The sequence below is a fragment of the Bufo gargarizans genome, chromosome 1 (assembly GCF_014858855.1).
Source record: "Bufo gargarizans isolate SCDJY-AF-19 chromosome 1, ASM1485885v1, whole genome shotgun sequence".
Taxonomy (NCBI): domain Eukaryota; kingdom Metazoa; phylum Chordata; class Amphibia; order Anura; family Bufonidae; genus Bufo; species Bufo gargarizans.
The window spans coordinates 494,045,126-494,184,675 of record NC_058080.1 but is presented as its reverse complement, the minus strand read 5'-3'; the positions used below and the strand labels follow the sequence as shown (position 1 = coordinate 494,184,675).

The 139,550-nt window shown below is 44.6% G+C and overlaps 3 protein-coding genes and 1 non-coding gene across 4 annotated transcripts; 1 reads left to right on the top strand and 3 right to left on the bottom strand.

The window, feature by feature from the left end:
- Window positions 1–21,041: 21,041 nt before the first annotated feature.
- Window positions 21,042–38,714, bottom strand: PRMT5 (protein arginine methyltransferase 5). The gene is made up of 17 exons (XM_044287886.1): window positions 38,579–38,714; window positions 37,238–37,356; window positions 35,240–35,325; window positions 34,609–34,743; window positions 34,405–34,523; window positions 34,279–34,328; window positions 34,032–34,195; window positions 33,789–33,950; window positions 33,558–33,635; window positions 33,303–33,361; window positions 31,701–31,823; window positions 30,872–31,047; window positions 30,379–30,488; window positions 29,373–29,466; window positions 24,585–24,701; window positions 24,415–24,479; window positions 21,042–21,409 (listed from the first exon to the last, which is right to left on the bottom strand). The coding sequence occupies exons 1-17, from the start codon at window positions 38,677–38,679 to the stop codon at window positions 21,257–21,259; spliced, it is 1,911 nt and encodes a 636-aa protein (XP_044143821.1). The 5' UTR covers window positions 38,680–38,714; the 3' UTR covers window positions 21,042–21,256.
- A 310-nt stretch (window positions 38,715–39,024) lies between these two features.
- On the top strand, window positions 39,025–39,097 carry TRNAR-ACG. Its single transcript has one exon. It is a non-coding gene; the product is annotated as a tRNA-Arg (tRNA).
- A 15,262-nt stretch (window positions 39,098–54,359) lies between these two features.
- On the bottom strand, window positions 54,360–73,505 carry HAUS4 (HAUS augmin like complex subunit 4). Its single transcript, XM_044287871.1, has 9 exons — window positions 73,313–73,505; window positions 72,079–72,218; window positions 59,669–59,800; window positions 59,416–59,550; window positions 59,060–59,156; window positions 56,726–56,871; window positions 55,365–55,495; window positions 55,219–55,287; window positions 54,360–55,101 (listed from the first exon to the last, which is right to left on the bottom strand). Exons 1-9 carry the CDS (start codon window positions 73,335–73,337, stop codon window positions 54,918–54,920), a joined length of 1,059 nt encoding a protein of 352 aa, XP_044143806.1. The 5' UTR covers window positions 73,338–73,505; the 3' UTR covers window positions 54,360–54,917.
- A 2,854-nt stretch (window positions 73,506–76,359) lies between these two features.
- Window positions 76,360–94,761, bottom strand: C1H14orf93 (chromosome 1 C14orf93 homolog). The gene is made up of 7 exons (XM_044274254.1): window positions 94,508–94,761; window positions 89,175–90,169; window positions 85,364–85,705; window positions 83,328–83,389; window positions 83,146–83,249; window positions 80,874–80,986; window positions 76,360–76,906 (listed from the first exon to the last, which is right to left on the bottom strand). The coding sequence occupies exons 2-7, from the start codon at window positions 89,712–89,714 to the stop codon at window positions 76,508–76,510; spliced, it is 1,560 nt and encodes a 519-aa protein (XP_044130189.1). The 5' UTR covers window positions 89,715–90,169; window positions 94,508–94,761; the 3' UTR covers window positions 76,360–76,507.
- Between the last annotated feature and the right edge of the window lie 44,789 nt (window positions 94,762–139,550).

The following is a 139,550-nucleotide window of genomic DNA, read 5'->3' as shown; positions in this document are numbered from 1 at the left end:
CTAATGTCATCAACTGCAGAGGCGGTTCCTTGGGCATTATGGCATCTACATCCGCTACAATCGGAGGTACTAGCAAAGTGGAATCACAGTCCGTTGGGACTAAATTCCGTGCACTCCTTGTCTTATCGGGCCCGGTCCTCCCCAAGATGTGGACCCATCTTGAGGACGGCAAGTCCCTGATCCAACCCTCATGGATTATACTTACCACAGATGCATCCCTGTGGGGAATGCCAGAGTTCGATCTCATGGCAACAAGGTTTAACATCAAGGTCGAGAGGTATTGCTCCCTCTACAGGGAGGACAACCCGGTGGCAATAGATGCACTGTCAATCCCATGGAGGTTCGGGCTGGCCTATATCTTCCCTCCATTTTCCTTGATTCCGAGGGTATTGCTGAAAATCAGGCAGGACCAAGCATCAGTCATCGCCATCATTCCATACTGGCCAAAAAGAGCTTGGTTTACCCAACTCATTCAAATGAGTCGGGGGCAATTTTGGAGGCTTCCCCCAGAGAGAGTACTGGTGTCGAGGGACACTCAGATCTCCTCAAATCTTCAACTGTTCAACCTGACAGCCTGGAGGTTGATCAGTCCTTTCCTAGAATAGAAGGGCTATCAGGGCCTACAGTAATCAAAACTATCTCGGTATGGGATTTAACGGTCGTGCTCAGGGGGTTATCATCTCCCCCATTTGAGCCCTTAGCTATCACTTCTGCAAAATGAGTTGGGGAACTCCAAGCTTTTTCTGCTTTTGAGCCGTACACCAAGTTCCTGCAAGACCGGGTGCTGCTCAAGTTTTTACCTACGTTTTATTCCAAAGGTGCCTACATTCAGCAACATCAACGAGGTGATTTCTCTTCCAGTTTTGGCTCCTCTCCCCTCCTCATTAGAAAGGGGGCTCCATACCCTCGACATTCGAGATGTCTCAGGATTTACCTGGAACGGTCCAAGTTATTTAGGAACGAGGAAAACCTCCTTATCCTTTTTTTCCGGTACCCACAAGGGTAGGAAAGCCTCTAAACCCTCCATCAGTCGATGGATCAAAGAGGCAATTCGGGAAGAAGCTTGATTCAGCTGGATGTCATTTGTAAGTCAGCTTCTTGAAGTTCTCACTCCACTTTTATCTCACACTATAGAGTGGATTCTAGGATAGATAGATATTCCTCATTTTGCCGGACAGTATTATCTTCCGCCAGGCATGAGAGCCCTCCCATGGGGGTTTCTACTTGCTAATCCCCATCTGTGCCACTGGTTAGGACGTAAGGGAATCGATAATTTATTTTCCTTTAGTCCTAACAGTGGCACACAAATATCCCCCCCTTAGTTATACTTTAGTTTTGCCTTGTTTCTGCTTGTAACTACACAAGGGGACTGGGGTTGACCCCCCTCTTTATTGGGGTGGGAGGGTCTTGTTAATTGTTTAATTACTTTCACTTGTCAATAAAATTTCCACCTATCCTAACCAGTCCACGGGGGCAGAATACCCCATCTGTGCCACTGTTAGGATTAAGGGAAAACAAATTATCGTTAGAAATTAACAAATCTCACTGTCTATGTAAGGCTACTTTCACACTCGCGTTTTGGCTTTCCGTTTTTTGAGATCCGTTCAGGGCTCTCACAAGCGGTCCAAAACGGATCAGTTTTGCCCTAATGACCACTCAGACTGCATCAGTTTGCCTCCGATTAGTCTCCATTCCGTTTTGGAGGCAGACACCAAAACGCTGCTTGCAGCGTTTTGGTGTCCGTCTGACGAAACTGAGCCAAACGGATCCGTCCTGACACACAATGTAAGTCAATGGGGACAGATCCGTTTTCTCTGAATAAATCTGGCACAATAGAAAACTGATCCGTCCTCCATTGACTTTCAATGGTGTTCAAGACGGATCCGTCTTGGCTATGTTAAAGATAATACAAACTGATCCGTTCTGAACGGATGCAGACGGTTGTATTATTTGAACGGATTCGTCTGTGCAGATCCATGACGGATCCGCACCAAACGCCAGTGTGAAAGTGGCCTAAGACTTTTAAAATCAGAAAATAATAAGCCCTTTATTAGTTTTGTTAATAAAATACACAAATAGACCTGTTGTCAGGAAAATAGGCAGATAGGGAGAACTGTTGTGTGTACTAGTTCATTGGTGTGACATAAAAAAGCACCTATATCACATGACAACATAAGTATGTATTGGGGCACGTATAGACTTTTGTAGTCCCCCCTCCTCTTGAATCCTAATTTTGTATGAGTATAACACTTCATTCACACTTCCGCAATTTTGTTCCGCATTTTGCGGAACGGAATTGCGGAACCATTAATTTCTATGGGGCCGCACGATGTTCGCCCCGGATCCGGAAATGCGGACCTATTCTTGTCCGCAATTGCTCCTGTCAAACTAGTCTGTACTAATACTACATGCATAATTGAGGAGAGGAGTGTGAATATCATCGCTTCTAGTTATCAGTTGTGTATTGCAGCTTCGTGGCCCTTCTAGCTCAATGTGTTTCACGCGTTCATATTACGAATGCCTCATCAGGAGCTTTCAAGAAGATGGGCACTATGTTATTGTATTTAAGAAAGAGACCAAGCGGTAAAGCACATGTGGCGTTCAGGCTCACCGGCACTCGTATGGCCGTACGCACCCGCCAAATCTGCTACTATTTAACAGGACAGAGATAGTATTGGGCGAGATCACTAACTTTAAGGTGACCAATCATAGGGGGGGGGGGGGGGGTCAACCTGATACCCCAAGTCCCGATGCATCACCTTACTCATGAAAAATGTATGTATCCCGTCTGGCAGAAAGGTTTTTGCCTCAATATATAAGAGGGACCGTTAGGCGGCTGCAAAATCAAACAATAATGCTGGGGATAAAAAAAGAACAGGTAGATTGCCCGGTACAGTCAAGCTCAGGATGCTGATCTGATGTAATAGACCAAAATCTAATACCATTGCAGGAATGATGAAAAGCCGGCAGGGTAAATGTATATGACACTCACCAAAAATTCTTTTCTGTAAATCAGAGTTGAGGTCTTAAATATATTAAAAATATTAAAATAACCACAAGCATATTCAAATTTCCGCAAATATACACTTCAATCACGGTGTATTCCTTCGCTCATGACCGCAACCGTAAGCCATCCATATCTCCAGTGCGGGATGTATTCATATCGCAGTAAAAAGCATAGCTGTGAATATAAATGCCATATGTGTTCATATGACCACACTTATAAGGACTGTATCTGCAGTCACTCTCAGGTAGAAATCCATTAGTCGCCATATACTGAATGTTCAGCATATGTATTAAGCACAACATAGAGGATATATTGGTACTTATGGATCACAGGTAACAGCAAGTATGGTAAATGTGTTGATACTATTAATGGGGTTCTGCACTTTGTTTAAACTGATGATCTATCCTCTGGATAGATCATCAGCTTCTGATCGGCGGAGGTCCGACACCCGGGACCCCCGTTGATCAGCTGTTTGATTTGAGAAGGCAGCGGCGCTCCAGCAGCGCCGCGGCCTTCTCACTGTTTACCGCCGGCCCACTGACGTCACGACTAGTATCAATAGCGTGGGCGGGGATAAGCTCCGTTCACTTGAATGGAGCTTAGCCGCGACCAGGCCAGTTGATCACAAGTCGTGACATCACTCTGCCAGCGGTAAACAGTGAGAAGGCCGCGGCGCTGCTGGAGCGCCGCTGCCTTCTCAAACAGCTGATCGGCGGGGGTCCCGGGTGTCAGACCCCCGCCGATCAGAAGCTGATGATCTATCCAGAGGACAGATCATCAGTTTAAACAAAGTGCAGAACCCCTTTAAGTCATCTGGAGGGGAGAGGCGACATGAGTATGGTGGGTACACTTGAGTTGGACGGCACTCCTGAAAAAGTCCTTTTTTGCACGGTGCTCAGTGGTAATGTGAGATGATGTATAGTAAAAGGAGACCACGGCACTCGTTTTTCGTATATAGGAAAATTATTTTTATATTTTCATTTCATGATATAATTTTAATTTCATGATATTATTCCAAAATTTCATTGTTTTTAAGCATCCAGGAATGCAAAAGACTTGGCCAACGTTTAACGTTTCGGTCCTTGTATGGGACCTTGATCACGGCCTTTGTCCGGGCTGCATGTTGCTTGCTGAGGGATGCGCATCCCCCAGCAGGCAACATGCAGCCCGGACAAAGGCCGTAATCAAGGTCCCATCTCTCCTTTTACTATGAGTATGGTGGGGACAGAAGCAGATTCTATACTACATAAACTCTAATACAGCCCCATGGTTTACAAGAAGACGGAAGCTGCAGTCATCTCAAAGATACCACTATTTAAAGGCTGTGTTGTGAATATCCCCACTATGTGATTTTCATTGATCACCACCTGTGCGAACCCATCAGATTGGCTAGAGTGGTGACACTCAATCTTCTAGAGTCTGTGTGTAAGCGTGCGTGTAATTGAATGGGTCAGTTTATAGAGGGGTACTCTTGCCAAAAGTAGATTATTCAATAAAGCAGACATAGCTGCTCCTTTCATTGAGTCCCCTCGGTGCCTCTGTCTTGAGGCAGAAGATCCATTTAAACTCCTTTCTCAGAAGCCTCTTATCCAGGTCGCCTCCTCTTGGTGATTGTTTAACCTTTTCAATCCCTTGAAACTTAATGACAGATGGGTCATTGGTGTGGATGTCTTGCGATTGGTGTCTCTTTCTTATTGCGTATATCACTAAGGCTACTTTCACACCTGCGTTTAGGTGCGGATCCGTCTGGTATCTGCACAGACGGATCCAAACCTATAATGCAAACGCTTAGGCTTAGATCCGTTCAGAACGTGCATTACCATGAACAAAATAAAAACCCCCAAAAAACTATTTTTTTTTGTTTGTTTTTTCATGACAATGCAAACGGATCCGTCCAGACTTTACATTGAAAATCAATGGGGGGCGGATCAGTTTGAAAAATGCACCATATTGTGTCACCTTTGAACGGATCCGCCCCCATTGACTTCCATTGTAAGTCTGGACGGATTTGTTTGCCTCCGCACTGCCAGGCGGACACCCGAACGCTGCAAGAGGTCTTGGTTCACCCAGCTCATGAAGATGAGTCAGGGCACATATTGGAGACTTCCCCTAACACAGGACCTTGTGTATCAGGACACAGGTCCCTGCCTAGATCTGAGGAGACTCAGTCTGACAGCCTGGAGATTGACAAGTCCCTACTAGAAGCTAGAGGGCTTTCTGTGGAGGTCTTGAGAACCATTTCACACTCCAGGGCGGAGTCTACAAACAAAGCTTACTCAAGGATATACAAGATCTTCCTTCAGTGGTGTGCTGAAAAAGAGGTTGTACCCTCAGATCCTCCTCTTTCAGCGATTCTACAGTTTCTGCAGGATGGCCTGGACAAGAGTCTAAGCCTGTCAACGCTCAGAGTTCATACCAGTGCGCTTTCTGCCTGTTTAGGCAGACCTTTAGCTCAAGACCCCCTACTCAGGAGGTTCCTCAAAGGAGCCGAAAGACTAAAACCTAGAATCCTGAGACCTATCCCTGAATGGGATTTATCTGTGGTTCTGAAGGGGCTATCCTCTCCCCCCTTTGAACCCTTGGAAATGTGGACTTTAGATTTTTATCTTTGAAGGTCACATTTCTACTGGCCATAACTTCGGCCAAGAGGATTGGAGAACTGCAGGCCTTAGCGGCCGCTGAGCCTTGTACCCTCTGCCTCCAGGACAGAGTTCTGTTGAGGTTCCTACCTACCTTTGTCCCCAAGGTACCATCATATAGAAATACTAATCAGACCATCACCTTACCGGTTTTATGTCCCTCTCCCTTACCTCCAGAGGAAGGAGCCCTCCATTCCTTGGACATTTCAAGAAATCTCAGAATCTACCTGAACAGAACTGCGGACTTCAGAAGATCCAAACACCTCCTGCTGTCCTTGTCGGGGAAAAGCAAAGGTCTAAAGGCCTCTAAACGCTCTTTGAGTAGATGGGTAAAAGAGGCAATCCATGAAGCTTTTCTAGCCCAGGGGTTGGCTCCTCCATCCTTTGTCACTGCCCACTCTACAAGGGCAGTATCTACTTCGTAAGTTTGGTCCCGCTAGAACAAATGTGTGCTGCAGCCTCTTGGAGCAACCACAGCACTTTTATGAAGCATTACCGCCTAGATTCTAGGCACTCTGAGGGAGTGGCATTTGGACGTACCATTCTCAGTGCCACCATCTCATAAAAGAAAAAAAGGAACCCTCCCAATTTGTCTGTCGCTCCTTGCTAGGTCCCCACTTGTGCTGCTGATTAGGACGTAAAGAAAGCGTTAATTTTAACGTAAATTTGTTTTCCCTTAGTCCTAACAGCAGCACACAAATTTCCCACCCTATTTTTGTTTGTGTACTTGCTGATAAAGCACTGGTTTAAGGGCCTGCGTCCCTTTATAGGGGGTGGGTTAATTGTTTAATTGTCTTGGTAGCAATTTTAATCAATAAAAATTGCACCTGTCCTACCAGTTTCACAGAGGAGAACTCCCCACTTGTGCTGCTGTTAGGACTAAGGGAAAACAAATTTACATTAAAATTAATGCATCTCTGCTCTCTTACATCATAAACATTCATTATAGCTCAATCCTTCTCTTACTGATAAGAATGTGGCTTAAATAAGTGTTTATGACCTCTCAGTAGTTTAGAAATAAGGGTAATTAGATGACCAGCACAAAGTGAAGATACCAGTCACACAGTTAGAAAAACAGTTAACCCTTTGTGACTGTACAGCTCAATATATTTAATAAAGGCTAATTGAAAATATGATTTTTAGCCAAAAATAAGTTAAATGCAATCATAAAAAAAATTTGACTCCAAAAGGTGTACATAGACTTTAGAAGACTCTTTTCTTGGATTCATAATTTTCAATATCTTATTAATAGCTGCCATCATCTCTGCAAGGTGTAATTGTTTTGCTACAGAATGTGTCATACAAGGAACATTATATCAGAGATCCATGAACCACGGCAAGTTTCCCCCCTAAAGTTCTATAAACTAAACATCACCCTGGAGATTGTCTTTCCACAAGGTTAGGAACAGGAAGAAGCCCTCCCCCTTGATGTCAGAAGGGCTGTGTAAACATACATACATATATATATCCATCCAAACACAGATACCTTCAGAAAATCTGAGACCCCATTTCAACATAAAGGGCTCAATAAAGAGCCAAAGAACAAGTTAGGCTACTTTCACACTGGCGTTTCTGGGTCCGCTTGTGAGATCCGTTTCAGGGCTCTCACAAGTGGCCCAAAACGGATCAGTTCAGCCCCAATGCCTTCTGAATGGATAAGGATCCGTTCAGAATGCATCAATTTGGCTGTGTTTTGTCTCCACTGTCACTAAAACGCAGCTTGCAGTGTTTTGGTGACCGTCTGACTATGCGCAGCCAAACGGATCTGTCTAGACTTACAATGTAAGTCAATGGGAACGGATCCATTTTTCACTAACACAATATGGTGCAATTGAAAACGGATCCGTTCCCCCATTGACTTTCAATGTAAGTCAAGACGGATCCGTTTTGACTTAGACTTTTTTTTAATGAATAATGCAAACAAGTCCGTTATTAACAGATACAAGCGTTTGCATTATTGGTGTGGATCCGTCTGTGCAGATACAAGATGGATCCGCACCAAAGCGAGTGTGAAAGTAGCCTTATGCCACTAGCTTGGTGGATCAGGGTAACTATTAAGATCTGCTATCAGTCTTTTCTTCATATAAGACCACTCTCTACCTGCTCAACTGCCACCTCCTTCACCGCACTGGAACAGATTCCACTGGAACAAATTAACAATTCTGCCATATGGTCAACGTCTTTAATGAGGAAAGACAGGCTGGACAATGTCACTGCAAATGGCTCTAATTTTGCAAAAGAGATGTTGAAATTATGTCTTCTGTTCCTCCCACTTGAACATTACATATTCCATTTTATTATTATTATTTATTTATTCATTTTAAAGCCCTATTAATTCCATGGCGCTGTACATCCAGACGGGGTTACACAAATATAAAAGTACAATAAACAAGAAACTATTAACAGTCTGGTACAGAGGGGTAGAGGACCTTGCCCACAAGAGGTTACAATCTATAAGGAAAGGGGAGAACACAGTGGATGAGGGTATAGGCTGCTCATGTGGCTGTGTGGTGGCAGCATTCTCATTGCAGATGGTAGGCTTTCCTGAAAAGGTGTGTTTTCAGGTTACTCTTGAAGTTTGGATGTTGGGGGAGAGTCTGATTTGTTGGGGTAGTGAGTTCCAGAGTAGGGGAGAGGCACATGAGAAATCTTGTAGTCCATTGTGTGAAGAACAGATGAGAGGAGGACAGAGGAGGAGATCCTGTGAGGATCTGAGATTACGTGTGGGGATGTATCAGGAAAGCAGGTCAGAGATGTAAGGAGGGGACAGGTTGTGGACGGCCTTATATGTAGTTGTAATTATTTTAAACTGAATTTGCTGGGCAATGGGGACCCAGTGAAGGGATTGGCAGAGGAGAAACGAGGGGAGAGGTGGAGTTGAGATTAGATTGGAGGGGAGCGAGAGTGCTGGATAGGACACAGAGGAGGATGTTGGAGTAGTGCAGGTGGGAGATGAGAGCATGCACTGGTATTTTAGTTGTCTCAGGGGTGAGGAAGGCGCGAATACGATATATGTTCTTAAGTTGAAAACGGCAGGTTTGGATGTGTGGCTTAAAGGATAGGGCAGGATCAAATGTTATCCCCAGGCAGCAAACCTGCGAGACTGGAGAAAGCATTGTGCTATTAACTAAAATGGATAGGTCAGGTAGGGGGGCTGAGTGATATGGGGGAAAGACAATGAATTCAGTTTTCTCCATGTTGAGTTTTAGGAAGTGGGAGGAGAAGAATGAAGATATAGCCGACAGACAGGCTTGGATTCTGCATAGCAGGGAAGAGACATCTGAGTCAGAGAGGTAGATTTCAGTGTCACCAGCATAGAGGTGGTATTGGAAGCCCTGGGACTCTGAGTTGTCCCAGGCCAAATGTATAAATGGCAAAAAGTTATGGACCCAGGACAGAGGCTTGAAGGAAACCAACAGAGAGGGGCGCGGCAAGGAGGTAGTGTATGAACGGGAAATGCTGAAGGTTCTGTTGGTGAGGTATGAGGAGATTCAGGAGCAGTGGCGGATTATAATAGGGACGTTCGGGTCGGCAGCCCCGGGCCCAGCGCCGCTGGGGGGCCCAGCACTGACCCGAACGCCCACATACTGCGGCGGGGCACGGGAGCGCATAGCTCCCTGTCCCGTCGCCGGTCACCGCCATAGGCTTCAGGCCTTGTAGGCCTGAGGCCTATGCGGTAGTGAAATCCCGGCGCAGGCGTGCGTGATGACGTCATCGCGCGCCTGTGCCGTGACGCGCCTGACTCATCCCGCCTTCCTCTGCGAGCAAGCGCCTGGCCCTGGACATAGATGAGTATTTATCTTTTCATTTTTTGTTCATTTTTTATTTTTTTATTTCATGTGCCTACTCTGGGGGGGGGGGGGGCAGTGGCGGGGGCAAATTTTTATGAGAGGGACTACACTATGTGGGGGCAAATTGCTGTATGGGGCAAATTATTATGAGAGGGACTACACTATGTGGGGGCAAATTGCTGTATGGGGGCAAATTATTATGAGAGGGACTACACTATGTGGGGGCAAATTGCTGTATGGGGGCAAATTATTATGAGAGGGACTACACTATGTGGGGGCAAATTGCTGTATGGGGCAAATTATTATGAGAGGGACTACACTATGTGGGGGCAAATTATTATGAGAGGGACTACACTATGTGGGGGCAAATTACTAGATGGGGCAGTGTGGGGGCAAATTATTATGAGAGGGACTACACTATGTGGGTGCACATTGCTATGTGGGGCAAATTATTATGTGAGGGACTACACTATGTGGGGGCAAATTGCTGTGTGGGGGCAAATTATTATGAGGGACTACACTATTTGGGGGCAAATTGCTATGTGGGGGCAAATTATTATGAGAGGGACTACTATGTGGGGGCAAATTACTAGATGGGGCAGTGTGGGGGCAAATTGCTATGTGGGGGCAAATTATTATGAGAGGGACTACTATGTGGGGCAAATTGCTGTGTGGGGGCAAATTATTATGGGAGGGACTACTATGTGGGGGCAAATTTCTATATGGGGCAGTGTGGGGGAAACTATTGTGTGGGGGTAATTTCTATGTGAGGACAGTGGGGAAATTGCTATGTGGAGGCAAACTACTATGTGGGGGCAGTGTGGGAGAAACTATTGTGTGGGGGAAATTGCCATGTGGGGACAGTGTGGGGTAATTTCTGTGTGGGGAAATTACTATGTGGGGGCAGCGTGGGTAAATTACTATGTGGGGACAGTGTGGGGAAATTGCTATGTGGGGGCAGTGTGGGGAAAACTATTGTGTGGGGGAACAGTGTGGGGAAATTACTATGTGGGGGGAAATTACTATGTGGGGGCAGTGTGGTGGAAATTACTATGTGGGGGCAGTGTGGGGCAAATTACTATGTGGGGGCAGTGTGGGGCAAATTACTGTGTGGGGGCAAACTACTATATGGGTGCAGTTTGTGTGAAATTACTGTGTGGGGGCAAATTACTATGGGGGGGCAGTGTGGGGAAAACTATTGTGTGTGGGAACAGTGTGGGGAAATTGCTATGTGGGGGCAGTGTGGTGGAAATTACTATGTGGGGGCAGTGTGGGGCAAATTACTGTGTGGGGGCAAGCTACTATATGGGGGCAGTTTGGGGGAAATTACTGTGTGGGGGCAAATTACTATGGGGGGCAAATTACTATGGGGGGATTACTATGTGGGGGCAGTGTGGTGGAAATTACTATATGGGGGTGTTGCTATTGGGGAGGCACTGTAGGGGCAATTCTATTATTTCTGGGGATACTATACAGGGATTATTACCTGGAGCACAATATAGGGTGTTATTATTACTGGGGTCTCTAGGGGACATTATAACTGCTGTGGACACTATAGGAACATTTGGGGTAATTTATCAAACTGGTGTAAAGTAGAACTGGCTTAGTTGCCCATAGCAGCCAATCAGATTCCACCTTTCATATTTGACAGCTCTTTTGGAAATCCAGCTCTACTTTACACCAGTTTGATAAATTACCCCAATCAGGGTCACTATTTTTTCAGCAGTATAGTTCCTGGGGCATTGAGGAGCACAACGGGCACAGTATTGGGGGTGGCAGGATGACACTGTGGGGGCACCAGGATGAGGAGGTTGATGGAAAAATTTAGAAATCTAACATGTCTGTGTTACAAACTGTAGAGACGAGATGCGGCTGAAAGAATTTGCCATAGTGGTCTGGGTCAAATGGAGGAGAAGAGGAAAGAGAAGGTCTACATGACAGGAGATGTCACTGGATGTAACAGGTATGTGGTGCTGTATTCTGTCTTTTTTATTACAATTATATGTATTTTAAATTTGGCGACCAAATTTTTCAGTTTAGGACCCAATTTGGGGTATTCTTTTTTAGTCTGAAGATGTCATATGGCCTAAGAAGAGACTGTGGCGCCCATGAAGCACCGCAGCCTCTTCATACAAAAAAAAACTAAACTAAAATGGAGGGGGGGGCCCCTAAGTTGGGTAGACAGCCCCGGGCCTATCATGCACTTAATCCGCCCCTGTTCAGGAGAGGGCTAGGTCTTTGACGCCAGGGAAAGAGAGGATTTCTAAGAGGAGAGAGTGGTCAACAGTGTCAAATGCAGAGGACAGGTCAAGAAGGAGGGGCACAGAGTAGTGATGTTTAGCTTTGGCAGCTAGTAGATCGTTGGCGACTTTGGTTAGGGCAGTTTCAGTGCAGTGATTGGGTCTGAAGCCAGATTGCTGCCATAGGATGTTCAAGAAAACAAAATTTACTTACCAAAATTTTCATTGCCTGTGGCAGTTCAACTTTCCCTCCTTTTTATAAAACTTTATATTGCACTGTCTCCTTTCTTCTTCTCAGCTTTATAGAGTCCATGGTGATTGACCATTACTGCTTATTAACCTGTCTCTGTCTGGTTGGACCTAGGGGGCTTTAACCCATTTGTGTTTGAACAGCATATGCAAAGGCTGACTGGTCATAGTACCTAAAGGGGAAATTTCCTTCTGAGGGACACCTGAGCCCTCCAGTCAGGTACATGACTATTTGGTGCTCTCAGCCTTAATTCATGATAACAGCATCAGGTACTTATGCACCTAACTGGTCGCCACAGATGCCTTCCTGAATTCAACTTCATTAGCCTCAAGACAGTGATACAGTTGAATACTGCAGTGGCAGTATTTTGTGCTGCATGATAGTATTTTGTTCTACTGGGGCAGTATTTTGTACTGCACTGTTGTATTTGGTTCTGCTGGGGCAGAACCACTTGTGTTGCCCACGTTCTGTCAATTTGGACCTATTGTACCTACAACATGGGACCACTTTTAGTTCTCAGTCCACTACCTACAGGAAATGAACATTTTGGTAACCATTGACATGAAGATTTTTCCTTGCATATTCGTATGCTCACAGAGTTTCTGTGCATAGTGATTATGATCATAGATGTTCACTTGCTGTTTGGAATAACCATCTTCATCAAGGCGACAATGTTTCTGGCAGCTGCCCTCAGGTTGAGGTGAATCTTGTAACACTATTTTGGAGGACTTGCATAGTCTTCATCTCCACACCGCTTTCCACATCCTGAGAGAATATGGTTTCATTGTGAATCATGAGAAATTGCATCTTCTCCTGTCCACAAGATTGAAGACAGTGACAGAATCCGAAGCATTCTTCAGAAGGTAAATGACTTGCTGAAACATCAAATTTGTAGTATCTGCTTGCATGAAAATACCAACTTACTACAACTTACTAACAGGCTGAACCTTGGGTGAAGACAATATCTTGACAGAACAGAGTGTTAGAATATCTCCCAGGTTCTTCGATCAGTTAATACCAGTCGTCTGAGAGTTGAAACAAGACTTCAAGTGGTGGTTATCCCAAGTTTATCTGAGACATGGTCAGTATCTGAAAACTTCCCAATAGTCCTCACCATGGATGCCTCGAACTTGGCATAATGTGCACATGTAGGCATACAGTGGGTGGAGAGTAAGTAGTCCAGGTCTACTACGAGCTCAAAGCTACCAAGCTGTCACTTTCCCGTTTTTGTCCTCGCCTTCATTTTAAGGAAGCCCAAGTTTAGGCTGAAAACATTTCAGCTGTATTTTATCTGAACAAGGAGGTATACAGAGTCACAGAGTAGTGCTGACAGATACTGCAATGACCAGAAAACAAGCTAACATCAATCTCAACTACGTCTAGAGGGATATGATCATTATAGCAGATGGCTTAGTCATATTACACTGAAAGAGTAGTTGAGGCTTGGAACAAACTTCCATCAGATGTGGTTGGGAAATCTATAGTAAGTGAATTTAAACAGGACCGGTCACCACAAAATGGAATGCTTTCTGCTGGCCGCATGTTATAGAGCAGGAGGAGCTGAGTACATTGATGCATTAATTTGAGAAAAGATTCAGCAAATTTTTATACATTTCTATCTCTACCTTTTCTAACTTAAGACCACCTCTGTGCACAGCTCTCAGAACAAGGGGGAGGTGTTGTCAGTGATTGATAGCATTCACTGTATAAGGCTATATGCAAACAAACGTTGTTTGTTTCCATGTCCGTTCCGTTTTTTTTGACGATATGATACGGACCCATACATTTCAATGGGTCCACAAAAAATGCAGACAGCACACCGTGTGCTGTCCGCATCAGTATGTCTGATCCGTAGCCCCGCAAAAAAATAGAACATGTCATATTCTTGTCCGTTTTAGGCATTGTTACAATGGATCCGCAAAAAAAAACAACGGATGGCATAGGGATGTCATTCGTTTTTGCAGATCCGCAATTTGGGAACCGCAAGACACATACGGTTGTGTGCATGTAGCCTACGTGTATATCCAGAGATAACTGTCAGTCACTGTTACCACTTCCCCTGTGTACTGAGGGCTGTTCACTGGGGAGGTCTTAAGCCTGGTGGCTGGGCTTCATAGGCTTCCATACAAGGTAGGCATGGAGGACTATTTAAGACTTCGAGGGGCTATGGCAATCATTGGGGACCCTGCAATCGCATTGTGGGGAGCCAATGGAGTTAAAGAGGGAGCTCCCTCCCTCTGTATACCCCTTAGATACTGTGTCAGCATTAACCACGGCATCTAAGGGGTTATAATCCACCAGCATCTGCATTTTCAGTGATGCTGGCGGATACAGCAGAGGCCTGGCTTTCAGAAACAACCTGGCCCCTGTACTGATGGAGCGGGCACAGGTCCTGAGCTCGAGTGATTAATACTGTAGAGCAGTGGTGCCCAACCATTTTTCGTCTGAGGGCCGCACTAGACTTAAATTTCACGGGCCGGAACCAGGTAGCTTTGCCAGAAAGAAATGCAAACGCTGTGAGGGGGCACGTGTGAGCATTACCACTGTGAAGAGGGCACATATCTGGCATAACTACTGTGAGGGGGCACATATCTGGGCATAACTACTGTGAGGGGGCTTGTGTGAGCATTACGTCTATGAAGAGGGCACATATCTTGGCATTATTACTGTGAGGGGGCATGTGATGTATACATGTGTGTAATGTATGTAGTGCAGTATGTGATGATCACACACTGCACTACATACATTACACACATGTATACATCACATACTGCACTGTCACCTTCTTCTGCAGGTCTACCTTGATGTCTGGGTCTTTAGGCTTCAGTCAGATCCTCCACCGCCATGCTTGCGCCGTGTGCCCGACACCACCAGGAGCTGGCCCCTCCTCCTTTTATCTCCCGTCGGCTTCTCCTACAGCAGGGCGCTCTATCGCTCCAGGGCCCGCCCAATCTTACCAATCAGGGGCGTAGCTAGAAATGACTAGAAAAAAATGTATGGCCCCCCCCTCCCGGATCTCCCACCCCCACATACCTATCGGACCTCCCACCCCTTCCAGAGCTCCCACACCCCTCCCTAGATCCCCCTCGGTGTCATCCACAGATCCCCCCCTCGGTGTCATCCACAGATATCCCCCCCCCCCTCAGTGTCATCCACAGATATCCCCCCTCCTCAGTGTCATCCACAGATATCCCCCCTCCTCAGTGTCATCCACAAATATCCCCCCCCCCTCAGTGTCATCCACAGATATCCCCCCCCCTCAGTGTCATCCACAGATATCCCCCCCCCTCAGTGTCATCCACAGATATCCCCCCCTCAGTGTCATCCACAGATATCCCCCCCCTCAGTGTCATCCACAGATATCCCCCCCCCCTCAGTGTCATCCACAGATATCCCCCCCCCCTCAGTGTCATCCACAGATATCCCCCCCCCTCAGTGTCATCCACAGATATCCCCCCCCTCAGTGTCATCCACAGATATCCCCCCCCCTCAGTGTCATCCACAGATATCCCCCCCCCCTCAGTGTCATCCACAGATATTCCCCCCCCCCCCTCAGTGTCATCCACAGATATCCCCCCCACCCAGAGCCGCTTCCTAGCTAATTTATCCACTGCATCACTGTTGTAGAGTACCCATTTCAGTAATGAGTTGAATTTTTATGGAAGTTACATAGACAATGCAGTAGTAATATGGAAGGACCCTCCTGACATGATCAGTTATTTCAGATCACTTCTAAGAATGACAATTTAAGATTCACACCTAACAGATAAAACATCTGTTCCTTTTTTTTTTTTTACACATCATGCATGTGGGCCCCGTCTATTACCTCAAAATAACCTGGTATGTTCCTCCTTTGACGTAAACACTGTGGAGTTGCGTGCAGGAAATCCACATCATTGGACAATAGCAGCAAAGTGGATTTTAAATTAAAAAAAATTAAAAAAAAAAATCATCCACATAACGCAGAGTGTCCGCACTGGAATCCACACGACATGCATGTCAATTTAGGGCTCATGCACACGACCGTATGTATTTTGCGGTCTGCAAAAAATACGGACAACCTTTGTGTGCATTCTGTATTTTGCGGAACTGAACAGCTGGCCCCCAATAGAACAGTCCTATCCTTGTCTGTAATGCGGACAATAATAGGACATGTTCTATTTATTTGTGGAACGGACACACAGAAACGGAATGCACACGAAGTAACGTCCGTTTTTATTTTGTGGACCCATTGAAATGAATAGTTCCGCATATAGTCCGCCAAGAAAAATGGAACGGACACAGAAAATACATTCGTATGCATGTGCCCTTAGGTTGAGGATATCTGCGGCTGATTTCACACTTTGCATTGGACAGTGTAAAACCTGTGGCAAATTCACAGTGTGTTCGCAACAAAATCCATTGCAAGTTCCTATACAATTTTTTTCAGATTTAGTCCAGATCTGCGACAGATTCACCACAGTAGCAAATCCAGAAAACCCGGTGTGTCAGGATGGATCCATTTGGCTCCGCTTCATCAGGCGGGCAGCGTTTTGGTGTCCACCTCCAGAGTGGAATTGTGACGGAACGGAGGCAAACTGATGCATTCTGAGCGGATCCTTTTCCATTCACAATGCTTTAGGGCAAAACTGATCCGTTTTGGACCAATTTTGAGAGCCCGGATCTCACAAACGCAAAGCCAAAACGCCAGTGTTAAAAGTAGCCTGATTCATATAATAACTGACTGGTAAAACCATCCCTCAAGACTGAATCCTGTAAGACCGGCAATCAGATGTGAGGTCACCATAACATCAAACTGTATTGAAGGAAGGTGCTGTATAGTGTGGATGGATACACAAGACCTGCAACGTAAATTCAAGGGAAAATTTCATACAGTGCACTCTGCGGGTTGTGTGTCAGATTTTGAGAACCCGGATTAATGAAGGGCATGTGCGGCAAGCGCAGGAGAAGCGTACACACCATAGTGGTAATCCTCACTTTGATACCCCTTAGGGCCGTGCAGTGACAGAAGGGTACAACCCTTTCCTTCCTTGGGGGCACACCCTGATTTTGGGGTGCACTTGGTGTTAAGTGTTTATTTGGGTGCAAAGCAGGAGGTGTGGGTGCAATGGCAGAAACCAGGCCAGTTGCAGTAAATAAGTCCCTCTCTACTAAAGTGCAGAATAGGAGTAATAGTACATTCGACAGTTTCAATAGTTCACAGTACAATTCCTGCCAATAGCAAAGTATGGACAGCGGCAATGATAGGCGCTGTAGTACTATTTCTCTGTCTTTTTAAAGTCTCTCTGCAGAACCTTAGGCATGTAATCAGGTGTGGACAGGGAATTCAAAGCACTGGGTACATGTTCTGTAATTCCTGGGCTGAGGACATCAATAATTAGCACAATAAATGCAGAATGTGGAGTTACTGGAGGAGAAACTTTTCTATCGCTACTTCCAGCACATACAGCTCGCGTCTCCATGGTGCTACTGCCCGATTTGCTTTGCTGATAGATTTTCAAGGACCTTACATTATTTTCTTTGAGGAGCTATGAAAGACAACAGTTTATAAAGACATCTTCACACTATCCTTGAACTAAAGAAAGCCATCAACCGTTCTTTACGTCAACTCTTGCAAGTCCTTGTGGCTTGAGGACATTTCAGACAGAGTTTTTAGGTATAAACACCGGGGCAGATTTACCTATGTTGTCTAGTATTTAGAGTATAAACCTAAGGTTATGTTACACCCGCAGATAACCGTTAAGAAGTGTTGGTATGAACCGTTGTTAGCTATGATCTGACATCTGTGTTATACTGCCGCCGATGAACGAGCCAACAATCGTTCAGGAGGTTTAAAAATTCTTGTTTGTCGGGCGGCAGATCGTGCTGTGTAATCTTCTGTGATCATGTTTTGGATATTAACATTTTGCGATTTAATCATGTGATTCTCGGTGTGCGCCATTCTACTTTATGTGCTCCTTGTTCATGGTTTATTGTTAGCACTGTGGTATTTCATTCAGCAGCGGTAGTATATTGTAGTGCACCAGTGGCATAACTAGAAATGACCACCCCCCAAGCCAATTTTTTTTTAACTTCTTCGTAAACCCCCCGTGCAACCCTTTCCTGTGGTAGTCAAGATTGCTCTCTCAGATGAGGCTCAGCAGCTGCTCCATCCATTTCCTACAGTGTCTCAATATATAATCTCATTGTATAGTACTGTTAAAGGGGCCCTGACAATGAAATCTTGTGTCCTCCTCCTGGGTGGTGCACTTCTAAGGCTACTTTCACCCTTGCGCTCGGGGCTCCGCTTGTGAGTTCCGTTTGAAGGCTCTCACAAGTGGCCCCGAACGGATCCGTCTAGCCCTAATGCATTCTAAGTGGACGCGGATCCGCTCAGAATGCATCAGTCTGGCAGCGTTTAACCTCCGCTCAGCAGGCGGACACCCGAACGCTGCTTGCAGCGTTCGGGTGTCCGCCTGGCCGTGCGGAGGCAAACGGATCCTTGATATGAAAGCACAATGAAATTCCAGCACTCACGATTTTGGTAGCTAAAATCTTCGTCTTTTATTCAGGCAGTAGACATATAAACAGGACATCCACCCACAAGTGCAGCAACCTTACGGGTTGCTGCAACCTTAAGGTTGCTGCACTTGTGGGTGGATGTCCTGTTTATATGTCTACTGCCTGAATAAAAGACGAAGATTTTAGCTACCAAAATCGTGAGTGCTGGAATTTCATTGTGCTTTCATATCAAGAATATACGGGCTTGCCGGCCTTTTCCGTGCACGCAGGTGGTGGAATAATTGGGTGAGCTGGACTTTTCTTTGTGCAAACGGATCCGTCCAGACTTACAATGTAAGTCAATGGGGACGGATCCGTTTGAAGTTGACACAGTATGGCTCAGTTTTCAAACTGATCCATCCCCCATTGACTTTCAATGTAAAGTCAAAACGATTCCGTTTGCACTATCATGAACAAAAAATAAAACTTTTTTTTTTGTTCATGGTAATGCAAACGGATCCGTTCTGAACGTATCTAAGCGTTTGCATTATAGGTACGGATCCGTCTGTGCAGATACCAGACGGATCTGCACCTAAACGCAGGTGTGAAAGTAGCCTAAGTTCGGGCCCCAAAGCAGTCACTTCCCCTATACCTAACTATGGTCTTTGGTTCTACTTTGGCAGTATATTGCGCTACACTTTTGTATTTGGTTCTGCAGCAGAACCAAGTACAATATACTGCCAAAGTAGACCTAAGGCTAGGTTCACACTAGCGCTAGAGATACGGCAGGCTGTGGCAGCAGGGAATAGCCTACTGGATCTCTGCACTCTGGCATTGCCAAAAGCTTGAACGTCCCCATTTACTATAATGGGGACCAGCAGAGATCCGGCCCCAAATGTACCAAGAATCTGATGGAAGAAAACAGCTGGATATGAGGCAAATATTTATTCTACAAAATAATACTAGGACTCTTCATAAAATTGCAATGGCCGATCAGAACCCCTACCTCTTTTTTCAATCTGTTTTTGTTTCTTAGTTAGAGCAGCCTGAGAAAGCCGGTAAACGAATTTTCATTATATCGTGAACACACTAGTTACATAATCAAGTCAATATTTGGCATTTTGGCTCCATCTGCTGTCTCTTCATTGTAGTGAATATCATTGGATACGGTGGAGGGTTTCTTAGACAACCTTTTCTTCTCTACAGAAGAAACTGGAAAATGAAACTATCCATTGATAAGCAAAAAAGAAGCTTCTACTAAGGACGCCAGACCCCACTCATCCTCAATGAATTAGCAAGAGGACAGGGGCGGACTGGGAACTTAAAGTGGCCTGGAAAAAAAAAAAAAAAAAAAAAAAAGATACTAGAAGTGGCCCCATTTTGTAGTCTGGTCCAAATTGGCAGGGCCAGCAATAACATATTGTGGCACATTATACCACCCAACAGAGCCAAATGCCACAGTCCATCACAAAATACTGCAGGCAGCACTTCCACTGGCCGGCCTGTAAGGTCTATTGCCAATCCGCCCCTGCAAGAAGACAAAAAACCAAGACCTGACTTACCTTCCTTCTCTCCCAACTAACCCTCCTAAACACCCCTGAGATCAATCTGGCCCCTACTACCACCACCACTTCCCATAACCCTCCCTTTTATTAGCTAATCTTCCTCATGTAAACATTTCCATAAGAAAAGATGGACTCCTAGCATACTTCTTGTTCAGAACTTTCTATAGATTGAATGTTCTACACCAGAAGGGCATATTCCCAGCTTATTGAGAAAGGTCTTTTCTTAAAGGGGTTGTCTCATCACAGACAATAGGGGCATATCACTAGGCTATGCCCCCATTGTCTTATAGGTGCGGGTCCCACCACTGGGACCCGCACCTATATTGGGAAAGGAGGTCCGGTCCAGCCACCACCAAGTGTGCTCCCCATAGAAGGTAATAGGAGTGCACTGCAAAAAACCCACCCCCAAAAACGGATGGCATACGGATGTGCATTTACGGTAACATGAGGGGGAGAAGTGTCACATTTCATTATGTCACATTTCTACCCCTTATGGCACACAGAGCTATGGGAACTGGGTATTGCGGATGTGCTAGCGGCCATCTAGCAACCCATGTCCTCAGCTCTATACACAAAATCCAGGTGACAGGTTCCCTTTAAGGCTACATGCAGATCCATTGTAACAATGCCTAAAACAAACAATAATAAGACAGGTTCTATGTTTTTTTTTTTTTTAACAGGGCTTACGGAACAGACATACCGATGTGGACAGCACTTTTTGCGGACCCATTGAAATGAATGGGTCCGCATCCTATCCGTGAAAAAAAAAACAAAAAAAAAAAACCACTACACGGAACGGACACAAAACGTTCGTGTGCATGTAGCCTAAGTTTGTATACAGATAGCCGTCAGTTGTGCACGTGTGCTGTCTCAAGTTCAGAAACCGCAGTGATATAAAATTTACTGAATCTTATCCCATAAATATATCCACCTGCTCTGCTCCTCCTGCTCTATAACATGCGGCTTGCAGATTATACTGCATTTTGTGGTGACAGATTCGCTAACTTCTAAGCAACTAATACTAAAGACACATACAGAAGGGGTACTATAAACAGGTCCACAAATAAAATGCAGTAAACATTATATTTATTGTTTCTAAGTTTCACATAATAAAAAAAGACAGAGGAGAACCATGGAGGTTTCACTGAAGACGTCTGGTAGGTTTTACACTCCACAGTCGCTGCAGTACATTTTGGAGCATCACGCTAATCCATCACCAGGTCTGTATTAAAGAGTTTGCTACTAGAAGGGCTCAGCCACCATAACAAAAGTCCTGTATATGGGTCACAGTCCAATGGTGTAGGAGCGGCCAGTGGGATTGTGAATCGCAGAGCAGATGGGAGATGTCACAGCCCACTCGTACCAGACTTTCTTGCCATTGTTACAACGCCAGAACCGTACACATACTGTATCTCCCTCCTTTAAAGGAATGGGTTGCTGCATAATACAAAGAAATAAAAAAATTATGAATAGTTTAGTAATACAGGTCAATCTGAAACATGACGGCTATAGGAGTAACCATAGTAAGAGGAGTACACTGTGTGATATATATATATATATATATATATATATATATATATATATATATATTTTTTTGGTCCACAGTCAGGCTGGCCATACACCACAAGTTCTCAGCAGTGGAGGAGCAACTTATCCTAAGAACAAAGGGCTCATGCTGTTCAAATACAACATGCCTAATCCTCATCTCCCCCAACATAGATGGAGGGGGGAGGAGAGTTGAGAGGACCCCACACACATTAGATAGTTGAACAGTCTCACCTAACAGTGTATGGCCAGTTATAAGGGGTTATCCTTGAAAAGATTATGACGACGATCCTCAGGATAGGTCATCATTATCACTAGGGATGAGCGAATCAACTTTGGATGAAACATACTTCGTTTGAATGCTGTACTGTAAGGTACCACTTGGAACCGAACCTAAGTTTGGGAAATGTTCTTTTACAGTAGAAATTGATTTATGAAGTTATTATGCAAAGTCTTGCGAGACTTTGCAAAGTAATAACTTTGGCTCATAGGAGCCAATACATTCAAATACTGTATGGTGCGCTCGCTCCGTACAGTATTCAAACTAAGTATTATGCGAATAGACTTCGGATGTTTCTGCCAAAGTCGATCCACTCATCCCTAATTACCAGAAACGGGGATCCAAGTCCCGGCACCCACATCGATAAGGGAAACGCTGCGCTCACCGAAGCTTTGGCGAGCTATGAGGGTTGCCGGCTTCTTTCCAAGGACAGCGCAGTACATCGTATAGTGGCAGTGCTTGGTGTAGCAGCTCAGCCCCATTGGACTTTAATTACCGCCGATCGTGAAAATTAGCCATGGGTGTCTGCTGTGTTAGGATAGTTTCACACTAAACTAGCGTTCGGCTGTCCGCTCGTGAGCTCCGTTTGAAGGGGCTCACAAGCGGACCCGAACGCTTCCGTCCAGCCCTGATGCAGTCTGAATGGATGCGGATCCGCTCAGACTGCATCAGTCTGGCGGCGTTCAGCCTCCGCTCCGCTCAGCAGGAGGACACCTGAACGCTGCTTGCAGCCTTCGGGTGTCCGCCTGGCCGTGCGGATCCGTCCAGACTGGCAATGTAAGTCAATGGGGACGGATCCGTTTGAAAATGCCACAATATGGCTCAATCTTTAAACGGATCCGTCCCCCATTGACTTTCAATGTAAAAGTCTGGACGGATCCGCTCAGGCTAATTTCACACTTAGCCATTTTTTGCCAATATAAGGCAGATGGATCCGTTCTGAACGGAGCCACCGTCTGCATTAATATGAGCGGATACGTTCAGAACGGATCCGATCGAACGCTAGTGTGAAAGTAGCCTTAAACAGCAGTCACTCTGGAGCAGGTGCCATGTTTAAAGACCCGACATGTGACGTACTATTGCTATTCCTACAATTTTGCTTCTGTGTGTAGGTCTTTCACCTAGCTGGTAGTGAGTAGTAGCAATAAACCAGTATACGTTATATACTGCATTATTAAAAACGGCAATACGAAGTTTTAATTACTGTGTTATTTTTGTGATGACATGCCCGCTTCTGGGCAGGAGTGGAGGGAGGATTACATATGAGGGCATTACACAACAGAGGAGGGGGGGGGAGAGCATTATATGTGGGAACATTATACTACAGGGGGAGACCATTATCTAAATGAGGGGGGCCTGAATGCTCTATGGGGGCATAAATTATTATTGGGTGTACTGTGATGGCATATTACTGGGCACAATATGGAGGGCATTACATTATGTAAGGGGGGATTTATTGCCCTATCGGGTCATTAGTATTGGGCACAATATGGAGGGCATTACTAGTATTGAGGTTGCTATTAGGGGTACTGTAGGGGGGCACCATTACTACTGAGGGCCTTATTTTGGGGGGGGGGGGGGGGAACACATCTGTATGGTATCACCTCTGCAGTACAGTATTTGGAGGCATTGGGGAGCACAGCGGGAAAAGTATGGGGGGGGGGGGGTAGCAGCAGGATGACAATGTTTTGGGGCACCAGGAAGGGGAGGCTGATGGAAGTGAGGAATCTAGTCATTGTGTAATATCAGGAAGTATTACTTTACTGAGAGAGTAGTGGATGCATGGAATAGCCTTCCTGCAGAAGTGGTAGCTGCAAATACAGTGGAGGAGTTTAAGCATGCATGGGATAGGCATAAGGCCATCCTTCATATAAGATAGGGCCAGGGGCTATTCATAGGATTCAGTATATTGGGCAGACTAGATGGGCCAAATGGTTCTTATCTGCCGGCACATTCTATGTTTCTATGGTGGTTTGAGCTCCCAATTGAGAAGATGAGGAAAAAGAAAAATCTACATCACTGGATGTAAGAGGTACATATGTGGGGCTGTAAACCCGTGTGTTTTGTAGCTCTGTATGTAATGTCCATCCAAATAGGGCTTTAAGGCCTCATGCCCACAACTGTATTTTCAGCCCGCATCCAATCAGTATTTTTTGCAAATCGAATGCAGTCCCATTACATTTTTAAATCTGTGTGCCTAGGCCTCATTACATGGTGTGGGACCACAAGAAGACATTACCATCATTAGAAATGGGCAAATTTCACATTTTGAAATTCGTTCACTGGTAAAAGGTGAATTGCGTTACGGATTCCGTTACCAAGGACCATAACGCAATTCTATGACGGAACACCTTTAGAGGCATTCCGTTATTCACTATTATGACCGAATGAATAATGAAACTACAACTACCAGCATGCTCACTTAGTTGGTTTTGTAACTCCCATAGAAGTGAAAGAAGGATTCTGGGAGTTGTAGTTTCAGAACAGGTGGAGTGCCGGAGGTTGCTGATCCCTACTGTACACAATCCTTAGCCATTGCATCTTTAAAGTAGAAAAAAAAAAACAATGGCATTTGGTGAAATTTGATTAAACTGACTGCTTTCAATCACAAACTCACCTTTATTGGAAACAGAATGGGAAACCAAGAAAACATTCCCGGAGAATGTGTTTCAGGGCAAATACCTATAAAGTGAATGTAAAATAAGTGAAATAAGTGCATTCAGCATAAAATATCTTGAAGATTTTTTTGTAGGCAGTGGATTCTGCTGTGAATATTAAAATACTAACTTAGCGTGACATCCTTATAAAGCACCGTCTGGAAGTAACCTGCAAATCCGTGGAGTACGGTATTAAGCTTTATGTTGTACTTCAGGCAGCAGTAACGATTGTTGTCAATAACAGGATCTGAAACGAGAACAGAATACGCCAATCTAGGACACTGACATTTTCTTCAAAAACTTGGGTAAGACAGTAGGACTTTCTTTAAAGGCTATGGACACCTTTAGATCCACACTGTTTAATGGCATGTGTTGTGAACTCTGAGTTAGGGCTCATGTACACAGCGGGTCCGCAATACACAGGGCACTGGAGATGCGGTGCAGAAGTACAGATCGGAACCCCATGGAAGCACTACGGAGTGCTTCCGTGGGGTTTCTGGCCGTGCCTCTGCACCGCTAAAAAGTAGTGCATGCACTACTTTTTTGCAGTGTGGACCGGATTGCTGATCAAGGATCCCATTCAAATGAATAGGTCCGCGATCCGCATGCGGTTGCCCCAAGGTCTGTGCCCATGCATTGCGGACTGCAATTTGCAGTCCGCAGCACAGGCCTGGACAGCACGCAGTCGTCGGCATGAGCCCATAGTCATAAAGCAGCTTAGAAGATCATTGACGTTTGTTCAAATGGACCACGCTTGCTCCAGAGCAAACAAAGATCCTCCCTTCCAAATCACACAGACTTCCCTGGATATGGGAAAGCATTCAGGTCACTTGGATTCACTTTCCCCTCTCCTTTGTGAACCTCTGTGAAAGATCAAGGTTGCCACAAATAGTGAAGCACAGTCACATGGGTTGAACTGCAAAGGTTTTATTGTACTTACAGGATAAAAGAAGGTAACAAGCAGAGTATAATAAAAATCACCCAACCCGGGTTTTGCTTCAGAAAGCTTCGTCAGGGGTAGGGCTGAAACGATTCATCGAGTTTTTCCCGTCGGCACCGCGCTGCAGGACCTTGCTTTCACACATAGTCAGCACGCTGGCTGACGCTGTGTGTGACGTCAGGTCCCCAGTGCATGCTGGCTGGGATGAAGACGTGTCTCCTGCGGACTCCGTGTATCGGCGCACTCTGCACTAAAAAGTCTAAAGTTAGCAGAGGCGGCGGGGTGGTAAATGGTGGCACCTGTGATTTGGCATGGGGAAATGTGGGCAGCTGGGGTTTGGCATGTATAAAGTTATTGGCGTTAGAGGGGTTAATGGGAGCACCTATGATTTGCCATGTATAAAAGTATTGGGGGGGGGGGTTTAATGGGGGCAGCTGTGATTAGGCACTCGGAGGGTTGATCTGGGGGAGTGGGGGACATGGTGGATGGCATAGAGGCACTGGGAAAGGGGGACATCATGGCAATCTGGATGGAGGGGCTGATGGCAGCGCCATCATGGGGGCACTAGGGGACATGGCATGGAGGGGCTGCTGAACTGATGGCACTGGGAAAGGGGGACATTTTTATAAAGTAACACATTATTTTAAGAAGGTTCTTATTAGATTACTCAATTAATCGATCGAGTATTCCTTTACTTAAATAATAGTTTACTGCAGCCCTAGTCGGGGTATAGTGACCTGAATGCTTTCCCATATCCATAGAAGTCTGTGTGATTTGGAAGAGAGGATCTCCGTTTGCTCTGGAGCAGCGCGGTCCATTTGAACAAACGCACCTGTATATGTGAACAGTACCCACTTCACAATTGGAACTCGCGACGCACCATAAAAAAGGCAACGTACTAACGGCTGTTTATTTCTAGAAGATCAATGAAGAAAAAAGACAGAGGGGCTGGAGCTAGTCTCTGACAGATTTACTAATGAGGGCATGCGGCTTGGTATATATGGAAGCTGCTGAAGCTAACATTTAATATCCATTACAAAATGACAGTCCAAAATCACGCAATTTAAATATAAGAAAAAAAAAAATATATATAAAAATAAAAACAACACTACAGCGCAGCAAGTGATGTGAATTTTAACCTGATGCAAAGTTTCAGTGCAGCTCCTCTCTCTCTGGTGGCACTTAAAAAAAAAAAAAAAAACACACACACACAATCTCAGAAAACCCCTTTAACAGACACCCGCCAATCAGCTGTTTGAGAAGGCAGCAGCTCTCCTGTGAGCACCGCGGCTTTCTCTCCGCTTTTCCTAGATCGAGCGATGACACGTTCATGTGTCATAAGGCCTAGGAGCAGCTCAGGCTCATTCACTTGAATGGGCCTGCGTGCAATAGCAAGCACAGCTGCTATGCAATGCATGGAGCTGTGCTAGGTAAGCTTTGAGAAGTCAGCTGATTGGCGGGGGTCCCGGGATGATACTGATGACCTATCCGCTGGATAGATCATCAGTAAAAAAAAAAATATCTTTAGAAAAACCTTTTAACCCCTTCCAATCCTGCTCGGTCTAGTATTATTAGGGCACATTGATGATGCGGGCACAGGAGCTTTGCCCATGCTAGCTATGTAATACAACTGGAACCCTGCTCTCACTGCCGGGATTATAGACAACTCTCCTCCCAGTGGTTTAAAACTGGGGTAAACGCTCAGTAAGGTATTTAAGTAGTTAGAGAGAGGGACGGAGTGCCCTCTCTCATCTCAGACTATTTGTGACATGATCAGACGGTGCTAAGGGGTTGCCATGCAGGGGCCTCAAGAATGGCTCCTGGGCCTTCCCATATACAGATGCCAATGAGGTCTTGCCTCTAACAGGCCCTAATAGACGGGATGTCAGTTTTACTGTAAATGGCATAAGAGTTTTGTATGTTCAGGTTCTCTAGTGGTAAAATGTAAAGAAAAAAAAAAGTCAATGCGGTTTTTGTGCATTTTCTGCTTGTTGAACACCCATGGGTAAAAAAAAATAAATAAAAAAATACAGCAAACAGCCACATAAAACAGTCATACAACTTACCACCCATATGAATTTTACCTCCTTTTCTTCTCCCCAATAGAGCTTTCATTTGGTGGTATTTCATTGCTGCTGACATTTTTACTTTTTTTTATATCAAAATTGACCAAAATGTTGTAAATTTTTTCAAATAAAACTCCATTTCTATATAAAATTCTCTCTAAATTTATTGTTCTACATGTCTTTGATAAAAAAAATTAAAAAAATACATTTTTAAAAATGCAATGTGTATATTTATTGGTTTGGGTAAAAGTTATAGCGTTTACAAACTATGGTGCAAAAAAATTAATTTACGACTTTCTGAGCACCTGTCATGTTTCCTGAGGTTCTACAATACCCAGACAGTAGAAACACCCCACAAATTACCCCATTTCGGAAAGTAGACACCATGAGGTATTCGCTGATGGGCATAGTGAGTTCATGGAAGTTTTTATTTTTTGTCACAAGTTAGCAGAAATTGAATTTTTATTAATTTTTTTTTCTCTTACAAAGTCTCCTATTCCACTAACTTTTTTTTTTTTTTTTTTTACATGAACTCACCATACCCCTCACGGAATACCTTGGGGTGTCTTTTTTCCAAAATGGGGTCACTTGTGAGGTATTTATACTGACCTTGCATTTTAGGGGCCCTAAAGCGTGAGAAGTAGTTTGGAATCCAAATGCGTAAAAATGCCCTGTGAAATCCTAAGGCCTCTTTCACACGGGCGTGAGTTTTTTTGCCCGGATAAGAGCCGGGTGGGTTGCGGGAAAATGCGCGATTTTTTTCTGCGCAGGTGCAAAACATTGTCATGCGTTGCACTCGCGTGAGAAAAATCGTGCATGTTTGGTACCCAAACCCGAACTTCTTCATAGAAGTTCGGGCTTGTGATTGATGTTCTGAAGACTATTATTTTCCCTTATAACATGGTTATAAGGGAAAATAATAGCATTCTGAATACAGAATGCATAGTAAACCAGCGCTAGAGGGGTTAAAAATAATAATAATTTAACTCACCTTAGTCCACTTGCTCGCGAAGCCCGGCATCTCCTTCTGTCTCCGCTGCTGATGAACAGGACCTGGGGTGAGCTGCTCCATTAAATACAGGTTAAGGACCTTCGATGACGTCACTCCGGTCATCACATGGTACGTCACATGATCTTTTACCATGGTGATTCACCATGGTAAAAGACCATGTGATGACCGGAGTGACGTCATCGAAGGTCCTTAACCTGTATTTAATGGAGCAGCTCACCCCAGGTCCTGTTCATCAGCAGCGGAGACAGAAGGAGATGCCGGGCTTCGCGAGCAAGTGGACTAAGGTGAGTTAAATTATTATTTTTTTTAACCCCTCTAGCGCTGGTTTACTATGCATTCTGTATTCAGAATGCTATTATTTTCCCTTATAACCATGTTATAAGGGAAAATAATAATGATCGGGTCTCCATCCCGATGGTCTCCTAGCAACCATGCGTGCAAATCGCACGGCATCCGTACTTGCTTGCGGATGCCATCCGATTTTCACACACCCCATTCACTTCTATGGGGCTTGCGTCACGTCAAAAATCGGAAAATATAGAGCATGCTGTGATTTCAACTGAACGCACAAGTGATGCGTTAAAAACATCGCTCATGTGCACAGCCCCATAGAAATGAATGGGTCAGGATTTAGTGCGGGTGCCATACGTTCGCCGCACGGATCGCACCCGCACGGAAAACTCGCCCGTGTGAAAGGGGCCTAAAGGTACTCATTGGAATTTGGGCCCCTTTGTGCACCTAGGCTGCAAAAAAGTGTCACATATGTGGTATCGCCATACTCAGGAGAAGTGGGGCAATGTGTTTTGGGGTGTATTTTTACATACGATTAAAAAAAAAAAAAAAAAAAAAAACACCCCACACACAATTTCTTTCAGGAACCATTAAATACATAACACTCACCTTTATTTGGATGTTGAAATATGAAACATGGCAAGGGATTGGAGAGTTGGTGGAAATTGTGCAACCTCACAACATATGGCATCTCAAACTGAGCCTGGAATATGGTAACATTCTACAGTAAGAAATACTGAGCTTGAATATTACATTTTATATTATACATCCTAAAGGGAAGGTTGCATACATTGGCAGAAACAGCTGGTAAAAGACAGGTTTTACATTACATTTATGTCATCTACAGCATTGGTCAATCAAGTAGTTGCAAAAAAATTGGCAACAGCTGTAGGGTCACAGGTTGTGTCTTTTTCAGGTCCTATAGAGAAGTCTGTGGGAAAACTACATAAAATGCAATACCCTGGATCATGATGTGTTCTGAAAAGTGCTTTAATAAAAAAAAAAAAAAAACACACCACCACCACCACACACTTTTGGAGGGGCATGTACTAAGATCAGCGTATTACACACCAATCTTAACCTGTCCCCTACTGGCGTTGGTTGCTTCCCTATTCAGCTATAATCTAGGCAAGTTTCCTGGCGTAGAAATGTGACGGGATGCACCCCCCACTTTTGGAAAAAAGTGGTGAGCAAGACCCAAAACGAGTTGCATAAGTATAGCGAGTTTGCGACGCGTCTTCACGCATACAATGGATAATAAATATCCCCCCACCCTTTGTATGTAGTGCATTTTAAAATACACTATGGACTTTAAAAGGGCGTGTTCCATCTCGCAGGTTCCACTGCAATGTTAAAAACACCACAAAAGAAAAGCACAAGGAAAACTGCCAAAAATGCTATGTGCGACACCACCCTTCTGTAAATTTGAATAGTAAAAAGAGGAGAAAAGAATGCACAGCTATACCGATATCTGCCCAGTATAGAAAACCTATACGTAGCTTTGATCACATAACTGAACTAGTGCCAACTGTACTAGGTAATGTCTAGATCTAAGGTGACACAGTAAATACAAGTAGAAGGTAAATGAAAATGCAACCTTAAATTTCCATCTCACCTCCGGATCTCTGTCCTTTTCTCTGCACGCTCTCACCTCATTGTAAAGTTTGGAGGAAGATATTGGGGCCAAATAAGAGGTATACTCCCCTGGAATACTAACACCACCCTCTGCACAGAAGAATAAGTCAAAAAAACTGAAAAGGTTAGAAAATCATTTCAATCAAGAAAATGAGAAGTTGGCTACCCCCCCAGTCTCAACGTGCGCTCCTTATTCGTGCAGCGTAAGGGCTTTGAGCTTCATCTTATTTGCCATTACCAGCTACTTTCTAGTTTGTGGCATCATTAACTCCATGATAAAATTATGTGATGGCTGGAATTTTCCTTTAACAGCATCTAAATCTACTGAACCTAAACAAGACGCCTGTATTGATTGAGCAATAAGCAAAAGGCAGATTTAAGGTGACTGCTTTCTGTTGCTCTAATAAAATTTACTCCTAAAAAGCAATGTCAATGTGTGTGTCAGTGTGTAAAGAAACCAAGCAGAACCAAACCTTTAAGAAAGTGCTGAGCTCCATCGAGGCACTCAGGGGAGAGTTCGTTGTCTCCAAAAGATCCTAAGAGCTCACTAACAATGATATCCGCTTTCTCGGGAGGGTTCCATTCTCTCATATCACTGGACACCACCGTCACCTGACTGCCCCACTCTTCATAACGCCACCCTTCCAACCTAAAGGAGAAAAGAACACAACATTTTCAAGGCTCAAGAATTCTTCTTAAAATGGGTTCTCCAGGCTCCAGAAAGGGATGACTTATCGTCAGGACAGGGAATTTTGAACAGAGCTGAAAGTGTTACGTTCCAGTACATGCAGGGAACAGCTTGATCACTGGGTTACAGGGTGTCAGACCCCTCACCAATGTGATACCAATAACTATTCTGAGGATAGGTCATCAATATCTGGAGCCAGGAAAAAAAAAAAAAAAAAAAAAAAAAAAAAATAAAAAGGGGTTGTGTCACTTCAGCAAGTGGCGTTTATTATGTAGATAAAGTTAATATCAGCCACTTACTAATGTATTGTTGTTATCCATATTGCTTCCTTTGCTGGCTGGATTAATTGCATTATACACAGCTCATTTCCATGGTTACAATCACCCTTCACTCCATCAGCAGTGGCCGTGCTTGCACACTATAGAAAAAAGTGCCGGCCTCTCAGGTGGCCGGGACCATGGGAAAAAGACTGGAAAAATGAATCCAGCTAGCAAATGAGGCAATATGGATAATCACAATACATTAGTAAGTGGCTGATATTAACTTTATCTACATAATAAATGCCATTTGCTGAAGTGACACACCCCTTTAAGGATTCAGCATTTGTCACTCACGTAATTACGGCATTAGGGTTTTTCTCCACTGCATATACTTTAATCAAACGCTCGGCTTGCTTGGCAGCTCGAATTGATGCATTCACCAGAGGCCCCCGACCTGCTCCAAGAACCATCAAAATTCTAGAAAGGTCATAGAAAAATATACACTGGCTGAAATTTAAAACAAATGGAAATAACGGAACTGAGAGGATATTACTAGCAAACTAAATAAAAGAGCGCATGTTCTGGACTTCTTAGAGCTGCAGACAAACAGATTTGGATCCCTATCCAATCTGCATTCTTTGTGGATAGAATGTGGACCCATTCATTTCTATGGTGATAATCTATAAGGGGAAACGAGTTGGGATATTGTGCGTTGTGTCAGAAAGTGATAGGACTGTATAAGGACAGGTTAGCCGAGGTACGTGGACAGAGTACACCTACCTTTAAAAAGGTGCATCTCTGGGCTGAGCAGTGTTGGTAAGCGCAAGAATAGGGACAGATATTTTATATTTCCATTTCTGTCCCAAATGCACCTTGTCCTGATTTTTTGCTAACCGTCCAGTGTATTAACAGCTTCTTGCACTAGATATCATGGTCCGGTCTAGGATGTTGTACGGCGTGTCATTAATTAATAGCGTTGTACAAGGACAGGTTAGCCGAGGTAAGTGGACAGAGTACACCTACCTTCAAGGTGTATCTCTGGGCTGAGCAGTGGTGGTAAGGGCAAGATATATTTAGATTATCCTTCCTAAGGTATTTCGTTTTGATTGTCTTGCCATCCGCTGAGTATTCTTGCTAGCCGTCTATGTACTATGGATATCATGCTCCAGTTGGTGACTGTATTTATTAATTCTTGTATTTTATATTGTATGTAGATTAAAAGTTAAGTTTTAGGAAGTTACCCTCAGTGATATTTATGTTAATTTAGCAACTGTCTTTGGAATATCCTGATATTCAGTGATTTTGTTCATTAATTTCTATGGTGCCTCAAAAAATTAAAGGGGTTCTGCACTTTCAATTAACTGATGATCTATCCTCTGGATAGATCATCAGCTTCTGATCGGCGGGGGTCCGACACCCGGGACCCCCGCCGATCAGCTGTTTGAGAAGGCAGTGGCGCTCCAGCAGCAGCGCGGCCTTCTCACTGTTTACCGCCGGGCCGCCCGCCCACTGACGTCACGACTTGTATCAACTAGAGTGGGCGCGGCTAAGCTCTGTTCACTTGAATGGAGCTTAGCCGCGCCCACTCTAGTTGATACAAGTCGTGACGTCAGTGGGCGGGCGGCCCGGCGGTAAACAGTGAGAAGGCCACGGCGCTGCTGGAGCGCCGCTGCCTTCTCAAACAGCTGATCGGCTGGGGTCCCGGGTGTCGGACCCCCGCCGATCAGAAGCTGATGATCTATCCAGAGGATAGATCAGTTAATTGAAAGTGCAGAACCCCTTTAAGAGCCGTCATCTGTGTTGTCCTATTCTGGTCTGATTTGCAGACAATAGGCATTTATACAGTGGAAGATGCAAATGGACCGCATCCGTATTTTGAAGATCTGCGGACCGCAAAATGGATATGGTCGTGTGAATGAGGCTTAATAAGGTAGAACCAAAAAGCATTAAACCTACTGTGTGTTAGTTTCCTTTTCTTCCTCTGGAACTCTGTCCAACAGACATTTATACACCGCCTGGAAGGGAAGCAACAAGTCTGCAAGGTTAATATGAACATGGGCTATTAACATCAGCCTGGTCCTGTAGAGAGAACCAGTAGCACTGTTCTATCAATGAAGGTCAGCTATCGTTATCACATTTTGGTCACTCAGGTTTCCATGACCCCAACCCAAAATATGACTAATTATGCCATACTTCCAGACACAAAATTACCTGTTGGTATTGTGAATATTTCACGGGATCCTTCTCAAAAACTTCATAAGTTTGAGATTCTAAGTTATCCATGAGCGGCTGTAGAGGAAATGAGGCAAATAATCAGAAGGCAGAAAAACACATGTATTACATACATTATGTACAACCAACTAGTAACGTAATCTATACAACCAACCACAAGAAGACCTGCCTCAATGCAAACATCAATGCTTATATAGTCCTCTTACCAACCTGGAGTGGAGACTGTAAGTAGTCCTCATATCCTTTGGCAAACATCTCATACGCATTTGGAGGCAGACGATTCTGACTTAAATACTCAAGATATTGTAAGTACGAACTGAAATCTTTTTCAGAGTGATGATGTGACCCAGAAATCACAAACTGCACCTCCAGCTAGAGAAGACACAAAACAAGTTGAGGGTAACAGACCAGGGTAACAGATTGCATTCCTGAAACCTCAAAAGTAAACGTTACCTTAAACAGCCGGAAGATGAGTCGCTGGTGTACTTTGGATAGGACAGGGAATCCTTTCTTGTTAGTGAGGAATATGCTGGTTGGAAGTATGGCTGCCTTGATGGGTTCACCCAACCACCGATCTATCACATTAATACCTGGCAGATCAGCGCCCACTTCAATAGCTAACAGGAGGTAATTTGACAATAAGGATAACAAGCACAACTTTAATAAGCCCAGAACCAAGTTTGTAGATTAATTATCTCACCCAAAGCAATTTTCTTGTTGTAATCACAGAGTGTCCTAAAATTATGCCACCTAAGAGGTAATGATGAAGACAATCAGCGCCATTCATCTAGGATGCCCAGTCCATGACCATTCCCCCTTTTCTCACCAAATCCAAGTCCTTTCTTCCCCAGCCTTATCTTCACTATCACAATCAGGTGCTGGCTCGTTTTCTATCAGGTCTTCTCGCAGATCATTGGAAGCCATTAGTGGTACTCTTATCCAGAACTAATACAGCAGAATGAAAAAATAAAATCAATTGAACTCTAGTTTTCATACACCAGTGACAAGCTGATGAACCGCAAAACCTCACCATGGTGGAATGGTGGCCAGTGTGAATGTGATTTAGCAGGAGCCGAGCCAAGTTGCTGTTTTCCTCTGTTGCGAGCGGAATCAGAAAAGCAGGAAGGCCGAGATAAGCGGAGAAATTTAACTCCTGTAGCAGAGCCTGCAATATTAATATTCATATGAGGACCATTGAATGACTTACACACAGTGGGATAAGAACAGCAGGAGCTAAGAAGACAGTTTTTGGGAAAAGATTTGGTATACTTCAATTCTTTTTCACTTGGGCTATTAAACAATGAGATTGTCAATTATTAGAACTGCCCACTGGACTTCAAATCATGGCAGGTACATGAATTCAAATTAATTAGTCACATGTTAAACTGAAATCTTTTCCCACAAAAAAATAAATGAATCTGCTTAGATCATCTTGCTCTCACATGCTGCCTGGTTCCCTTTAAAGTGGACAGCCTGTGACCATAAAGGGAGTCTCACCACCAGGAAATTCACTGTTACAGGCACAGATAGGCTCATCTGAATGTAATGATACCTTTTACTTTGTGATCCGTCAATTTAAGAGATGCATACCATTTTATATTTGAGAAAACTAGACATATGCAATAGTTTATCGCATAATTATTTTCTCTTTTTGCCCTTACCGCTTCTGATGTTTTACGCATTGATGGTATTTGTGAATCTGCTTTTATCCATTCTGAAAGCTTCCCCACAATAAGCGTGTTCCAGTCTGTAATATACAAGTTTTCCTTTTGAACCAGTGATATCAATAAATTGAGATTCTCACTCACAAAATAACCACTGGGAGTGCAACAGAATTGTACAAATCCAGAATAGCTTGCTTTAAAGTAAACTTTCACAATTTAACATCCAGAGTTCTGTGCAGAAACACTTACACTCACCTAAAGAATCATTAGGAACACCATACTAATACGGTGTTGGACCCCCTTTTGCCTTCAGAACTGCCTTAATTCTAGGTGGCATTGATTCAACAAGGTGCTGATAGCATTCTTTAGAAATGTTGGCCCATAGTGATAGGACAGCATCTTGCAGTTGATGGAGATTTGAGGGATGCACATCCAGGGCACAAAGCTCCCGTTCTACCACATCCCAAAGATGCTCTATTGGGTTGAGATCTGGTGACTGTGGGGCCATTTTAGTACAGTGAACTCATTGTCATGTTCAAGAAACCAATTTGAAATGATTCAAGCTTTGTGACATGGTGCATTATCCTGCTGGAAGTAGCCATCAGAGGATGGGTACATGGTGGTCATGAAGGGATGGACATAGTCAGAAACAATGCTCAGGTAGCCCATGGCATTTAAACGATGGCCAATTGGCACTAAGGGGCCTAAAGTGTGCCCAGAAAACATCCCCCACACTATTACACCACCACCACCAGCCTGCACAGTGGTAACAAGGAATAATGGATACATGTTCTCATTCTGTTTACGCCAAATTCGGATTCAAATGTCTCAACAGAAAGCAAGACTCAGACCAGGCAACATTTTTCCAGTCTTCAACAGTCCAATTTTGGTGAGCTCGTGCAAATTGTAGCCTCTTTTTCCTATTTGTAGTGGAGATGAGTGGTACCCGGTGGGGTCTTCTGCTGTTTTAGCCCACCTTTCTTTCCCATTCTGACATTCAGTTTGGAGTTCAGGAGATTGTCTTGACCAGGACCACAACCCTACATGCATTGAAGCAACTGCCATGTGATTGGTTGACTAGATAATCGCATTAATGAGAAATAGAACAGGTGGTCCTAATAATTCTTTAGGCGAGTGTATAATACATATTTGTTGTGGTTTGAGCCCCGTTTTTCTGATTCAATTTGCATAGGATGCGACTGAAAACAGAACAGTCTTCCCACTTTCACCACTAGAGGGAGTGCATGACATTACTGCATACTGTTATTACAAAAGCTGAATTCTCCCCTTTAGGGTCCATTCACACGTCTGTAACTGTTTTGTGGATCCACAAAACACGGACACCTGCAATGTGCGTTCCGCTTTTTTTGCGGACCGCACATTGCCAACACTTAATAGAAAATGCCTATTCTTGTCCGCAAATGCGGACAAGAATAGGACATGTTCTAATAATTTTTTGGGGGGGGAACGGAATTGCAGACCCGGAAGTGCGGATCCGCAATTCCAGACCCTGGTAGCACATCGTGCTGCCCCATAGAAATGAATGGGTCTGCAATTCCGTTGCGCAGAATTGCGGACGTGTGAATGGAGCCTTAGTGGTGTCTGCAGGAAGATGTATTGCTCACCTTAAATCTAGGTCTATGTGGTGGTGGATTTTTGGAGCTCTGTATCAGAAAACAGAGCTGTGACTGTAAAAAGGATACAGCCACACATTTTCCAATGCAGGAGACACTGCATGTCAATTTCCATGAATATTTTTTACCCTGAGGCTGGGTCATCATTATCTTTTTCAGGATAACCTCTGTAAGGTGCTCATAACATAACAGAATGAATCTGCGAATTTGCACTGTGCACCAAAAAGGTGCCCCTTTAACACATTAGCAAAAGATGGATTATACACGCATGGCAAGCATGCTAGGAAATCTGCTGGGATTTGGTTAACCTCAATATAATACTATGTGTGATCTTATCTCTTCAAGTCAGTCACTAAGGTACCTCTTCCAGAAAGGAGCAGATCGGAGCGAGTCTGGGGTCCAGATCGAGACTTGGCGGGCTCCTGATGGAACTCTCTCTTGAAGCGTGGGTGGAATATTGGCATACATAGGAAGTCAAAGCTAAGAAAAAACATGGAAAGCAAAAGAGAAGAAATCTCAAAGTTCAGTACATCATGAAGGCTGCGTTCACACCATCATCAGAAACTCACGGCTTGAAAGGAAAAATAGCAGAGCACTATTGTTCCCGTCAAGACGACAGACATCCTGACGAAACCCCAATGAGATATGTTTGGTGCCAGTCATTTGACGAATCTGGAGCTGCGCCAAGGTTTCCAGTTATGATGACAGAAGTGTGCACACGGCCCTAAGAGTGAAGTAGGTAAAGCGCAGCGCCCAGTCCCTTCATAGAATCATAAAATCTTCGGACATTTCTAATACTGCAGTAAAATTTACAGTAATTCTAAACTTCACTGACCTGTTTTTACATAATTCATTCATGAGAGGGTCTGATGGTCCCATATAAAATCACGTAGTCATGCAGTGCATCGTTAAAGGGGTTTTCCGAGACTTAAAACACTGATGACCTACGCTATCGGTGGAGGTCCGACACCTGGGACCCCCCGCAGATCAGCTTTTCGAGAAGGCAGCGGGAAGCGTGGTAGCGCCGTGGCCTTCTCTCAGCTTTTCCTAGGCCGTGTGATGTCACGTTCACCGGTCACATGGCCTAGGTACAGATCAGCCCCATAGAAGTGAATGGGGCTGAACTGCCATACCAAGCACAGCCACGGAGCGTTGTTGCCTTTGGAAACAGCTGATCGGCAGGGGGCCCCAGGTGCTGGACCCCGTCCATCAGATACTGATGGCCTATCAAAATCCCAGAAAACCCTTTAAAGGGGATCTCAGAGCCGTAAATATTGATGACATATCCATGAACGTTATGGACACAGAAGGCAGCACCAGTTACACCATGGCGGCCTCCACCTTTTATTACTCAGTGTATATATTATATAGCATCACTTTATTCAATGGGAAAACCTCCTTAGACTTTGGTAAGAGGTCTTCACCGCCCCACTGTATAGGGACAGGTGACCGGTGGGGATCAGTCCACTGGGACCAATATGTGGAGTCCTGGAGCCTTCATTGTAACATGCAGCTAGCCAGTAAGGGCCACTAAGTAGCCAAACACCATGTGTGACCCTGGGGCCCACAGGCCACATGGCTGCCAGTCAGCTACACTTCAGAACACACTACATGTTACATGCGACAGTAAGAAAGCACGCGACCGCACATTAGCCGGCACCTGATAACCCGCCTTACGCTGCGGTACAGCGCCGAGCCTCACCCCTGTTTAGCAACAGCCCCCAGGGTCTCCGCCACATCAGGGACACTGTTGAGATCCCGACCGCTAGACACCCGGCCTCCGCCACTGCTCGCTGACGCCATCTTGAAGAGAGAATCACTCCACGCGCGCGGGCCAGTTCACGCCCCTCCCTTGTGACAAACTGTCATGGTCAGCCAATAAGAGCGAAGAATGGGCGGGGACTAACGAGCCAATCCCTTCAGTTCTACCTGCCTCTGCTCCCGAGCGCTATGCAGTCACCACATTCCAGTAAAGATGCAACCTATCAGAGTAGAGCTATGCAAACAAGGGGCGTTCCTTTCAAGAAGCCGGCGATTCTTCTCGTGGAAACACGCCCTTACACAACCATAGCAACAGTCAAGCGAACCAATCATCGCTGGAAAGAATTGCCTTTATTAGCTGTGAGAGATCAGTGGGTATATGTCAGAGGGCCAGTGGCGCAATGGATAACGCGTCTGACTACGGATCAGAAGATTCTAGGTTCGACTCCTGGCTGGCTCGGATGACATTTTTTTCCCCTCTATGCAGTTAAATTATAATATAATTTTTTCCCTTATATTGATGACTATCATACTTTTATTAAAATAGCAAGAGAGAAGGGAACCAGCATGTAAAAAACTCCAAAGCTTTGTTGGATAATGTCAGTGGAAATAGCTGTGGGTCAGGGCTGTTCATTACTGGGTGCACTGGTTTTCCATTGCTAGCAATGGCCCATGTTATGTCCAAAGCCCAAAAAACTGCTTTATTTGGTTTATTTATACAAGTTTTCATCTGCATGTATCTATGGTTTTTCATTACTGTATAATTTATATAAATGGCAGTGAAAATAAATGTGTATAACGTGGAAATTTGTATTTACATTAAATAATTTCTGATGAGGTGAACCTTTTATGTTTTATGCGTCATTCAGATGTCAGTGTTCGGTCAGTGATTTCCATCAGTGATTGTGAGCTAAAACCAGGTGCAGCTCTACACACAGAGCAGGTGCAGATCTTTCCCTTATGTCTGTGGAGGCTCCAGTCCTGGTTTTGGCTCACAATCACTGATGGAAAACACTGACGTGTGAATGAGGCTTTAGGCACGACCGTATCCATTTGGATTTGGATATGATCAGTGCGCCAGCCGCATTTTCCATAGTCGCCATTATAGAAATGGCTATTCTTGTCTGCAAAACGGACCAGAACAGGACATGTTTTATAATTTGCGGACTGACCGCAGAGACCTGAAAAAATATGAATGTGCAAGTCCCCATAGAAATAAATCAGGCGAAAAATGTGGATAGCACATAGACGAAAAATACAGTTGTGTGCGCAAAGCCTTACGTATCAGTAAGGAGAGAAGCCACACATTTTTGTGTAAGCCCTGGTTGGTGCAAAAAGTTGTAACCGTTCTTGCTCTTTTTTGGCATGTTTGGCACATTTACAATTACTTATGCCAGCTTTTGGACACGAGTTACGCCTGAAATCCTTGCATCTGATGCCATTGGGTCACAGATTAATGGGGTCAGTTATCAAACTGGTGTAAAGTAGAACTGGCTTAGTTGCCCCTAGCAACTAATCAGATTCCACCTTTCATTTTTGACAGCTCCTTTGGGAAATCAAAGGTGGAATCTGATTGGTTGCTATGGGCAACTAAGCCAGTTCTACTTTACACCAGTTTGATAAATGACCCCATAAGATTGTAATTTTTGCCTCAGAGTGAAGAGGTACTTGAATACAATGGTGAAAGAGGGAGCTGTCAGCACCCCACTCCACCGTGCACCCTGTGGCCACTGCCGTTGGTGGTTTGGCGCAGACAGGTAAGATGCAGTGACGTCACCGATCCTGTTGTGTCTTGTCACAGACAGCATGGTCTACTGAGCATTCATTTTGGAGGTACTACGGGGGCATCACACTGTGTGTGTGGTACCATACTCTGTTGGGGCACTTAAGGAGGCATCATACTGTGCACGGGGCACTAATAGGGAATCATACTCTGTTGGAGGCATCTAGGGACATATCATAGAGTGGGTGGAGCTCTTAATGGGACATCATACTGTGAGGGAAGGCACCAAGGGGGCATCATGCTGTTTGGGGGCATTTAGCTGGCATCATACTGTGTGTGTGTGGGCAATAAGGAAGCATCATACTCTGACAGGACATCACACCATGTGAGGGCACCATACTGTACTTGAAGTCACTAAGGGGGCATCCTTCTATTCTTTCTTCCACTTTAGTGGATACACCCTCCACTTTCTCAGTTATATTGACATCACATTTTCAAACCATACCTGTATAGGCCTGCCAGACCTCGTCACTGTCCCAGTTTTTTATATTGGCTATATTGCCAGCTCCAGTAGCATATCTTGTTTTTTTATCATTTCATTACTACGGATAGATGTAGTTATGTCTGTTGACTATCCTACATACAGGTCCTTCTAAAAAAATTAGCATATTGTGATAAAGTTCATTATTTTCTGTAATGTACTGATAAACATTAGACTTTCATATATTTTAGATTCATTACACACAACTGAAGTAGTTCAAGCCTTTTATTGTTTTAATATTGATGATTTTGGCATACAGCTCATGAAAACCCAAATTTCCTATCTCAAAAAATTAGCATATTTCATCCTACCAATAAAAGAAAAGTGTTTTTAATACAAAAAAAGTCAACCTTCAATTAATTATGTTCAGTTATGCACTCAATACTTGGTCGGGAATCCTTTTGCAGAAATGACTGCTTCAATGCGGCGTGGCATGGAGGCAATCAGCCTGTGGCACTGCTGAGGTGTTATGGAGGCCCAGGAGGCTTCGATAGCGGCCTTAAGCTCATCCAGAGTGTTGGGTCTTGCGTCTCTCAACTTTCTCTTCCCAATATCCCACAGATTCTCTATGGGGTTCAGGTAAGGAGAGTTGGCAGGCCAATTGAGCACAGTAATACCATGGTCAGTAAACCATTTGCCAGTGGTTTTGGCACTGTGAGCAGGTGCCAGGTCGTGCTGAAAAATGAAATCTTCATCTCCATAAAGCTTTTCAGCAGATGGAAGCATGAAGTGCTCCAAAATCTCCTGATAGCTAGCTGCATTGACCCTGCCCTTGATAAAACACAGTGGACCAACACCAGCAGCTGACATGGCACCCCAGACCATCACTGACTGTGGGTACTTGACACTGGACTTCAGGCATTTTGGCATTTCCCTCTCCCCAGTCTTCCTCCAGACTCTGGCACCTTGGTTTCCGAATGACATGCAAAATTTGCTTTCATCCGAAAAAAGTACTTTGGACCACTGAGCAACAGTCCAGTGCTGCTTCTCTGTAGCCCAGGTCAGGCGCTTCTGCCGCTGTTTCTGGTTCAAAAGTGGCTTGACCTGGGGAATGCGGCACCTGTAGCCAATTTCCTGCACACGCCTGTACCCGGTGGCTCTGGATGTTTCTACTCCAGACTCGGTCCACTGCTTCCGCTGGTCCCCCAAGGTCTGGAATCGGTCCTTCTCCACAATCTTCCTCAGGGTCCGGTCACCTCTTCTCGTTGTGCAGCGTTTTCTGCCACACTTTTTCCTTCCCACAGACTTCCCACTGAGGTGCCTTGATACAGCACTCTGGGAACAGCCTATTCGGTCAGACATTTCTTTCTGTGTCTTACCCTCTTGCTTGAGGGTGTCAATGATGGCCTTCTGGACAGCAGTCAGGTCGGCAGTCTTACCCATGATTGCGGTTTTGAGTAATGAACCAGGCTGGGAGTTTTTAAAAGCCTCAGGAATCTTTTGCAGGTGTTTAGAGTTAATTAGTTGATTCAGATGATTAGGTTAATAGCTCGTTTAGAGAACCTTTTCATGATATGCTAATTTTTTTAGATAGGAATTTTGGGTTTTCATGAGCTGTATGCCAAACTCATCAATATTAAAACAATAAAAGGCTTGAACTACTTCAGTTGGTGAGTAATGAATCTAAAATATATGAAAGTCTAATGTTTATCAGTACATTACTGAAAATAATGAACTTTATCACAATATGCTAATTTTTTTTAGAAGGACCTGTATTTTATTGTAAACTTTATTTCTTCAAAGAAACAGGATCTGACCTTAAGCCAGTTATTATTAGACAAAGAAAAAAGGAGTAAACCCAGGGTGTCCCTAAGAAAAGGGGAGAGGCAAGAACACAGTGTTCATCCAGTATACCCCCGATAGGGACACTCAAAAAATGAAACTCGGCAAAAAAGCTCCCGAGCTATAGACAGAAACAAAGGAAAACGGAGCTCATGATACCAAAAAAGTAATGTATAATTTATTGAAGCATGATAAAATAACATAGGTAAAACACATAAATGAATGATGCCATAGACAAGATTAGAAGCGGAGGATAGAAAAAAGAAGAGACGCCACCCTGGGGGCAAAAGCACACGGATCCAAAATACATGGTACAAAAAAGTATATATAAGGTACATGAACATCAAATAAGGAGTCAATGCTCAAGGTCATGTACGGTGTGCAGCTGATGTACAGTACCTGGTGAGCCACCTGTCTAGCGCAAAAACACCTCTGTATGTATCATGGAATCTAGTCATTGGTGTGCAGGCGGCCAGTGCAATTAAGCGTTGTACTGCAGACCAATGAAGCAAAAAGAGAAATAACGGTAATAGCAATAGCCAGAGGGAAACAGCAGGAGACAGGAACTCACCAAAGATAGGAGCCGTGTGCCAGAACGACCAGGGTGGCGCTACCCCAACGCGCGTTTCGGCGTACCTTCGTCAGGGGGTAGCGCCGTCACTGTGAATTGAGCATAAAAAGATTCCCCCAGCCAATCGGGGAGCCAGTAACTCACTTGTTCCCAGGTGTGTATGAGTGCCGGCGCGCGCAAACCCGATCGATACCGAGTCCAGCCACCCCACGGCCGGCGTCCCGTCGGCATGCCCACATCACGTGATGAGATCACATGATCGGGCGGTTCCGACGTCAGGACGCACGGGCGTGAGGCGCCGGAGGCGGCCCCGGGTAACGCGCGCACACATCACACTAGGGGAGAGGAGTCAGGAGATCACCATGGGGATACAAGCGCAACGAAGAACGAATGTTACAGCATCAAAAGTACATCCAAATACATGAGTGTGATACACTTTGCAAAGAGCCGTGGTGCATATCATATCATGCATACCGTATACCCAAAGTTGGGTAAAATAGATGAATGAAAGAGAAGAGGGGAATCAGAGGGAGGGGAAATATGCGTACATGATTAAAACCACCGGAATGCAATTTAAGCACAATATAAAGAATCACAATAATCAATAACATAATGAGAGGAATTTATAGAAAGCAGTAGTATGAGTATGAATGAATAAATAGATGAATAATTATATCAGATGAGTATACATACAGTAAACGTATTCATACATAAAAAAATAAATAATGTATACATAGTCATATATAAATAAATAAATAAATAATTATATCAGATAAGTATACATACAATAAACGTATTCATACATAATCATAAGGAATACTGGTAATAATACTGAAAAGTAAAAGATAAATGAATGAGAGAATCCAGAAATAAAGAAGTGAAAAAAAGATGAATAGAATAATGGTGGGAAAAGAATCCGGGACTAGACTCACAATAAACGAAATATATATGTGCATATAAAATAGTGAAGTGAAAAATGCCCAATAGACGAGGGGATAACGAATCCCTCAATAAATACATAAAACAACAATTCATATAATGGTGAAAAAAATTATTAATGAATATATACATGCACATGGATATATCTGCACATATACATGTGCATATATACATGTGCATATGTGTACACATGGTGAGTAATGCAAACTGGAATGTGTGTAATATTTAGCATTTTTTATATACAAGAAAAGTTAAATGCTACAGTGTATATTTTTAAAGCATTGATACTTAGAAGACATAAAGTGCAAAAGTGCAGAGTGCGAAACAATGGAAAGGGGTATATGAACAAAGACAAGGGGGGAAGGAAAGGGGGGGGGGGAAAGGAAACACAGGGAGAGGGGGAGGGGGAAAGAAACAAAGGGGTAAATAAATATATAGACAATTCATGTGTACTAAAGGTCATATACACTGTATATACAAAAAATGTGCACTAATGATGTACACAACAATTGCGCATCCGTTGAGTCGAAATATGTGGAAAAAGGTCCCTTCATGAGGAATCAAGAGAGGGAAGAAGCATGGCTCAGAGTCCCAAAAAATAATAAATAATGAAGGCTGGGGAAAAAATAAGAGGAGGAAAAATAGAATTGGAATAAACTATGTAAACAATCTGTTAAAAGAAATACGGATAAAAATCCACAGTTGTGGATCCAGTGACTACAGAAAGGAAGAAAAACCCAAATTCTCATTGAGACCCTTTGGACGGAGAGTCCCAAGGGTCCAAATCCAGCGGCTCTCTTTTTGAGCTAGCCGTTTGGATGTATTACCTGCACGTAGGTCGACTTGTATACAGTCGATACCCCTGACTTTTAGACCTCTAGGATTACAGGAGTGGAATTCCCTGAAGTGTCTTGGGATTGGTTTAAGGGTCTCAACCTCCTTTGTATCCTGCGCTTTAAGAATATCCCTCACATGCTCCCGCACACGGACCCTCAACTCACGAGTTGTGAGGCCTACATATATCTTGGGGCATGGGCATGTAGCATAATACACCACCCGTGTGCTGGAGCATGTGAGGGATTGATGTATTTTAAAAGATCTAATTCCAGAAGAGTCTGCAAAATCAAAGGAGCGTTCCATATTGGGACACGCGGCACAACTGCCGCACGGTCTAAAACCGATCTTTGGGCCACCTTGTCCGGCATTCAGTTGAGGTACTGTTGGTTGTAAATAACCTCGAACTAAATTGTCCCGTAGGGTGCTAGCCCTACGTGCCGTGACTAGAGGCCGTGTGGGTAACAGTCTTTCCAAAACTGGATCTGTGAGTAAAATAGACCAATGTGAGGCTAGAACCTCTCGCATTTTATTCCACTGTGAATGGTATGTACTCACAAACCTGATCTTATCATCCGTGATTTTATTTTTTCTGGTTTGTAGCAGCTGGGATTGGTCCTGAATTTTTGCACGCCAATAGGCTTTTTTTATAGACCGATGACTGTACCCCCTTTGGAGAAAGCGATCCTTCAATTCACTAGCCTGTTTTTCAAATGTTACATTATCGGAACAGATTCGCCGAATACGTAAAAATTGACCGACAGGGATAGCAGAGATCGTACTTTTGGGATGCAAAGATGTTGCATGCAAATATGCATTGACGGCCGTCTCTTTCCGGAAAACATCCGTCCTGAGGCGACCGCCATCATCCCTGAACACCGAGACATCCAGGAAGTCCACTCTTTGTCTGCTGTAGCTATAGGTCAGCTTGATGTTAATGGAGTTCGCATTCAGTACCCGAAAGAAACCATGGAGTTCCTCCTCCGTGCCCTGCCAGATCAAGAAAACATCATCAATGTACCGCGCCCATAAAATGGCGCGGTCCATGATGACGTGCCCGTCTGACAGGAAAAGGTCCCTCTCCCACAGCCCCAGGAACAGGTTGGCATATGCAGGCGCACATGCCGCCCCCATCGCTGTCCCCTGGAGCTGTAGGAAGAAGGACCCATTGAAGGAAAATAAATTCCTTGTGAGTACAAATTTTAGCAACTGTAATAGAAAATGGGAAAATTCCCTCGGAAGATTGCTGGCAGTCAGGAAAAATTCAACTGCTCGTAGACCCTCATTATGTTGGATGCTCGTGTAGAGGGACTCTACATCGCAGGTCACCATGATGTTATCCTCCTCTAAGATAATACCCTGTATCCTTTGTAAAAAATCTGATGTATCTCTAACATATGATGGTAGAGTTTCCACAATGGGTTTTAGGTGGAAATCTAGTAATTTACAGATATTCTCCACCATACTATTACACCCAGAGATAATAGGCCTACCTGGTGGTGTGGAGGCATTCTTATGCACCTTGGGTAGTAGGTACAGGGTAGGGATAGATGGTTCCTGAACGATGAGAGCCTCATGTATCTGTTTGGAAATAAGATTTTCTTCCAATGCGGTATCCAGTATTTTCATGAGTTCACCTCTAAAGGAGATCAAAGGGTTAAAGGTTAGCTTTCGATAACATATGGGATCTCGAAGTTGTCGGTACGCTTCCGCCAAGTACATGTCTCGGGGCCACACCACCAGATTTCCCCCCTTGTCAGCGGGTTTATAAACCACGTCCGGAATATTTTTAAGTCTAAAAAGACTCAGTCGTTGTGCCTTATTTAGGTTGTCATTTGGAACGGATGTAGAAATCTGCTTCATTGGTCTGCAGTACAACGCTTAATTGCACTGGCCGCCTGCACACCAATGACTAGATTCCATGATACATACAGAGGTGTTTTTGCGCTAGACAGGTGGCTCACCAGGTACTGTACATCAGCTGCACACCGTACATGACCTTGAGCATTGACTCCTTATTTGATGTTCATGTACCTTATATATACTTTTTTGTACCATGTATTTTGGATCCGTGTGCTTTTGCCCCCAGGGTGGCGTCTCTTCTTTTTTCTGTCCTCCGCTTCTAATCTTGTCTATGGCATCATTCATTTATGTGTTTTACCTATGTTATTTTATCATGCTTCAATAAATTATACATTACTTTTTTGGTATCATGAGCTCCGTTTTCCTTTGTTCCAGTTATTATTAGAGTACAGAACAGGGTAAATCTACAGACGTGTCACACGACATTCTACATGATGATGCAGTGCTACACGCAACGACTGTGACCTGACAGTTGCAAAAAATCCAGACTTGACAGATTTTGAGTCGCAGGTCGCATGTAGCTTTTACTCCATTGACTTTAACGCAAGTATCATAACTCGCCTGCGACTTGGCTGTGATTTGACAGCCAAATCACTTTTCTAAAATAGTTGCGTGTCAGTAGGTTTCAGACAAGCCGCAGATATCTTGTCTTGTGAAACGCCGCCATGTAGCCCTAGCCTTGAAGAGGACCTGTCGCCACAAAATGCTCCGCAAGAAAGGGGACAGGGCCTAGGATGCACCACAATTCTGGCATAAAAATCTGTCTCAATGTAAGCCAACCACTAGTTGGTATAGAGTCGGAGAAAAGTAGTCACGAGATTTATCATCCGCCTGATCCCCTGTGATAAACCTGGTGCAGGACTAGACAGTCTGTCTAATCTTACTCCGCCTATAGGATTATGGCTCAGTCAAGAACTAAGGAGACCCAGGGATTTGAAGAATGCCGAAGCTAGAATTCCTTTGGCACAGCACTAGACATAACACAGTATATGTCTACATAGCGGACAGCCGCTATCTTACACCAGTCACGGTGATCGTTATTTATATCACGGTACATGTAAGCATAAACTTACGTTCCCTGTGCCACATAAATATGGCACATTTCCTCAAAGGGTTAAAAGAAATCTGCCACCCCCATATCTCAATATAAAAGCAAGACCACGTTTTTGTACCCTTCTGATCATTACTGAGAAACGCTGCCTTTTCCAATATGCAAGTGAGCTGTTTGGTGCAACAAGGACATCACCACTGCACCTTGCCCCACAAAATGCGCCACTCTTTATTGCTGCCAGCCCGTCACCCAGGTTTGCAGGCAGTGGAGATGATTAAGAACCACCTGGTTCGAAACGCGTAGACCGTTTTGGGGCTTGTACCTTGAGGATTTTTCACCGCTGTACATTTGGTTTTGTGGAATAAACATCGTTAAGCACGAAAATCGAGGTGCTGGATATTTTCCTTTCAAGTGGAGATGTAATCTTACCTGTCCCCGTGTGCGCCATAGTTTTGGGAATCGGTAAGAATGAAGACCTGCCCTGATGCTTGTCAGGGTTGAAATTTATCTGTACTGTGCATGTTCTGATCCCTGAAGCGACAGAAGGGTTTAGCTTCTGTAGAAACAAGTAAGGCTACTTTCACATCAGCGTTTTCCTTTCCGCTATCGTGATTCGTCATAGGATCTCAATATCGGAGGAAACTGCTTCCATTTTGTCCCCATTCATTGTCAATGGGGACAAAACTGAACGGAGTGCACCAGAATGCATGCCATTCCGTTTGGTTGCGTTCCCATCACGTACAGAATAACACTGCAAGCAGCATTTTTGAGTGTGTCATTGGATGTGGAGCAAAACGGATCCAGCATGAAACACACTGTAAGTCAATGGTGACGGATCCGTTTTCTCAGACGCAAAAGAAACCATGACTGATCCGGCACTAAAACCATTGTAAGTCATGGCGTCACGGCTATTTAAGAGATAATACAACTGGATTCGTTCATAACGGATGGAGCCAGTTGTATCATCATGATGGAAGCGTTTTTGCTGATCCCTGCTCGATCCAACAAAAAAACGCAGGTGTGAAAGTAGCCTAACATCTGCCCAGTATGCCACCACTGAGGTGTCTGTGTCACATGTCTGCTGCAATCATGTCCTAAGGTTTAAACTTACAGATCTGTATGTCGATTCTCTATTCCTGCTGCAAGTCTTTGGGTAGGGGATACGACAGCAGGAGACACATTACAAGACAATATCTCACGTTTGTCTGCAAAATGAAAACTTGTGGTACTATAGGCGCTAAACCTCTACTTATTAGCGTAGGGAATAAAGAAGTCTCAGGAACAACTTGTTAGATCTGAGACTATCCTTTATCTTCAGGAGGAGATACCAAATAAAATTAAAGGGGTTGTCTCATGTAGACAAACTTAATACAAGGCACTTACTAATGTATTGCGATTGTCCATATTGCTTCCTTTGCTGGCTGGATTCATTTTTCCATCTTATTATACACTGCTTGTTTCCATGTTTACGACCACCCTGCAATCCAACAACAGTGGCTGTGCTTGCACACTAAAGCTTCTTGCTCACTAAAGCTTTTTTCTGTTTGGTTCCGTATACAGAACGCAAAAAATGGAACGTATTCATTTTAATGGGTCTGCAACAAAAAAGGAATGTACTCTGTATGCATTCCGTTTCCATTCAAAGATAGAACATGTCCTATTATTGTCCGCATAACAGACAAGGATAGTACTGTTCTATCAGGGGCCAGCTGTTCCGTTCCTCAAAAAATGGAATGCACACGGACGTCATCCGTATTTATTGCGGATCCATTTTTTGCGGACGGCAAAATACTGAAAAAGCCATATGGTCATGTGCAATAGCCATAAAGAAAAAAAGTTCTGGACTATGCGCACTCTCGGCCACTAGAGAGGCCAGTGCGTGTTCCTATAGTGTGTAACCACAGCCCCCGCTTCTGGATTACAGAGTGGTCATAACCATCGATACGAACAGTATATAATGTGATGGAAAACTGAATCTAGCCAGCAATAGAGGCAATATGGAGAATGACAATACATTAGGAAGTGCCTTGTATTAAAGTGCTGAAGTGAGACAACCACTTTAACCCCTTAAGGACACAGCCTTATTACACCTTAGGACCAGGCCATTTTTTGCAAATCTGACCAGTGTCACTTTAAGTGCTGATAACTTTAAAACGCTTTGACTTATCCAGGCCATTCTGAGATAGTTTTTTCGTCACATATTGTACTTCATGACACTGGTAAAATTAAGTAAAAAAAAAAATAATTTAGTTTCTCTACTTCTGTAATTCATAGTAATACCCCTAAAAATTGTGATGACTTTACATTCCCCATATGTCTACTTCATGTTTGAATTATTTTGGGAATGATATTTTATTTTTTGGGGATGTTACAAGGCTTAGAAGTAAATCTTGAAATTTTTCAGAAATTTACAAAAACCCAATTTTTAGGGACCACTACAGCTCTGAAGTCACTTTGCGAGGCTTACATAATAGAAACCACCCAAAAATGACCCCATTCTATAAACTACACCCCTCAAGGTATTAAAAATTGATTGGTGAAAGGTGCGCCATATGGTTTTTGGAAGGCAGGTTTTGCTGGACTGTTTTTTTGACACCATGTCCCATATAAAGCCCCCCTGATGCACCCCTAGAGTAGAAACTCCATAAAAGTGACCCCATCTAAGAAACTACACCCCTCAAGGTATTCAAAACTGATTTTACAAAGTTTGTTAACCCTTTAGGTGTTGCACAATATTTAATGGAAAATAGAGATACAATTTCAAAATTTAACTTTTTGGGCAGATTTTCCATTTTAATATTTTTTTTCCAGTTACAAAGCAAGGGTTAACAGCTGTCGGGTATATAAAGCAAATGCTTTATATAAATATAAAAAAAAAAATTATCGGGTCAAAAGAAAAATTATGCAAACTATATTGACCCGTTAGATGGACATAAACATCTCAAAGAGTTCAATCAAGAACCTGATTATTTTGTGCAATCAGTAAAACAGGGTACAAGCGTCTATGCAAAAATATAAATGGTTTATTATACAATAGGTTAAAATACAAACGAAAATGAATCAACATAAATTTCAATAATATACAATAATATGCAGTACCCAGAATTCACCACTATATGATACCACCAAAACACTACTCAACCAACACAAGAATATTATGCAATACAGCTTTAAATCTGTGAGAGATATACAATCAATGGATTATGCGGAAAACTCAATCAAGAAGATGACAGATACAAGCCCTTGCTCCGCCCAAAAATGATGACCAATCTTTCAGATAATGGTAGTATTGCACCAAAACTTATAAATTATTGGCTTGATATCAAACTAGGGAATATAAAGATTCCCAACAAAGAGTTTCTCCAATATTGTCTCCTTTATTCAGTTATATGCATCTTAACTGAAATCAGAGAAAATACTGATGTAGCAACTAACGTTACACGTCCGCAAGTGAGTGGGTATCTGGCTAAGTATCAAGCCAATTAATTTAGATCAATACTACATAAAAACAAAATATACATTACCCAAGGGTCAAGTGATGTGTAGAGTCTTGGGGCAGCCAGCTCTCAAGAGTTTTTCCCGATAATCCAAATGATTCTCCAGAGATCTATAATCCCAATGTTTGTTTCTTTTTCTTTTTTTCCTTTTCTCCTTTTTCTTCTGGTAACTGGTTTCTTAACCCAAAACTTATCAGATGAGCACGCCCTCAGAGTTTGGAACTTTCCAATCATTGTTGGATGGGTGTGTGCATGGATAAGGAGCATGGCGTCATAATACTACCCAGAATGCAATATTGCTACTGATGTAGTATTAACTGCTCATATCTAGATGGCACTGTTGTATAAGCAATAAGCATCATACCATTAAGGGTTAACTCATACATGCCTAATATTTTCAACACTTCACACCTCTGACATCTAGAGGCCTTGTCTCAGGGCTGAGGGACAAACTTTGATACATGAATATATACTTTGAGGAACATCTAGACCATTCTCACACTTTGGAATTTATGTTCAGATAGGAAAAACAATGAAGCCTCAGAATCTGCAGGTGCGGTGTATCTTCTAACTTTCTAAATGTATAATATGTTGTTACAATAGCACTAGCTTTTGAACAGTACAGTAATCTTCTCATGGACTTACTTCGGCCTACATAAAAAAATCCATACAAAACTGTAAATATAAATCAACATTGCTCTTAAAGGCAATGAATACCCATTATAACTAAAATAAGTAAATATCAATGTTTACACTTATGAAAAAGCACAACACAGCCAAACAAAACTCATTATTTATGGCCCTGATTCTGTAGTTTACAGAAACACCCCATATGTAGTCGTAAACTGCTGTACGTGCACACGGCAGGGCGCAGAAGGAAAGGAATGCCATACGGTTTTTGGAAGGCAGATTTTGCTGGATTTTTTTTTTTTTACACCATGTCCCATTTGAAGCCCCCCTGATGTGCCCCTAGAGTAGAAACTCCCAAAAAGTGACCCCATTTTAGAAACTACGGGATACGGTGGCAGTTTTGTTGGTACTAGTTTAGGGTACATATGATTTTTGGTTGCTCTATATTACACTTTTTGTGCGGCAAGGTAACAAGAAATAACTTTTTTGGCACCGCTTTTTTTTGTTGTTATTTACAACATTCATCTGACAGGTTAGATCATGTGGTAATTTTATAGAGCAGGTTGTCACGGACGCGGCGATACCCAATATGTATAAATTTTTTTTTATTTATGTAAGTTTTACACAATGAATTAATTTTTAAAACAAAAAAAGTTTTAGTGTCTCCATAGTCTAAGAGCCATATTTTTTTTCAGTTTTTGGGCAATTATCTTAAGTAGGGTCTCATTTTTTGCGGGATGAGATTACGGTTTTATTGGCACTATTTTGGGGTGCATATGACTTTTTGATCGCTTGCTATTACACTTTTTGTGACGCAAGATGACAAAAAAAATTGTTTTACACCGTTTTTTTTTTTTACGGTGGTCACCTGAGGGGTTAGGTAATGTGATATTTTTATAGAGCCGGTCGATACGGACGTGGCGATACCTAATATGTATACTTTTTTTTTTATTTATGTAAGTTTTACACAATGATTTCATTTTTGAAACAAAAAAAATCATGTTTTAGTGTTTCCATAGTCTAAGAGCCATAGTTTTCTCAGTTTTGGGGCGATTATCTTGGGTAGGGTATGATTTTTGCGGGATGAGATGACGGTTTGATTGTTACAATTTTGGCGTACATACAACTTTTTTGATCACTTTTATTACCTTTTTTGGGAAGTAAGGTGGGCAAAATTTCAATTTCATCATAGTTTTTTATTTTTATGGCGTTCACCGTTTGGGTAAAGTAACATGACCGTTTTATAGATCAGGCTACTTTCACACGCGTTCGGGCGGATCCGTTCTGAACGGATCCGCTCATAATAATGCAGGCGGAGGCTCCGTTCAGAACGGATCCGTCTGCATTAAAATTACAAAAAAAAAGCTAAGTGTGAAAATAGCCTCGGACGGATCCGTCCAGACTTTCAATGTAAAGTCAATGGGGGACGGATCCGCTTGAAGATTGAGCCACATTGTGGCATCTTCAAACGGATCCGTCCCCATTGACTTACATTGTAAGTCTGGACGGATCCGCACGGCCAGGCGGACACCCGAACGCTGCAAGCAGCGTTCAGCTGTCCGCCTGTCCGTGCGGAGGCGAGCGGAGCGGAGGCTGAACGCCGCCAGACTGATGCAGTCTGAGCGGATCCGCTCCATTCAGACTGCATCAGGGCTGGACGGCTGCGTTCGGGTCCGCTCGTGAGCCCCTTCAAACGGAGCTCACGAGCGGACCAGCGAACGCTAGTGTGAAAGGAGCCTTAGGTCGTTACGGACGCGGCGATACCAAACATGTGTAGGGAATTTTATTTTTTTCATTTTTAAATCAGTGATAAATGTGTTTTTTGATTTTTTGCTTTTTTTCACTTTCTTTTTGACCCAGACCCACTTGGTTCTTGAAGATCCAGTGGGTCTGATGTCTGTATAATACAGTACAGTACAATATATATTGTACTGTACTGTATTTTACACTTTGCCTTTTAGCACAGATCTGTTCAGCACCATGGACAGCAGGACGCCTGAGAAGGCGTCCTGTTGCCATGGGAACCTTCCCCGTCTGCTCAGTAGTGGTCAGAACTGCACAGACGGGGAAGGGTAAGGATGGGGCTGCGGTTCGCCGCGATCACCGGCTATTGTGACTAGCTAGTGAGGGCAGGCGGGATTAGCCTCAGGGTGAGGGCAGTGGCGGCCATCTTAACTGAATAGTGAAATTGCAGTTTTATGCAGACTGGTTGCTAAGGGCTGAATCTTATTAAATATGGGGTAAGTCAGTCTAATAGTAACTGATTCTGGAATATCATGTTATTAGTAACTACATATATAAAAATTAAAATTAGGGTCTAAGTGTGACAGTTATCCTTTAAGCTTTTTTGCGCTCTTCAGTCTCTTCTTAAGAAATTACGCAGAACACCTAAAGACATTTTCATTCAAGATTTCTATCACAATCCTTTTTATTTCAAATTTATTTGTCAAGTGCATGAAGTTAGATATTTAACATTAGACAAACATGTATAGTATGTACAGAAATCTAATGTGAAGCTGTGCTTTGATGTTCTTTATTGCTATTATAACTGTATAATCTATAAATGGTTTAAAGAACCCAGCAGCTAAATTCTACTACAGAAGAGGACATCTGCGTTGCATTGCTCCTGCATATATGAGGGAAATCTCAGAATGCAGTTGCCCAACAGAACAGCTGAAATGCCTTCAAGCCAGAGCTTCACATTACACATATAGACAATGTACAGACATACAAACACTTGGTGCAAAGAAAATCATTTGAGGAGGAGCAAATAGAAGACCATGCCTTCTCCTGGGATTGAGCTCTGCTGGATGAACTGTAATTAAAACTAACAAATCTTCCATCATCCCTCAGGATAAGGTTTTGCTGAGCTCCTGAATTGCCCAGCGATTGTTCTTAATTTTATCTCTCAGACGAGTATATTCTTGAACCAGTTCCTCAAATTTTGTGCCCAAGAATTCATACGAGGCTAGAATCTGTCTAGATGAAGATAGTTCAGTCTTCTCAGCCTTCACAGCAGCCTCTAAACTGGACCTGGAAGATAGCAGAAGTGAGGATGTGGCATTCTCCTAATCCAGTTATACAACGGATAGTTTCTGCTGTTCTTTTCTACTTTAGCCACCCCCCCCCTCCCCCCTCCCACACCTTTACCTGATGTATTTGTGAACTTCAACCTTCTCAGGGGTGTAAGTGTCAGTGAGAACTTGAAGCTCTTCCATCCTATGTGATAAAAGAAGGTAAGGATGATCAGTGCGACAGGAATAAATGTCTTGAAAGAGCTCATTCACAACTCTTACCGTAGTTTTAAGAATAAAGCGTTACTCTTTGTTTCCAGGTATTCCGCATTAATCCTGTCTATCTCAGACTGAGCCTGAAGGCGTAGATCGGAGGCTGCCTGCCGGAGGAGTGAAAGGCACCGCAAAAGCACCTAAAAATGCAACAGCAGCCAATTAGATTTGCACATTTTATTTCCCTTTAAAGTGGTTTCCAGTACTTAAATGGGTAGTCTATTTAATTTGCACCCCAGCCTGCTGTACCCGTGGATAAATCCACACTCTATATTATATAACAAAAACAAAGACAGGTTCACTCTGCAGTCTTACTAAGCCCTCAAACTGGTGTTAAAATTGAGAGATTAGCCAACATGTCCTACATGTCCCGAGCTACTTGAGAAACCTTGGCGCGGTGCTCGGGCTCAGACATGTCCTCACGTAGGACATGTTGGCTAAACTCTCAATTTTACCACCAGTTTGAGGGCTTAGTAAGACTGCAGAGTGCACCTGTCTTTGTTTTTGTTATATTATATATACTGTTTATCACATCCACACATTTGCTATCCTGTGTAGGATGTCCATTGTGGTCCGCTGCAGGCATCCTCCATAGTATGCATTTTTGCTGGTGTTTGCCATTAGCAGCGGACCACAAGTGCAGGATCTGCCCCCTGGTATAGATGCACCACTGCATATGGGGTTGAGCACTTCCTGCTTTTTAATACCACGCCAATTTGTAGTTTATAAATCCACACTCACCTGCTCCCAGACGCTCAGTTCCGGCTGTCTTTACTGGTAGTCAGTCCCCGTCTGTCAACTTCAGCAGAGAAGGAGGTCATGTGCACTGCAGTCAATGACTGGCCTCACCACTGATGTGCCCCAAAGTAGCACGTCACTGCTGGGTCTCATGTTTCTTGGGGACATGTCACCACTGAGGACAGTCATTGGCTGCTGTGCTGCACATGATCCTGTCCTTTGCGGAAGCCGACAGGTAGCAGAAGGCCAGCGAGATGGACGGGAGCAGGAGAGTATGGATTTTTCCACATGTTCAGCTGAGGGGAATAATATATTTAAAAAAACACAACCCTATCAATAACCTAGAAAACCCTAAATCCCCCACAATCAATTGTTCTAGGTAGGATCTGCAGTGTCAAGGTGATTAGGTAACATAGGGAGTCAGATGCTGCAGTCCCTACAGTTTAAACTTTAGGGATCTGAGTTCTCTCCGATCTGGGCAGTTGCATCAGGAGTCTGGCTGCACCGACTTTACCCGCTAGATCACAGGATGAAAATGTACTTCACAGTACAGAAACTAGCATTAGACCTTGACATACATTTTCATCACAGGCCATTAAGTGGAACAGTGTAGATACTCCCAATTAACTCACAGAGGGATACATTTCTTGCTGCTTTTCCAATAAAGCTCCAATTTCCTGATGTTTTTCTTGTTCATTTTTTAACCTCCCTTTTTCATCCTCCAGCGTTGTGGCCAGACGAAGAGCTTTTGCTGCACGAAGAACTTCACCTTCCTCATCTAAGTAATAACAAAAATCAGGACATCGGTCATATTTATGGTCAACAAGACCAGGTAAAGCTACACTAACTACATAATTAGAATTATTGGGACACCTTCACGTTACACCTACAGGAGCTTATAGGACATCCCACTCTAAATCTATAGACATTAATATGGAGTGGGTCGCTCGTTTGAAGCAGAATTAGCCTTTACTCTGAGGGCTTTTTGGGAATTTTTGCCCATTCATCTAGAACAGGGGTGGGGAACCTTCGGCCAGAAAATATTGTGAAAATTTTAATCACCGCTTCCATTATGGAAGCGGTCATTAGCATGCGAGAGGTGCAGGAAGGTGAGAACAGCGCATTGCTAGCTAGCTACTCACCTTCCCTGGTCTTCTTCCGGCCCCACGGTGTGTCCTGACATGTACAGTGTCAGCACATAGACGCGGACTATGACCTGGCGCTCTGCGCTGTGAGGTCACAGTACAGTGCGGAGGAAGGAAGACCAGGGAGGGTAAGGGAATCTGCCAAGTGGCAGCGCCATCCAGGGCTGGAGAGTTTATTTATTTATTCTAAATGTCTGATCTGAGGGTGGGGAGGGTCTGATCTGAGGCTGGGGGGGTCTGATGGGGACACATGAGTCTGTGGGGGGGATCTGATCTGAGGCTGGGGGTCTGATCAGGGCTGATCTGAGGCTAGGGAGGGTCTGATCTGAGGCTGATGTAGGCTGGGGGGTCTGATAGGAGGCTGATGGAGGTGGGGGGCAGATCTGAGGCTGAGAAAGGGACAAAAGCACAGACAGTGGCAGCGAGAGTGAAAGCTGGGTGAACCCCTCTCTGGACCCCCCTGTAATGAGCTTGGCTGCCATTAATGCCAAATAAAGAACTAAATATATAACATTCTCAACTTAAAAATTTGACTGCTATGTGTGGTCAAAATGGTGCCTGGACTATTTGCAATCTATACAGTGCAGGTGCCATTTTGTGCAGCAAAAATACAGCGCTCTAGATTTTTTTTTTTTATTGAAGCGCAATTTCTGTAACTTACATCTAAGTCACTTATATGTTTGAGCAAATATAGCCATCAAATTTTTAAGTTGAGAATTTTGTATGGCCCCCAATGTTACAAATATCCAAATGGCCCTCGGCAGCAAAAAGGTTCCCCACCCCTGATCTAGAAGAACACTTGTGAGGTCAGAAACTGATGTTGGATGAGAGGGCCTGGCTCCCAATCATCATTCTAGTTCATTCCATAGGTCAGTGACTCCCAGCATGCTCCATTAATTTCTATGGAGTTCTGAAAACAGGCAAGCAAGTGTGCATCTAGCAAGTTGTAGTTTTATCACAGCTGGAGTGCCGGAGGTTAGCCATCAAAGCCATAGGCGTTTGATGGGGTTGAGGTCAGAACTCTACATGGGCTAGTGAAGGTCTTTCACACCAAACTCACTTAACCATCCCTTTATAGAGCTTGCTTTGTGCACTGGGGCAAAGTCATGCTGGAACAGAGAAGGACCTTCTCCAAACTGTTCCCACAAAGTTGGAAGCATACAGTTGTCCAAAATGTCCCAGTATGCTGAAGTATTAAGAATTTCCTTCACTGGAACTAATGGGCCTAGTCCAACCTCTGAAAAACAACCCCATAGCGTTTCCCTCTGCCACCAATCTTTATAGTTGGCACAATGCAGTAAAGCAAATAACGTTCTACTAGCATTCTGATAAAGTGTGATTTGTCACGCCACAGGACACATTTCCACTGCTCCAGCGTCCAGTGGCAGAGTGCTTTTTACATAAAGATCCTTGGTCACAAATTGCTGATGTTTCTCCACTGTACCAAAGGCTGAGTTTAAAAACAATTAATAGGCTATTCCAGTCATAACCAATTATCACCTATCTACTGGATAGGTGATAACTGCTAGATTGATGGCGAAGTCCAACTACTGGGATCCCCACAATTACCAGAAAGGTCATTCATCCACAGTTTTGACCTTTTTAAAGTCTATGAGACTGATGGATATTGCTGAGTAGACCACTTAGCTATCTTCCAGTGGACAGGTGATAACGGCTTATAAAAAGAATACCCCTTTAAGTATTTTGAACTTCATGCACAAGTTGGGAAACAGATAATCATATGTGTATGCCCAAGTGCTGCTCAATCATGGAAATTATACACATTTACCATTTAGAGACAACAGTGCATAAGAACATCACCTGTTTCTGGCTGGTGAAAAGACAGACAAGTGAAGCATTTCTTTCGAAGGGCTTCTTCCACCTGCTTGTGAAATCGTTCCCTTATCCAAAGAACATCCTGAAATGAGAGTGGACCATTCACACACACACACATCACAAAAAGAGAGACAGAACCACATGCAATATTAGGCTGGGTTACTATATAGTGGTGGCCCCGTGCGCCCGAAATACTGCCCACCAGCAGCAGCCAACAAGTGCACAAATTTGGAGATGGTAGCTCTGTTAACCGGGACATTCGTGCAGGTGGGCAGGGCTTCGTGGCAGCCGCTACATGGAAACCCTGTCTAAGGAGATACCATAGATTGGCTTTATCTCACCATATGTGATGGCAGAAGGTCATGCAGGTCTTCATTCTCCAATCCAAGAAGAGGTACAGAGCCTGGCTCAGATTCAGAAGGCAGGAGATGTGAGCATTCGGAGACCAATAAACACTGCTGAAGGCCGTCATGAAACTGCACATGGTGATGGAGGGAGTTTATGAAAGAGAAATAAAAAAATAAAATAAAAGTGAGATTTAAGGTAAATATGAATCAGTACCATCAAAGATAGCGGAGTACAAGGTACACCAACCTTATTCTCCTCATCAGTTATTGTGCCCTCCTGCTTCTTCACCCGCAAGTCCATTAATATCTCCTGTATCAGCCGATGAATAACTTCAGACCTGAGCCAAACCTTCCTCTGCAGTCGTAGCTCTCTCTGTGCCTTAAAAATAAAGAAAATAAAAGAAGTCAGGAAATCACGGGTCTGGGAACTCTGTGAAAGAGGTAGTTATCATTCATGGACATCAAAAAGCCGCTTCCTAACCACACAATACAGATAAGTGTTGCACAAGGTCTATGGTGGAGCTACCAATTTTCTGTTAACATGACTTAAGATTGCGGTGTACAGTTTCCTGTCCTTGTGATCATTATTCATTGCTATAAAAGTGCCTTAAGGAAGAGATTTCCCCGTTACCTTGTAGTGGAGAAATGTGACCGTCAGAAACCAGCCAGAGAGGGCCATTAGTCATTACACATTGTGCCACCAAAAATTGCGCTTTCCGTTAAATCACATCTATATTCAAAGATAGGCATCATCCAAGGTGTCCTATATCTCAGGGTATCACACAAGACTCCAGGCATTACATAGAGTTATGGGATAATTAAAGATGGCCTTGGAAGGTTATAAATATGGCATAAATTGGACGATAGGGGATTATGAGCAGGGGTGGTTACAGCTCACATTCTCAGTACTGCAGAGAAGAAAGACTTTCTACCAACTCCTCGGCTATCAGACCACAAGGCTGCGTCATAGTCTTATTACAGGGTAAGGGCTTGTTTACACGAACGTGCAGCAAATTGCGGATCTGCAAAACATTGATGCCACCAGTGTGCCTTCCGCAATTTGCAGAACGGAACGCCCTTTATAGAAATGCCTATTCTTGTCCGCAAAACTGACAATTTTTGGCGGGGCTACGAATCGGATGCGGACAGCACTTGGTGTGCTGTCCACATCTTTTGCGGCCCCATTGAAGGGAATGGGTCCACACCTGAGCTGCAATAAATACGGCTCGGATGCGGAACAAAACCACGGTCGTCTCAATGCCGAAGTACCAGATCATAGGACAGTGTCCTACAGCCAAAGAAGTCACCCCTAGGAGATGAAGTCTTAGGCCTCCTGCACACGAACATGTGCAGGAGGCCGCAATGCAAGAACACCGACCGTGGGGCAGCCGCAGCAGATCGCGGACCCATTCACTGTAATGGGTCCGAGATCCGCCTATTCCGCAAAAAGATAGAACATGTTCTATTTTTTTGCGGAACGGAAGTACGGGACGAAACCCCACGGAAGCACTCCATAGTGCTTCCGTACGGTTCCGTTCCGCATCTCCGGATTTGCGGACCCATTGAAGTGAATGGATCCGCATCCGTGATGCGGAATGCACACGAAACGGTGCCCGTGTATTGCGGTCCGCAATACGGCAACAGGACACAGGCCTTAGTAAAACAAGCCTACTCACTGAGGTGCAGAATTTGAAAAGTTCTTACGGGGGGAAAAAAATCCTATGGCCATCAAATGGTTAAAAAAAAAAAAAAAAGCCGATCCCCCACCGCTGCACACTGTAATACACTTCCTGCTGCAGTAACACGCCAGTGATTGGCTGAGAGGCATTCCCAGCCACTTCATGCTCTGTCTGAACCCAGACACCACCAGAATGTTTGAGGATCGGCGAGTACAAGCTGTTTATTTTGTTTTAACCAATTGCTTGCCATGGGAAGTTGGGAACACTTTACAAGGGTTTGACAAATCTCTCAAAGTAGAACTGGCATAGCTGCCCATAGCAACAAATCAGATTCCACCTTTCATTTATCACAGCTTCTTTGGAAAATGAAAGGTGAAATCTGATTGGTTGCTATGGGCAACTATGCCAGTTCTATTTTACACCAGTTTGATAAACCTCCCACTTTATTTTTATTAGAATAACCCTAACTGCCATCTACTGATTTGGGTGAAGGAGAGAGTTGCTAACATATACCAGGCAGCAGCAACTTACATAAATGCCATGTTTTTTGCCGGCGTCTCCTTCTCCCATGCTGTAGCGCTGGCCAATCGCTAGGCTTTTTTCTCTCTCAGGCTATGAGCTGAGCGCTGCGATTGGCCAGCGCTACAGCATGGGAGAATGAGACGCCGGCAGGTTCCCCTGGGTGGAGCCTAACTATGAGGATACCGGAGGCTATACCGGGAGAACGGAGCGGCGCCCAGGTATAACAGTAAGTGCAGGGGGATCCCTGGGCGTGCTCTACATGTCTGTATAGTTAGTTTAGAAGTTTTATTCTAGTGAAAGGTCCTCTTTAAGGGTAGACTTGTGATCTCCGTACGCCATTTTTTACAGCGTTAAAAAATGTTACAATGTTTGTGAACTTTTTATGCATTACTGCAACAAAATAAGCCACCCACACAACTTTTTGAAAAGGAAGTGGGGAGCAAGGAGGGCAGAGCTAGCGGACCTGGCACATTTGTCTTTTTTAGCCCCTTAGTGACCACCCATATGTGTTTTTTTCTAAGGGGCCTTAGGCGGCGGCTCAGTCTAAGCGACTGCGGGGTGCCGATGTGTGTGAAGGCTGGCTGGGGTCTTATATAGGACCTAGACCAGCCTTGAGTCATTTCCAGCCTCTCTGGCGCAGCCTTCTGGTCAATGAATAGCATTGCCATTAAAATGCAATGCACTATTTTAAAAGCAATTCAAAAGCAGTCTGTTATAGTCCCCTTGCGGGACTATTAAGTGGTAAAAAAAAAAAAAATATATATATATATATATATATATATATATATATATATATATATATATATGAAAATATGCTTTTCAATGAATAAATTGCAAAAAAAAAATTATTCAAAATCTTCCCTATATGTTTGGTATTGCGCGTCCGTAACGACCCGGACTACATACATATTATGTAAATTATCCCCTACTGCAAAAATCAAACCCTCACACAACTCCATAGAAAGAAAATTAAAAAAGTTATGGGTCTTGGCAATGCAAAAACATTTTTTATTTTTTTTAAAAAAAGGGTTTTATTGCAAAAAAGTTGTAAAATATAAAAAAAATATATGTATTTGGTATCACTGTAATTGTACTGACCCAGAGAATAAAGATATTATGTTATTTATACCGAAAAATTAACACCATAAAATTTATAACGTGAAAACTCAGTGGCAGTATTGCTGTTTTTTTCCTATCTCCCTCCCAGAAAGAGTTAATAAAAGTTAATCAGATATTTATGTGTACCCCAAAATGGCGCCAATAAAAACTACAAGCCTTCAACGCTACAGACGGAAAAATAAAAAAAAGTTATAGCTCTTGGAACACGACGATGAAAAAAGAAAAAAAGAAAAAGAAAAAAATTGCTTGGCTAATAAGGCCCAAAACAGGCTGTTCACTAAGGGGTTAATAGCAGTTCTCTGGCATGATTTCAGTCTAGGCAGACTGACTGCCAGAAGATGCATCTAACGTATGATGAGGGAATCACTGAATATCAGGGTACTACAGAGGACAGTTCCTAAAAAGTAACCTTTAATCTACGTAAAATTAAAATACATAAGATAAATGTGGTCCAAACTGGACTATGATGGCTACAGTACAAAAGCTGTCAAATACAATGGACGATTAGAAAATATGAGGACAATAAAATACATCTGGGTCAGAGAATGAAGATCTAATATGTCTGTCCCTATTCATGCCCTTACAAATACTGCTCAGCCCAGAGATACACCTTAAAGGTAGATGTACTCTGTCCACGTACCTGGGCTAACATGTCCTTATACAGCATGCACTGTCCCAACGCGTTTCACCTTAAAAGTAATCCAAGGTTCATCAGGGGACTATTAGTATCAGTATGGTAATAGGATGCCATATATAGAGATACATAAATTACTGGAGCGCCCCAGACCAGCATACATCTGTGACCAGGTGAAGGACATAAGCCTCTGAGCACTTTTAACAGTGTATAAACACTAAAGTATACTTGATATAAATTCAATACAGATTAAAGGGAACCTGTCACCGGGATTTTGTGTATAGAGTAGGCCTGTACAATATATCGCCAAAGCAATCGTAATCAATCGCCTCCTGGATCGCCCAGCTCTGTTTTTCAGTTCTCGGTTACCTGGTCTCTCTGCTATTCACGGGTGTGGGTTGTCCAGGCTTCTTGCTTCCAGTCGGCTGTCCCTTGTACCCCTGGGTCCTGTCTCAGGCTCTCCCATCTCCTGGGCCAGTCTGGTCGACTGATCCTCTTCTGGCGTCTTACCTGTCTTTCGCTTCCTTTGGGGGTTCGCCTCCCATCTCGCTTCCCAGCTGTCGCTCATCTGGTCCTCATATGCGTTATCTTCAGATCGCAGGTTCGGTCCTTTTTTTTTTTTCCGGCTCGCGTCAGTCAAAGGTTTTAAAATCTTTCCTAAGGTAAGTTCAGGTCTTGTTCGGTCCCTCTGAGGACCGTATTTTTTGTTTGTTTTCCTCTTCTCTTCTGCAGGTCTGGATTTTTCTTTAGCTTACCGGTTCGCATTCGGATTCAGATCTCCTTTTCCTTGGTCTTGGGCGTCTTCTGGTAAGTATTTTAAATAGTTTCGTTTCCCTCGCTTTTCATCTTCATTTTCGGCTGCTCCTTCGCGTCCGCAGCTTCGTTTTTCCTCTAATTTACATTCTTCCGCAGGTCGGTGTCACGGCCATGGCTATGACCGTGACTCTCTAACCGCATGCGGTTGCCTGCGGTTTCGTGTGGCCTAACTTGTGGTTGCCGCGGGCAACTGTTTGTCTCATGTGTATGTGCAGCAGCAGCCTGAGCGTGGCTAGGCAGCTTGCTGCAGTTGCAAGCGGTTGCACCTAACAACCTTTCTGTTAGGTGCGTGTGTATTTATGCACTGTTTGTCTGTGTGCACTTGGGTAGTATGTGTGGTGTGCACTGACACCTTTCCCCTCACTGTGGTTGTCCGTGGCAACGTTTGGCGGTATTGTGTACATGTGGTGGCCATCCAGGACAGGGTTGCCATCCATGTCGTTGCCAGCGGCAACAGCCACAGTGTGTGATGTTTGTTGGACACTTCCCCTGTATGTTTGTGAGTTTCCCTTCTGTGGTGTTGGAAGGGTTAACTCCCTTCCCAGTGTGTGTGATGTCACCGGGTGTGTCCTTCCGTTGGGTGTGGCTTCTTGGCCTATATAGCCTGGGCCTTTTGCATGGCTCAGTAGGTTGCTTCAGCCTTGCTAGCTGGAGCAGCCTCCTGTGTTGCTATCTGCCAGTGAGAGCCACCACTGTGGTCATACTGTCATGGCTGAGGATGGGGGAAAATCCTCAGCCGTGCGATGCCAGGTGTTGTAAAGGCTACTCGGCCATGCGAACAGGATAGGGAGCAGGTCACCTCCTACAGCGTCCCTACCCTGACCCTAACGCCTAACCTGCATGGGCCGACCTTAAAAGGTAGGAGGACCCATGCGCAGGAACCTCGGAGCCCTGTCTTACCCTCCGCAGATCCCTGCGCTAGGAGCTGGGTAAGACGACCTACTCCTCCTAGGCACGGAGGAGCAGGAGTCTCAACGGCCAAGCTGTTGGGAAAAGGGGAACTCATAAACAGCTATACGGGAATGGCAGGCGAACAAGAAGTTCCACCAACCTGCCACAGCCTTGCTGACTGGATCCCTAAGAAGACTGGAATCCAGAACCGTATGCTGCACCAAATACAAAGGAAAGTCCCAACAGAATATAACATACAACATAAACACACAGGCAAACTTAAACATAAACTTAGACCTATGACCACAGTGGTGGCTCTCACTGGCAGATAGCAACACAGGAGGCTGCTCCAGCTAGCAAGGCTGAAGCAACCTACTGAGCCATGCAAAAGGCCCAGGCTATATAGGCCAAGAAGCCACACCCAACGGAAGGACACACCCAGTGACATCACACACACTGGGAAGGGAGTTAACCCTTCCAACACCACAGAAGGGAAACTCACAAACATACAGGGGAAGTGTCCAACAAACATCACACACTGTGGCTGTTGCCGCTGGCAACGACATGGATGGCAACCCTGTCCTGGGAGTCAGCTCGAAGGCCGGGACAGTGCCACCACATGTACACAATACCGCCAAACGTTGCCACGGACAACCACAGTGAGGGGAAAGGTGTCAGTGCACACCACACATACTACCCAAGTGCACACAGACAAACAACAGTGCATAAATACACACGCACCTAACAGAAAGGTTGTTAGGTGCAACTGCATGCAACTGCAGCAAGCTGCCTAGCCACGCTCAGGCTGCTGCTGCACATTTACATGAGACAAACAGTTGCCCGCGGCAACCACAAGTTAGGCCACACACCAGCGGCCCTCACCTGTGGTTTAAACCCACACGAAACCGCAGGCAACCGCCTGCGGTTAGAGAGTCACGGTCATAGCCATGGCCGTGACAGTCGGTGACCCGGAGGCCGTGGATGCGCTCCTTCGATTTGAAGTGGAAAAGGGTTTCATCATCAGTCCCTTTCTCCACATTCCGTTTCAGTCCTGGCGGATCAACTCCATCGGGCTGGTTGTGAAACAATCCTCCAATAAAAACGCCTCATCTACGACCCGTCAGCCTCATATGTCATCCACCCCAAGCCTGAATTCCCGTATCCCCTCTGAGGAGTATTCCATGCAATACTCGTCAGTTGAGGAAGCCATTCAGCTCATTCTCCAGTCGGGGGTTGGGTCTTGGCTTGCCAAGGTAGACATAGCTGATGCCTTCAAGCTTCTCCCGGTCCACCCGCATCTTTGGAGGTACTATGGTATCAATTGGTCGGACAGGGTTATTTTGCCAACCGCTTAACCTTCGGGTCCAAGAGCAGCCCCTGGCTGTTCGACCAGTTTGCCAGGGCTCTCCATTGGATCCTGGTGCATCACGGAGGTCTTCCCATGGTAATTCACGCCTGACGTTCCAGCGGCGTGCCCCTCCCTCCCTCCCTCCCCTTTTCTCCACTCTCACCTTGGGTATGCTCCCTTTTCTTGGCGTACCCGCGACCGTGGCTCCCGGCACACCCCAGCCTCTAGGTTCAGGGTTAAGGGTTTCCCCTTTCCCACTTCCACCATCCTAGCCCTGAACACAAATGTTCTTTTATTTCTCTGTTCTGTGCAGTGCTATTAAGAAAATGGCAAGTTTTGTATTTTGTACTTTTGCAGTAATGCAAATATGTTATTTAATTTAGTAAAAGATGTTTTATGTTGAAAAACACTGCATTTCAGTTCTTGAGTTAAGCATAACTACATTTCTGCATTATCAGTAATTTGTGTGTGCTTTTGCCTTGAAAATCCAAGCAAATAGACCCCTAGCACAATTCCCTTAAAATATCGCATCGCATACCGTTATCGCAATCGCACAAAATTCCCATATCGTGCAGCCCTAGTATAGAGCTGAGGACATGGGTTGCTAGATGGCCGCTAGCACATCCGCAATACCCAGTCCCCATAGATCTGTGTGCTTTTATTGTGTAAAAAAAAACCAATTTGATACATATGCAAATTAACCTGAGATGTATTAAATAGTTGTTTTTTTACACAATAAAAGCACACAGAGCTATGGAGACTGGGTATTGCGGACGTGCTAGCGGCCCTCTAGCAACCCATGTCCTCAGCTCTATACACAAAAGCCCGGTGACAGGTTCCCTTTAAATGGTATAGTATCACTGTATTAACCCTTTCACACCCAGTGTCGTACATGTACTGCGCTGGGCGGGTGTTTAAAGATAGCGCCTGCTCCTGCCCACTGCGGGCGCCATAGCTGTGGGTGGCCGTTTGTTTCTTTTAGCAGACAATCTTTCGGTTGTGCTCCGGCTCCCCCGTGTGGCAATCGGAGGAGCCGGAGCGTGTATATAGCAGCCCGTGTCTTTATGAATGACAGGAGGCTGCTGCATAGTATTTCCTATGGAGCCCTTGCCTGTAATAGTACATAGTAAAATCATCATAGATTCCAATGCAAGTGCATTGGATTCTATGATAATAGCAATCAGATGATTGCATGTTATAGTTCCTTATGGGAACTATATATAAAAAAAAATTGTTTACAAAAAATAAAATAAACAAACATTAAAATTCAAATCACCCCCCTTCTCCCAAAATAAAAACTAAAAATAAACTAATCATGGGTGTCACAATGTGCGATAACGCCAATAGTATAAAAATATGAATATATTTTCCCCATACGGCAAACAGTACAACGGAAAAAGCGTCCAAATTTCCGATTCGCCATTTTTGGTCGCTTCATTTTCTGCTAAAAATTAAATAAAGTGATCAAAAAGTTACACACACCCCAGAATGGTATCAATGAAAAGTTCAGATTGCCCCACAAAAAATGAGCCCCCAAACAGCTCCGTACACATGATTACAAAAAAGTTATAGGGGTCAAAATATATGGGGGTCAAAATATAGCAACAAAAAATATAAAACTGATTTTTTCCCCCACTTTTAATTTTTTTTTTAGCACTATCAGAACGCAAGAAAAACTATACATATAAAAAAGTATCACCGGATTCGTACTGACCTGTAGAATAAAAGTAACTGGTCAGTTTTATCAAACCTCGTAATTAAAAACCCTGTAAAACTGTGGTGGAATCGATTTTTTTTTTGCAATTTCAACACAAAAAAAAATAAAACAATGGACAATTCAGCACTTCACCGCCTCAATTATTTTTTTTTATAAATACAGATCAAAGTCAGGCCTCATGCGGTCCACAAAAAATAAAATAAAAATAAATGCTGGTTCAGGTAGATATAGGAATAAATCCAGTCCCCTCACAGATGCTGGATGCACAGCTGGGGGGTCTCCAGGGGGCCAAGAAAAACAGCTCCATTTTGCAAGAGACATGGCCTCTCATTTAAATGATAAAATACTGGGCGGGCTCTGACTCGATTGGTCAGCTTATTCCTCAACTCCGCCCCTCACAGTCCCATGACCAGAGCTAACGACCATTATTGGGTGTTAGCATAAAATATACTCCCCAAATGTCTCAACCAATAGTCCTCGGACGCCATGTGTCTCAGGACTCACTTGGAGATACAATCTCCCCGCCCTCATGCTTTCCATATCTCTCTCTGGAAAGCCAGGGACGGGGGCCAAGCTGGTAGTGCGCTCCACGTACATCCATCGTGGAGCGCACAGTCACATGAAACAATCCAAGATGGCCGTGCTTTCCACGCACAGGCGTAATATCAGGAGGCTCAGCACGCCAGATAAATCAAACTGGAAGCACAAACCACGCATCCAAAAGGCACAAGGAGCCAGGTTCCCAGTATTCCCCATAGTGCACCCACCCCCTACTGCACTATAACGGGGAAGATCAGGGGATAACACCCCAGGACCATTATATAAATAAAGCCCGGTGGTACTACACATACAGGGGACACCATATGAGGACCATTTTATGACAATTCATAGTCCCATTTAATGAATAAGTATCGGCGCATGTGATATACTGCACAAGTACGTGTATAGCACCGCAGTGTATTGAGAAGCTGTCCTTATCTGTACCATCATATCAAAATCTCTCTGGTTTTGAGACTGAGGCCCTTATGGGTTTAGAAAGATTTCTCGATAGTCATTAAATCTGCCGACAAAGGGGGCTATCATGTTATTATGGATTGTAACCAATACAGACAAATGTGTGAATGCCTGTTAAGCGATCGTGACTGCTACCGCATCTTACCATCTGACCCTACGGATGTTTTTAGTAAACAACTTGTGTCTATCCTTGAAGAAGGCCTTATAAAAAGGTGTCATTAGTGAGGCTGGGTTCACCCCAGATAGCTACATTTAATGGATTACCCAAGGTCCATAAGGGTTTATCTCCCTTTAAGGGTCGTCTTATTGTATCTGGGGTGAACTAGATAACCCAGAATAGTGGTATTTACATTGATAGGGTTCTTAAGGGGTTTGTTTCAGCTGTCCATCTTTCACAAGGGACACAATGGACTTCCTTAGAAAAATTGAAACCATCAACTTAGAACCATCATGCTTCCCTTGCGAGCATTGATGTAGAATCATTGTATGGTTCCATTCCTCATTCTAAAGGGTTGATGGCGGTAGCAGAATTCTTAAAGACAAGGGCAGTCTGTTACCGATTCCATAATGAATTTGTGTTGACTCTCCTTGAGTATGTCCTGACACACAATATTATTTTTTGGATTCGTGCTTCTTCCACCAGCTCAGGGGGACCGCTATGGGGAGCACTTATGCCAATTTCCTCCTGGGCTGGTGGAAGGATAAAGTGGTCTTTCCTGACAATCAAGCTTGGTGGTGTGACACGTTATATAGAAAATGTCTTTGTCATCTGGAATGGTGACTTTGATGAATTTAAATAATTTGTTAGGATGTTGAATACGAACGAGATAGGCTTGGCATTTACCTTTGAGTTTCATCCGGACACACTAACGTTTCTAGATGTCAGGGTCACCAAGGAGGTAGACAAGTTGGTCACAACCACCTACAGGAAGCCAACTGCTACGAATAATTTTCTTCATTGGGACACTTATCCCATGAACCTAAAAAAAGGATACCTCACGGCCAGTATTTGAGGATGAAAAGAAATTGTTTAGATCCAGAGAGTTTTTACCGTGAATCAAGGAAGCTTTATGACCGCTTTAGGGCGAGAGGTTATCCCCAACAGGTCTTAAGAAATACTTTCCAGAATGCCGAAGGGACGGGAGCGAAGTACTCTCTTGGTCCCCAAGGAATCTGATTCCAGGGGGAAGGGGTTATCAGGATTATATGATGTCGAAAATCGGAGAGTGAGGGAGATAATTGATAAATACTGGCCAATCCTCCTAATGGATCCGGACATGGTGTTACCCCGTCCAAGTATTACATTCATACGTGGTAGATGCCTGCGGGACAGTTTGGTCCATAGCCACTTTTCACACTGAGTTCCAGCAGAGACATGGTTAGACAGGAAACCGTTGAGTACTTTCGTTGCGGGGCATGCTCGGCCTGTCGATTTGTTAGAAATTCTAAAGTCAATGCATGTTCAGCCACAAATAGAAGCTATACCGTAAGGGATTTTATTAACTGCAGGAGCAAAGGGGTAGTGCCCCTTTGTCAGTGCCCCTGTCCCTTGAATAATGTGGGGAAAACATTTAGGGAATTTTGTCGCCGAATTCTTGAGCATGTTAATGATATCAAGAAAAAGAATAATACTCCCGTGGCTAATCACTTATGTCACGATGGAGATCCTAGGTCTCTGTCTTTTTCAGCAATGGAACTGATAAGACTTTCCCCCAGAAAAGGTGACTGGGACCGTAGAATCCTCCAAATAAAAAACAGAGTGGATTTACAGGTCCCGGTCTCTCACCTGGGGGACTAAATCAGAGACTTACCCTTTCCTGTTATATCTGAGGGTTTGCTCCTTTTCTGTGTATAATTAGCTTCACCTCCTTTACAAGAAGGAAATAATTATCGGCGCATGAAGCGTCATCCTTGTAATTATACAAAAACGGTCCTTTATCTGACCGCTGTTGTAGTACCATACCTGATGTAATATTGTAGTCATGCGTTTTGTCACGGGAGTGGTCTTTGCATATGCTATATTGCCCCTTTTTTATTATTTTTTTCCCTCTATTTATTTTTATTATCCAATATCTTGTTATGTTTATATGTATTTTTGTTACCCCCTGGTTTGTCCTAACCAGAGTATTAAAGGGTTTCTACCACTTGCTGTGGACACATTTCGTTTTCAGACACTAGAGATCCGCTAGTGTCTGATGTACCATACAGGCCAAGTATTATATTCTTCCGTGCCGCCGTTTTCTTTAAAAAAGCACTTTTATATTTATGCAAATGAGCCTCTAGGTGCTATGTGGGCGTCTTTTCAGCACCTAGAGGCTCCGTCTACCTTCATAAACTGCCGCCCAGTTCCTCGCTCCAGCACGCCCATCTCCTAGTGAAATCGATCCTCCCCCTGCTTCTGGCGTCCGAAATCTCGCGCCTGCGCCGTTCGTCTCTGCATTCGGCGCAGTCAATGTCTGACCGCTCTGAGGAATGAGCTGACCAATCGAGTCGGAGCCCGCCCAGTACTTTATCATTTAAATGAGAGCACATGTCTCTGGCAAAATGGAGTTGAGCCCCCCCCTATAAGGCCTCTTGCACATGGCCGTTCTGTGCATTGCAAATTGCAGTCCCCAATGCGCGGGCACTACGTGTGCGGCGGCCGCGACGGATCCAGACCTATTCAACTTGAATGGATCTGTGATCCGTCCGCACCGCAAAAACATAGAACGAGTTCTATTTTTTTTGAGGTACAGAGAGAAACTCCATGGAAGCACTTTGTAGTGCTTCTGTGCCTTCGTTCCGCACCGACCTTCCAGATTGCGGCTCCATGATGCGGTGAGCACACCCCGCACATTGCGGACCGCAATACAAGCCACAGCCGGCAACGGCCTAAGAGACAGGAGCAACACACTGGTCAGTTGTACAGAACACTTACCTTCTCCACCTCACTGCATAGCCTGGCACTTGCTCCACTTGGTTCCAGAATCTGGCATAATTCTAGTAAAAGTTTACTAAACTGAGGATTCCTCTCTAGATCCTCTTCCTCTAACTGAAGCATTGGGAGACGGCCATTTACTAAAAAGAAAAAACAGGATTTATATAGCAGATTAAGATGTCACATTGTTGTGTTCTGCGTATGGCGGTCTATCACAGCTTCGTAGAAGGGACTCCCAGCGGAAACAAGTGGCCTCAGCACCGAGCAGGCCCTATTAATGCAAAATCCAACAGCGCCGCTCATCCGTGTGGCCAAGTCTGGTACTGCAGCATATAAGGAAATGGGGCCGAGTTGCTACAAAACTGTTGTGGTTTTCAGTGAAGGGGCAGCAGAATTTCAGGTACCAGAGGTCAGACCCAAATCTCACATTCTTATTAACACAAAAAATGGCAGCTAGTGTGGCTGAGACTACCTGACTGCAGGTGCAGCTGGCCTGCCTAGGTTGCGAGATACAATTCTATGGTCTCAGAGCGCTGGCGAGAGACTCATTCTCGCGCATGCGCTGTGGTGATGGAGGACATGATCAGGTCATTAGTGACGACTGGGAGGGAAGAAATGCAAATGAGCTCTTAACAAGCTTTGCCTCTAATGCCACCAGATGTAACGACTGACACGTTCGTCGGGATGTGACTGGCAAGGGTTCAACTGCTGGGCCCGCACTTATCCCAAGACCACCTGTCTGAATGGAGCGGCAGGTCAAGCATAAGGGTATCCACTCAGCCCACTCTCTATGGGAATGTCAGACTGTAGACCGCTGTACTCAGCCACTTTTGGGAGTCCCACAGAAAATGAGTGGAGCATTAGTGCGCGTGCGGCTCCACTCATACTGGGAACGCGACCCCCACTGCAGTGGATACCGTGTCCTTAATCTAGGAGTCTGCAACTGATTAATATATACTGTCCAACTGTAATGCGGGCAATAATAGGACTTTTTTCCGGAATGCACACAGTCATTTCCCTTTTTTGCAGCCCCACTAAAGTGAATGGTTCCACACACAAAAGATATGTTTGTGTGCATGAGCCCTTAGGGAATATTAACTGGATGTGACATCACTGATTCTTCTGACCAGGAGGTGCCCAGTTCCTGGAAAGTGGCCGCGCATGCGCGCTCACAGCCTGCTCCAGTCCATGGAGAGTTCTGAACAGTTTCCCTAAATCCCTATGCTGTCCTCACCGTACTGCAGGCTCCGAGACGTCATGTTTGACAAGCCGAAGAGCAGCGTCTCCGGCCGATTCCCCACACGTAATGTCCGCTCCGGTATCGCTCCCTGTGTGACTCTCGCCCGCTACATATCACAGCCCATTCACCGCCGAAGCGGGAAACATTGAAACTGACGTCGCTTCTGAAAACACAGGGGTTCAGGGTATTACCACTTGAGGGCGCTCTTACTAGCAGCGTTATTCTTCCTACTAGTCTACAGAAAAATGGCGACTGCTCACACGGACACTGGCTGAGCACCGCGAATCACACAGTAGTCTCCTATAGTTCAGCTGATGTGACTAGCACTTTACATTTCCCTTGTGTTGCATGAACTCTGACTGTTGTAGCAATAGAGTTAATTTAACCCCTTTAGGAACAGGCGATTTTCTATTTTCACTTTGTCTTTCCAGATCCATAACTATTTATTTATTATTAGGGCTTGTTGTTTTGCAGGACAAGTTGTCCTTTATAATAGCACTATTTAATATTGCATATGATGTTATGGGGAGGTGAATAAGATCCAAATGTTGTGGAATTCGGAAAAAAACTATTCTGCCACAGTTTTTTGGGTTTAATTTTTACAGCACTCCTTATGTGGTAAAACTGACTTGTTACCTTCATCCCATGGCCAGTACGGTTACAGCGATGCCACATTAATACAGGGAGGTAACAACTGACCACAGCACCTCAGGGGTAAGGGTACTTTCACACTTGCGGCAGAGAGATCCGGCAAGCAGTTCCGCCACCGGAACTGCCTGCCGGATCAGGCAAAATGTATGCTAACTGATGGGCATTAGTAAGACTGATCAGGATCCTGATCAGTCTTAAAAATGCCTGATCAGTCGTTCCGGTGTCATCCGGCAAAACGGATCCAGCCTTTATTTTTTTCACCTTTTTTTCAGTCTGTGCATGCGCATAACGGAACGACGGATCCGGCGCTAATACATCCCTATGGGAAAAAATGCCGGATCCGGAGTTCAGGCATGTCTTCAGTTTTTTTCACCGGAGAGAAAACCGTAGCATGCTGCGGTTTTCTCTTCTGCCTGATCAGTCAAAACGACTGAACTGAAGACATCCTGATGCAAACTGAACGGATTACTCTCCATTCAGAATGCATGGGGATATGCCTGATCAGTTCTTTTCCGGTATAGAGCCCCTGTGACGGAACTCAATGCCGGAAAAGAAAAACGCAAGTGTGAAAGTACCCTTAAATGTCTGTGATCTGTGTTATTGCCAATCACAGACATCAGCCCCATGTGTCTGCTGTCTAAAACACCAGAAACCCAGCAGCTGCGCTTGTGAGCAGGCACACAAAAGCCCCCTGCCTTCCCAGAGCCATAACATTTTAATTTTTCCTTTTTACATAGCCATATGAATTTTTTATTTTAATTTTTTTTGTGGGACCAGTTGTATTTTCTAATGGTACCATTTAATATTGCATACGATGGAGGGGGGAGCTGGAAAAAAATTCAAAATGTCATGAGATTGGAAAAGAAAAACACAATTTTTCAAGTTTTATGGGTTTTGTTACAGCATTACCTATGAGGCAAAACCGACCCGTTACCTTTATTCTCTAGATCAGAACAATTACAACAGTTCCACATTTGTATAGTTTTTATTAGTGCAAAAAACAAACAAAAAAAAAACATACTTTCATAAAATGTTTTATTTTTATCTATGGAGCTGTGTCATTTTTTTTTTTTGTGGGACGATCTGTACTCTTTAGTGATACCATTTTGGAATGTGTGTAAGGGCTCATGCACATGATCGTATATTCTTTCAGTTTCCATGTGTCCGTATTTCCGTTCTGCAAAAAAATAGAACATGTCCTATTATTGTCCGCATTACAGACAAGGCTTATACTGTTCTATTAGGGGCCAGCTTTTCCATTCCGCAAAATACGGAATGCACACGGACGTCATTCGTATTTCATTTTTTTTTTGTGGACCGCATGAGGCCTGACTTTGATCACTTTTTATAAAAAAAAATAATTTGAGGCGGTAAAGTGACAAATTGTCCATAGTTTTTTTTGTTTTTTTTCCATGACGCCATTCACTATATGGGATACATTTATTTTAATAGTACAGACTTTCAGATGCAGCAATGCCTGTTTTTTTTTTTTAATTGCTTATTTTTATTTTGGTGAAAAGAGCACGGCATTCACTATGTTCCAATACAGTGCTGCCACCTGCAGGCCCCAAGTGGAATATGCCCCGTGTCCTGAGAGCTGTACAAAGGGGTGGTCGTAAATCAGAAATAGCAGAGATATAAATGTATAAAGTTTTTTTTCCCCCGTAAACGTATAGCTCAATCTGCTCAGCTCCTCCTGCTCTATAAGATGTGGCCTACAGATTGCACTGCATTTTGTAGTGACATGTCCCATTTAAAGTGTTAGTTCCGATTCTGGAGGCTGCAGGGAAGGCACAAGGTGTTGAACCCCCACAGATTGGATATTGATGTATTCTGAGTTTTGGTTATTTGTATCAGGAGTCTGAAAAACTCATTTACTGGGATGTTCCTTTTTTTGGCATAAAATACAGGTGTAGAGTAAGCCAGCCAAGGAGGTGGTGCAAGAGATGTCCATCAAGATGCGCCAAAATTCTCATACCCGTGCACCACTGTGATTTATTTGGTGCAGTTCCTGCCTGTCTGGTCTAGATTTACGGTCTTAATTTAGGGCAGTATTAATAAAGCTCACCCATTGTGTATAGTACAATGCAAGCTTTCAAGTTTCATTTCACTGCTTATGGCTCCATTCACACGACCGTATTTCTGGTCTGCATCCGCATTTTTTGCAGATTGGATGTGGACCTATTCATTTGAATGGGGCCACAAAAAATGCAGACAGCACAGCACACCGCGTGCTGTCCACATCCGTATGTCTGTTCCACATTCCCAAAATAAGGTGGAACATGTCCTATTCTTGTCCGTTTTGCGGACAAGAATAGGCAGTTACAATGGGTTCGCCAAAAACAAAAAATGGATGCAACACTGACGTCACCCGTATCTTTTTGCAGATCTGTTTTGCGGACTGCGTGTGAATGCACCCTTGTGGTAAGTAGCTTCTCACTTGCAATGAAAGATTTCTATCAGTGTTGCCATTATGTATTAGACAAGGAATATTAAAAAGAACACTTTATTGTGGCCACCCATCAGGCCCTCTGCTTCTCATTCATCCTTTTCCACCTTTATCTGTATAAAAGCATTTAGGTCAGGACAAAATGATTTCCTTCCTCTTCCTTCATCAGTTAGCTCATCCTCTTCCACTTCTTCCCAGTTTGGATTGTAGAGATGTGGAGGGAGAAGTTTAACCTCTGTGGAAGGCAACCGATCAGACAGGGTGCCATAAACGCGATTGGTTTTATTGCCATGCTTAGAATGGGAGTCAATGCTGTAGCAGAGCCTTGTCACCTCTGGAGCTCGGAAACGCGGCGGCCGGGCCACCCAGACACCAGGCTCAGACAAACTGTCCTCTTCATCCGACATTAACTCCTCCGTCACACCCTCCCACAAGGCTTGGTCTTCTGGTGGAAACTGCTGTACACCCCACGAGCGATTTGCAAAAAGCTGCACAGAAACAAATGTCCTGGTTAATGATGCACATAAATACTACACATATCATGTAAAGTGTAGTATACGCTACAAAGTGACCGCACAGAAAAAACACACGTAAATAACTGCAGTCTTATAAAAAGGACACAGTTAGGGCTCATGCACACAAACATTTTTTATTTATTTTTTTCCTGCACCCGATCCACATTTTTTTTGCAGGTCAGGTGCAGAGCCATTCACTTCAATTGTGCTGCAAAAGATGCGGACAAGTTATCCGGCGCTGTCCGAATCTGTATTACCGTTTCGTGGCACCCACAAAAAAAATGACATGTCCCATTCTTGTATGTTTTAATGACAAGAATAGGACTGTTCATAGAGGGCAGGATATTCCGTTCGCAAAATGCAGAACACAAGCGGAGGGTATCTGTTTTTGCAGATCTGCAATTTATAGACGGCAAAACTCGCAGCGTGTGTCAGGGAGAGCACCCATTCTGACCTCCGGAACACTGCCAGGATCGCATTGCATTATATTGATTTATGATGCTATGTAACCCTTACCCTGGGTTCAGACCTGAGCGTTCTGAAACGAGCGCTCTGTATGCGCGATTGTACGGGCGTTTACAATCGCGCATACAGAGACAAGCGAACACACATTGTCGCGCGTTCCCGAATATCTATGTGCGGGAACGCGCGACAAACGCCCCAAAAAAAGCTCAAGAACTTGTTTGAGCGTCGGGCGTTTTACAGCGCGATCGTACGCGCTGTAAAACGCCCAGGTGAGAACCATTCCCATAGGGAAGCATTGGTTTTTCCTTGTTAAAACGCTCAGGTGTGAACTTAGGGTTAGGCCCCTTTCACATGAGCGAGTTTTCCACACTGGTGCGCTGCGCGACGTGAACGCATAGCACCCACACTAAATCCTGACCCATTAATTTCAATGGATCTGTGTATATGTCCGTATTTTTATTTATTTATTTTTTCACGCATCAGTTCTGCGTTGCGTAAAAAAAAAAAGGCAGCATGTTCTATATTCTGCGTTTTTCACGCAGCCCTGGCCCCATAGAAGTGAATGGGGCTTCAGTGCAATGACGTCAGCGAAGGTTCTTTTTTCAGGTTCTTCAAGAAGAGGATCCCGGCTGCGCGATCAAGTGGATGGGGTGAGTTATGTTGTTATAATTTTTTAACCCTCAATTGACATTATACTTAGCATTCTGTATTAAGAATGCTATTTTCCATTATAACCATGTTATAATGGAAAATAAAGTAAATGGGGTCCTGGGTCATACATCCCCCGTCTCCTTAGCAACCGTGTGTGAAAAATCGTACTGCATCCGCACTTGCGTCAAAAATATAGACCATGAGTGAAGTGATGCGTGAAAAACGTCGCTCATGTACACAGCCCCATTGAAATGAATGGGTCCAGATTCAGTGCGGGTGCAATGCGTTCACCTCACGCATTGCACCCGAGCGGAATACTCGCCCGTGTGAAAGGGGCCTTACAGTTCTGGAATGCATTGGATAACACTTGACAGCTTTAGGTCAGTGTTATACAACACATTACAGACCTCTAAGGCCCCTTTCACACGAGCGAGTATTCCACGCGGGTGCAATGAGTGATGCAAACACATTGCACCCGCACTGAACTGACCGATTCATTTCAGCGGGTCTGTCTGTGCAGATCAGAGTTGGTTTTCACTCATCACTTGTGCGTTGCAGTCAGAAGTGACTAGGACTGCGTGAAAATGAAGGGCGGATGCAATGCGTTTTTCACAGATGGTTGCTAAGAGATGCTTGTAAACCTTCAGTTTTTATAAAACTGAACGTGAGCGCATACAAAACTGAATGAACTTGCTTGCGAAATCGTGCATTTTTCACTGAAGGCATCTGGGCCTAATCCGCTCACTCTCGTCTGCAAGGGGCCTAAGGGTTACATAGCATGATAAATCAATATAATGCTATGCGACCCTGGCAGTGCTCCGGAGTTCAGAACGGGCGCTCTCCCTGACACAAGCTGAGAGTTTGATGCGTGGGACTCGCTCGTGTGAAAAGGGGCCTTAGGCATCTTAAGCAGGCAATAGTAACATACTAAAGATAGCAACCAGAATACATTTCCGATTCAATGAACCTTCTTTAACAATCTGATAACTTGTGATCTACAGTCATGGCCGTAAATGTTGGCACCCCTGACATTTTTCCAAATGAAGTATTTCTCACAGAAAATATTGCAGTAACACGTTTTGCTATACACGTGTATTGGAACAAAACCAAAAAAGGGAGGAAAAAAAGCAAATTGGACATAATGCCACACCAAACTCCAAAAATGGGCTGGACAAAATTATTGGCACCCTTAACTTAATATTTGGTGGAACACCCTTTGGAAAAAAATAACTGAAATCATTAGCTTCCTATAACCATCAATAAGCTTCTGACACCTCTCACCCGGAATTTTGGACCACTCTGCCTTAGCAAACTGCTTCAGGTCTCTCTTATTGGAAGGGCGCCTTTTCCCAACAGCAATTTTAAGATCTCTGCACAGGTGTTCAATGCGATTTAGATCTGGACTCACTGCTGGCCACTTCAGAACTCTCCAGCGCTTTGTTGCCATCCATTTCTGGGTGGCAACAAAGAAAATTCGCTTTTTTCCTCCCTTTTTTGGTTTTGTTCCAATACACACAAAGGGAATAAACATGTGTATAGCAAAACATGTGTTACTGCAATACTTTTCTGTGAGAAATACTTTATTTTCTTGAAAAATGTCAGGGGTGCCAACATTTACGGCCATGACTGTATATCTCTGAAGACGTTGGCAAGGGGACAGGATGCTGACCATTACAGCATCCAGTTCAATAGTCTCACTGCTCTTAGAGTAAAGAATTCCCAACTATGATGATGATGCAAGTTTCATTCCTGTGGACGTAGAGCATGCCTCCCTGTTATGGTTACAGGCCTAGGTAGTCAACCCAAGAAATGAAAAATCCCAAATTTGCTAATCGTTATTGGAAACACTTTTCTGCTTGTTAGGATTTGCCTTTTTTTGATACTAGACTGCGCAATAGGGATCCCTAGTATCAGAGAACATGGAGCGCGCTGCTCTCAGCGCGCTCCAGGTCCTCATCGGCAGCACAGGGGAGAAGGAAGCACTCTCTCCCTCCCCCTGTGCCGCTGCCACCAATGAGGAGAGAGGGCGGGCGCACTGCGCCACTAATGAAAGTAAACGTTTAATACAAATCCAGGAGGCGGGTGCTGGCGAGGAGCTGCGATCAGCGGCTGTTAACCCCTTAAATGTTAATTATCATTGGTGGCGCAGTGCGCCCCCCACGCCCCAGTATTATAATCTTTGGTGGCAGTGGCCACAGGGCCCCCTCCCCCTCATTGGTGGTGCAGTGGCAGCTTCTGATCGGAGCCCCAGCAGTGTAATCCTGGGGCTCTGATCGGTTACCATGGCAGCCACAATGCTAATGCTACTGAAGCCCTGGCTGCCATAGTCGGCTCCCTGCTGCTGTGTGCACAAAGTACAGGGCAGCAGGGAGAGTGTGATATCCTATTCACCCTGATGGAGATCTATTAGGATAAATAGTACAAGGGATGAAAAGATCCTAGGTTCTAGCCCCTAAGGGGGGAAATAGTTATTAAATAAAAAGTAAAAAAAATATAAATCACCCCTTTTCCAAAATTTTACATATAAAATATATAAAACAATAAATAAACATATTACACATCACTATGTCCAAACTATTAAAATATAAAAAAAATGCGGTGAATGCCGTAACAGAAAAAAAAAAATGCGCGATTCGCCACTTTTTTTTTTTTTGCCACCTTGTCCCCCCAAAAAATAGGATCGGACTGTTCTATTATGGGCCGGAGGTTCCATAAAATGCGGAATGCACGCAGCTTTTTTTGGTGGTTTATTTTTTTTTCGCATGGTATCAAGTATTGCAATACTTTTTTATAGTATCAAAACCGAAACAACCCTAGTCCTGACCCTGTATCGGCGACTTCTCAGCTTCTTTTCTTCCTTTTCTCTCAGACTCTTGAAAGGATTCATGGAGTTTCTGTATTCTCTTCTCTTTGTCAAAAAGTAGGCAACACAGGCACCTAAAGCAGAATAAAAACTTCTTCTGATAATAGGTACACAACATCACTATAGTAAAAAAAGTCCTGCAATTTTTTGCACTGGTCACCAGGTGCCCCTTTGCTCTGACCAAATGAATGAACCATTCATCTCTGATAATTGATTGTCAGCACAGATGAGAGCTGTTAAATAAAAACTTGTGCAGCAGCTGTAAATGTGAAAAAAAGTAATAGGTACCACTGTTCTCCCCTGTCCGCTGTAGAGGTGACGTTCTATGCACACAGGTCACTGTGCAGCTAATAAGTGGCCTCAGCAGTGTACAGGACATCACCTCTGCATCAAATTTCTGGCCTCAGCAGTGATTTGTATTAGGACATCACCACTGCAGCCAAGAAAACAAACAGGAAAGACTAGAGCGCAATGCTGCAAGCGGTACGGGAGAAAAGTGGTAATCATCGCTTCTCAGTTTTATTTTAGATCATTAAAGCTGCTGAGCAAGCTTTTATTTAAGGGCTCATGCACACAGTTGTAGTTTTGGTTCATATCCAAATGGATTTGCGGATCGGATGTGGACACATTCATCTCAATGGGGGGTTGCAAAACATGCAAGTCCGTTCAAATAGGTCATGTATTATTGTCTGTTCTGCAGAAATGTAAAACAAATGGCAGCATGCGCTCGACTGGTATCTGTGTTTTGTGGATCCGCAACTCGGCCGTGTGCATGAGCCCCGACAACCATTTTAAAGGTCCCTTTACACAGGCTGGCAATCTGGGCAATTATCAGGAAGTAAATGGAGCTCTGGACCAACAGCCTGAATTCACACGTGGCGTTTTTGTTGAAGAAAGATGCCCTGCGGAAATTTAAAGGGCTTCTGTCACCCCCCAAAAGTCATTTTTCATTTTTGGGCGACTTAAAATACTTATACTGCGATTTATTAATATATAGTGCTCATACCCTTTTTCGTTCAGTAGTTTCTTCAAACACCGCACTTTTATAATATGTAAATTACCTCTCTACCAGCAAGTAGGGCGGTTACTTGCTGGTAGCAGCCCCCTCCTCCTGTTGATTGACAGGGCCAGCGAGCGCTCTCGTCCTCTGGCTAGCCCTGTCTGCCTTCTAAATCTCGCGCCTGCACCGCACCGGTCTTCAGTCGGCGCACTGAGAGGAGGATGCTCGCTTGGCCGCTCCTTGCTCAGTGCGCCTGCGCTGGGTGTAGAGCGGCGCAGGCGCACTGAGGAAGGAGCGGCCGAGTGAGCGTCATCCTCTCAGTGCGCCTGCGCCGACTGAAGACCGATGCGGCGCAGGCACGAGATTTAGAAGGCAGACAGGGCTAGCCAGAGGACGAGAGCGCTCGCTGGCCCTGTCAATCAACAGGAGGAGGGGGCGTTTATTTGAAAGGAGGATGCGGCTGCTACCAGCAAGTAACCGCCCTACTTTCTAGTAGAGAGGTAATTTACATATTATAAAAAGTGCAGTTTTTGAAGAAACTACTGAACGAAAAAGGGTATGAGCACTATATATTGATAAATCGCAGTATAAGGATTTTAAGTCGCCCAAAAATGACTTTAGGGGGGTGACAGAAGCCCTTTAAACCAAGTTTTCCTATGAACATAAATTGCAACATATACACAAAGTAAATTTACACACGTAATTTTCCTGTTCTGGAAATACTTTGCGCAGCGTTACAGAATCTGTTGTGGAATTTTCATTTAGAATCTCATTCAAACTGCAAATCCACAGCAAATACGCTACAGCATCCGCAAAAGCAATTCCTCTTCACAAAAAAAGTTGAATTAAAGTACCGATTTTGTCCATTTTTATGCTGTGTGTGAACACAGCCATAGGCTTTAGGATTTTTATATATGTCGTAGGTGCAGTCATGTCGCGATTTTTGCTGCAATTTCAGAAAAATCGCAACAGTGTAAGATGAGCAATGTATTGTGTGTTTATTTAATCTCAACCTCTTTATGTAGGGACATTTTATATGTAAAATGGTGTTTAGAGGTGGACACAAAATGCAAAAGCGTTTTTTCTCTATAATCAGTAAATTTGTGACCATCGTTGCCCTCTTCTGACAAGCAGGTAAAATATTATACCTTTACACCATTACTATATACAGTCTATGTAGAGAAGATGAAGCTTCTTTCATAGTCGTATCTTTAGAAGTACTGTTCCTAATACCTTTCAGCTCTTTGTCAGTATAGCGATGGCCACTGGACACAAGCTCTTGCTTCAGCTTCTCCACCAAGAACTTCAAAACTGAAATATTCCAGGAGGACTTGATGCTGCGATGAGACATTAGAACAGATATCACGACGTAGTAAGGGATTCTAATACCGGAATTACACAAGCACCGCACTCACCTCTCGGAGCCATTGAAGCGCTTGTTGTTGGAGATGTGATTGTGAATATTATGTACCAGTTTCTGAAACAAAAATACAGATATTAATTATAAAGGTTAGTTGCAGAAATTTGAAACAGTCCCATTCGTCTGAAAGGAGCTTGCAGAAATTAACCCAACGTATTGACATCCAGAACTGATTTTGTACATGCGTAATGAGCACATATTATCTATGCTGTCTTGTGTTTTTTTTGTATTTGATGATGACCCTGTAACCCAACACTTTCTCTTTTTTTGCTATTATGTTGCTGTGTTCCCGTGATAAATGGTGTCAAACTAGCGTTAAAGGGGTTTGAAGGGCTGTAATACTGAAGACACTTTGTCCCCTTGAATGCTTACCAGACCCACTGTTTAATATCGGCTGTGTCTGGTATTACAGCTCAGTCCTATTCACTTGAATAAGACTACGCTGTAGTGAGAAAGTACAGAGCTGTGCTGGCAAACAGCTGATCAGAGGGTGTGCTGACAGTCAGACCGCCACCAATCTGACACTGATGGCCTATCCTAAGGATAGGCCAGCAATAAAGTCCCAGAAAAACCCTTTAAGGGGGTTTTATAGTGTAGTGCAAACAAATGATAGCCATTCCCACTGCAGTGGTACCACCATTCTTAAAAGGAACCCGTCACCATGATAATGCTAATTAATCTGCAGGAGGAGCTGAGCAGATTGATATAGTTTTGAGGGAAAAGATTCACTAAAACTTGTACAGTATTTTATTCATTTACATTCCTGCTCATTCTGTGCTGTGAGGTCCAGGAGGCGGTCCTATCAGTGATTGACAGCTATCTCTGTATACATTGACAGCCTTCCCCAATGACTATGTATACAGAGATAGCTGTCAATCACTGATAGGACCGCCTCCTGGACTTCACAGCACAGAATGGGCAGGAACTTAAATAAATGTAATACAAGTTAAGGTGCACTCACACGCAAAACATAGATACCGGCTATGTGCGTTCCACATTTTGCAGACCGTACATGGCCGGCGCTATATAGAATGCCTATTCTTGTCCGCGGTCATTGACAAGAATAGGACGTGCTCTATATTTTTAGCGGGGCCATGACACGTAACAATGGATGCGGACAGCACACACAAAATTGCGGAACGGATGCAGATCTATTTATCCGGTCGTGTGAATGCACTCTTATACTGAATATTTTCCCATAAAACTATATATCAATCTGCTTAGCTCCTCCTGCTCTATCACTATCTGCCTGCAGCTCAAGCACCATATTCAATGTGACAGATTCCCTTTAATCACTTGTGCACCACCCATAGACTATATACAATCATGATTAAAACACAGTACACCTTCTTTGAATTCTATGGTTTTATGTATCAGGACATAAAAAACAAGGGGCCAAAAAGCAGAAGCTATTTTGTGAAAAATTACAGCTTCCAGAAGAGGGCTTCCTTTAAATGCACAGTGACTCTGACTTGTGACCTATAGGTGGCGCTATGAGAATTTCTAATACATGCCTGGACTTTCTATAAACTTTAGCAACATTGTAAGTGTTTAAGTTTTCATTTCGATATATGTGAATGTACATATATGTATAAATACACACTTATTATGGATAATACATCAGATACACATATGATCCATAATATAGCGCCCCCCCCCCCCCACCACCTGTATTGTACCTCTAGGTGCTTGATTGGGGCCTCCAAAAGAGCTGGGACATTGGTCCATTGTTATGAGGGCACTGATGTCCCTGCGTGTCCTGAAATCCGCTTGATTAATGTAGGCTTTACCAGATTAGAATGTTGGATCAGGTCCTTCTGACCACTGACAAAGGTTACTCAGAGGCGTACTATCTGGTTATATTTCATATTATTAAAGGTTATCAGGTGCTGGATTAATGGAAATTTACTAAACATCTCTCCATGTCCAAATATGCTTGTATTTTTGAGCACGTGTGTATATCTGTGCACGTTGATGTGTAATGTGGTGGAGTCTTTTTATGGAGTCGGTCCAGGAATGTAATAAACTCACCGATAGTACAAGGTCTCGTTTTCGACGGGAACATTTCTGCCCACTGGAATGCTGCCGACTGTTTGAGCCACTATAAAATGATGCAAATGAGGGCGGTGAAGATGGTAGCCTCATTTCTGCCGAATCGGTGGAAGTTTCTGCCACCATCAACCCTCCTGGGCTAAGGGAGCTCTCTTTATGTATTAAGACATGGGAATGGCTTGATTTCACAATTGGGGGTGTTGGTTCCCTCAGAGTTTCCTCTGGATCCCTGTGAGAGCGGGTGTCTGTCAGATGCTTCACAAAGTTGGACGATAAAATCCGGTGTGCAGGGGGATCGGCGTTTAGGAAATCATCAATGACCTATAAAAATACAATGGTGCAGATACATACAGAAGAGGCGTAATGCACAAAACAGGACATTCAGACTGGAAAGTGGAGTGTTAAAATACGAAGAGGTGGCTGGCGGGGAGGAATGCCAGGCTTTGAGCAGGCACACAACAGATGGTATAAAGATGACACACCTGCTAGAATTGCTGCAAACAGAAGCTGTCCCTATTAAAAGTGACAGACTTGTGTCTCCCACTGGAGTGCAATAGAATGGAGACGGAGCACAAACAGACTGCACGCACATACACATGGCACGTAGCAGACGAGCACAAGGCCAAACGAATGCCAGGGTACAGTGCAGACAGCTATGTCCTAGATCTGTGGCTGCAGACACACAGGTGACCATGTCTATGTGCAGATGTATCCTGATTGGTTGCCAGCCATTGTCCTTGGTTTACGTTGACCATACCTGCCATTATCAGGGATGTCCTCATATAGAAGAATTACACTTTCTACAAGAATCAAGTCAATGGCAGTGATGGCAACGCTTGCAGGACTCTGGTATTTGCCTACAAAGGATGGGATGCAAATCAGAAGCAGCCTGTAGATGGGCGATGGGCGATGGGCTGCGGGGAATTCGGTTTCCACATGAGATTCCCATAGGAGCGGCAGATTACCGGTCTGCAGCACATCAACCAGTGGCTCATGGATTATTTTTAGGAAACTACACATTTGCTCAATGAAGGGTAAGTTGCCTGCAGTTGATAATGGTATCCGGTTCTTTAAAACTGAGAACTTACCCTTAAAAAGGCTATGTACAACTTCGGGGGCATTTTACTCATTGCATATACTCATTTTGGGCAAAAAATAAAATAAAAATAGTTTGAGTACAAGGGTTAAAACTCTGTCTGTTTTCAAGCTAGCTGTCATGTTCTGTTTTCTTTGAATCTCATCATCTTACAGTTCATATGTAACTCTTATCTCTGATCTCCTGACCTCAAACACTTACTTAACCCTTAGGAGACCGGAGTTTTTTTTTCGTTTTTGCATTTTCACTTTTCTTTCCCATTTTCTTTGAGCCATAACTTTTTTTATATCTCCGTTCACATGGCTGCACGAGGGCTTATCTTTTGTGGGACAAGTTGTAATTTCTAGTGCCACCATTAATTATGGCATAAAATGTAGAGGAAAGCGGTAATAAAATTCAGAATGGGGTGGAATTGGACAGGTTTTGTTCCCATGTACGGCGCTTCAAGCGAAGGGGTTAAGGCTACTTTCACACTAGCGTTCGATCGGATCCGTTCTGAACGGATCCGATCATAATAATGCAGACGGAGGCTCCGTTCAGAACGGATCCGTCTGCATTATTTTTAGCATATAAAAGCTAAGTGTGAAAATAGCCTAGTACGGATCCGTCCAGACTTTCAATGTAAAGTCAATGGGGGACGGATCCGCCTGAAGATTGAGCCACATTGTGACATCTTCAAACGGATCCGTCCCCATTGACTTACATTGTAAGTCTGGACGGATCCGCACGCCTCCGCATGGCCAGGCGGACACCCGAACGCTGCAAGCAGCGTTCAGCTGTCCGCCTGTCCGTGCGGAGGCGAGCGGAGCGGAGGCTGAACGCCGCCAGACTGATGCAGTCTGAGCGGATCCGCTCCATTCAGACTGCATCAGGGCCAGGCGGCTGCGTTCGGGTCCGCTCGTGAGCCCCTTCAAACGGAGCTCACGAGCGGACCGACGAACGCTAGTGTGAAAGTAGCCTAAGCCGTATTCTTAATGTTCTTATCAGTTTGAGTTCTAGAGATCAGAGATAAGAGCTACACATGAGCTGTCAGATGACAGGATTCAAAGAAAACAGTGTGACAGCTTGCAAACAGACTGAATTTCTGTATTTTAACCCTTGTAACTCAGAAACGGCTGAACATTTTAAATAAAGACCAACTGAAAAAATGATGGATAAATTGCAATCATAAAAACAAGATTTCTTCAAAAGGTGTCCATAGCCTTTAAGATAGGCCATGAGGATTAGATCAGTTAGGGTTTTTACACCCTAGCTAATTAAAGGGGTTTGGGCTCTCTAGAGAGCACATCGTCCACTTCACTGTGTACCAGGCACCGTACCGTACTTTCAGCAGTGACTGTGCCTGGTATTACAGTTTACTATAGCTCAGTCCTATTCAAGTGGATGGGACGGAGCTGGAATAACGGCCACAGCCGCTCTAAAACGTATGGGACTGTGTATGGTACACAATAAGGTGGACAAAGTAACTCAAGACTCTGGCAAGTCAGCAGTGGATTTCAGACTGCTGAAACACAGTAAGGCCCCTTTCACACGGGCAAGTTTTCCGCACGGGTGCAATGTGTGAGGTGAACGCATTGCACCCGCACTGAATCTGGACCCATTCATTTCTATGGGGCTGTGCACATGAGCGGTGATTTTCAGTCATCACTTGTGCGTTGCGTGAAAATCGCAGCATGCTCTATATTGTGAGTTTTCCATACAACGCAGGCCCCATAGAAGTGAATAGGAGTGCGTGAAAATCGCAAGCATCCGCAAACAAGTGCAGATGCGGTGCGATTTTAACGCATGGTTGTAAGATGAAAGTCAATTCACTGTATTATTTTCCCTTATAACATGGTTATAAGGGAAATTAATAGCATTCTTTAATACAGAATGCATAGTAGAAGGTCAATTTGAGGGTTAAAACATAAAAATAAAAAAAATTAACTCACCTCCTCCTCTTGATCGCGTAGCAGCCGCTCTCTTCTTACTTCTTTAATCATGAGCTGCCGGCTAAAGGACCTGTGGTGACGTCCAATCACATGGTCCATCACCGTGGTGATGGACCATGTGATGAGCTCAGTGACGTCACCACAGGTCCTGAAGAAAGAACAGGAGACCGGCAGCTACGCGGTCAATTGGAGGAGGTAAGTTAAGTTTATTTTTTAACCCTCAATTGACCTTGTACTAGGCATTCTGTATTAAAGAATGCTATTATTTCCCCTTATAACCATGTTATAAGGGAAAATAATACAATCTACACAACCTTGAACCCAAACCTGAATTTCAGTGAAGAAGTTCGGGTCTGGGTACCACATTCAGTTTTTTATCACGCGCATGCAAGACGCATTGCACCCGCGCGATAAAAACTGACTGCAATTGCGTACCTACTCGCGCGGGTTTGCCGCAATGCACCCGGGACGCATCCGGACATGCTCGTGTGAAAGGGGCCTAAAGCTTCAGTCACTGACTGTAGCCATGTTCTTATACATCAGTAATGAGTTAAATTACACCACTGAAGAAAATAGACAGCAGGTAAGTATCACCCAAAGTAGTGACATGCTTAGAAATACCCAACACAAGAGGAAATAAAAGGTGAGCCATGATAAGGAAGTCTGCATGTCTCTGCTATAATAAAAGGGGGGTAGTAAAGAGTGAGCAGCAATGGAACCGCACAAAATACACTGCAGAACGTCACTGCACGTGGTCACTTACTGGCATATGCACAGGACTAAGGAGGGATGGTGCTTCATTAGGAGGACATGCCGTTAAGCAACTTTCTCTTGTCCTGTCCAGAACTGCAGGGTGAAGTCCAGGAACTAATGAGGCAGATGCTGCACCTAGCTGTCTCAGCTCCTCAATGACAACCTGAACTCCTCCAATTTCTTCAACCTCTTCATCCTCTGATAACTTACATCTTGCACTGACATCTGGCGGCGACTTAGGAGCCTCCGGCCTTTCAATGCTTCTTTTCAGACTGCTGACCTCGTCTTGGAGTTCACCGAGGAGGCTACTGTTTGCCTTGGCAACGTTAAGCGCAGCTTCGGCTAGTCCCACCGCTTTCTCCACGCGTTGGTAGATAAGGTGAAGAAGCTGCTCGCAGCCTTGCACTGCCACACCTTGCCCATTAACAGCCACAGGGGTAGCACCATCAACAGACACTGAGCCACCTTGGGTACTTTCGATTTTGCAGGCACATTTCCCGTCGCTTTGCCCTGGTGGTGGCGTGAACAGAATTGTAGCGCTGAATGACATTTTGGGTTAAAAATGCTCAATGCAAATATTTTTTCAAAAAACAATGGAAGTAGTGGATCCTCACGGCCACCACCTAATATATGTCTTACAAATGTAGCATCCAGCGTCTTTATTATCAGCTTTCTTGTGATTTTCTATGAAATGGAATATTACACCTAAATAATTCAAGTATCCAAGTAATACTCCGGTAGGCTGTGTCATCTGTCTGGGAGATGTATTATTTAATATATTCATGATGTTTTTCTATGATTGTCACCGATTCCTGAGGGAACATTTTCTATTCCTACTGTCAGGCTGCAAACACATCCCACAAGATTTATTTTTGTCCCCCCATCGATTATTCCACTTCTTCTATGGCTTTTAAGCTACTGGATTCATACTTGTTGACTTCTTATGGAGCCTGTGGTCTGATAAATGACTGAAGTGTTCAGATGGTGTAAATTTCTGGGAAATATCTTTCACTACTGCTAAGGAACAAAGCAATAAAGCCATTCCCAGGCATGACAATAAAAGAGCCATTTAGAAAAATGACAATAAAACCAAAGCTTCCTCTTTGCATATAGAAATGTAAAGAAGCACCCTCTCTCCAGATGGCATCTTTATTTCAAAGCAAAAATTAAGAAAGGATAAAATGCAGATTTTCAAATGAAATATAAAAGTATTTTAACATTAAAGGGGCTGTCTACCTTTTATTATGTGATCGGTGGGGGTCCGACATCCCACAGCCATCAGCTGTTAGGCAATAGATCTGCAGCTGGGGGGTGTTAGACGCCCACCGATCAGTTAGTGAGGATAGGCGATCACTTAAAGGGGTTCTGCAGTTTGTTTAAACTAATGATCTAGCCTCTGGATAGATCATCAGCATCTGATCAGTGGGGGTCCGACACCTGGTACCTCCGCCGATCAGCTGTTTGAGAAGGCAGTAGCGCCGCGGCCCTCTCGCCGTTTACCACAGGCCCAGTGATGTCACGACTAGTACCAACTGGCCTGGGCGCAGCTAAGCTCCATTCAAGTGAACAGAGCTTATCCCCGCCCATTGATACTAGTCGTGGCATCACTGGGCCTGCGGTAAACAGCGAGAAGGCCGCGGCGCTACTGCCTTCTCAAACAGCTCACCGGTGGAGGTACCGGGTGTCGGACCCCCACTGTTCAGATGCTGATGAGAGGATAGATCATCAGTTTAAAAAAACTGCAGAACCCCTTTAAAAAAAGGTGGACAACCCCTTTAACTGAAATGCTGTGCTCCAATCAAGATAAACATGGTTATAAATATAACAGCTCATTATACAATTAAAGGGGTTGTGTCATCATAGACAATGGGGGCATATCGCTAGGATGTACCCCCATTGTCTTATAGGTGTGGGTCCCACCTCTTGGACCTGCGCCTACATCGAGAATGGAGCCCTGAAAGTGGTGGAGGGCACACTACGCATGTGCAACCTCCCCCTTCCTTCATTCATTCATTTTCTAAGGAGCTTTACTATTGGTTGGTTTGGGCGGCCGCCGGAGCGATACAGCGCCCTGCAGCAGGGGAAGGCGGCGGGAGCTGAAAGGAGAAGGGGCCGGCTCCCGGGAGTTTTTACAGTAAGGAGAGCGGGGCGCGCTGTACAAGGACCCCGGGAAACATGGCGGCGGAGGAGCTGAAGAAGACTTTTGAGAGGTGACAAACAGCCCCGGACATCAAGGTGACAGCAGAGTAGTGCATTGTGTGATCATCACACACCTGTATACATCACACACTGCACCACATACATCACACACACCTGTATACATCACACACTGCACCACATACTGTCACAACCAGACAGCTGAGAAGCTCTGAGAGGCCTTTCAGAACCTCCTCCTTGAGTTTTCTTTGTTGTGGTATTCAGTTCCTCATCTCGTTAGCCTCTCTCAGCTGTCATGTAGTTGGACTGATTGCTTCCCTTTAAATTCCTCCCCATAATGCTTTACTGGGCGGCTTATACTTCTTCCTGGAGTGTGTGTGCATGCTGATCCTGTTTCCCAGTCTGCTACAAAGTTAAGTGCTGTACATTTATCTGTTATTTTCTGTTTGCTGGATCCCAGGTGACCCGGACTCCCTCCGTGTCTGGTGTAGGGAGCCGGTGGTCGTGTCCCCTCACTATTGTAGGGTGTTCAGGGGTTATATAGTCGAGGTACGTGGATATGCAACCATCCACCTTTGGGATCTTTGCATAGGCTGAGCAGCCAGGGAAAGTGCTAGGTCTTGTGCAGGGGTCTCCCTTTTGGTTCCTTAGCTTTGGATCCAGTGAGTCATATATGCATGTTGCTTTGTCTTGTTTCCTGTACACCGTCCGTGACACATACATCACACACTGCACTACATACTTCACACCTGTATACATCACACACTGCACTACATACTTCACACCTGTATACATCACACACTGCACCACATACATCACACACACCTGTATACATCACACACTGCACCACATACTTCACACACACCTGTATACATCACACACTGCACCACATACTTCACACCTGTATACATCACACACAGCACTACATACTTCACACACACCTGTATACATCACACACTGCACTACATACATCACACACACACACACACACACACCGGTATACATCACACACTGATGCATGTAGTGTATGTAGTGCACTGTATAGTGAATGCAGGCAGGCTATTAACCCCCTATGGACCGGGCTCATTTTCACCTTAAGGACCAGGCCATTTTTTTACAAATCTGACCAGTGTCACTTTATGTGGTGATAACTTTAAAACACTTTGACTTATCCAGGCTATTCTGAGACTGTTTTTTTGTCACATATTGTACTTCATGACACTGGTAAAATGGAGTAAAAAAAATAATTTTTATTTATAAAAAAAATACCAAATTTGCAAATTTCCTAGTTTCAATCTCTCTACTTCTATAATACATAGTAATACCTCCAAAAATAGTTATTAATTTACATTCCCCATATGCCTACTTCATGTTTGGAAATGAAATTTTTTAATTTTTTGGGGACGTTCCAAGGCTTAGAAGTTTAGAAGCAAATCTTGAAATTTTTCAGAAAATTTCTAAAACCCACTTTTTCAGGACCAGTTCAGGTCTGAAGTTACGTTGTGAGGCTTACATAATAGAAACCACCCAAAAACGACCCCATTTTACAAACTACACCCTTCAAGGTATTCAAAACTGATTTCACAAGGGGTGTAGTTTCTAAAATTGGGTCATTTATGCGTGGTTTCTACTACGTGAGACCTGCAAAGTGACTTCAAGACTCAATTGGTCCTTAAAAAAAAGTGGATTTAGAAAATTTCCTTAAAAATTTGCTTCTAGAAATCTAAGCCTTCTAAAGTCCCAAAAAATAAAATTACATTCACAAAATGATGCAACCATAAAGTACATACACGGGGAAGGTTAATCAATACCTATTTAATGAGGTATCACTATCTGTCTTAAAAGCAAAGAAATTAAAATTTTGAAAATAGTGATTTTTTTCACATTTTCTGTGAATTTTGAATTATTATTTTTTTATAAATAAAAGGTAAAACATAGACAGAAATTTCATAGAAATAGAGCAGCGGGGCCACTCCATCCATTTCAGGGGACCTCCCACTAATCTGATAGTTATCCCCTATCCTGTGGATAGGGGAACTGTAATACGGCTTTAGACCTCATGCACCGGCCGTGTGCTCCCCACATGATGGATGAGACAGAGCTGCAGTGCAGAACGGAGGCACGGAACCCCATGGAAGCACTACCGAGTGCGTCCGTGGTGTTTCTGCCCGTGCCAACACACCTCAAAACACACGTTCTATTATTTTTTTTTTTCCAAGTTGAATGGGTCTCGATCCATCCCCAATGCACGGAACGGCCATGTGCATGAGGCCTCAAGGTGAAAACTAGCGGTGCCCTTAAGGGGTTAATATAAACCACTTTCCATTTGTCCAGCCATGATAATCTGTAGTCACTCTTCATAAAGCACTGAGGCTGGAATCCGTTTTCTATGTCCCTTCATGCGACATTCCCTCAGCGATACCATGTCCCTCCTACCAGCATCTCTCAACGCCCTCCCGCCTCTCCTTCCACTCTCCCTAGTATCACTAAGGAAGGCGTGGCCAGTACACGCAATTTCTCACGTGATCACTAGGATGTACGTGCGACATACAGCGGTCCGTGTACATAACACGCACGCTGAGACACACCCACCGCCGCCTTCGATTGGCTGAAAGCGCTTGTATCTGATTGGCTGCAGCGCGCCGCCAATCAAACATGCGCTTTAGCCATTAGTGCACGTCAGAGGAGGCGGGCGACGTCGTCACGCGAGCGTCCAATAGAATAATGTTTCCCTCTGCCTTCTTCCTCTGTTAACCCTACGTCTGCCAGCCATAGAAACGAATGATAAAGCCGTACACGAATTAATCCCGATACATCGCATGCAGCGTTTTCCTATGGCTACCAAAGCTATGCAGAAAGAGCACGCCGTCTACATTATCCCTGTGTGTACTGTACCCAGCAGTGACGCCGACAGACGAGGCATTCACTCCCCGGCACTCCAGCACATATACGACGCTTCACAAGCTGAAAGTTAGCGTCCACTAGCTGCCCCCTCCCACTGCTTCGCTACAGCCCCCTCGTCACTCACACACAGGGGGGTGTACCAGGGGGGGGCAATGAATATACCACTAAACCCGTGAAAATACCTCAGTATGGCAGTGAACTGGTTAATAAGATATACACCGCGGCGAGACACCACGATCATTGTTGCCAGGCAATGCCACCCCGACTTGTGGTAAAGGATACGGGAAGGTCAGCGTGTCCCCTTTGTATTCTTGGAGCCGTGTGTGCACAGAGGAGTGCAGAGCTGGTACACGCCTCTGCTGCCTGATGATTGGTCAGGAGGTGGGATCTGCGTGTACAGGGGCCCTTCAGGGGAATTGTGTACACCTCACCAGGCTGATGCCAGGGCATGAAGTATGGGGGTGACAATCTCTGTACAGCGCTGCGGAATATGCTGGCAAAATATCTGATCTGTATCTGAAGCAGGGCATCGCCCTCTGTATATTGGCAGTGCGAGATCACTGGGCGGAATTCATTTAGCCCCTTAAAAACATCAGTGAAAAGTGCTTGTCTGCCCACTTTGATGCCAGTTTTCCTGTTCGGGCCAGGCTTAACTCCACTGTATCTGATGCAGGGCATCACCCTCCGTATGTTGGCAGTGCCAGATCACTTGCCCAAATTAACTAACCCTTTCAAAATATCAGTTACTTCTTCAAAGTGTTCTTCTGCCCACTTTGATGCCAGTTTTACTGCTCAGAACCTGTTCGGGCCAGGCTTAAAGGGGTTGTCCAGGTTCAGAGTTGAACCTGGACAGACCTCCATTTTCACCCAGGCAGCCCCCCTGACATGAGCATCGGAGCAGTTCATGCTCCGATGCTCTCCTTTGCCCTGCGCTAAATTGCACAGGGCAAAGGCATTTTCTGGAGTTCCGGTGATGTACCGGGGCTCTCCATGGGGCTGACAGGAACCCCGGTGACGTCACCGGCACTGATGGGCGGGATTTGGCTCTGCCCTAGCCAGTAAAACGGCTAGGGCAGAGCTAAAGCGAGGCTCAGGGGGGCTGCCGGGGTGAAAATAAGAGTATGTCCGGGTTCAGCTCTGAACCCGGAGAACCCCTTTAACTCCACTGTATCTGAAGCAGGGAATTACCCTCTGTATGTTGGCAGTGCGAGATCACTGGCCCAAATTAATTAACCCTTTAAAAACATCAGTTACTAATTCAAATCAGTGAAAAGTGCATGTCTGCCCACTTTGATGCCAGTTTTCATGCCCAGAAACCGTTCTCATCCCACCAGTCTGATAGTCCCTTTCCTGTGGATAGGGGATACCTTGTTATAACGAGAATACCCCTTTACGATGAAAACTAGCTGTACCCTTAACCTCTTACAGACACAGGGCGTACCTGTACGCCCTGATGTCCTGGTACTTAAGGACACAGGGCATACAGGTACGTCCTGTGTAGCTCCGATCACCGCAGCGCAGCAGGCGGTGATCAGAACTGGGTGCCTGCTGAAATCAATCAGCAGGCACCCTGGGACAATGTCGAGGGGGTCCTGTGACCCCCCACCCCCAAGTCAATTCAGACCTGCGGTTTGCATCGCTCTCGGAAGTTTCTGATCCCCGCGGTCCATGAAACTTCAAAATGCCATTTTTTAAATGTTTAACCCCCCCCCCCCCCCTTGCAGCCCTCTTTGTGATGTGCCGGCGGGCGCAGCGGGGGGCGATCATCCGCCCGCCCTCCCTCTCATTTTCAGGATGGCAGAGCGGTTAGCAAGCAGAGTGTCAGCACATTGCTGACACTCTGCTTGAAACGGCTGACATCATCACACAGATGACAGCCGTTTAACCCCTTCCATGCTGCGATCCGTAGGGACCGTTATATGGAGGGGGTTAACAGGGAGAGAGCTCCCTCCCTCTCCCATCGGGGGCTGCTGTGTCTTTTCAGTCCCCGATTCTTGACGGGATCACAGAGGGAGGGGGCCCCCCTCCCTCCCTCCCCAACACCCGCTGCTCTGGTGTGGCAGTGTGTGATGGTTACCATGGCAACCGGACGCCTTCACAGGCTTTTGGCTGTCCATGGTGCTGATCATACGTCTGCTAAAGGCAGACGTCTGATCAGGCTAAGTAGAGTGAAAATACAGTACACTATATAGTGTACCGTATTGTATTATACAGACATCAGACCCACTGGATCTTCAAGAACCAAGTGGGTCTGGGTAAAAAAAAAAAAACACATTTATCACCGATTAAAAATAAAAAAAAATGTAATTTCCTACACATGTTTGATATCACCGTGTCCGCAACGACATGATCTATAAAACAGTCATGTTACTTTTCCCGCATGGTAAATGCCATAAAAAAATAAAAATGATGATGAAATTGAAATTTTGCCCACCTTACTTCCCAAAAAAGATAATAAAAGTGATAAAAAAAAGTGGTATGTATGCCAAAATAGTACCAACCCGTCACCTCATTCCGCAAAAAATGAGCAGATACATGTGACAATGGCCCAAAAAATTAAAAAAACTATGGCTCTCAGACCAAAACATGCTTTTTTATGTTAAACGTTAAAAAAAATTATAATTAGATATATTAGGTATTGCCGCGTTCGTAAGAACCTGCTATATAAAAATACCACATGACCTTAACCCTGAAGTGAACACCGTAAAAAAATAAAATAAAAACGGTGTCAAAAAAGCTATTTTTTGTCACCTCACATAAAGTGTAATAGCAAGCGATCAAAAAGTCGTATGCACCCCAAAATAGTGCCAATAAAACCGTAATCTCATCCCACAAAAATGACACCCTAAATAAGACAATCGCCCAAAAACTGAAAAAACTATGACTCTCAGAATATGGAGACACTAAAACAATTTATTTTTTGTTTAAAAATTGATATTATTGCGTAAAACTTAAAAAAATAAAAGAAAGTATACATATTAGGTATCGCCACGTCCCTAACGACCGGCTCTATAAAAATATAATATGACATAACCCCTCAGGTGAACACTGTCCAAAAAATAAAATAAAAACTGTGCTAAAAAAAAAAAAAACATTTGTTTTGTCACCTTACATCACTAAGGCCTCTTCCACACGGGCGTCATGTTTTTGGCCCGATAGGATGCGGGTGCGTTGCGGGAAAATGCACGATTTTTCCGCGCGAATGCAAAACATTTTAATGCGTTTTGCACGAGTGTGAGAAAAATCGGCATGTTTGGTACCCGAACTTCTTCACGGAACTTCGGGTTTAGGATCGAGGTTGTGTAGATTGTATTATTTTCCCTAATAACATGGTTAGAAGGGAAAATAATAGCATTCTTAATACAGAATGCTTAGTACAATAGGGCTGAAGGGGTTACATTTTTTTATTTAACTCACCTTAATCCACTTGTTCGCGCAGCCCGGCTTCTCTTCTGTCTTCATCTTTGCTGTGCAGTAGGAATAGGACCTGTGTTGATGTCACTGCGCTCATAACAACATGGTCCATCACCATGGTGATGGATCATGTGATGAGCGCAGTGACGTCATCACAGGTCCTTTTCCTCACAGATGAAGACAGAAGAGAAGCCAGGCTGCGCAAACAAGTGGATTAAGGCGAGTTAAATTATTTATTTTATCCCCTCCAGCCCTATTGTACTATGCATTCTGTATTAAGAATGCTATTATTTCCCCTTATAACCATGTTATAAGGGGAAAAAAAATGAGCAGGTCTCCATCCCGATAGTCTCCTAGCAACCATGCATAAAAATCGCACCGCGTCCGCTCTTGCTTGCGGATGCTTGCCATTTTCAAGCAGCCCCATTCATGTCTATGGGGTCTGCGCCGCGTGAAAAAAACGCACAAAATAGAGCATGCTGCGATTTTCACGCAATGCACAAGTGATGCGTGAAAATCACAGCTCGTGTGCACAGCTTTATAGAAATGAATGGGTCCGGATTCAGTGCGGGTGCAATGCGTTCACCTCATGCATTGCACCCGCGCGGAAAGTGCAACACCAAGCGATCAAAAAGGCGTATGCCGCCCACATGGGTGCCGCAAAAAATAATACCCTACATAAGACAATCGCCTAAAATCTGAAAAAACTATGGCTCTCAGACTATGGAGACACTAAAATATTATTTTTTTGTTTCAAAAATATTATTGCGTAAAATCTAAATAAATATAAAAAAGTATACATATTAGGTATCGCCGCGTCCATAAGAACCTGCTCTATAAAAATAGCACATGATCTAACCTGTCAGATAAACGTAAATAATAAAAAATAAAAACGGTGCCAAAAGTTTCCATTTTAATCCATTTTTTCCCATAACAAAGCAAGGGTTAACAGCCAAACAAAACTCAATATTCATTGCCCTGATTATGTAGTTAAGGCTGCTTTCACACTAGCGTTCGGGTGTCCGCTCGTGAGCTCCGTTTGAAGGGGCTCACGAGCGGACCCGAACGCAGCCGTCCAGCCCTGATGCAGTCTGAATGGAGCAGATCCGCTCAGACTGCATCAGTCTGGCGGCGTTCAGCCTCCGCTCCGCTCGCCTCCGCACGGACAGGCGGACAGCTGAACGCTGCTTGCAGCGTTCGGGTGTCCGCCTGGCCGTGCGGATCCGTCCAGACTTACAATGTAAGTCAATGGGGACGGATCAGTTTGAAGATGCCACAATATGGCTCAATCTTCAAGCGGATCCGTCCCCCATTGACTTTACATTGAAAGTCTGGACGGATCCGTCCGAGGCTATTTTCACACTTAGCTTTTTTTTGCCATTTTAATGCAGACTGATCCGTTCTGAACGGAGCCTCCGTCTGCATTAATATGATCGGATCCGTTCAGAACGGATCCGATCGAACGCTAGTGTGAAAGTAGCCTTACAGAAATGCTCCATATGTGGTCGTAAACTGCTGTATTGCCACACAGCAGGGCGCAGAAGGAAAAGAACGCCATATGGTTTTTGGAAGGAAGTTTTTGCTGGACTGGTTTTTTGACACCATGTCCCATTTGAAGCCCCCCTAGAGTAGAAACTCCACAAAGTGACCCCATTTAAGAAACTACACCCCTCAAGGTATTCAAAACTGATTTTACAAACTTTAACTCTTTAAGTGTTCCACAAGAGTTAATGGCAAATGTAGATGAAATTTCCGAATTTCAATTTTTTTTTTACTTTGCCTCAGAAAAAGTGTAATATAGAGCAACCAAAAATCATATGTACCCTAAAATAGTAGCAACAAAACTGCCACCTTATCCTGTAGTTTCCAAAATGGGGTCACTTTTTCGGAGTTTCTACTCTAGGGGTGCATCAGGGGGCTTCAAATAGGACATGGTTTCTAAAAACCAATACAGCAAAATCTGCCTTCCAGAAACAATCTGGCGTTCTTTTCCTTCGGCGCCCTGCTGTGTGGCCATACAGCAGTTTGTGAAAGGCCGCCAGACTAAAATTACTGCATGTCAGGCTTTTTAGTCCGGCGGCTTCTGCCGTGCTGCGCCGGAGCTCCGCCCCCGTCCCCATTATAGTCAATGGGGACGGAGCAGCGGTCCGGCGGCACGGCGAAATAGCCGCAGCACGGATCCGACATGGCTAACTGCCTGTCGGATCCGTCCTGCCGCAAGTGTGAAAGTAGCCTTAGCCAAAACGTTTATTTTTGGTAGAAAACTGGGGCTGAAATGGCCCTTAGCAGCAGTCTTTAAAAGAGCTTTGCTAAGGGCCATCCGTCTCTTCTTAGAAAAAACGTGGCATAAGCAGCTCTCACCTGCCTGAAACTCCACTATGGAGGCACGGAACTGCTCCCTTACCCGGTTTTGGGAGAAATGGGAATAAATGCAGAAAGAAGTTGGTCCAGCCTTGCTTCGTGGGGGTCCAAAAAAGCACTTTATTGAATAGTAATAAATACTAAAAACATCCAGATATAGGTTGCATTCATCTATGCGTTTCGGTCAGAAAACAGTTTAACCCTTACTCATGACCTGGCTAAACTGTTTTCTGCCCGAAACGCGTAGACGAATCCAACCTATATCTGGATGTTTTTAGTATTTATTACTATTCAATAAAGTGCTTTTTTGGACCCCCACATAGCAAGGCTGGACCAACTTCTTTATATATATATATATATATATATATATATATATATATATATATATATATATATATATATATATATATATATATATATAAAGAACAGTTATCCTTTAAAGGGAACCTGTCACCGGGATTTTGGGTATATAGCTGAGGACATGGGTTGCTAGATCACCGCGAGCACATCGGCAATACCCAGTCCCCATAGCTCTGTGTGCTTTTATTTTGTAAAAAAAAAAAAAAAAGAAAAGATTTGATATATATGCAAATTAACCTGAGATGAGTCAGAGCTTGAAAATATGACTCTTCTCTGGTCACACAAGTAAGATATGTCTCTTTTATGTTAATTTACATATGTATCAAATCGGTTTTTTTACACAAAAGCACACAGAGCTATGGGGACTGGGTATTGTGGATGTGCTAGCGGCCATCTAGCAACCCATGTCCTCAGCTCTATGCACAAAATCCCGGTGACAGGTTCCCTTTAAGGTGAATAATATACACCACTTTCCATTTGTCCAGCCATGATAATCTGTAGTCACTCTTCATAAAGCACTGAGGCTGGAATCCGTTTTCTATGTCCCTTCATGCGACATTCCCTCAGCGATACCATGTCCCTCCTACCAGCATCTCTCAACGCCCTCCCGCCTCTCCTTCCACTCTCCCTAGTATCACTAAGGAAGGCGTGGCCAGTACACGCAATTTCTCACGTGATCGCTAGGATGTACGTGCGACATACAGCGGTCCGTGTACATAACACGCACGCTGAGACACACCCACCGCCGCCTTCGATTGGCTGAAAGCGCTTGTATCTGATTGGCTGCAGCGCGCCGCCAATCAAACATGCGCTTTAGCCATTAGTGCACGTCAGAGGAGGCGGGCGACGTCGTCACGCGAGCGTCCAATAGAATAATGTTTCCCTCTGCCTTCTTCCTCTGTTAACCCTACGTCTGCCAGCCATAGAAACGAATGATAAAGCCGTACACGAATTAATCCCGATACATCGCATGCAGCGTTTTCCTATGGCTACCAAAGCTATGCAGAAAGAGCACGCCGTCTACATTATCCCTGTGTGTACTGTACCCAGCAGTGACGCCGACAGACGAGGCATTCACTCCCCGGCACTCCAGCACATATACGACGCTTCACAAGCTGAAAGTTAGCGTCCACTAGCTGCCCCCTCCCACTGCTTCGCTACAGCCCCCTCGTCACTCACACACAAAGGGGGGGGCAATGAATATACCACTAAACCCGTGAAAATACCTCAGTATGGCAGTGAACTGGTTAATAAGATATACACCGCGGCGAGACACCACGATCATTGTTGCCAGGCAATGCCACCCCGACTTGTGGTAAAGGATACGGGAAGGTCAGCGTGTCCCCTTTGTATTCTTGGAGCCGTGTGTGCACAGAGGAGTGCAGAGCTGGTACACGCCTCTGCTGCCTGATGATTGGTCAGGAGGTGGGATCTGCGTGTACAGGGGCCCTTCAGGGGAATTGTGTACACCTCACCAGGCTGATGCCAGGGCATGAAGTATGGGGGTGACAATCTCTGTACAGCGCTGCGGAATATGCTGGCGAAATAAATATTACCCATCAGCTAGAGCGCTGCAAGTAGAGACTTAGGGTCCATTCACACGTCCGCAACTGTTTTGTGGTCCGCAAATTTCAGATCCGTAAAACACGGACACCGGCCATGTGTGTTCTGCATTTTGCGGACCGCACATGGTCGCCACTATAATAGAAATGCCTTTTCTTGTCCGTGGCTGCGGACAATAGGACATGTTCTATTTTTTGCGGGGCCCCGGAATGGAAGTGCGGATGTGAACAGCACACTGTGTGCTATACGCATCTTTTGCAGCCCCATTGAAAATGAATGGGTCTGCACCCGTTCCGCAAAATTGCGGAACAGATGCGGACCCATTTTGTGGACGTATGAATGGACCCTAAGACGTGGGTTGTTATCCACATGTCATGGATTGATCTACTGCTACCAAGCGTACATTTTTTACGTACTCAAGGCACTTTGTATATGTTTTGATCAAAATGCATAGGTTTGCTCATCTCTTTTGAGTGGGTTTCTACTCTAACCACATGGCGACCACTGACCTAGCAGTCCGACAGCACCGTAGCTGGCAGGCTAAGCCCCCTTGGCTCTGGGTCCCACCAACCCACAGGTACAGCATTACAGCAACAACCGCCGCCATGCACCATGTGAACAGATCTCAAAAGCTCACCGTTCCATGTGTCTCTCAGAAACCAGACCAAGTAGGGGTTAATACCTACTTGGTCTTGGTTTGGTTTCTGGGAGACACATGGAGAGGTGAGCTTCTGAGATCTGTTCATATGGAGCAGTACTATATAATAGCATTTGTGTGGTCCAGTGCCAAGGGTCTTAGCCTGGCAGCAGGGTTGTTTCTGGGCTGCTGGGTCTCGCCGCCTTCAGGTGCTGTGTTGTGGAGGTGGCGGTGGTCACCATGTAGCACAGCACCTAATTAGAGTATGGACCCACTGAAAAGAGGACACCTTGACGTGGCGAGTGGGCCTATGTATTAAGATCAAACAGTATACAAAGTGCCTTGTGTTCATGTTTCTAAACTAAGCAGCAATAGACCAATCACCGGCATGCCAATGTACTAGCCATGGCTCTTCCTCTACAGTCTGATAGGACCTAATTGAACACTATGGCATGTGTCATGTTCTACATAAAGTCTGTATTGCCTCTGTGCAAGGACAGTGGGGTTACCACATTTACTATTGCGCTTCCTATGTACTGTTGACATGTACTGTGTTCCTGCCCAATATATACCCAGGAACCCCTCAGAAACTGGGAAAGTGCTCAGTATGCTGCCCCTTAAATTGGTCCTAGTGCAACTGCCCCTGAAGCATTGCCCCAAAAACTAGGGATGGCATTGGTCTGGGGGCATGCTGCTCCTCTTTCAGATTTGCAATATACAGAATACACTAGGGGGCGCCAGTTGCCGCATGACAGCACGGTGTTCTTTACTTTAATGGGTACTCTACCTTCAAACCATATTTTTTTATGATCGTTAGTGTTAAAACCAATGTTGTCTTCCTCATATTTTTGGGTTTGGGCTGCACAACTTCTCTATCCTTAAATCTTGGGAAGTGAGTGTGACTACACACCCCGCTTCCTAGTTTTCTTTGACTTGTCCCAAAAACCATACGACAGGCCCTTCTCCCTCCCATCTTATTGGCCTTGGCTGGTCCAGAGTAGCCACGGTAAAGCAGTAGTGCCTCAGTGGTCCATTGCTCTGCTGAAAAAAAACATGTTCCATCTGTTTAAGCCACTAAAATGAACACATACTAGACACCTAGCTGAAGAAAAACCAATCCAACAAGTCTCCCCTGATCAGTCGAGGGTATGCTAGCCCTGTAGACAAATATCCCACATCTATGACAGCTTTAAAGGGTTATCCCCATGTGGAAATTTTGATGCCATAAATATCCAGTAGGTGCAGATCCCACCTCTAGGACCTGCTTCTATCTGCAGTGAATGATGAGTACGCCGTGCATGGGCGGCTCTCTCCATCCATTGCTATGGGACTTCCCAAAACAGCTGAGCACACTCACTTACTTATACTATAGCACTGGATGGAGAGAGCCAAGCTTATATGCCCATTCATTGCAGAGCACAATAGGTCCCAGAGGTGGGACCTGCACCTAGTGGAGATGCCATAAATGTCCTGGTGGGACAACCCTTTCAACCCCTTAAAGAGTAACTAAACTTTTAATTAACTTTTTGGTAAATGTCCCTGATGCTCTAATAATACTTTTTGTAATGTACTTTATTAATGCTTTTAGAATTTTTACTAGAGATATCCCCGCCTAAAGTGAACCATTCCCTGTGCGCTTAAAATCCCCTTTTCCGTACACCCTGACTTCTCAGCGGTGAACGGAGTACGGGATGTAGACATTTTATCAATGGGGCCGCAGCAGCAGTGCATACGGGCAGTAGCACACATCGCTGGTCCTGCCTGTGCCCCCCTGGAGGTTTGCTAAATCCTGACATAGCACATGGGTACCCTGTAACCATAGCGGAGCGGGTTCCTGCCTGTGCCCCCCAGAGGTTTGCTAAATCCTGACATAGCACATGGGTACCCTGTTACCATAGCGGAGCGGGCTCCTGCCTGTGCCCCCCCAGAGGTTTGCTAAATCCTGACATAGCACATGGGTACCCTGTTACCATAGCAAAGCGGGCTCCTGCCTGTGCCCCCCAGAGGTTTGCTAAATCCTGACATAGCACATGGGTACCCTGTTACCATAGCAGAGCGGGCTCCTGCCTGTGCCCCCCAGAGGTTTGCTAAATCCTGACATAGCACATGGGTACCCTGTTACCATAGCAGAGCGGGCTCCTGCCTGTGCCCCCCAGAGGTTTGCTAAATCCTGACATAGCACATGGGTACCCTGTTACCATAGCAGAGCGGGCTCCTGCCTGTGCCCCCCAGAGGTTTGCTAAATCCTGACATAGCACATGGGTACCCTGTTACCATAGCAGAGCGGGCTCCTGCCTGTGCCCCTCAGAGGTTTGCTAAATCCTGACATAGCACATGGGTACCCTGTTACCATAGCAGAGCGGGCTCCTGCCTGGGCCCCCCCAGAGGTTTGCTAAATCCTGACATAGCACATGGGTACCCTGTTACCATAGCAGAGCGGGCTCCTGCCTGGGCCCCCCCAGAGGTTTGCTAAATCCTGACATAGCACATGGGTACCCTGTTACCATAGCAGAGCGGGCTCCTGCCTGGGCCCCCCCAGAGGTTTGCTAAATCCTGACATAGCACATGGGTACCCTGTTACCATAGCGAAGCGGGCTCCTGCCTGTGCCCTCTAAAAGCTTAGTGATACTTTGTAGAGCCTGAGAAGTCAGGGTGTACAGAAAAGTGGATTTTGAGCGCACAGGGAAAGGTGTGCTTTAGGGAACGATATCCGTGGTGATGGACCATGTGATTGGACCATGTGATCTGATGTCACCACAGGTCCTTTAGCCGGCAGCTCATGATTAAAGAAGTAAGAAGAGACCGGCAGCTACGCGATTAAGAGGAGAAGGTGAGTTAATTATTTTTTAACCCTCAATTGACCACCTACTAAGCATTCTGTATTAAAGAATGTTATTATTTTCCCTTATAACCATGTTATAAGGGAAAATAATGACATCTACACAACACCAAACCCAAACCTGAACTTCAGTGAAGAAGTTCGGGTCTGGGAACCACAGTCAGTTTTTTATCACGCGCAGTGCAAAACACATTGCACCCGCGCAATAAAAACTGAACAACAGAACGCAATCGCAGCCAAAACTGACTGCAATTAGGTACCTACTCGCGCGAGTTTGCCGCAGTACACCCGGGACGCATCTTGAACAAATCCATCACGCCCGTGTGAACTCAAAAGTTTTGAGAATGACACAAATATTAGTTTTCACAAAGTTTGCTGCTAAACTGCTTTTAGATCTTTGTTTCAGTTGTTTCTGTGATGTAGTGAAATATAATTACACGCACTTCATACGCTTCAAAGGCTTTTATCGACAATTACATGACATTTATGCAGAGTCAGTATTTGCAGTGTTGGCCCTTCTTTTTCAGGACCTCTGCAATTCGACTGGGCATGCTCTCAATCAACTTCTGGGCCAATTCCTGACTGATAGCAACCCATTCTTTCATAATCACTTCTTGGAGTTTGTCAGAATTAGTGGGTTTTTGTTTGTCCACCCGCCTCTTGAGGATTGACCACAAGTTCTCAATGGGATTAAGATCTGGGGATTTTCCAGGCCATGGACCCAAAATGTCAACGTTTTGGTCCCCGAGCCACTTAGTTATCCCTTTTGCCTTATAGCACGGTGCTCCATTGTGCTGGAAAATGCATTGTTCTTCACCGAACTGTTGTTGGATTGTTGGAAGAAGTTGCTGTTGGAGGGTGTTTTGGTACCATTCTTTATTCATGGCTGTGTTTTTGGGCAAAATTGTGAGTGAGCCCACTCCCTTGGATGAGAAGCAACCCCACACATGAATGGTCTCAGGATGCTTTACTGTTGGCAGGACACAGGACTGATGGAAGCGCTCACCTTTTCTTCTCCAGACAAGCCTTTTTCCTGATGCCCCAAACAATCGAAAAGAGGCTTCATCGGAGAATATGACTTTGCCCCAGTCCTCAGCAGCCAGTCACCATATTTTCTGCAGAAGATCAATCTGTCCCTGATGTGTTTTTTTGGAGAGAAGTGGCTTCTTTGCTGCCCTTCTTGACACCAGGCCATCTTCCAAAAGTCTTCGCCTCACTGTGCGTGCAGATGCGCTCACACCTGCCTGCTGCCATTCCTGAGCAAGCTCTGCACTGGTGGCACTCCGATCCCACAGCTGAATCCTCTAGGAGACTTTAAGTAAATTTTCATGGCAAAGAAGGACTATGCAATTCATCTGATCACTCTTCATAACATTCTGGAGTATATGCAAATTGCTATTATAAAAACGTAAGCAGCAACTTTTTCAATTTCCAATATTTATGTAATTCTCAAAACTTTTGGCCACGACTGTACATTCACATGACCATATGTATTTTGCGGTCCGCAAAAAATACGGATGACGTCCGTGTGACATCCGTGTTGCATCAGTTTTTTTTTTGCGGATCCGATGTAACAATGCATATCATTGTCCGCAAAACGGACAAGAATAGGACATGCTCTATATTTTTTGTGGGGCTACGGAACGGACATATGGATGCGGACAGCACACCACGTGCTGTCGGCATTTTTTGCAGACCCATTGAAATGAATTGATCCTCATCCAATCTGTGCTCTTTGGTCACGTAACTCTTGCTATGGCTAAAGTCACCGTATAGTCCTAGCCGCCTAGAAATGAATGAAAACACTGACAACTGGTTGTAACCAATCTTTTTGACACCAGCAGCACTCATTGGACACAGGGACACATCATCCAACTAGTAAGGGAACAGACACACTGCATGCCTATGCTGCATTTGGGACGTGACCACCTTTTGACCAATGGCAAAGCAAGCCGCAGCAGGATTATATTAACTAATTAGATCCAAATTATTTATTAGGCATTTATTGTTAGAGAGGTTGTCTCACTTCAGCAAATAGCATTTATTATGTAGAGAACGTTATTACAAGGCACTTACTAATGTATTGTTATTGTACATATTGCTTCCTTTTCTGTCTGGATTCATTTTTTCATCACATTATACACTGCTCGTTTCCATGATTACGACCACCTTGCAATCTATCAGTGGCTGTGCTTGCACACTATAGGACAAAGCACCAGCCTATGTGAGCTCTCCCGGTCCTAGCCACCAGATAGGCTGAGAAATATAAAGGACAGATACAACTTCTATTTTTTTTTTATCCACTCCTGGTCCTGCTTTTGGCTTATAAAACAGGAAACCTGACCGTGTGGCTGTACCCTGAACCCATAAAGCCAATCGGCCATTCACAATGAACACCGAATAAACAATTCAGTTCTATATAGTGAAGAGGGTTGTGCTATTACAGCAACTTATTCCCTGTCCACAAGATAAGTGTCTGATAAGTGAGGCTGTAGATGGGGATAAGTTGTTGTAATGGGACAAACCTTTCATATGAATCTGCTGCGGCTTGTATGCTGTTGCGGTACTTGGCCACAAGGTGGCTGCGTCCCAGTCGCAGCACGGCTGTGCCATAGGGATGGACCCTAACACCCAGTTGTCACTGTTTTTATACATTTCTAGCAGGAATAACAGAGGCACAACACAAAGCTATAAGAGAAGATGCTCCAGAATTGTTAAATTATGTTGAATAGAAGTACAGGTCCTTCTAAAAAAAATTGCATATTGTGATAAAGTTCATTATTTTCTGTAATGTACTGATAAACATTAGACTTTCATATATTTTAGATTCATTACACACAACTGAAGTAGTTCAAGCCTTTTATTGTTTTAATATTGATGATTTTGGCATACAGCTCATGAAAACCCCAAATTCCTATCTCTAAAAATTAGCATATCATGAAAAGGTTCTCTAAACGAGCTATTAACCTAATCATCTGAATCAACTAATTAAAGGGGTTGTCCGGGTTCAGAGCTGAACCCGGACATACCCTTATTTTCACCCCGGCAGCCCCCCTGAGCCTAGCATCGGAGCATCTCATGCTCTGATACGCTCCAGTGCCCTGCGCTAGATCGCGCAGGGCACGGGCTCTTTTGTTTTCAATAACACACTGCTGGGCGGTAACTTCCGCCCAGCGGTGTGTTCTGTGACGTCACCGGCTCTGAGGGGCGGGCTTTAGCTCTGCCCTAGCCATTTTACTGGCTAGGGCAGAGCCAAATCCCGCCCATCAGTGCCGGTGATGTCACCGGGGTTCCTGTCAGCCCCATGGAGAGCCCCGGTACGTCAGCGGAACTCTGAAAAATGCCTTTGCCCTGTGCAATTTAGCGCAGGGCAAAGGAGAGCATCGGAGCATGAACTGCTCCGATGCTCATGTCAGGGGGGCTGCCTGGGTGAAAATGGAGGGATGTCCAGGTTCAGCTCTGAACCTGGACAACCCCTTTAACTCTAAACACCTGCAAAAGATTCCTGAGGCTTTTAAAAACTCCCAGCCTGGTTCATTACTCAAAACCGCAATCATGGGTAAGACTGCCGACCTGACTGCTGTCCAGAAGGCCATCATTGACACCCTCAAGCAAGAGGGTAAGACACAGAAAGAAATTTCTGAACGAATAGGCTGTTCCCAGAGTGCTGTATCAAGGCACCTCAGTGGGAAGTCTGTGGGAAGGAAAAAGTGTGGCAGAAAACGCTGCACAACGAGAAGAGGTGACCGGACCCTGAGGAAGATTGTGGAGAAGGACCGATTCCAGACCTTGGGGGACCTGCGGAAGCGGTGGACTGAGTCTGGAGTAGAAACATCCAGAGCCACCGTGTACAGGCGTGTGCAGGAAATGGGCTACAGGTGCCGCATTCCCCAGGTCAAGCCACTTTTGAACCATAAACAGCGGCAGAAGCGCCTGACCTGGGCTACAGAGAAGCAGCACTGGACTGTTGCTCAGTGGTCCAAAGTACTTTTTTCGGATGAAAGAAAATTTTGCATGTCATTCGGAAATCAAGGTGCCAGAGTCTGGAGGAAGACTGGGGAGAGGGAAATGCCAAAATGCCTGAAGTCCAGTGTCAAGTACCCATAGTCAGTGATGGTCTGGGGTGCCATGTCAGCTGCTGGTGTTGGTCCACTGTGTTTTATCAAGGGCAGGGTCAATGCAGCTAGCTATCAGGAGATTTTGGAGCACTTCATGCTTCCATCTGCTGAAAAGCTTTATGGAGATGAAGAGTTCATTTTTCAGCACGACCTGGCACCTGCTCACAGTGCCAAAACCACTGGTAAATGGTTTACTGACCATGGTATTACTGTGCTCAATTGGCCTGCCAACTCTCCTGACCTGAACCCCATAGAGAATCTGTGGGATATTGGGAAGAGAAAGTTGAGAGACGTAAGACCCAACACTCTGGATGAGCTTAAGGCCGCTATCGAAGCATCCTGGGCCTCCATAACACCTCAGCAGTGCCACAGGCTGATTGCCTCCATGCCACGCCGCATTGAAGCAGTCATTTCTGCAAAAGGATTCCCGACCAAGTATTGAGTGCATAACTGAACATAATTATTTGAAGGTTGACTTTTTTTTGTATTAAAAACACTTTTCTTTTATTGGTCGGATGAAATATGCTATTTTTTTTAGATAGGAATTTTGGGTTTTCATGAGCTGTATGCCAAAATCATCAATATTAAAACAATAAAAGGCTTGAACTACTTCAGTTGGTGTAATGAATCTAAAATATATGAAAGTCTAATGTTTATCAGTACATTACAGAAAATAATGAACTTTATCACAATATGCACATTTTTTTAGAAGGACCTGTATTTACTAAAATAGACATTCCAGAAGAGGTGAAAGGTCCGAGACATTGGGGGCTGAACCCTACGTCGTTGAATGTATTGCCAATATAGAGTAGGTGTAGGCAGGAACTGGGGAAATACTGGCGCACAAATTCTGGAAGGTGGTGATGAGGGGGCGCTCACTGCAGCTATTGCAACCCATGGAGCTGAGCTGCCACAGACTGGCAGTGCTCCATAGGAGAAGCTCACCAAGGCGGAACATGCTTTTATTACTGATCCCGCTGATGAGCGCCAGGGGGATCGGATGTCTATTCAGATAGCATTTACACTGCATCTGACAGAATATACTCAGAAACAACTCCTAGCTCAGAGACAGAGGATCTTCATTGAAGGAGACAAGAGTGTGAGGGCCTTGGCATATGTAGCTAGGCAGGGGCAGACTGGGAACTTAAAATGGTGGTCCCATGTTGTAGGTGGGTACAAGTTGACAGAAATAAGGGCCAATATAAGTAGTCCGTGCTAGCAATACTGAAGTGCAGCACAAAATACTGCCCCACTACAGCAAAATACACAGTGCAGCACAAAGTACTGCCGTCCCCGCCACAGCATTCATCTCTATCACTGTCCTGAAGAAGGCAACACAGTGCAGGAGGATACTTTCTTCAGCCAGATGCATAAGTACCAGGTGCTCCTAGCACAACAGATCTCTATGAACCCGACCAGCCATGTAAGGGGGTGGGCGCCCCCCTGGTCTTCGGCACACTGGGAAATTAGACCCCACTGTGGGGTCTATGGCCAGTCCACCCCTAAGAAACACCTCAGACAGTAGTAGCAGGCATAAGTTCGGAGTCGGGAACTGAAACTGGTGATATGATGATGATATTTGTTCCCAAACACTATTAAACTAGCTTACATATGTCTAAAGCCCAGTACTCTGCTAAGGAACTGCCTGATTATCTTGAAGAGAGAAGTTTCCCTTCTCTGTCACGGCACGGCTTAGCAGGAGTTGGATGCTTCCATTACAGACATAGAAATCCAGCATGTGAGTACCTCCATGCAGTGGTGTACATAGAGAAGTAAGGGCCCCATAGCAAGGATCAAACCAGGCCCCCCCCCCCCCCCCCCACACACAGGACAGAAGCGTTTCTGCCTAAACCCTTTTCAATGACCCGTGGGCCATTTTTTTCCACTGCCTCATTTGCTAAAAGTTGTTCCCCCAGTAGAAGAAGGTATGATCCCAACTGGGCCCCCTATTGCTCTGGGCCCCATAGCAGTCATATGGTTTGCCGCTATTGTATTTACGCCCCTGCCTCTATGGCAGCACATAAATCTCCTGGCCCAGATGACTTCTAGGCTGAGTGGTACAAGTTATAGTTGGAGGAACATAGTACTTGCTTATGTAAGCTCTATGCGTATTCATTGGAAACAGACAAAAAAATCTTTCAATGAGGCCACTATCGTGATTCACAAACCCTGGGGGCCACCTGATTGGTACAGTTCTTATTGTCCTAGATCTCTGGCAAAATACTGGCAAAATCCTTTCTGTAGTTGGCACGGACCAATCTGGTTTTATGCCAGGGAAAACTACAGGTATTAAAGTGGTTGTCCCAGTTCAGAGCTGAACCTGGACATAATTTCTTCTTCACTCATTCAGCATGAACGAGTGGAGCAACAGAGCATTTCACGCTCTGATGCTCGCCCTTGCCCTGCACTGAACTGCGCAGGGCAAGGACTGATTTGTTTGCATTCTCACTGCTAGGCAAAGGCTTACACCTAGCAGTGTTCCTGGTGACGTCACCGGCTCTGATGAGCAGTCTATAGCGCTGCCTTAGCCTGTTTTACAGGCTAGGGCAGCGCTAAAAAACGCCCTTTAGTGCCGGTGACGTCACCGGGCTCACTGCTAGGCGGAAGTCTCTGTCTAGCATACCCATAGTGAGACCCAGTACGTCACCGGATCTAAAGAAAAAGCCATTCGATGTTCCCCATTGCCCTGCACTGAATTGCCCTTCGCGATTCAGTGCAGGGCAATGGGGAACATCGAAGCAATCATGCTGAACGAGGAAAGAAGGGGTTATGTCACCCAGACAGCCCCTTTAATTTACATAGAAACCTAGAATGTGTCGGCAGATAAGAACCATTTGGCCCATCTAGTCTGCCCAATATACTGAATACTATGGATAGCCCCTGGCCCTATCTTATATGAAGGATGGCCTTATGCCTATCCCATGCATGCTTAAACTCCTCCACTGTATTTACAGCTACCACTTCTGCAGGAAGGCTATTCCATGCATCCACTACTCTCTCAGTAATACTTCCCGATATTACTTTTAAACCTTTGCCCCTCTAATTTAAAACTATGTCCTCTTGTAGCAGTTTTTCTTCTTTTAAATATTCTCTCCTCTTTTACCTTGTTGATTTAAGACGCCTGTTTACTAACATGCAGGTTGCCCCTGATAAAGCAAGTAGTAGCGCTATAGCGTCACTGCAAAATGAGAAAGTATTTGACTCAGTGGAATGGGGTTTTATGTGGGAGAACTTGAAATGATTGAAACTACTCAGATAAGGGTAAATAGGTGTCTGCCCAACCCATTCGCACTGCAGAGAGGCGCCAGACAGGGATGCCTGTTGTTGCTCTTCTTGTTTGCATTAGTAATGGAACCGCTATCATCTCCTACTAACAACTGTAGTAAAAATAGAGGGGGCAGATATTGCAGGCATCACCGAAAAGCTGTTGCTGTATGCAGATGACAGGCTAGCTTATCTGGGGACCTGGGATCATTTTTTGAGACACTACTCAGTGCGGTTAAGGAGTATGGTGCTTATTCTGGGTTGCGGGTTAATTGGGGGAAGTCTGTTCTATACCTGGTGGATGATGTTGGCTGAGATGCTCCCAATCCTCAAAGTTATTGACAGTGGATACATTTAAGTATTTAGGAAATTAGATGCATAAAGATGTTCAACAGTTTTATTATTTTTTATGATACCCACTACAGAGTATATGGCTCACAAGTTTAATGAATACCAGGAGACCGCTAAAAAAGCTTTATGGTTTAGCTCAAAGCCAAATCAGTTAGTTGGCACAGTGGGTCCATACTCACTGATCTGTGACAAACAATTTGTCAATCAGGTAACAATATCATTTTGAACTAATTGATACAACCAACTTGACAAGGAGGCAGGCTCACCCAAGCTTTAACCCCTGTACCAGGATCTGGACTTCGCTGCAGGGGAGCAACCAGACCACTACCTTTTGCGATAGTCCCAGTATAGTTGGCAGCGGATCCACTGGGGTCAGGGACTCTGGTGCAAACACCAGAAGCTTTAGGGACAGAAAATTCACCAAAACCACAGGTACAGTCTGAACAGTCACTTATACTGATCATGTGGCAGGACCTGACTATAGGAAACTTGACTGGATGGCTGAGATGCAGGGAAACTGCACCACAATCACAGAAGCAGCCTGGACAGTCTAATACTGGAACTGCAGATAATGGCGACACACAACTTGAGACACGAGGAGAGCTTGCGGGTGGGGTAGTGATTGATGCAGGAACAAGGCAAGCAGGTACCAAGACTGTAGCACAGACAGGCATACAGACTAAGAAAACTTACGGTAAACATGGAGTTAAATTGAAAACAACCATGAAAAAAGCAGTACCTAGGCGGGATGGATACACTGCAGGAACACAGACTGGATAACCCAGAGAATCGTTAAAGCACAAGCCCTCCTGCAGCGTCCCACAAGTGTACGTGGGCACTGCAAAAGCTTGTTATGTCATATGTTATATCATGCTATATTTCATTCTTATGTGAAATCCCTGTTACCAGGCTGTTAGGTGCATTACACACATTCCACCACTAGATGGGGGTAGCATCACAGTATATATACCTCAGTTCAGGCCTAGTGAGCAGGGGGGAGTTAGAGTTTGGAGGAAGGAGGAGATGGAGTGAGAAGCAAGGGGGAAGGAGAGGACCCCTCTCCTCTCAGCTCTCTCTTGGGCTCCACGGCCCAGAGGAGCCAATTCATGCTCTTAGTGTCAAGCCAGGAAACTAGGCAGAGGTGAAGTCTGTATTCTACCGTCTACTCTACCGGAGTGTCAAGTGGATTTTACTAAGTTTATTGTGGAAAGACAAAGAAAGGGCAATAGCCATGATTCTAGACTCTAGGCGCCTTTGTAATAAGGTGAAGGTTTATTAGCTTCCGGCAGCCTTACTGTTACTTCAAGGACAGATAGGACATCTGTTACATCACTTGTGTGTAGAAGATAAAGACTTGAACTACCTTTACTGAAGCCAGGAAAAGAGCTGAATATCAGTGAGTACACAACCTCCTACTATAGCCTGAGACATAACCACATATACAGCCTGTTACTGGGATTTGCGACATCCAACCTGCATGTTCATAAGAGACTGTTTTATAACTGGATGTAAAATTGCTTGCTGTCAAGACCCTGGTTACAGTAAAGTTCTGAGTTGGATTCAAACCCTGCCTCATTCTTCCATCTCCATACTACAACCACTCTCATCTTTTTGCACCACCAAGGTGCTGGCGTCACGACTTTACCTAATTCAGGGACCTAGCCGCACAAGCACCCGGAAACCCAATCACCATTAAGGGCACCTCGATCACCACCTGGCCGGTGTCCCTTGTAATAGAGTGTGCCCCAGAGAATTTGGTGCTGTTCTCCCCTTCACTGCACTGTTGGCCCAGGGAGGCATCTGCTAACCGTGAGTACCCCATAAACTGCTGCACCCGTCGGCCCATCGTAATCCTCACGCGTTCTCCCCTGGGGACGGCACGTTGCATATTTAAAATTGGTGTCACGGACAGGATTCAATTCCTCTGCCTCATGAATGAGCCCCATTTGTTTGACTGTTTTATTGGGCTAAACAACTGTTCAAACTACTTAAAAAGTGCATAAATATACTGTGCCAATTGTCTACTTTGAAATCGCACTGTTAAAACTGGAGAAATCGCAGATTTTTGTGTCACTAAAACTGCTTGCTGTGACTAAATTGACTTTTTCTTGCACCCAAAATGGCCGCCGGAGGCCTTCTTGCCTAATCTATGGCTCCATCACTCCGTAAAACGCCAGGAAACATGGTGAGTAGCAACCAGCAGCTGCTAAACTAAAAATTTTTACTCCAACATGGTCCAACATGGTCCAGAGCAGGTGCATATTCAGCTCCTCACTTTATCTCCTATATGGCTGCAGTTATCACTGTGTGGAACCCCTACACTGTGATATTTGGGGAAAAAGGAGGGACTGAGGTTTTTTTCTCCGATTATCTCCCTGTGGAGAAACTCTAATCTCCCTGAACTATTACATTTGCCTTTTTATGAGTTCTGGCCCCAAAAGATGATTACTTTAGAACATTTGCAGATTTGAGACAGGAATTTAGTTTTCCACATTTATCTCTATTCTGATACTTCCAGCTGAGACATGCCTGTGAACAGGGGCGGATTGGCCATAGACCTTACAGGGAAATTTCCCGGTGGGCCAATGCCCAGGGGGCTGCTTGGGCCCGTCTCATCGTCGGCCAGTGAAAGTTTTTGGGGATATATTTGTCACAGACGTTCCCGCGACAGGTGGCAGGAGATCGGTGAGACTGGCAACATGTGGTTTGATCTGACATGTTTTCCGTTTAGATCAAATGACGTCTGTGTTGTTTCTGGTGCTTGCCACACCTTTTTCCCCCAGGTTTGGCTATGATGGTAATTTAACCTTCTCTATTTATTGTTGTTTCTCCCACTATGCTATGCGGTTTATAGCTTCAGTTTGAGTTGTGGATAGCTGATGTGTGGATCTCGGCTGAGTTCCTGGTGCTGCCATAGCCACTTGAAGTAAAGTGTTTTCGTTCCCTTTTGCATTTTGTTTAGGTTATTTTGTGTGTTGCTTTTCCCTGTCATTTGTATTAAGGCCTGAGGGAGACTCCTGTTCATCCTTCCTTTTAGAGGAACAGGTTGTCTCAGTCCTGACATTAGTACCAGGGTCCTATAGGGTGAGTTAGGACACTAGGTTTTCCTGTGTATGAACTCGCCTACCTCTGGGGTCTGTTCATACTGGTAGCTAGTCAGGACTTTGATTAGCGTTTTACTTGGAGGTGTCAATCTCCTTTGCCTAGTTTTCAGGCCCTATTCCCTCACCCCTTTCCCTCCTATGTTCGGTGTGGTGTTTCCCTACCACCCCCGAACGTGACATTATAAACCGCCAAAACTGTAAATAATTTTTTGCTTGTTTTAGTACAGCCATGGATCTTATTGCTGCACTGGCCGGACAGCTGCAGGGGCTGTCTTTGTAGGTAGCTGACCTCTGCATGACCGTTTTGCAGATCCAGAGACCACAGGCTGCTGGTTCTAGTGGTGGTGATTACCAGGCTTCTCTCGAGCCTAAAGTTGGCCTCCTGGACAGATTCTCTGGGGAAGTGATAATTTCATTTTGTTTAGGGAGGCGTGCAAATTGTATTTTAGGCTACGTCCACACTCATCTGGGGATAAGATTCAGAAAGTTGGTGTGGTTATTTCGTTGCTTAAAGGGGACACTCAGTCATGGGCTTTTCCCTGCCGACCAGATCGCAGTCTCTCCAGTCGGTGGATGAATTTTTCAAAGCTTTCGGTCTCATCTATGATGACCCGGATTGGACCTACCTGGCTGAGACCAAGCTATGTGGCCTTTGTCAGGGAGAGTGTTCTGCTGAGATCTATTGCTCTGAGTTTAGGAGGTGGGCTACGGATACTGAGTGGAACGATTCGGCTCTCCGTAGTCAGTTTTGTCAGGGATTATCAGAGAGGCTGAAGAACGCTTTGGCCTTTGATGAGAATCCTGAGTCTCTGGAAGCTGCTATGTCTCTTGCAGTACGCATTGATAGACGCCTGATAGAGAGATCTAGGGGCCCCCACTCTCAGGACGTACTATCACATAACGTATAGTCTTCCTCTGACACTTTGGGTGAAGATTCTTCTGGGTTTATGTCTGGAGACGAACCCATGCAATTAGGGGAAGCTACTTCTGGATCTGCTTTTAAGTGTATTAGTTGTAGGAAGGGAGTGTGTTTTTTCTGCGGACAAAAGGGACATTTTATCAAAATATGTCCATGCGTTCAAGAAAAAAAAAGGGGACGTCTAATTCCCATCTGACTCTTGGAGGGGTGAGAGGAGAGTCAGAGAACATGCATTTGTCTTTGACTGGTAGTACCCGATTTCTCCTGACTGCCGAGGTGGCGCTAGAGTCCAAAGACTGTGGGGATTGAGGTGTTTATCGACAGTGGGGCAGGGGTGAACCTGATTGGAAGCAAGCAAGTTTAGTCAGTTTTGTCTGCGATTGCGTTCAGTTGTTCAGTTTTTTCCATGCAGGTGCAATGCGTTTTAATGCATTTTTCATGCACGTGATAAAAAACTGAAGGTTTACAAACAACATCTCTTAGCAACCATCATTAAAAAACACATTGCATCTATAGAACATGCTGTGTTTTTCACGCAACGCAGAACTGATGCGTGAAAAAAACGCTCATGTACACAGACACATTGAAATGAATGGGTCAGGATTCAGTGTGGTTGCTATGCGTTCACATTACGGATTGCACCCGCACGGAAAACTCGCTCGTGGGAAAGGGGCCTAAGAGTGGGTGACTTTCATCAGGAATTCTTCTCATGTTTTGTGTTGGAGGGTCTCCCTGCGCCGTTGGTTGTGGGTTTACCGTGGTTAAGCAAGCACAATCCAACCATCGATTGGAAAGCTAGACAGATTCTGGATTGGGGTGATTATTGCGTTGACAATTGTCTGAATACATCTTTTTGAGCTTTAACCACTAAAACATTACCCTCTTTTATATCTTATTTTAATGATTTATTTTCTGAAAGTGGTTGCCAGGATTTACCTCCGCATCGAGAATATGATTGTCCTATTAACCTTATTCCCGGAGCTAAGTTGCCCAAATCTAGGTTGTATAACCTTTCTGGACCCGAAAGAACGGCCATGAAAGAGTATATTACCGAGAGTTTGGGTAAAGGACACATAAGACCTTCCAAATTTCCAGTGGAAGCAGGGTTTTTCTTTGTTAAAAAAAAGGACGGAACTCTTAGGCCATGTCTGGATTTCCATGAGCTCAATAGGCTTACTGTCCGTGATCCTTACCCCCTTCCTTTGATTCCTGAATTGTTTTTTTTACCAGATTGTTGATGCCAAGGTGTTCTCCAAGTCGGACTTAAGGGGGATATAATCTGGTCAGGATCAAGGAAAGGGATGAATGTAAGATGTCTTTTAACCCCTTAAGGACACAGGGCGTACCGGTACGCCCTATTTCCCGAGTCCTTAAGGACCAAGGGCGTACCGGTACGTCCTGACTTAAAATCGGCATTCCGGCGCCGCGGGGGTTAATCGGAACGGGATTTCGGCTGAAATCATTCAGCCGGCATCCCGTAACACCGCAGGGGGGGGGTCATTTGACCCCCCCGTATCGGCGATCGCAGAAAACCGCAGGTCAATTCAGACCTGCGGTTTTCTGCGTTTCCGGTCCATTCGGGTGTCCGGTGACCCGATGAACCGGAAAAAGACTGCGATCGGTGGCGTAATTATACACCACCAATCGCAGTCCGAGGATTTGAGGAGGCGGTGCTGGCCCTGGTGCTGAACACTGCTGTCCAGGGTGCTGATTGGTGCAGGGGAGAGAGGCGCGAGATTCAAACTTCCTGCGCTCCTCTCTCCCCTCCTCTTCCTGTTCTGCACGAGCACCCGGCAGCATCGTCCAGCACCAGCTCCTGTGTCCCCCTAATCGCCATCCATCACCCTCCTGCACCCATCGCCACCCAGGTAGGTTAGGGTCAGTGAGGGAGAGGCATCGTTAGGCAGGGAAAGAAGGGAAAAGTTAGTTAGGAAAAAAAACAAAAAAAAAAACTTTTAACTTTTACACAAAACTTTTTTTGATCCATCTATCAGACCCCAGACCCCCCCCTGCCACTTGCCCCCCCCTACCAGCCCCCCACCACCACCAGCCCCCCCACCCCCTCCACCCATCCCCCCACCACTCCCCCCAACCCCCCCCCCCCCACCACCACCACTAGCCCCCTCACCACCACTTTTTTTTCTGCGTTCGCTGACTGGTCGGCACTTTTTAGCGTCCGTCCACTGTTAGCGCATCGCCTGCCCCACCGCTGATCAGCGTTGTACCGCTAATCAGCAACTTTTTTTTTTTCCTAACACTTGCCCTTTTTTCCTTTTTTTAGTACGCGAACACCCGTTGCCCCCACACACACGCACATATAATAAAGTTTTACACACACGCACACCTACACGCACACACACCCATGGCCCGCCGGGTGTTCTCGGCCGAGGAGGCATATGCCCAGATTGCCTCCGACTCCGAGAGCCCCAGTGAGGATGAGGATGACCCCACATTCCTCTTATCATCAGCATCCTCCTCATCATCATCGGATGACGATGAGCCACCAAGGCGGCGGAGACGCCGCCAGGCGGAGCCAGGGGCCGCACATGCTAGGGATCCTGTGGCCCACCCTAGTACGAGCCGCCCTGGGGTTCGTACTGGTTTCCCGGCCCACCAAATAAGTTCACCGGAGACCCCTGCCGATGAACTTAGCTGGTGTCCCCCAGTGGACTTTGAGCCTGAGATTCCGGATTTCGCTGGCAATCCTGGAATCCAGATTCCCACAGTGGGGTTTACTGAAATTGACTATTTTAGTTTTTTTTTCAGTAACCCACTGGTGAATTTGATGGTGGAGCAGACGAATCTGTACGCCCAACAGTTCGTCGCTCAAAACCCAGGCTCAGTTTTGGCTAGACCCGGTGGCTGGACGCCGGTCAGTGCAGCCGAAATGAGGACATTTTGGGGCCTCGTGCTGCATATGGGTCTAGTCCAAAAACCCAGTGTCAGGCAATACTGGAGTGGGGACGTCCTGTACCAGACCCCACTGTACAGTATGGTCATGACACGCTCCCGGTTTGAGGCCATCCGGAAATGTCTGCATTATTCTGATAATGCAGCATGTCCACCCCGAGGTGATCCTGCCTATGACCGGCTGTATAAGATACGGCCTGTCATCGATCACTTTGGGGCCACATTTCAGCAGGCCTACGTACCTGGAAGGGAGGTCGCGGTTGATGAGTCGCTCATTGCGTTCAACGGGAGACTCAGTTTCCGCCAATATATTCCCACAAAGCGAGCGAGGTATGGCGTGAAGCTATACAAAATTTGTGAGAGTACCTCAGGGTACACTTACAAATTTCGTGTGTACGAGGGGCGAGATTCCCGTATTCAACCCCCAGAATGTCCCCCCACTCTGGGTGTTAGCGGGAAACTCGTGTGGGACCTTATGTACCCACTGCTGGATAATGGTTACCACTTGTACGTGGATAACTTTTATACCAGCATTCCCTTGTTCAGGTCCCTTGCCGCCAGATCTACGTTCGCTTGTGGGACCGTGCGGAAAAATCAGCGCGGCCTCCCTGCCTACCCCCTCCAGGTACCTATCCCCAGGGGTGAGACCCGTGCACTTACCAGTGGAAACCTGTTGCTGGTCAGGTATAAGGACAAGAGGGATGTCCTTATGCTGTCCACAATCCACGGTAACGGCACCACCCCAGTCCCTGTGCGAGGTACCGCGGCAACGGTCCTCAAGCCCGATTGTATCGTCGACTACAATCGGTATATGGGAGGAGTTGATCTCTCGGATCAAGTCCTCACGCCATATAACGCCATGCGCAAAACCCGGGCATGGTACAAAAAAGTTGCGGTCTACTTGGTGCAGGTTGCCATGTACAACTCTTTTGTACTATCCCGAAGCGCTGGCAGCACAGGGACATTCCTCCAATTCTATGAGGCAGTCCTCAAGGACCTGATCTTTTCGGACCGGGAAAGAGCAGGCCGGAGTACCTCGGGAACTGGAGGCGCCCGGATCGTCCCTGGCCAACACTTTCCAGGTGTGGTCCCCCATACTGGAAAGAAGGGACGAACCCAAAAAAAGTGCAGAGTGTGTCGCAGGAGGGGGATACGGAAGGACACCACCACTCAGTGCGACACGTGCCCCGATCATCCGGGCCTCTGCGTTATCGATTGCTTCAGGGAGTATCACACTTCCATGGAGTACTAAATTTTTATAATCCCCAACAGTTCACTAGAGAACATAAAACACTATGGCTCTCAGACTTTGGAGACACGAAAACTATTTTTCTTTCCCCCAAAAATATTAGTTTTAGTGCAGGCATCCTCAAACTGCGGCCCTCCAGATGTTGTAAAACTATAACTCCCAGCATGCCCAGACAACCTACAGCCATCAGCAGGGCATGGTGGGAATTGTAGTTTTACAACATCTGGAGGGCCGCAGTTTTAGGATGCCTGCTTAGTGTCTCCAAAGTCTGAGAGCCATACATATTGGGCATCGTCGCGTGCGTAAAAGTCGTCGCTATAAAAATAACTTTTGACCAAACGCCTCGGATGAACGGTGTTAAAAATATAAAATAAAAACGGTGCCAAAACACCTATTTTTGGGCAAAATTTCAATTTAAATCCATTTTGCCGGTAATAAAGCAAGGGTTAACAGCCAAACAAAACTAAATATTTATTGCCCCGATTCTGTCGTTTGCAGAAACACCCCATATGTGGTCGTAAATGGCTATATAGCCGCACGGCAGGGCATAGAACGAAGGGAACGCCATACGGTTTCTGGAAGGCAGATTTTGATGGACAGTTTTTTTTTTGACACCATGTCCCATTAGAAGCCCCCCCTGATGTAGCCCAGACTAGAAACTCCAAAAAAGTGACCCCATCTAAGAAACTACACCCCTCAAGGTATTCAAAAGTTACTTTACAAACTATGTTAACCCTTTAGGTGTTCCACAAAACTAAATAGCGAATGTAGAAACAATTTTAGATTTTAATTTTTTTGTTACATTGCCTCAAAAAAGAGTAATATAGAGCAACCAAATATCAAATTTACCCCAAAAATAGTCCCAAAACAACAACCACCTTATCCCGTAGTTTCCTAGATGGGGTCACTTTTATGGAGTTTCTACTCTAGGGGTGCATCAGGGGGCTTGAAAGGGTACATGGTGTAAATAAACCAGTCCAGCAAAATCTGCCTTCCAAAAACCATATGGCGTTCCCCTTCTTCTATGTCCTGCCGTTTAGCCAAATAGTAGTTTACCACCACATATGGGGTGTTTCTGCAAACTACAGAATCAGGGCAACCCATTTTGAGTGTTGTTTGGCAGTTAACCCTTGTTTTACTCCTAGAAAAAATTGATTATATTGGAAAATTTTCCAAAAAATTGAAATTTCATAATTGTTTCTCCATCTGCCATTAACTCTTGTGGAACACCTAAAGGGTTAACAAAGTTTGTAAACCCAGTTTTGAATACCTTGAGGGGTGTACTTTCTTAGATGGAGTCACTTTTTTGAAATTTCTATTCTAGGGGTGCAACAGGGGGCTTCAAATGGGACATGGTATAAACAAAACCAGTCCTGCAAAATCTGCCTTCCAAAACCCATATGGTGTTCCCCTCCTTCTATGTGCTACCGTTCGGCCAAACAGTAGTTTACGACCACATATGGGGTGTTTTTGCAAACTACAGAATCAGGGCAACCCATTTTGAGTGTTGTTTGGCAGTTAACCCTTGTTTTACTCCTAGAAAAAATTGATTATATTGGAAAATTTTCCAAAAAATTGAAATTTCATAATTGTTTCTCCATCTGCCATTAACTCTTGTGGAACACCTAAAGGGTTAACAAAGTTTGTAAACCCAGTTTTGAATACCTTGAGGGGTGTACTTTCTTAGATGGAGTCACTTTTTTGAAATTTCTATTCTAGGGGTGCAACAGGGGGCTTCAAATGTGACATGGTATAAACAAAACCAGTCCTGCAAAATCTGCCTTCCAAAACCCATATGGTGTTCCCCTCCTTCTATGTGCTACCGTTCGGCCAAACAGTAGTTTACGACCACATATGGGGTGTTTTTGCAAACTACAGAATCAGGGCAACCCATTTTGAGTGTTGTTTGGCAGTTAACCCTTGTTTTACTCCTAGAAAAAATTGATTATATTGGAAAATTTTCCAAAAAATTGAAATTTCATAATTGTTTCTCCATCTGCCATTAACTCTTGTGGAACACCTAAAGGGTTAACAAAGTTTGTAAACCCAGTTTTGAATACCTTGAGGGGTGTACTTTCTTAGATGGAGTCACTTTTTTGAAATTTCTATTCTAGGGGTGCAACAGGGGGCTTCAAATGGGACATGGTATAAACAAAACCAGTCCTGCAAAATCTGCCTTCCAAAACCCATATGGTGTTCCCCTCCTTCTATGTGCTACCGTTCGGCCAAACAGTAGTTTACGACCACATATGGGGTGTTTTTGCAAACTACAGAATCAGGGCAACCCATTTTGAGTGTTGTTTGGCAGTTAACCCTTATTTTACTCCTGGAAAAAATTTATTATATTGGAAAATTTTCCAAAAAATAGAAATTTCAAAATTGTTTCTCCATCTGCCATTAACTCTTGTGGAACACCTAAAGGGTTAATAAAGTTTGAAAAAACAGTTTTGAATACCTTGAGGGGTGTAGTTTCTAGAATGGGGTCATTTTTGGGAGGTTTCTATTATCTAAGCCTCACAATATGACTTCAAACCTGAACTGGTCCATAAAAAGTGGGATTTTGAAGATTTCTCAAAAATTTCAAAATTTGCTTCTAAACTTCTAAGCCTTGTAACATCCCCAAAAAATAAAATATCATTCCCAAAATGCTACAAACATGAAGTAGACATATGGGGAATGTAAAGTCATCACAATTTTTGGGGGTATTACTATGTATTACAGAAGTAGAGAAACTGAAACTTTGAAATTTGCTAATTTTTCAAAATTTTTGGTAAAAAATGTATTTTTTTATGCAAAAAAAATAACTTTTTTGACCCAATTTTAGCAGTGTCATGAAGTACAATATGTGACGAAAAAACAATCTCAGAACGGCCTGGGTAAGTCAAAGCGTTTGAAAGTTATGAGCACTTAAAGTGACACTGGTCAGATTTGCAAAAAATGGCCCGGTCCTTAAGGTGAAAATGAGCCCGGTCCTTAAGGGGTTAATACCCCAGAGGGTCACTTTGAGAATCTGGTCATGCCTTTTGAGTTGACTAGAGATGGCTTTGCAGTTCGCCTGGCAGTCGTTTCGCGGTGAACTTTGCTCGTTCGCGATTCGCCATATTCTTTTGCATTGCGCCGAACTTTGACCCATGACACATCAATCAGGTGGAACAGGACAGCCTATTGAGACATTTCAGCACATGGATCTTTTGCCAGTGTAGGGAGAGGTTGCTTTGTGGAGCAGGGACAGTTAGGGACACCAAACGCTAGCTAAAGGACTGGTATAGGTGTGCTATCAATAGGTGTGATATTCTGAGGGGTGTGATATACTTATAATATACTTTCTAACATAGAAAGTATATTATAGTGCATTTGTATTGTGCAGCAGTTGTGTGCGGTTCTGCTGCGATACCGCAGTTATATAGAGGGACAAGCGCTATTGGAATAACTAATTGCAACTGGTGTGATATACCTGTTGCCCCCCAAAAAACTAATTGAGGGGTGTGATATACCTATAATATACTTTCTGACATAGAAAGTATATAGTGCATTTGTATTGTGCCGCAGTTGTGTGCAGTTCTGCTGCTATACCGCAGGTATATAGAGGGACAAGCGCTATTGGAACAACTATCTGCAATGGGTGTGATATACCTGTTGCCCTCAAAAAAACGGATTGAGGGTTGCAATATACCTGCTTCTACAAAATACTGATTAAGGGGTTTGATATACCTGCTTCCACAAAATACTGATTGAGGGGTGCGATATACCTGCTTCCACCAAATATTGATTAAGGGGTTCTATATAACTGCTTCCACAAAATACAGATTGAGGGGTGCGATATACCTTCTTCCACAAAATACTGATTAAGGGGATTGATATACCTGCTTCCACCAAATATTGATTGAGGCCTGCGATACACCTGCTTCCACAAAATACTGATTAAGGCGTTTGATAAACCTGCTTCCACAAAATACTGATTGAGGGGTGCGATATACCTGCTTCCGCAAAATACTGATTAAGGGGTTTGATATACCTGTTTCCACAAAATACAGATTGAGAGGTGCGATATACCTGGTTCCACCAAATATTGATTAAGGGGTTATATATACCTGCTTCCATAAAATACTGAATAAGGGGTTTGATAAACCTGCTTCCACAAAATACAGATTGAGGGGTGTGATATACCTGCTTCCACAAAATATTGATTAATGGGTTCTATATACCTGCTTCCACAAAATACTGATTGAGGGGTGCGATATACCTGCTTCCATTAACTATTGATTAAGGGGTTCTATATACCTGCTTCCACAAAATACTGATTACGAAGATTGATATACCTTCTTCCACAAAATACTGATTAAGGGGTTCGATATAACTGCTTCCACAAAATACTGATTGAGGGGTGCGATATACCTGTTTCCACAAAATACTGAATAAGGGGTTTGATAAACCTGCTTCCACAAAATACAGTTGGAGGTGTGCGATATTCCTGCTTCCACCAAATATTGATTGAGGGGTTCTATACACCTGCTTCTACAAAATACTGATTGAGGGGTGCGATATACCTGCTTCCACAAAACACTGATTAAGGGGATTGATATACCTGCTTCCACCAAATATTGATTAAGGTTATTCTATATACCTGCTTTCACAAAATACAGATTAAGGGGTGCGATATACCTGCTTCCACAAAATATTGATTAAGGGGTTCTATATACCTGTTTCCACAAAATACTGATTGAAGGGTGCGATATACCTGCTTCCAAAAAATACTGATTAAAGGGTTTGATATACCTGCTTCCACAAAATACAGATTGAGGGGTGCAATATACCTGCTTCCACCAAATATTGATTAAGGGGTTCTATATACCTGCTTCCACAAAATACTGATTAAGGGTATTGATATACCTGCTTCCACAAAATACTGATTAAAGGGTTTGATATACCTGCTTCCACAAAATACTGATTTAGGGGTGTGATATACCTGCTTCCACCAAATATTGATTGAGGCCTGCGATACACCTGCTTCACAAAATACTGATTGAGGGGTGCCATATACCTGCCTCCACCAAATATTGATTAAGTGGTTCTATATACCTGTTTCCACAAAACACTGATTGAGGGGTGCGATATACCTGCTTCAACAAAATACTGATTAAGGGGGTTGCTATACCTGCTTCCACCAAATATTGATTGAGGCCTGCGATACACCTGCTTCCACAAAATACTGATTAAGGGGATTTATATACCTGCTTCCACCAAATATTATTGAGGCCTACGAGACACCTCCTTCCACAAAATACTGATTAAGGTGATTGATATATCTGCTTCCACCAAATATTGATTGATGCCTGTGATATACCTGCTTTCACAAATACTGCTCTTCTCTAGGGACTTTTCCACAGGGTCATTTTAAAAATGAAAGTAAGAGGCAGGCCGTTCCGCAGGCAAAGGAAGAGGCAGGCCGTTCCACAGGGGTGGTAAGCGTCGGGCAGATGCACCAGGCCAGACCCTAAGTGGGAAGTTGGAGAAGTTGCGTGCGATTACGTCAAAGGACGCACCAGAGTTAGTTGAGTGGCTCACTCAGCCTTCCGCTTCTGCACCCTCCTCATCCTCTGTATCTGCACCCTCCTCACTCTCTGCTTTGTGCACCCCCAAAGACACCACCACCACCACCATATCCCTTCCACTCGAGTCAGAGGAATTATTTTCCAATCCATTCCCAGACCTTACCAATGTGCAGCCATTCTTGGCATCGGATGAGGAAGAGGAGGTAGCAACGGCCGCCACCCAGCGGTCTGACGACAGTACCCAGATCAGCCCAAGGAGGGTGATCCCCGCTGTTGCTGCCTACTGCGAGATCTCTAATGTCAGTGGTGGTGAAGGTGACGATGATGACGTGTCGATGGACGTCACGTGGGTGCCCACAAGAGAGGAAGAGGAAGGGAGTTCAGAGGGAGAGACAGCAGCAGATAGGGAAGAGAAGCAGGCAGAACTCGCAGTGCACTGGAGGCAAAAAGCAGACTGCAAATGTATCTGGAGCGAGCCATCCACCATACGTGGTCACATCTTGTGCTCCCAGGACGCCGGCACATGGCTCCGTAGTGTGGGCTTTATTCAAGGTGTCAGCTGCTGATAATAGTGTTGCCATCTGCTGTCAACGCATAAGTCGCGGTAAGCCCAACACTCACCTAGGGACGACCGCCTTAAGAAGGCACCTGGCCTCCCATCACCGAGCCCAGTGGGAGCAACGCCATCAGAACCCACAAAGCAACACTTCTTGCGCTCCACGTCCTGCCTCTTCTCCTTCTCCTCTCTCCTCCCATTTGTCCTCCACTCCATCTTCCACTGTTCTATCGTAACATTCATCTGGCAAAAGGCAGGCTTCCGTGGCCCAAATCTTCGAGCATAAAAAGTTGATAATGCCAGATAATCCTCTTGCCCAATGGCTGACCGCTGGCTTGATGGAACTGCTAGCCCGCCAACTAGTGCCATATAAACTGGTGGACTTGAAGGCCTTCACAAAATGTACACCGCAATGGAAAGTCCCCCGGAAGGAAATATTTCTCCCAGAAGGATATCCCAGAGCTACATGGCCATGTTCAGCGGCAAGTGAATGTATCTCTGGCACACAGTGTCGGTGCTAAGATACATCTGACCACAGACACCTGGTCTAGCAAACACAGGCAGGGAAGGTACATAACTTTTACTGCCCACTGGGTAAACCTTCTGACGGCCGTCAAGCATGTAACCCGTGGCACGAGTGTGGATTTGGTGTTACTGCCACAGATTGCATGCAGGCCTGCCTCTTCTTCTCTTCCTCCTACTCCATCCTCTGTCTCCTCCTCGCTGACTCCTCCTTTTTCACTGTTACCGCCTCTTCCGCTGCACCCCCCCCAAGCTCCCCAGAACCTTTTCGACGTGCCAAGTGAGATGTTGCCATGCCGTGCTGCGGCTTTTGTGCCTGGAAACCAAGAGTCACACCGATCCTGCACTGCTTTCAGCTCTGCGGTCACAGGCTGATCAGTGGCTAACCCTGCTCAATTTGACAATTGGTAAAGTGGTGTGCGACAACGGTTGCCAATCTGCTCACCGCGCTATAACAGGGCAAAATGACACGCGTGCCGTGCATGGCACACGTCATGAATTTAGTCGTGCAGCGATTCGTTGCCAAATACCCCGAGGTCCTGACATCTTGCGGCAGTGACATCGTACCTTACGCCTTCATTCTGGAGTGTGCATTGTGTCGTGTCATTGCTCAAGCCATTGAGGAGCAGGAGCTGGAAAATGAGGAAGTAGCAATGCTAAATGAATTCCCGGGGGGGCTACTCCATCTGAGACAAGTCAGAAGGAGTGTGAAGAGGAGTCAGAGGAGGATGGTGGCTGGAGGGAGGAGGAGGAGCAAGAAGAGCAGGCTTTGAGGGGGACTTTAAACTTTTCGGGGATCCCTGGTGTTGTCCGTGGCTGGGGGGAGGTGACCGAGGACTACATTTTACTGGGCAATGAGCAAGAGCCAGGGCGCTCCACTGCTTCCCAAAATGGAGGCCTTCATGCTCCAGTGTTTGAAGAAGGACCCCCGTATAAAAAGCATAAAGGGCAAGGACCAGTACTGGGTGGCAACGTACTTAGACCCCCGGTACAAACACAAAATGGTGGACATGTTACCAGCATCACAGAGGGCTGGCAGAATGCAGCATTTCCAGGCCTTGCTGCGAGAGATGCTGCATTTTGCTGCTGCGGGCGCTGGCAGAGGAATTTCCACCCACAGCGATACAGGTGCAGGTGTACCAATCCTACTGCGCTTGCAAGAAGAGGACGGTTTGAAGATGTGTTAGGCACTTCAGATATGAGATCATTCTTGCAGCCAACCCATCGACAGCCGCACTCCGAATCCCGCCGCAGGGAACGCCTAGACCGCCAGGTGTCCGACTACATCGGGTTAATGGCCGATGTGGTCGCTCTGAGAAGCAACCCCTGGACTACTGAGTGTGCAGGCTTGACCTGTGGCCAGAGCTGGCATAATTTGCCATGGAACTCTTGGCTTGCCCCTCGTCGAGTGTTCTGTCCGAAAGGACGTTCAGCGCAGCAGAGGGGATTGTGACCGATAAGCTTACTCGCCAAGCTCACGACAGTGTGGACTACCTCACATTTCTAAACACCTGTGACGACCACGTGTAATTGAATTTCCTCATGCCAGCCTTGTCTTATGTATATACAGCGGCATAAAAGGCCTTTTCTGTCAGGTGAATGCCTAATTTTTGGGGCCTGTACTGGCCTACAGAAAAATTGTTATCCACTGACCGTCTAATATCCCTCCAGCCACATAATCACTTGTTCTTTTCTGACAGGTGAATGCCTAATTTTGGGGGCCTGTACTCCACTGGCCTACAGTAAAATTGTTATTCAGTGAACGCCTAATGTTCCTCCAGCCACATAATATCTTGTTCTTTTCTGTCAGGTGAATGCCTAATTTTTAAGGCCTGTAATGGCCTACAGTAAAATTGTTATCCACTGACCATATAATATACCTCCAGCCACATAATCACTTGTTCTTTTCTGTCAGGTGAATGCCTAATTTTTGGGGCCTGTACTCCACTGACCTACAGTAAAATTGTTATTTAGTGACCGCCTAATGTACCTCCGGCCACATAATCACTTGTTCTTTTCTGTAAGGTGAATGCCTAATTTGTGGGGCCTGTACTGGCCTACATTAAAATTGTTATCCACTGACTGTCTAATATACCTCCAGCCACAAAATCACTTGTTATTTTCTGTCAGGTTAATGCCTAATTTTTGGGGCCTGTACTCCCGTGGCCTAAGATTTTTCTAGGCTCCAGCAGGGCACATTTTTGATTAAAATTCCTATTTTTTGTGGGAATTTTTGCCATTGATCTCCCTCTGGTATGTCACTGTCCATGTTGTGGGACTATTTGTGCACTTCTAGTAAGTATTTGGTGGCTGCAAATATGACCTGAAGGTTTTTCAGGTTCGCCTGCCATTAAAGTGAATGGGGCTCACCTCGAACACTTGACCGCGCATTTGCAGTCGTGAAACCTCCCTGCCGATGTTCATCCATCACTAGTGTTGACCAATGCTCCTGCGGTTTTTCAGCATTTTGTGAATTACATTTTTCATCACCTGGTGGGGAGGTTTGTTATCGCGTATTTGAATGACATACTACTTTATTCTCCAGACGTGGAAACTCTTCAGGATAACGTTAGACAGGTGTTACAGATCCTAAGAGATAATAAATTGTGCGCAAAATTAAGTATGTTTTTGCTGTACATGAGGTGCAATTCTTAGGCTACCTGCTGTCATCTTCAGGTTTTCAAATGGATCCAGAGAAAGTCCATGCTGTATTGGACTGGGACCCGAAAATCTGAAGGGTCTTATGCGGTTTTTGGGGTTCTTGTAAGGAGGAGGTGGGGTTGGTGCCACCGGCCGACGTGGTACCGTACCATAATTAAATGTGGCCGGTCCTCCCTTGGCCGATGGCACACACCCTTTTTTACGACATTCTTTCCCCGAGAAACATAGAAAATATAATTAATATCACAATAGATGTGTTTTTTTTAGAGGAATAAGAGTCAATCTCCAAGCCAACAAAGAAACCATTTCAGTTAATCTTTCAAGCCTTGATATTGGTTTTTAATAATTTTTTAATTTTTTAATAATTTTTAAATACTCCATCGAATATTAAGGGTTTTTCAACAGTGATATCTCCCTCACTGTTGTATAATATAAGTACATAATATGAGTTCGTTGACTTGAAGGCGTCAAGTTTTATCAAAATTTTTATATATATTTTACATTTTTATACTGCATTTTAAGATACTCAGTAACTTATATATGTAATTTATGTTTTGGTGATGTTTCATTATAAGTTTTTATGGAAAACGCAATGACATGACTAAGAAATGGACGGATGTTTCAGTGTGGTCTGATTCGGCGTTACGAGCCTTTTCTGCGGTTAAGGAGTGCTTCGCTTCTGCCCCTATATTGGTGCAGCTGGATGTATCACAACCTTTCATTGTGGAAGTTGACGCGTCCGAGGTGGGGGTAAGAGCACTCTTATCGCAGGGCACGTCACCTGGTAAATGGCACCCAAGTGCATTTTTCTAAAAAAAAACTCTCTGCCGCAGAGAGAAATTACGATGTGGGTAACAGAGAGTTGCTGGCCATTAAGTTGGCTTTTGAGTAGTGGCATCATTGGTTGGAAGGGGCAATTCATCCGATCACTGTGTTCTCAGATCACAAAAATCTGGCTTATCTGGAGTCAGCTAAACGACTGAACCCGAGGCAGGCCAGATGGTCTTTGTTTTTCACCAGATTCAATTTCATAGTCACTTATTGTCCTGAGGTTAAGAACGTCAAGGCAGATGCCTTGTCACATAGTTTTCCTGGAGGTGGTGATTTTGAAATTCCGAGTCCAATACTGTCGGAGGGGGTGGTGATATCCGCTCTATACCCTGACCTAGAGGTGAAGGTGTTAGAGGCTCAGGGAGACGCACTGGAGTCTTGCCCCTCTGGGAAATTGTTTGTTCCATCAGAATTGCGTCATAAGGTGTTTGAGGAACATCACTGTACAGTTCTTACTGGACACCCTGGGAGTAGATCCACTGCCGACCTCATCTCTCGTAGATTCTGGTGGCCGGGGTTGCATAAGTGTGTAGAGGACTATGTGTCGGCCTGTAGTATCTGTGCATTCGCTAAGGTGACACATACTCGACCTTCTGGGTCTCTACTTCCGTTGCCCATACCGTCCAGACCATGGACTTACTTTATGGATTTTATTACTTATCTGCCTGATTCGTCTGGAAAGACAGTTATTCTGGTGGTAGTTTCGAGTCATTTTAAAATTGCACATAATCAGGATCCTTCAGGACTCAAGTTTGCTGCTCTTGAAAAAGTACAGAAGGACTGGAGAGGAGGGGACCACATTGGCAGGATGTCGAGAGCGGAGATACAGAAAATCTTCGAATTTGATACACTCCTGCCAATGGGGTTGAGCTCAGAATTTGAACTGTTTGGCTTCTTGTAAGGAGGAGGTGGGGTTGGTGCCACCGGCCGACGTGGTACCGTACCATAATTAAATGTGGCCGGTCCTCCCTTGGCCGATGGCACACACCCTATTTTACGGCATTCTTTCCCCGAGAAACATAGAAAATACAATTAATATCATAATAGATGTGTTTTTTTTAGAGGAATAAGAGTCAATCTCCAAGCCAACAAAGAAACCATTTCAGTTAATCTTTCAAGCCTTGATATTGTTTTTTAAGATTTTATTTTTATTTTTATAATTTTTAAATACTCCATCGAATATTAAGGGTTTTTCAACAGTGTTATCTCCCTCACTGTTGTATAATATAAGTGCATAATATCAGTTTGTTGACTTGAAGGCGTCAAGTTTTCTACATTTTTTATATATATTTTACATTTTTATACTGCATTTTAAGATACTCAGTAACTTATATATGTAATTTATGTTTTGGTGATGTTTTATTATAAGTTTTTATGGAAAACGCAATGAAAACGCACTAATATCGCATATGTGTTTTTTTTATATTTAGCGTTTTTTGGTGCAATGCAATCTAGAGAACCTGTTGAACATGCTTGATGAAAAATTTTGGAAAAAAAATTGAAGTATGGAAATGATATGAAAGAAATAAGTAATGTCCGATCCAGGTCAAATCCATCACACTGTTTGAGAAAAGCTAGATCTATTTTACGTTTTGTATGTTACAAATCCCCTATATAAGGATATGGATTATGGAGGAGAGGTTAAAGTATAACTGTCATCTTTTATTGTTTTTTGGAGTATTGGATTGTAGTGATTAATATCTCCTTGGTGGCCCTATTTCAACTTTTCAATGTGTATTCAATTACCCCTTAATTCCACAGTTTTGTTCCCTGTACTGCCTATTTTTATCTGTGCTTAAAATCAGGTTGCTATGCAGGTCCGTCCTCTGTGTTGAAGGACGGAGGACGCAGAAGCACGCAGCCTGCAAGGTCAGATTACAGACAGCCAGGGACTGTAGGTAAATGATTAAAGCCAGGTCCTCCCCAGCAGCTGATAACAGTGCCTGGGCTGTGTGCACTTCTTCCTGTCCCTGCGCTTGGCAGACGCTCCCTCACTCAGCAGAGCTGGAGAATGCAGAGTTGGAGCAGCACAGACCAGGGAAGGGAGATCTGCCATCTGCTCAGTGTATAAATGAAAGCAACATGTGGTAAGAGGACCTCTTTGTGCTGCAGGAGATTAACCCTTTAGGGTGGAGGGCTCTGGTTACTGACACTTTTGGGGGGCTATTGTTACTGGCTAGTGAGGGCAGGCAGGATTAGCCTCAGGGTGAGGGCAGTGGCGGCCATCTTAACTGAATAGAGAAATTGCAGTTTTATGCAGACTGGTTGCTAAGGGCTGAATCTTATTAAATATGGGGTAAGTCAGTCTAATAGTAACTGATTATGGAATATCATGCTATTAGTAACTACATATATGAAAATTGAAATTAGGGTCTAAGTGTGACAGTTATCCTTTAACCACTGAGGAAGGGGCCACTTAGAGCCCCGAAACGCGTTTGGTTTTGGACCCTCCTGCTCAACACAAAGACCACCGGCATTCACAGCTACGAATACTCTGAAAGGAAAACATCGTAATCAGATCGTATAAGCCTGTGTCATTTGGAGAACCGGAAACACGATAAGTCTCTTGCCTCATCGATACGTCCGGACTTGGATGGCGGGCAAAGGAAGAGGCTGGGGAGGAGTAAAGTGAAAAGAAGGCAGAGCAGCCTGGGCACCTACACACTGAACGCCGCCCCTGGGCACTTGCGAGTGCTCATTTGCATATGAATAAAACATAGTTTTTCCTGCTTGTGCAAATCTAAAGAAAAGAACAAAGGTACCATTACAATCCTGTATAGGTGTGCTACAGAGCCATGTAAGCACTGTATATGGCCATATGGAGGTGACAGACTCCCTTTAAGATTTTATGGTTGAATAAAGTACCACCAACTCCAGATATAGAGAGTGCCCAGCCTTTTCTTGATATATTTATTTCATTTTATAGATTTGTTGAATCTGTTGGCTGAGAGCACCCATCCGGGGAACCTGACGTAGTAGTGCTGCCTATTTTTGATTCTTTCAAACCCTGGGTGTCACACCGGTGACAGGTTTTAGAAGGTCTGAAAGATTATCTGCATATTAGTGATCTGACATCCTCTTTTGGTTTTGGTTTCACTTTGTCTGTGTGTTGCTTGTATGTCCACACCTCCTGTTCAGGTGTGGATCATGTGACCTTCACCTCCCCCTATTTAGTCTGACTCTACCCATCACTCCTTGCTCTGGATAGCTTCATTTGTTTTTTGGAAGAGCTGGAGGGTGGTTCTAGTTGAAGTCCTGTTCATCCATCATTCATCATCCATCAGCCTCAGAAGTTAAGTGTTCCGTTTGTTGTATTTTGTATTCCCCCCCACATTTGTTGTTTACTAGGCCTCAGCGAGACGCTGGTTCCTTCACCAGGGAAGCAGCAGGTAGTCTCTGCTCTGACATTAACATTAGGGCATCCGAGGGCCACCAGGGTTTTCTAGGTTCCTGTGTATGGGCATCTCTACCATCGAGAGGTGCCCATATGGATAGGAGTTAGGGCCAGGAGCAGGGTTTTATAGGTGGTGACCCTTTTCCTTCCCTAGCGGTGAGGCCTAGTGTCTTTTCCCTTCCTTCTTGTTGTCTTTTGGTGTTCTCCCCTACTACATCCGTGACACTGGGTACATGAGATTTTCAACACCAGGTAGGGTTTGCCAGGAATATGCTCCCCCTAAAACATTCTGTTGGGTCTGGTTAATGATGTATTGAATATTAAATACTGTAGGACCTTTTCCAGGCTTCTGGTGTTCTATACTACAAAATCTATCCTTCTAACCTGGAAGCCCCAACACTTCTTCTTCCTCTTTGGAAACAGCTCATTGATACGGGTTTACCCATATACAAATTGACATTCTCTGCTAGAAGAACACCTGAGCGGTTTTACAATATTTGGGGTCCTTGGTTGGCTGCCAAAAGAAGATTTGGCAGGTACTTAATGCATGCTCTGTTGTTTCCTTTTCACCATAGTTATTACGGTACTCGTTCTTCTTTGAAAATGCATAAATTAACACTATAAAAAATGTCCACCAGAGCAGGAGCTGCATATACCGGTGTCCATACAGGAGGAGTCCATTTGGGACACTAATCCTATTATGGATTCTAGCTGCTATGTGAAGTGAAGCCTTTTGCATCTTGGTATCTGCCTTTTGAAACTGGGGAGAACTTGTAGTGTCCTTTGATGGGATGATGGGCAGGAAGTTCAGAAGATGTCTGTCCTAATCACTATGTTATCTTCTGCAGTGCTGAGAACATTTACATATACTTTATATGCACGGGTGATGTAAGACGATTATATGCTCAGTTTGTTGTCAATTGTGCCACAGCTCATTTACTTTTATAAAAGATCTTCTCTAGAGGAGCAGCAAAGTGCACGTCATGTACACAAAATGCTGTAGTGCACTTCAGTGTCATTATAGAAAGCAAACTGGGCTTGTATGTAGATAGCACACCATGGTGCTGGCAGGCCTTGTTACAGCTTCTGCAGTACTGTATGTGCGGTAATTGCAGTATGATTGCCATGGAATTGCAGAGCCCATCACGTAAGCCCTGCTCCCCGTAGCTGTCTACTTCACTCAGCAGGATTCAGGCGGCAAGTAAAATGATGACAGATGATTCCGGTGATGGGGAAATAATTCATAATTTTTCCTCCTCACAGGTTTCAAGGCATCAGAGCGTGTTCTACAAGCAAGTCCCACCCTTCCAGTGCTAAAGAAAAAGCCCTTCCTCTCATACACATTCATATAACGTGCCCTGCACATAAACACTGCCTTACACACAGATCTGCAATGCAGACTATTAACCCTTTCAGTGAAGCAAACCACATGCTGCTCCGTTTCACAGAAAATAGACAGAGATCCGATAGCAGATGTAGAATAGCTTTATACTACTGGCCAAAGAGGCTATATATACTAGAGGATCACTAAACCTAACAGAACTGTTAATGTCAGTGACAGATATTTATGTAATACCCAACAGAGACAAATCATCATATTTGTGATAGGGGTCATATATTTTCCAAGATTTTTTCAGGCCTTACGCCCATTGAAGAGTATACCCCATTCCCCAAACCATACTGTTAGGATGTGGAAGAGCTGAGGAAGCAAGAAAAGCAAAAGATTATTGCCACAATGACCTACTGCAATTATTGTCTTTTAACAATCTCAAGATTTTGGCCAGTTTAACATGGTCAGTTTGGACGCACTTCTGGTTTTGGCTTACAAATACTGACGCAAAATACTGTCGTGGGTAAATTGATTTACTAGTCTGGAATGCTTTATCTTGGATTATTACACTAACCTGTTACTACATTAAGATTTAGAAGAGTATAGGTGTAACGATCTCCATTGTAGGGGGCAGTAATTTTGGAGGTCTGATTTTGGAACTGAATGTCTTTGTGTTGCTATATAGGTTGGAGCTGCAGAAGTAAGGGGCCAAAGATGTCTTAGCAGGAAACTCTGCAGTCGTCGGGAGAAGTCGTCATGGTAGTTTGGGCTGTATGGAGTAAAAAGGAGAAAAAACTCCAACCAAAGAATATGTCACATGTGAGTTTCTGGATGTAGTTATTGTGTATTTTCCATGTGCCTGCATCTAATCAGTAGTGTTTTCATCTTTATAGACTGCAACTCAACCTGATAATACATTGTGGGCCTTTTGTATTACCCTGATATCTAAACACTATATGTGTAAGGTAGGTTCAAGTGACGTGTTTCTAGACTTGTAAGATCATGCTGCAACCCCTGCAACAGAAACGTAAACTGTGAACACAAAAACAAATTGTAAGACAACCAGGTAGTCCAGGAACAAGCAGGAAATACTTACTAGAGCCAAGTTCATAACTGTGAAGTAGCAGAGTTGACTTTGTAAGTTTGTAACTGTCTGGTAGCAGTGTTGAGCTTGTATTAGGCTTGTCTCAGGTATCGAAATTTCGATACCCAATCGATACTTTTATACCAGTATCGGTTCGGTACCGGGATTTCCATTTTTTCGATACTGGGCTGCGCTGCTGCGCAGTCTAGTATCACAGAGCACGATCGTGCTGCTGTTAGCGTACTATGTTCCCTCAGCAGCACAGGGGAGAAGGAGTCACTTTCTTTCTCCCCCGTGTGAAGCGCTGCCAATGAGGAGAGAGAGGGGCGGAGGAGGGGTGGGTGCATTGCGCCACCAATGATAATTAACGTCAAATACAAGTACAGGAGGCAGTGCCCAGCCTCTATGACAGGACGCACCTGAGGTGTTAACTGCTGCTGATTGCAGCTCCCTGTCAGAGGCAGGTGCCGGCTGTGTGATTCTGCCGCCGACACACCCCGCCCCCTGTATTAAACGGTATAAACAGTATTAAAAACATTGGTGGCGCAGTGCGCCCTCACCCCCCCCACCCAAGTATTAAAGTAATTGGTGCAGTGCGCCCTCCCCCCACCCCCCAGTGTATTAAAATCATTGGTGGCGCAGTGCACCCCCCTTACCCCTCAGTATTAAAGTCATTGGTGGCGCAGTGCACCCCCCCAGCCCCCTCAGTATTAAAATCATTGGTGGCAGTGGCCACAGGGTCCCCTCCCCCCCTCTTCATTGGTGGCAGTGGCAGCTTGTGATCGGAGCCCCAGCAGTGTACGTCTGGGGCTCTGATTGGTTACGATGGCAGCCAGGACGCTACTGAAGCCCTGGCTGCCATGGTAAGCTCCCTGCTGTTGTGTGTACTATGCACAGGGCAGCAGGGAGAGTGTGAAGTAGTCCTATTCACCCTGATAGAGCTCTATTAGGGTGAATAGGACAAGGGATAAAAAAAAAAAAAAAAAAACACCAAAATATTAAGTATAAATCACCCCTTTTCCCAATTTTACATATAAAATATATAAACAATAAATAAATAAACAGATGACATATTGCCACGTCAGAAAAGTCGAAACTATTAAAATATTAAAAAAAATCTCCTGCACGGCGTAACAGAATTTTTACAAAATAAAAACTGCCTTTGCCTTTTTTTTTGTCACCTTGTCCCCCCAAAAAATAGGATAGGACTATTCGATTATGGGCCGAACGTTCCATAAAATGCGGAACGCACGCAGCTTTTTCTTAATGTTTTATTTTTTTCGCGTGGTATCGAATGGTATCGAGTATCGCAATACTTTTTTATGGTATCGAAACTGAATCCAAATTTTGGTATCGAAACAACCCTAGCTTGTATCTGTGTAGTTGCAGAATAAGGGGTGGTAGCTGATAGCATGGCACAGGCAGGTAGCAGAATGTGGTCACTTAAATACAGGACTGAAACACAATCAATTGTATCTGGACTGTAATATGAACATGGTAGCCAAGGGGTTTTACCAGCAATTCAGATACGATACCATGAAAACAGGTAAAGACAGGAACTTAGCCACACAAATTAGATGGAATGAGTTCCAGGAACCATTGTGTGGACAACACATTAATCCTCATGCTGTAACAGCCATAGCAAACAAGGTTTAAATGGTCACTGTACTTTGAACAAACTTTACATGAATCAATAGTACAGATGCATACAAGAAACTTTGTAATATATCTTATTAAAGAAAAGTTCCAGTTTCTCCCTCTAGCTGCTTATTCCTCCCCCACCCTTCTCTCTCCATAGATTTCTATTGGCAGCTGGCAATCTGATCCTTCAGTGAGCTGACAATCCATCTTGTCCCTCAAAATGGATTTAACAAAGAATGTTAGTTCAGGATGGAGAGAAAAGAGGCATTATCTTTGATAACATATATTACAACGTTTATCTTTGCCTGTACTATTGTTTATGGAAAGTTTGTAGAAAGGTTGGTAACTATATAAATAGGGTTTATCAGAAGCAGCCAATGGGAAAGCATGATGTTGCAACAAAAAGTTAAACTTTGCTTTGGTGGAGAGGCAGGGTGTGGCTGAAAGGTTCAGGCAGAGACATGGCAGATTTAGATTGCAGCCAGCAAATGAATTTGGAAAGGAGACCTAAACAAACCAACTAGTCAAAAAGCATGTGGCCAAAACAAACTAACCAGTCAAACAGAATGCAGCCAGCAGAGGAGAGGTGAGTAACAGCACACTTAGTAAGAATATGTTCACTGTATGGCCATGCTATTGTTTGTATTACTTTGTATAGTAGTGCC

Coding starts and splice junctions, on each gene's coding strand:
- PRMT5 (XM_044287886.1), bottom strand. CDS start 38,679: ATGGCGTCAGCGAGCAGTGGCGGAGGCCGGGTGTCTAGCGGTCGGGAT. Junction 33,362..33,557: donor AATATTCACAATACCAACAG/GTAATTTTGTGT, acceptor CTTCCCTTCCAG/GCGGTGTATAAATGTCTGTT. Junction 30,489..30,871: donor AGCTCAGCACTTTCTTAAAG/GTTTGGTTCTGC, acceptor TCTTCTGTGCAG/AGGGTGGTGTTAGTATTCCA.
- HAUS4 (XM_044287871.1), bottom strand. CDS start 73,337: ATGACGTCTCGGAGCCTGCAGTACG. Junction 72,219..73,312: donor GTCTCGGAGCCTGCAGTACG/GTGAGGACAGCA, acceptor TTTTCTTTTTAG/TAAATGGCCGTCTCCCAATG. Junction 55,288..55,364: donor GCTTTATTCTTAAAACTACG/GTAAGAGTTGTG, acceptor TTTATCACATAG/GATGGAAGAGCTTCAAGTTC.
- C1H14orf93 (XM_044274254.1), bottom strand. CDS start 89,714: ATGTCATTCAGCGCTACAATTCTGTTCACGCCACCACCAGGGCAAAGC. Junction 83,390..85,363: donor AACGAGACCTTGTACTATCG/GTGAGTTTATTA, acceptor TTTTTGTTTCAG/AAACTGGTACATAATATTCA. Junction 76,907..80,873: donor TGAGAAGTCGCCGATACAGG/GTCAGGACTAGG, acceptor GTTTCTGTGCAG/CTTTTTGCAAATCGCTCGTG.